This window comes from Cynocephalus volans, chromosome 11, assembly GCF_027409185.1.
Source record: "Cynocephalus volans isolate mCynVol1 chromosome 11, mCynVol1.pri, whole genome shotgun sequence".
NCBI classification, from domain to species: Eukaryota; Metazoa; Chordata; class Mammalia; order Dermoptera; family Cynocephalidae; genus Cynocephalus; species Cynocephalus volans.
This window is the reverse complement of record NC_084470.1, coordinates 122,832,259-122,948,027: the sequence shown is the minus strand read 5'-3', so window position 1 is coordinate 122,948,027 and position 115,769 is coordinate 122,832,259. Positions and strand designations below refer to the sequence as shown.

The window sequence follows — 115,769 nt, the reverse complement described above, 5'->3', positions numbered from 1 at the left end:
GGGAGAGTCCTTCTCTCCCCTGGAGAAGGCTGGAGAAGGGGAACAGAGGTAGAAATTTCTGCTCATGGGCCGACCCCGCGGCTCACTCTTGAGAATGCGGCGCTGGGAGTGCAGTGGTGCTCCCGCCGCGGGTTCGGATCTTATATAGGGATGGCCGGTGCACCCACTGGCTGAGTGTGGTGCGGGTGACACCACGCCAAGGGTTGTGATCCCCTTACCGCTCACAAAAAAGGAAAAAAAAAAAAAGGACTTTCTGCTCAGTCAGGAGCCTTCCTAGAATGCAGTTAGGCTCTGGTACTCCCCCCAGGGGGACCAGATGTTGATGTTCTTTCATTCACCCTGTTTATCAGGAGTCTGAGAGGTTGGCCCCGTAGCGACCCCTCACATGGGCAGGCTGGAGACCCAGCTCTGAGCTGCCTAAGCTCGTCTCAAGGTGCTGCTGCTGAGGTTGCAACAGGGCTCAACCGTGGTTTTTCCAGCCTGTGCCCTGCATTGGAGCAGCAGGAGCTGTGAATGGGCTGGGGATGGAGCCAAAGGCATGGAGAGTGCAGGTGGAAATGCAGGCCCTTCTAAGGTGACTCTGCCACAGGGCAGAGGAGGCTCTACCTGAGGGTCTTTCTGGTTGTGCAGAGCCATCCTCTGGCCTTCCTAGGAGGCTCATCTTCTAGTTTCAGGGCCATGGCCCTAACTGGAGGCCTAGAATCAGGGCCTTCTTGGTCCAGCTGTGTAGCCCCTTCAGCCCTGGGAGCTTAGCAGAGAGTGGAGAGGGGTTAATGAGAGGGTCCTAGGATATATGGAAGTACAGGGTGGAAGGAATCTGGGCTGCCTCCGAAGTCCCAAGTTTCTGGTGTATACTCTGTATGAACCACGGGGAGTTGGGACAGAAATGGGAGGAGGGAAGCACGCAGCCTGCTCTAGCTCTGTGCTGGAGCTTGGCGCAGCATGGGAGAGAACCTAGAAAGCAAGAGGCTGCATGAAGAAAGCTCGGCCAGCCCAGTATGGTCTAAGGAGAGAACCGAGACTTGACCCCGGTTGCAACCACCATACACCCCTGCTCCCCAGGTTCTGGGGCTGGCCAGGGTAGACCCTGGGATTCCCGCCTCAGGGTGGCTGAGCTGCAGCTGCAGCACCGAGCCTCCAGGTGGCGCTCATCTGCTGACTTTCAGGCAGGCTCTGACAACCAGCTGTGCAGACCCCAGTCCCCCAGCCTGCCTGGGTCCTGGCAGCAGGAATCAAGGTGATCCCCAGGCCTCAAGCCTGACTGAGCCTGCAAGAGTGCATTTCCCACCCACTGTCCACTCAGTGGGTGGAAATCCACACTTGTTTCTTTGGCGTCAGGGCATGGCCCCCTCTGAGAAAGCTCTCCTCGCACACTGCCCCTCAGCCCAGCTTGCGGTGGAACCCTCCACAGCCTGACCCCTTCCAGGACAGCCCCTCGCTTCTCTCCTGTCCCAGGAGACAGGATGAGGAAGGCTGACCTGAGTTCCGGTTCTGCGGCTTCCCCCCATCAGCTGTGTGACCTTGAACAAATCACCTTCCCTCTTGGGTCTCAGGTTCCTCCAGCGTAAAACAGGGGAGAGGGCTTGGGGCCCTTGGGAACTCTGAGGTCGCTTGCAGAGGGCCTCCTCTGGGCCCCATGCGACCCTGTGAGGCAAGAGGGTGCCGGCCGCATCGGCCCAGGCCCTGGGGCACCCGTTCCCAACACGTGCAGGTCCTTGACGTGCTGCTTTGCTCGCTTTGGGTTTCTTTGCTTTCTTCCTTTTTTTTTTTTTTTTCTTTCCTGGATGAAATTCCTGCCAGCTCGGAAGGAAGGAGGGAAGGGGAGCGAGCCGCGGCGTAGAAAGTTTCCTTGACTCCTCCTCCGCCTGTGTCTCCCTCCCTCGCCAAGCCCAGCCCGTGAAACGGAATAACGAAGATCACTCCGCAATGCCTGCCCCTCTCTGACGGCACCGTCCCCGCGCTCCCGCCGCCGCCGCCGCCGCCAAGCCGAGCCCGCGGCACGGTCCCCCCGACGGCCCGGCCGCCGCGATGCCCAGCCCGCCCGCGCTCCGGGCGCTGTGGCTCTGCGCCGCGCTGTGCGCCTCCCCGTGCGCCGCCGGCGCCCCCCGGCCCGGCCCGGGGCCCGCCGCCTGCCCGGCCCCCTGCCACTGCCAGGAGGACGGCATCATGCTGTCGGCCGACTGCTCTGAGCTCGGGCTCTCCGCCGTGCCAGGGGACCTGGACCCCCTGACGGCTTACCTGTGAGTACGCGCCCGCACGTCCCTTCCTGCCGCTGCTGGCTGCTAGCGGGCGTCCTGTCCAGCCCTCGGTCTAGGGCACCTGCCCGCTCGTCCCCTGGGGCGTGGGCATCCGGAGGAACGCTCTTCCCCTTCCAAGGTGACTGCTGCGGGACTGGGGAGGGGAGAAGAGTCTGAGGCTAGAGATCAGGCAAGTCGTGAGCCTCCGCTTCCCTGACTCGATTTCCCAGCTGGCCTCTGTGCTTGTGGGTTCACTGGGGGTGTCCAGGCTTGGCAAGGTGGTTCTGGACCCCGAGCAGGAGGGACACGGGCTTGGCTGCCTCTTCTTCTCCAGCATGGCAGTGCTCAGGACCGTGGAGGAAGGCAGAGCTGACTGAACTGGAGGTGGAGGTGAGGGCAGTGTGGCCCAGTGGTCTGGAAATGATGTCTGTTTCTCTGCCATGGCACAGAGAGCAGAGCTGTCACCCTGAGGCTGGGTGGCCTCGGTGGGGGGGTCCCAGAAACTGGAACAGGGGCCTTCCCCACTTGTCTCCTCAGAAGGGACTCTGCCAGCACCATCTCCCTTCGAGGAGGCCTCCTAGCTCCCGGAGGGGCCTCCCTCAAGTCATGTCCCGAGAGGCTGCGTTGGAAACACTAATTTGTGGGCAGGCGCCGAGGCTGAAAACCAGAAAACCATTTTTAGAGTCTGAGTTGGGGTGAGATGGTGTGTGAAGGGGACCCTACTGGGGCAGCTGTCCTGACAGCTTAGAGAAGCTTCCCCTCAGAGCTTGCGGACAGGGAGTGGGGTAGGGGATGCTTTTGGCTGCTCACCACCTGGGCAGACCCCCCACCCCTGCTCTGGGGAGAGAACACCTCTTCAAGCTTTGCCCTGTCCAGGTGCCATCACCTCTTCTCAGAGGAGGTAGAGCAGGTGGGAAAGTCTGGGGACATCTGCTCAAGGGTAGGATCCCAGAGCTCCTGCTGGCCTGAGAGAGGCCCCACATGACTTTGGGGTTCCAGGACTTGGGAGCACTGAGGAAGAGGGTGTGGACTAGTCATTACAGGAGCCCACTAAGAGTTTGTGGAACTAAATGGGGCAGTGTTGGCACTGTCCTGGTGGGGTGTGGAGGGTCCTGAATTGCAGCTCTTCACGGGGCTCCCCTCCCAATCTCTCTGTCCCCAGTTGAGATGTTCTCCTCCACTCCAAAAGGCACAGGCTGTGGGCCAGGGAAAGGAGTGAGAAGGAAAAAGTAGTGTCCATATTCCAGAGGGACTTGAGTGCTTCGCAGTGCAGGGGGTGACGGCAGGGGCAAACACAGGAATACAAAGCAAAAACTCTGTGCGGAGCCCTGCAGAGCTGTGAGGCGCCGCAGCAGCTGGCAGAGCAAGGGGGCTCTGGCCCCTCCCCTGCTACACCCACAGCAGCCCCACTTTTAGCAGTTTATATAGTGGGGGCGTATGGCCTTGTTTCAGAAGACAGCGTTCTGTGGCTAAAAGGAGTTTGGAAATGACTTCTACAGAGCTTTTATTTGGGGGAGCAGAAGGAAGGTCCCCTGCTTGGATTTAAGGCACAGAGGACATAGGGCCTTCCAGAGGTTGATTGGTCCAGCCTCCTTTCCCAGCACCTAAGTCTTCCTAGATCTTCCTAGTCTAGAAGGACTTGGGGAAGATGGTACAGTGCCACCTTCGGAACCCAAGTGTCCCACTATTCATGCTGATGGATTTTTCCCACTATCTTGTCACAAGTCCCTCGGAGCTGTGAATTCCACGTTTGGGTTGAGTGGAGGTGGGATTTTCTGAGCTGGTCCTGTGTCTCCCTGGGTATTGAGAAAGCCCCTCTCTCCCAAGACTCAGACCATGCACCGTGCTACTGGGAGTGGGAGAGGGGAGGAGACGGAGTATGGGTCCTGTGGCAGTGTGGGGAACTTAGCAGCAGGGTTTGGAATATTGGAGAGAGGCGGGAGCGGACTGTGTTGTCTGTCTTGGGCTGTGGAGGGATCCCACCTGAATGGTGCCTGAAGGAGTTCCTGCTGGGGGCCGTTACCCTGAGGGTGGCTTAGAGCAGAAGGCTTCCTTCTTTGTCCTCTCAGGAAAGCAGGCCAGCCACAAAGGCGTCTGGAGGTGGAGGTGAGTGTTGTCATTGCGAAGAGCCAGGACAGGGAGGTCTTGGGGCTCCTTTCTTCTCTCAGCAATGTTCGGAAATGCCCAGCCTGGTCTTGCCCCCTGTAGCCCAGCTCTTGCTGAGGATGGTGTAGATTGGCATCTGATAATGTAGCCAGCAGTGCCTCTCTGTCTGGGCCACCCAAACCTTGGTTCCTTCCTAGCTCTGCCACCTACTGAGAGTCACTGGACACCTCTAGGCCTCAGGCCACTCGTGTTTACATGGAAAGAAGGAAGTGGGGTGGATTAAATGAGATAATATGACCGTATAAAGTGCCCAGCAAAGTGCCCAACGTGCAGGGGGTGGCACAGAAATGGTGGCTATTATTGTCATGCCTCCTGTTGGGCACTCCATGGGCGTGGAGGTAAGCTACCCCACAGGGGGGAGATCGAGCTCAGGGGGTGAGTGCAGAACTCCAGGGATGGTTTGTGGCAGGAGGAAGAGAGCTGTGTGCTGGGGAGTCTCCCGCAGGGCTCTGCTCCTGATCAATGTTTGGCTTGTTTGGGGGGCTTGGGATCCCCCCAGTTGGTGAGCACCGGGGACTGGGAATTGGGGGTGTACTTAGATCTTCCTGGCATGGGGTCGAGAAGAAAAAGTAAGATTAAAGGATTTGGATGTGCAGGAAGTGTCAGGCCAGAGAGTACTTGAAGATCCTTAGAAGGCGCCATCGATGGACCCACAGGAGGTGGCAAGGAACTACGGGCTCCAGAAGGTACCTGTGGGTCCTCTTCTGCATTCCTTGACCCCACTCCAATAAAAATTACTTTACATCTGCTCCCCCACCCCAGGCGGTGCAATTCCCTCTTTCTAGCTGATACCCTTTACGATGTAGATGCCTCCAGCTCCCTCCATCTGGGGTCTAGGGAAGCCCAGAAAGTCTTCTTTATATCTAACTGGTATCCTTTGCCTTGATGCTCAAGTCCAAAAACTAATGGCTTTGAGGCCCAATGCCAGCTCTGTTTGATCATGGTCAGGAAAACAGGCTTCAAATACTCACAATCGTTCTAGTGTCTCTCTTTTGTAAAAAGTCTCCTCCCAAACCACAGTCTCAGGGAGGCCCATTGAGACTCAGTGGGGCTGGACATTCTCCCTGGGCAGGGCCTGTTCTGGGAATGGACCTAGTGGGGAGGGAGTCCCTGGCTCTGGGGCATTGCCATCTGATGGTGATGAGAAGGCACAGTGCGTCTTGCTCTGTTCCATCACATACGCATATGACAAGGAGATGGGAATACACAGAGAGCAAAGACTTGTCAGGCAAACAATACCCAGAGTTGCCCCTCAGCAGGACAATCTGGGTGGTTACTCTGGGTCCCTTCTTTATTATTATTATTATTAATTTTATTCCAGGTAGCATGATCCTCTACCTGAGTCCCTTCTTTCACCCCCAAAACTGAGCAGTATTGGGAAATAGATGGTGTGAGAAAAAGTGTCCTGGGCTGCTAGTCACTCTAAGCGCCCATTTCCATCACCCACTGCCACCAGGGCTCGGGGACAGGCCACCATTCCACACAAGCCCTGTGTCAGACTTCTTATTACTTTCTTGGGAGCCCACTCCCTTTAAGACTGCCTGTGATAACCACTGGACTTGGAAAGGTCAGATGGGATGAGGGTGTGTGTGTAGATTCAGGGTGACTGAAACCTCCTCACTCCTGCCTGGGGGTGTCTATGACCAAGAAGAAGGAGGCAGGATGCTGGAGGGAGAGAGCAGAGGGGTTAACAGCGTGGGCACCGGCCACGACAGGGCAGGTTTCATGTCATCACTTACTAGCTGTGTGAACCTGGCCCAGTTGATTGGCCCCTCTGTGACTCAGTTTCCTCATCTGTAAATGGAGCTAATACCTATCTCATAGGGTTGATTTGTGGATTCACTAAGCTAAGGCTTGTAAAGGGTTTGGCATGGTGGCTGGCCCATGGGAAGAACTCAATAAATGTTAGCCAGTGTTGTTGTTAGGGTGACCAGGGCCAAGAAGAATTAGTCATGGAAGTCTTCCTGGAGGAGGAAGTCTGGGAGTGAGCATTGGAAGGAGAGGAGCAACACTGTCTTGTGAAGGTGTGGGATGGGCGTGTGTGTATGTGGGGGGCTGTGAGAGGGGAAAGAGTGGCTGGCAAGGACATGGGATGAGCTGTATTGGAAACAGCGTAGCTTTAGTTATTTCCTGCCTGGTACAGTCTTAGAGCTTCATGGGAGGCAAGTGGAGGGGAGCATCCAGTGGAATACCCCAGCCTGCTCCCCAACATGTTCTAGGTGGGCCCCAGCGGGGGCTATCTGATGAGGAAGCAGAGAAACACGCAGCCTCAGTGGGGGAGAGCCGGCCTTGGGAGGATGTGCGGTCGGGGGAGGAGTGTCACTGTGCCAGGTTTCATTTCTCACCTCTGCGGCTACCCATCCTAGGCCCAGTCTCAGTTGCCCTTTCTAATACCTTCTAAGAGCCTGACCCCTCCTGCCAGAAACTTGGGGTTTGTGAGTTCTGATCCTCAGTCCCTTGGTTGCTGTGAGACCCTGTGTAAAGTCCCAAAATTTCTCTGGATCTCAATGCCCCCCATTTTGGCTGACAGACTAGAAAGTGGGAGAGGCTGGGAGAAAATCCACTCTAAGTCTCCTGCTCCTGCTGCGGGACAGAGAAAGCTCCCCCAGGAGAGCTGCTTGGCAGCGGGCAGTGGGGGAAGGGACGGAGAGAAGAGGGAGAATCCAGCAGCACCCAGACCAAGGTAGAGAAGAGAAGGCCAAAGGAGGGGTAGAGGGATTCCAGGAAATGGGGTCCCCTGGGGACCTCCTGTGCCAGCCTTACTCCAAAGTGGAGCCTGGGGGGACGGACCCATCAGAGGGGCAGACCGGGGGGGCTGCTGGAGGAGGCTGAGTATGTGGGGGAGCCAACACCCCAGTTCAAAGGAAAGGCAGGAAACAGCCCTAGGCAAAAGAAAAAGGAAACCTCTCGGCTCTGGCAGCAGCGGGCATGGGGCGCGGCCGGGTGGGGCGGCTGGCGGAGGAGAAGAAAGCCTGGCTCAGAGCAGCGTTGGCCCCCAGCCCGCCCCCCTCAGCCCGCCCTCCCCCGTTCCACGGGTTCTCAACCCCGACGGTCCTGCACGCGCCACAGCCTGCTTCTCACGCTGACCTGTGCCCACCAGGGAGATGGACAGGGCACGGAGATGTGTCTGGGCAGGGCCCTGTGGGGTCATTGTTAAGATCGTGGGCTCTGGAGTCTGCTGCGCATGGGTTCGAGTCTCAGCTCCACCGCTGATGAGCTGTGTGTCTCTGGGCAAAGCATATCAGTTCTCCAAAGTTTCAGTTTTGTCATCTTCAGAGTAGAAACACTTAGAGGATCTACCCTGAAGGGTCGTGAAGAGGGGCACGTGAGACAAAGAAAGCGAAGCGTGGCGACTTTCATACTCTAAGTGCTTAAAAATGTTTACTATTAATATTGTTTTACTCAACGCCTTTGACTACAAATGAGCCATTGAGGCCCAGAAAAGGACTAGCAAAGCCACCTGGACGGGGTGGGGATTAAATGCCTGGGCCTCATCCTGCGGAGCCCGTCAGCTTGCCTTCCCTCCCGCCCTCCTTCCTTACTAATCAAGTCCCCTCCTGCTGACCTTCGGGGAAAGGGGCCTTTCACAGAGCCCGCGCTGCTCTTGGGCTCCCGGGCTGTGATGATGGAGGAAGTGGCCCTCCTCACAGGGATGCCCGGAGGGGAGGGGGCCAGGCCTGGTGCCTCCTGGGAGACTGTCCAAAGAGGAAGAGTCTGGGCTTCCAGGTCAGCACTGTCTGGAGAGTCCACTTTCTCCCCAGAAATGGAATTCCTCAGAATTAGAGCCTTCTCTGGTATTTCCCAAGGAAAGGCAGGGGTGGACAGGGCGTTTGGGTTTGCTGCTCCATGTCTGCCCCGGGACATGCCCTGAGGATCCTCTTCTGAGCTCACCCCTAATGGGCTGTGTGACCTTAGGCTAGTAACTCACTCTAGTGGGAAGAGGGCCAAGGACAGGGAGTCCTGCTGCAGCTTTGGACACCTTGGGAAGGTACAAGAGGTGGGGGTGGGGGAGAAATTTCCAACCCTCCTCCCCTATGTTGGAAATGATAATTTCTTTTAGCCAAACTGAAATGGGCTCTCTGACTCAGAAACCCCCAAATTCTGGAGCCTCTGCTAACTATTCTGACGGCAAAAAGGGGGGTGGACCCCAGTGTCTAACCACAATTCAGGTCTCTCCTCCTGCCCTTCAGACATGGGAGAACAGGTCCCAGGAGGAGAAAAACACCCGAGAGGCCAAACTTGGGCAGTGAGCAGAGAGTTATTTTGGAAGCAGCAAAAGGACATGGTGCGGGGGGGAGCTCAGGGGTTGGCACTGCGCCCCCCGGAGCCATGCCAGAGCAGGCCATGGGCGCGCTGGCGGCGGGCAGGTGGGGGCTGGGCCAGGCTGCTCAACAACTGGGCACCTCTAGAGCTGGGCTTTCCTTTGTGTCCCATTAGCACTCCTCCCTTTTCTGATACAGTCTTTATTCTCCTCCAGAGACCTCCAAGGGAGGCCTATGCCCTGTATCTTGGATTCTCCCTAACCCTGCGAGGTCAGGCTCTCCTTTGATTAATTGCAAGATGCGAATCTGAGAGTAGGGCCAGGCAAGCACCTTGTGCCCAGCTTTCTGCCTCTTCTGTCTGCTCCAGTGCAGTGGGGATGTCTTCCTGGTTGACATTTTCATTCCATGGACTGTGACCATCTTCCAGGAAGACACTAGCTCATCAGGAAGGACCATTCGTGGGGTCCAGCCTGGATGGCCCCCAATGAGCCCAGAGAGACATACCTAGGAATCCACTATCCCCCTAATCTCTCTGCCTATAAGAGTGACAGCCGGCATTTATTGAATGATTGGCCTGTGGGAAGAACTGTGCTCAAGCACTTTACCTGCGTCATCTCACATAAACACTGTGAGGGAGCTACTAGTGTTACCCCATCTTACAGATGAGGAAACTGAGGCTTTTAGATGTTAAGAGCTTGCCTAAGATCACTGGCCAGTAATTGCTGGTGCTAAGATTTCAGACCATGCAATCTCCCTCCTACCACTGTAAAGTACTGTCTCTCAGGGGGTCAGAGCTGGGGGGCTTCTGAGCTCTAAGAGGATATGCAGGACTCTGGGAAAGTTAATACCCCAGGCTGAGTAACCCCTCAAAACCTATTTCCAGTTTTTCATCTTTCTGGGGAAGGTTTTTTCGTCACCCCATTCCCCTCCCATCTGCCAGCAGTGGTTTCTGGGAGCCCATCTGTGAGAGCTACTTGAAGGGGAGAGTGTCGGGGCTCAGCACAGAAGGTAGGAACTCTGGTTGGGGAGGGTGATACAGAATCATCGATGTTGTTGTTGAGGACCTACTATGTGCTGGTTCCTCCGTGAGGCAGTTGGGGCGAGACTGTGATAATCATGTCTGGGACACAGGCCAGGTGCACATGAAATGTGAACTCACTGCACCAGATGATCCTAGGAGCATTCACGGAGGTCCTGAGGTGAGGTCAACAGGCATTCAGAGGAGAAAGAGGAGGGGAGTGGTCAGGGAAGGTCCTGGGGAAGGAGAAGAGGCTTGTCTTGAGACCTGAGGACCAGAAGGATTCAGCATGGGGAGTATCCAGGGAAGGCCCTCAAGGAGAAGGGAAAGCCAGGAGCCAGGATAGACTGAGGGACCACACTGGGGCCTTTGTCATTTCATCTCAACAGTCTTTTCTGTCCCACTCCCTGGGGCAGGATGTTCTAGAGCAGGTCTGGAACTAATCCAAGGTGCTCAGCAGCTGGAGTAAATCAACTAGGCTGCTCAGGCCAAAGGCATCCAGCTAACCCCAGGCAACATCCGGCCACCCCGGGGTTGAGGAGACCCTGTCTTGGCACACCTAGAAGTATTGCTGTAGAGGAAAGAGTGTGTTTGCAACCAAGCAGACATGGGTTCCAGTCTCACCTCTAGCACTAACCAGCTGGATGGCCCTGTGTGTTTCTTCATCTCTCTCTGCTTCTATTTTCTTAGCTTCAAAATGGGCATATTAATACCAAGCTCTCAGGTAGATGTTTGTAATTTGGCACAGTGCTTGGCACGTAGCAAATGCCCAATACATGGGAGCTATCATTATTATCCATTCTGGTCTCCCTTTGGGAGAGGCACTTGGAAGGAGAAACTGAGGCAGGCATGAAGTGGCCCTTTGTCTCACCTACTGAGCTCTGTCTTCCTAGAGCTTTACTGAGAGGGAGTCCCAGAGGGTCCGTTCTAGAACAAGTTCTCCTCACTTTCTGTCCTGACATTGTCCCCTCCCCTTTGCCCTTGGAGGTGCTGGAGAAGGTGGGGGTGTGCCTGAGAGTGTCCAGACTGGGGTGGGGTGGCATGAAGGTGCTGAGTGGCTTCCGTGGCACCAGTGTCAGGGCTTTGGATGTGGTCCCCAGGCCCAAAGCCAAGGCAGATGGACGAATGGAGGGAAAAAGGAGAGGAGAGGTGGTGCCAAGGAGCCACCGTCACCGCCTCGAGCCTACCTCGTGCTCCAGCCCAATACATTGTGGGGTCAGTGCAGGGCAGGGAGGGCGCTTCCTTATGTGGAGGAATATATGCGAGAGCCAGGAAAGTGGGGACCAAGTACATAGAGGCTTATTCCAACTCCGTGTGTGATTTGCAAGTTTCAATTGCCCCCTACCTGAGTTATCATTGGCTTCCGGGAAACATGCCAAAGGCAGCCACCCCGAAGAGGCTTTTAACACCTCCCATAGGAAGGAAGCCTTCCCAGATTGACTCTGTCCGAGAATTCTTTTCTCCAGGTCTCTGGACCTCTCTCAGTTGGCTCCATGTTCCTTTGTGAAAAGAGGGACCGTGCAGTTCAGTAGAGTGTGCTTAAGCCCCAATTGCTATCAGCGCATGGTGCAGGTTCTGGTCATACCTCTCACCCCAGCTCGTGCTGCAGTGCCCCTCACCCCCTCGTTAACAGTCAGTGGTAATGCCACTTGAACTCTCATCCATTCAATCACTCATTCGTTCATTTGACAAGTATGGATTGAATGCTTGCTGTCTGCAAAGCACTGTGCCAAATCCTTGTTCATGAATCTACCGTTGTGGGGCCAGTGCTGTTGTCGTCCCCCCTTTCAGATGAGGTGAGACACACAGCAGATAGAGAAAGCCAAGGGAGTCTGGGGGGACTTTGAAGCCCATGCTCTTTCCTCTGCCCTGGGGGCTTGTGCGGGGAGATAAAACAAGCACAAATAACTGAGGCTCGTGGGAAGTGAGAAGTGCACGAGGTGGGGCCAGATAATGAGCAGCAGGCAGGGGCACAGAGGAGGGAAAGCTCATGCCTACCTGACGCCACTGACGCAGAAACCCCTGGAGACGCGGTTTCGGTGCAGGGGGAAGCCACAGGCCTAGGAGTTGGAAGTCCTCTGTTGACACTTATTTGCAATGTGGGGATCGTGATCTCTCCCTGATGAATTGTATGAAGTTAAGAGTGGGGGTGTGACTTTATTTCCTATGACAGTATCAGGTAGTTTACATACCCTATGTCTGTGTAGCGGGTGTGTGATCTGTTTGTCTGATGGGGACTCTGCCTGTCAAATTCAGGGCCCCTTGAAAACAGGAGCCATGTTTCTTTGCGTCAGAAGGAGAGGGGAGCTCTCTTAGGGCAAGGGCCATGCCTCTCCCTTCAGACCTGACCTTCCTGAAGGCAAAGTCTGTACTCGTGGTTCCCTTTTTCTCAGGATCACACCACCTCCTCCCCCTTTAAACACACACACACACACACACACACACACACACACACACACACACACACACACACACACACACACTCCTAGTATAGGTCTCTACCTGCAGGGGGCGCTCTGGACAGTGCCATAACAATACAGGCATATGAATTTGGTCTTTTCTCCCTCCCTCTCAGCTTCAGATCTGGAGCAGCCCAGGAGTGGAGGTGTTTGAGGATGGGAAGTTTGGATCAAGTGTCCAGGGATTGTAAGAGTTGAGGCAGGAAGGGGCCGTAAACTAATCCCCTGCCTTTGTGGTGGACAGAGCAGATTAGAAGGCTGGGAGGAGACAAGAAAGGAAGGAGGCTATTGTCTAGGACAAAAGCTAGAGAGAAGAATTGGGACCAGAAACTGGGCTCCCGCCCTCACTTACCTGGGGGCAGATGGGAGCTTAGGACCCGAGAGACTCGGAGCTGGTAACCAGCTCACCTCTTAGATCACCCCAGACCCCAGCCCACTGACACGGTTACCTAGCTTCAGCATTTCTGAGCTGGGTAACTTGGGCCAAGCCCCTTAACCAGGACCCCCTTCATAGAGATGCCACCTACACAGTTGCACAAGCCCTGTGCTTAGAAGGGCCCTGTGCTTGGGTTACTCCTCTGCTGTTGCCATGTTAAAATTCTTAATAATTTTGTAACAAGGGGTCCATATTATTATTTAGCCCTTGGTCTTGCAAATTATGTAGCCCATCCTGCCCTTAACCTCTCCGAGTCTCTTACTTCTGGTTTGCAGAATGAGGATATCTCTTGATGTACCTGCCATCCCAAGTGGTCGTAAATTCAAATAAGACCACTTGTATGGAGGTGCCCTGTGATTCAGAACATGTCAGACACATTTTTTCTGTTCTCAAGATCATGATGGTGACCTTCTTTGGTGTGATGGATTTGACAGCTAGGGCAGGAAGGGATGGGAGGAGGGGGATCTCCTGAGGAATGCCACGGGGTAGAAGGGGCAGTCTCTGTCCAGATGCCCTTGAGGTGGCCCCAGAGTTAGAAGGGAGACTGGGCACCCTTGGGCTGGAGGTACTCCTTGGCCCAAGCACGGCATCTATCTGCAGTGGGCAAGGGGCTATGGGGTTCACTGTTCTGAAGTGAACACAGGGGGCACCCCTGAGTCTTGGTGCTTCTAAGAATGAGACATTTGTCAGACTCTGACGGGCAAGGACTTTGCTTGAATAGGAGGGCAAGGGGCAGGTCAGCATCCTGTATGAGGGTACTTCAGAAAGTTGATGGAAAGAATAATATTATCTTTCAATTTTATTTTTCCACAAATTTTTTGAAGTACTTGTATATGTTGGGCTCCTTCCCAGCTTTTTATAGCCCAGCAGAGTGGTTAAGTGCACAAACTCTGGAGCCACCCCCCCTGAGTTCAGATCCTGGCTCTGCTTTTTACCAATCCTTGGGGAAAGATTTACCCTCTTAGTTTCCTCCCCTGTAATATGGGGATGATACTGATACCCACCTCGCAGGGTTGTTGTGTGGGTTAAATGAGTTAATATATGGAAAGCACTTAGAACTGTGTCTGGCACATAGTACCCATTCAATGGATATTAGCTCTTATTATTCGTTTATTCAACCAACAAACATTCATTGAGTATATACTTAGTAGCAGGCACAGCTTTGCTAGACACTGGCATTAAGTCTCAATATAACAAACACAGTCCCTGGTCCAGTTGGGGAGGCAAATATTTAATAGCATACTGTATGAGCCCCCCAGACTCAGGAAATCCTACTCCCCACCTGCAGAGCCCTGTTGGCTCAGACTCTCTCTCCCTTCTCCCACCCTCCTGCTGCAGTTTTTCTCCGAAGTGTGGCGTGAGGGGCTGCATGAGTCTTCTGGGAGAAGGGTGGACTTGAAAGTTTCCCTCCTCCAATTTTGTCTGCAACCCCCCTGATCCCACCTATCTGGAGCTTCCGGTTTGCTCTCCTTTCGGTGGAATTGGAATCAGGAGACCCTGGGCTGGAATTCTGTCTTTGCCACCAACTTGCAGAGTGCCTTTTGACAAGTCCTCTCATCTGTTTGGGCCTTTTTCCTGTGGGGTGATAGTTCCTGACCCCAGGACATTACAGAGACTAATAATGGTGTATAATAAAGATGCAGAGGAGAGACAGAGAGAAGGGGCACGAGTGAGCCAACGGTGAGAAGACCGTGGTATGAGGGAGCGGCCAGTGTCCCCTGAGATTTGCAGTGTTCACTCCCTGAGATTTGAGATTCCAGGGGCTGGGATGGCATGGCCATCACCAGCACCTCCAGGGCTGTGTGCCTAGCCAGAACAAGGCCCCCCATTAACTATGTGCAGTCAGCGGAAAGGTGAATGCCCACCCCCTGCCAGCCGACGCCACGCTAGCCCTCTTCTCATTGCGGGCTCCCCGCCTCTGAATGCAGACACCCAGGGTGCCGCCTCCCCCTCTGCCTGCCCTGCCTCCACCTGCCAGAAAGTATTAGCTTCACTGTCCAGATGGGCATGGGGGTGCAAAGGCACCATGCTGTGGGGCCCGGGGAACTGCTGGGAGTGGGGCTTGGGGTCAGAAAATACCTGAGCTAACCCCTGGAACTTTGGCATGTCCAATGCTGATGGACAGCCAGCCCTGGAGCCTGTGTGTTGGCGGGGGGCAGGGACAGGGGTAGAGAGTATAGTAAGAGGGGAAGGTTTGGAAGCTCAGAAGGTTGGCCTGGGAGCCCTCCTGACATCTTGCTCCAGCCTCTGCCCCTAACCTGGGCTGGAGCCCCCATATGGGCAGCCCGAGTCATTCAACACCCCACCACTTGCTTTAGTGTTTGACCTCTGAGGAATGAGATCACTAGAAAGTTCTTCCCAGTGTCTCTTCTCCTTCCTGCTGTAATGCCCCCAAGTTTCCTTCCTGTTTTGGCTAGAGGGGAGAGTGCCAGCAGCTACCCCCTGTTTTATTAGCCTCATAGGCACTGGTGGGGTGGACTGGGTTTTGTTTTACTTTCCCCATGAGGCAGCGAACCCAGCCTGTAGAAGCAGCCTTGGAGATGCCACACATGTTGTCCCCAGGGATCCCAGAGGGCCTGCCTGTTCCTCCACGTGAATCCGCGTATCACTGCTGCCTCCCTGCCTTACAGTGCTCTAGGCAGCAGCTAGCCTAGGCAACACCCTTACGAGAATTAGGAAAAGGTACACCCCTTGCTCTGAGTGGCCCCACCATGTGGGGAGGGGACAGAATTGGTGGTCCTGGTCATACCTGCCAACCACCAAAGTAAGTGTGTGTGTGTGTGTGTGTGTGTGTGTGTGTGTGTGTGTGTGTATGTATGTATATGGGATTGCTTAAAGAGGTTTAGTCCATCTAGTCCCTTGGATACCCTAAAGCCTTTTTATTCAAAGTATGGTCCACAGAAAGCAGCATCAGCATCAACTGAATGCATGTTAGTAGTGCAGACGCTCAGGCCCCACTCTAGACCTGTGAAGTCAGAACGTGCATTTTAAAGTTTGCCAAGCACTGTCCTAAAGCTTACCCTTGGAATAAGTCAGACCCAGCTGAGTCTCTGGACAGCCACTCCCTACCCCACCTCCCATAGAATTGCTTTTACCTAATTTGCATTTAGGTGACGCACCATTAGTTTATATCGGGGCTATACGAAGGCGCCCCAAGGGCATCACTGTTGATTTACTGCAAGGATGTGGTTAAGAAGTGGGTTTAGAGCTGGCCGGTTAGCTCCGTTGGTTAAAACATGGTGCTGATCATACCAAGGTCCAGGGTTCAATCCCTGTACCTGCTAGCTGCCAAAAAGAAAAAGAAAAAACGAAATGGGGTTAGACAAGACATCTGCAGCTCTGGTGGGGAGTCTTTGGAGGAAGCCAGGGAAGCATCAGCTTCATTTAGGATGTAGGGGGCTGGCTGAGATGTCGCTTCCTCTGGGAAAGCTTCCCTAATCCCTCAGCTCTGGAATAGAGCTCCCCTGTGTGTGCCCACTCTGCCCCAGGCCTCATCCCCCTGACTTCTAACTCCTATTTACTGGGAGCCCCAAGAAAGCAGGGCTCTGGCCACCAGCACTCTGCCTATATCCTCAGTGCTGGCACAAAGCCCTGAACATGGCTGCTCATTATTGGTGAAATGAGTGAAGAGATGAACGGGTGAGAGAATGAATGAGTGAATGAACACATGAATGGCCAGAGGCTGGGAGGTACAGAGAAGAAACCCACCCAGGCTGGAGCAGATGGGCTTACCTGAGCGAGAGGGCTGGGAGGGAGGACAGGCCTCTGCAGACCTGGTGGGGGCACTAATCTGGCTCCAGCACAGGCAGGATCCCAAGGGGTGGCATCCAACCCAGACTGCTGCGGTGAGGACAGAGCCATGCTGGGCAGCCTCCTAAGCTGCCAGTCAGCCAGCTTGTGGCAGGGCTTGGGTTTCATCAGGGTGAAACATCTGTTCTATAAGCCCTTCCACTTAGAAGCTTTTGCCTTTCCTGTTCATTCTCTTTATTATTTTTTTTTTAAAAGAAAACTTCTTTTGAAAATTTCCATCTAGTTCCAAACAAGCTAAGACTAACAAAGGTATGTGCTGCCTCTGGGCATGGATGGAGAGAGGGCTCTTGAGACTTCAGGCTGTGGGTTCTTGAGTCTCCGTGGTGTACCTGGCACTTGCCTAGGCTCTGAAGGTCCAAGATGAACAAGACCTGCATTCTGTGTTGTTCTCGTGGGTCAGAAAGTCACCACCCTGTGCATTACACAGTAGGCGGGAGATATTCACAGGCTGGTTTGGGGGACACTCAGGAGGTGGGGTGGGTGGGTAGGCGTCACACTGTGGACTCCTGTGAAGGTCCAGAGAGCTGAGACTGATGGCCATGGAGCCCTGGGAAGGAAGTCAGAGAACACCAAAGCCCTTGGCCATGCGAGCAAATCTCAAGGGTTTATTGAACACCTACTATGTGCCAGGGCCTGTGCAAGGATCTGGGGATACCTTGATGAGTAAGATGAAAATAATATACATAAATAAATATCCAATTTCAATTCAATGAAGTAAAAGCTGACAAGTATTCACAGGATACCATGGGACTCTAAAGGGAATCCTCAGCCAGACTGTGGTTCATGGAAGACTTTCAGAAAGAAGTTTTTGGTTTTTTAAAAACTTTTAATTGAAGTATAATACAGGGCCAGCCCATGGTTCACTTGGGAGAGTGTGGTGTTGATAACACCAAGGCCAAATGTTCAGATAGCTATATAGGGATGGCCCGTTCACTCACTTGGAAGAGCGTGGTGCTGACAACACCAAGTCAAGGGTTAAGATCCCCTTACCGGTCATCTTTAAAAAAAAAAAAAAAAGTATAATATACATAGAGGCAAAGAGTACATATTGTAAGTGTATATAGCTTGATAAATTTTCACAAGCAAATACACTTGTGTAACGTGTGCCCAGACCAACAAACAGAATATCATCAGCTTTCTAGAAGTCTTCTACCCCTATACCTTCTCTGGTTACTACCCATCCCCACAAGATAACCACTGTCATGATTTCTAACAATGTAAGTATGTTTTGCCTGTGTTTTGAATGGAGCATCATTTCATGCCTGGCTAGCTTCTTTCCCTTATCGTGTCTGAGGATTCATTCACATTGTTGCTGTGGTCATAATCTGTTCTTATTGCTGCACAGTATTCACTGTGGGTGAATACACCACCATTTATCCATCACTGTTGATGGGCATTGGACACGCTCTAGTTTGGGAGTATTATGAGTAGTGCTGCTATGAGCAGTTTTGGAGAGTTGTTTGGTGAGCATATGGTGCATTTCCACTGGTTAAATACCCAGGAATGGAATTGCTGGGTCATGGTAGATCCAGGAGGCATCTCAGGGGGTGAGAATGGGCTTCCTAGGTGAAGAAGTGTGGAATGGGTCATTGGCTTGGTCTGGGGCACCAGGAGGTGGCCAGTGATAGAGGATGAGTAGAGGGAGGGGGCAGGAGGAGCCCACAGTGGGAAGAGGGGCACATTGAGACCCTTTTGACTGCTCCCTGCTTACCTGTATGTTTCCTGTATGACAAAGCACCAACTGGGTGGCTTTAAACAACAGACGTTTATTCTCTCGCAGTTCTGGAGGCCAGAAGCCCACTGTGGGCAGGGCTGTTTTCCCTCCAGTGGTTCTAGGGGAGGATCCACTGCATGCCTCTTCTAGCTTCTGGTGGTTGCCAGTTTCGTTGGCCTGTGGCCACATCACTCCAATCTCTGTCTCTGTCTTCATCTCATCTTCTTCTCTATGTGTCACCTCTGTGTGTCTCTTACAAGGGCAATTGTCATTGGATATAGAGCCTATCAGCTAATCCAAGATGATCTCCTCATGTCAAGATCTTTCACTTCATTATACCTGCAAAGACTCTTTTTCCAAGTAAGGCCATATTCACAGGTTCCGGGGACTAGAAGGTAGACATCTTTTTCAAGGGGCCATGATTCAGCCCACTACACCATCCCTCACTGCCATCCCAAACACCCCCAGCTCATTTCCCCCCTTTGCAAAGCTCTCAGGCCACTTTATGATGGCTAATCATGTCAAACTTCTACATCAGGCCAAGCTTCTCCAGGAAGCTCTCCCTGACTGTCTTCTGACCCTCAGGCACTTGAGATTACTGCAGCACTAATGTTCAAGGCTCTTTCCAGTGGTGTCTATGGTTCTGAATCTCGCCTCAGACTGAGGTTTCCTGAAGGCAGAGAATGTATCTTTTTCTCTTTTACACACAGGGGCACACATACCTCCTCCAGTGCTTAGCTAGGGCTCTGCACACAGGGCACTGAGAACGAGGAACCTGGGCCGAAGGCACCTTTCCAACAGGGTCTGGTCCAGCCTAGGGCACCATGCCCAGTGGTAGCCCCAGTGTCCAACCCTTTCCCAGACACTACCACCTCAGAGGGGACCTAGCTATTACCTTGTCTCAGGGCCTGTGTGGTAGTCTTGGTTACACACACAACACAGGGGAGGGAGAGACGAGCTCAGGGTAAGGGGAAGGAGCCCAGCCCTTTGCCTTTCCTTGGAGAAGGCCAAGGAGACAGGAATGCCTTTGGCTGGGAGACCCTGGCCAGAGATCAGAAGATCAAAGGATGACAAGATCAGGGTGAGGCACATGACACTCACTTGGAGGCACCAGAGAGAAGCAGCAGCTGGTGCCTCCTAAGGGCAGGGCTGACCCAGAACACCCTTCCCTACCCCCAGCCTCCCCAACTCATCTCTTTCCTAAACTTACTGTGCTGCTTCTTCATGATGGGGGCTCTGGGGGCTGAATGCAGCCGAGGGAGGGATGCTGACATTTATGCCACCCTGTGGGCATAGCTAATACCCTTACATACATGGGTCTCCAATTTAAACCTCACAAGAATTCCCTTAGGAGGGAATATCTAACAGATTACAGATGCAGAAAGGGAGGCACAAAGAGTAAAATAACTTGCCCCAAAGCAAACAGCTAGTGTCAGGGCCGAGATACAAACTCTGACAGTCTGACATCAGAGCCGCAAACCGGTACAGTACAACGCAAGGCAGAGAACGCTGTTCGGTCCACCTGCAGCATGAGGGAGTGAGGCTAGATGTCAGGAAGTACTTCCTGCTGGGCAGGGATTTTAGATCTAGATCTTGGATCTAGTCTTTCGAACCAAACAGGTGGGGAGTCGAGGAAAGGGTAGGTGGGGCGCCATCCCGAGGGAAGGACGCACGGAGGCGGCAGGACAGAGGATCTGCGCGAACAGTGGCTGGCATCGCCCGCCGGGGACCAAGCATCCGAGGGCGCTCGGAGGAGCGAGCCGCAGCGCGGGCGGGGCGCGCAGGGCGCGGTGTGCCCAGGTGGGCGTGGGGGCGGGCGCCGAGCTCCTGCGCAGCTCCTGGGAGCGGGACCAGAGGCCGACGCGACCGGTGGGGCCCTCCCGGCCGGCCCTAATCCGTCCCCATTGTTCCGGGAGCTCCGGCCCCCGGGGCGGGCGGAGGCGAGTGCCCGCGCCCCCGAGCCGCTGTGTCGCTCGCGAGTCCCAGCGTGCAGCTTCCGCCACTTCTCAACTGTGTGACTTAGGGGGCAGTAACATGATATTTCCGAGTCTCCGTTTCTTCATTTAAAATGGTAATAAATAACGCTTCACTCCCTGGCCCGCCGAAAGGATTGAATTAAATGAAACGAGGGATGTGCGCGAACCCTGCGGTCTGCAAAAGACGTTCAGGGGGTGCGGGTGGGGCGGGAGAAGCAGAGGGAGGGGGCTGGGCGGCGATCTGGGACTTCGCCTTCAGAGGGACCTTAATTTCGCTGAGACTCGTTTGTAACGTGGGGTCAGTGAAATTTGGCAGCGTCTCGCGCAGCAAAGGTAGCTCTTTTTATCGCAGGCTCCTGCTCTTTTCTGTTAGATTCGAGGTGAATCTGGGAGCCGGACCAGAGCTGGGCGTCTCGGTGCTATCCCTGGCTAGGGTGGAGGTGGGTGGTGTGTGGGTGCTCCACGGTGTGTGTGTCTGCAGTGAGGGGCTGAGTTGCTGGGGTGGGGGGAGAAGAGGGTGCTCTGATGCCAGAGGAAAGCTTCCATCTGGCGTGGGGTGGGGTGGACCTGAATAGAGGGGCCTTTCTTTCCGTTTTCCACCCCCAGACACACCCTGCCTGTTTATCCCTGGAAATAAAGGCAGCAGGACGAGGAGCTTCAGCAAAACAAACAGGGCTCAGAGCTGTGGTCTGACTCCACCTCTTGGCAACTTGTGCCGCCCTAGGCCTTCCCACCTGTGCCCCTCTGCTCCCCACACTGCCCAGCTGCCCCCCGGCGGGCCCTGGCTGGGAGCTCAGGGATTGCCATCTGAGGAGGGGGTCTTATCCTTGGGGAGGTCTGTCTAATGGCATGTCACAGTCCTTTTCTCTGAGGGCAGACAGAATTCCCACCTACATAACTTAGCACAGAAATGGTGCCCTTCGAGACAGACCCAGAGATCAGAGTAAGGGCTGGAAAAGATGCTGGTGAGTCAGAGGAGACCCGAGCTTAGCAGGATTAAGAGGGCAAGTCCTCAAAAGCACAGCCGCTGCTGTTTTCGTGTGCTTGGTTTATTCTGTTTCCTTCCTGCATCACATCAGTCTTACATACCTCTTCAGTCCCTCTGGCCAGGGCCCGCGTGTGGGGCGATGACCTCTCCACTGCTGCATAGAAAATGGATCTTGAAGTGGGTGTGTGTGTGTGTGACAAGGACAGATAATTGGGAGTCATGGAGGAACTCTCAGCCCACTTGGGGAGACCAGCCACGTAAATGAGCAATCTGAGACTAGGAGATGACAGTTTGTAATCGAGGACAGGATCGTGTGGCCTGACTTTGTGACTGAACCCTCAGAGATCAGAGTGAAAAGGCCACAGGGATTAGTCTGAGGAAGCCCTGTGACACTCAAGCCCCAGCCCCAGCACTTGTCACTCAGGCTCGTAATCGTCCACATTCTTGTCATTGTCCCCACTTGACTTGGCTCTTTGAGGACAGGAAGCACACATTATTGGACTTTGCTGTTTCATCACCTAATGCAGTGCCTGTCATTTAGTAGATGCTCAATCAATGTTTGTTGAATGGACAGATGACTGCGCGGTTGAAGGTTGGAGGCTTCCTGTAGGAGGAAGCACTTGAACTGGGCCCTGGTGAATGGTACAGGTGGGTAGTGATGCCCACAGGTGATAATTGTGGGTTATTTACCATGTGCTAGGCACTGCCTAAGCACATCACCAGTAAGAAAACTAAGGCAGAGAGAGGTGACAGACCTGTTCTAGGTTTGTGCTGTCCAATATAGTACCCACTAGCCACGTGTGGCTACCAAGCCTTGAAATGTGGCTATCTCAGCTGAGGAACTGAATTTTTAATTTTAATAAATTTAAATTTAAATAGTTGCGTGTGGCTAGTGGCTGCCACATTGGACAGCGCAGGTCTGTACTGTCTCTCAGAGAGGAGGCAGAGAGGAGAGATGGGGTCCAGAGCAGTCTCCCATAGCTTCAGTGCTCTCCAGAGGCTCTGCCCCTTCATGCCTGTGGGCTCTTCTCAGGTCACACTGTGGTCTGGGTTGGGCCAGGGAGGCCTGGGTCCCTTTAACTTCTCTGCCTGTGGGTGGCATGGCTTGGCAAGGAGGAAGGAGCTGTGGAAGAGAAGGACACATATATGCGTTATGCAATCCCTGTGCCACGCTTTTCTCTGAATATGGTCACCTGGCTGGGCACGGGCAGGAGGACAGTTCCCACTGGTTCTTAGAGGGTCATGACTAATTGCTTGGGGGCAGGAGCAGCCCTTGGCACCTGACCTGCTGTAAAACTTCTGACTGGGATTCAGGGGCTCTGCGGACCACTCCAGCTTAGCGACATTGCCCCACAGTACCAGAGATGTTCTCCCAGCCTGGGGACTTAGAGATGTGAAGTAATGTGACTAGTGTCCCAAAGGGACTCCCCTGTGGTGCTGAGGGTCAGGACCAGCCCCAAACCACTCTGCTCAGGCACCCACACCCTTGGCATACTGTTGCCATCAGATTAACCCCTTTCAATAAGAGGAAGCTGGAGTCATGGTGTTTAATCTGAAGTTGGCCCCTATGGTGCCAGACCATGATTTCCCACATCTGGCATTTTGGAGTGGAAGGGACAGGTCCTGAGTCTCTTCTCTCCTTGGCTTCTCTGCCATCGGAGTTTGAGGAGACCCACCTCACGTAGATGAAATTCCATCTATTCTTTTCTCACCTGACTTTTAGGAATATCTCCTTTCCCTGTCTTTATCCCTCCCAGCCCCACCTGAATTAATTGCCACACTGTGGGTTTCCAGCCTATTCCGGTTCAGTCTGTCCTGCAGAAACGTTGCCTTTGCTTAGCAACCACCAGGACTCTCTTCCCTCACAAATAACCCCCAGCCCCAGGTGCCAGGCCCACCCCACCCACCCTCCGGCTTCTTTCTTACTGTTCCCCACCTCCCCTCCACCCCTAACCCCTCCATCAAAGCCCTCCTGCCACTCCAGGCAGTCTGGGAGACACTCTTGTTACCAACAGGAGAGCCAAGAAATGACAAAATACAGCAATAGCACTTTTGCTTAAAAATACAGCATTGTTCTCGCACAGGACTTTGTGCAAAGCTCAAGAGAACGGGTTGTGCTGTTATGTGTATGAAGACAGACACACTTTTTCCTGATGGAAGTACACTCCCTTGTTTGGAAATCTGTGAAAACTGCAAAAATCCGAGAGAACCTTGTGTCAGCTTGTGTGTTTGGAATCTCAAAGAAGATAGCTAGCATGGAAGTCATCTCATAAGGAGGTGCCTTCTAGGGGAACAAACTAGAGAGGAGGCTGCATTAGAGAATGAGGTAAAGCTGGTGCGGTGGAAAGAGCAGCTCTCTGGGTTTTAGGAGACCTAATTGTAACACTCACTCTGCCATTAACTTCTGTGTGACCTTAGGTCACTCTGTCCCTCGCTGGCTGTGTTTCCACTCTAGTTAATGGCAGGAGCGTAGCCAGAGGGAAGTACCTGTCATTCAGGTGGTGCTTGGCAATGCATGGGGTGTTTTTTGGTGATCACAATAACCAGAAGATGCTACTAGCACTTATAAGCAAGGCCAGGGATGCTAAAAGCTGCACAGTGAGTGGGACAGTCCCACCCAATGAAGAACTGTGCTGTTCACGATGCTGACAGAGCCCCCCAAGTAACATGGGGTGCTCTCTGAGTGCCTTTGGATCTGAACTCAATTCTGTGAGCTCCTCATGTCTGCTACACACTCCACCCTCATTTCTGCCCAGGAAGCCTTCGCTGTTTCCCCTTTCCCTCTTCTGAGTCTCTCTTGGATACACAGTCTAGAACTTAAGTGGAACAGTGGCTGCAGGAGCTGTTTGTAAACCACTCAGCAGAGGACATATGTGGGTTTTTGTTGTTACTTTGTGATTAAACAATCCTTCCCCAGCAACACTGTAAACTCCTTGACGTCCTAGACCCTGCCCTACGCTTTGTCTCCATCCCCCACAATGTCTAACACTGTGCTAAGCACACAGCAGCCAGCAGGGAAACAATAATGATCTTTAGGACTGAAAGGGACCTCAGCATTCGTGTAGCTGAGCCAGGTCTCCTGATTGCAAATTCTGTATTCTTTCCTTGCTACCCCATCATCTGCCTCTCCTGGTGACAGAGGAATTCAGCAAGTGTTCTCTGAGCGCCAAATGGTCTCCGAGGCAGCCAGCCTGTCTACTGCCTTTTTTGGTGGGAGGGAACCCTCTCCCCCATTGGGCTCTATCAACACTGGCCTGTCCTGCTCCCTGCCAGCACCCAAGCTGCCTCCCAACGTGGCTGCCTCATGGGGAAGGGCTGCTGCTGAAGGTGGTTGTGGCAGCCCATGAGGCCCCAATCGGAGACTGAGAGGAGAAGGCCCAGGACAGGCTTGAGGGTCCACTCACTGTGGGTACCAGAAGGATCTCTTGGAGGAGAACCTCGCTTTTACTTTCTCTAGAGGATGCCAAATTAATTAATTACCAACAGCCTTCATCGATTATGTGCCGACTTGGAGCTAAGCGCTGAGTAGATTCTTTACAGAGCAGCAGTGGAAAATATCCAAATTAGATATCAGGATGAACTTCCTTAGGTTGAAGGTTGTCAGCCACAGGAACAGAAGCTGAGAAAAGCTGGATTGTCTATCAATGTCTGTAATGCATTCATTTGAGTGTTTATTGAACACCCCTGTTTGTCAGGCACCCTGCTAGGACTGGAGGATACAAAATGACAAAGATTAAGCCCTTGCCTTGAAGGAGCTCATGGTCATATGTGTCATCATATGCTAATAATTATAATTCAGTTAGATGAGTATAATATTAATAATGGGGCATCGTTACTGAGATATGTTTTACATGTACTAGCTCATACTCTTCACACTACAGCTCTTGTTAGTGCTATTGTTATTCCCATTTTACAGATGAGAAAATGGGGGCTTAGAGATGTGAAGTAATGTGACTAGTGTCCCACAGCTAATTAGTGTTGTGCTGTGGTAACAATGCAAGTAAAGGCAGGTGCAGTGCTAGGCGCTTGCTAAGTGCTCAGTAATGGTTGTTGAATGTGTACAAAATGCCATAAAGACACAGAGGACACTGCCCCAGCTCTCACTGGGGAGGCAGGGGAAGGCCTCGCAGAGGAGCTGACTGTGGAGCATAGCCATACCTGGGGACAGGGGCTTATCTCCCAGCTACTCTAACCGGTAGATCTTGAGTGTTCTTACCACGCACGCACGCACACACACATTAATTGTGCTGAGGAAGTGGATATGTTAATTAGCTTGATTGTGGTGATTATTTCACAATGTATACGTATCAGATCGCCAAGCGGTACTCTTTATTTTTTATTTCATTGATTGACTGATTGATTGATTAAAAGATGACCGGTAAGGGGATCTTAACCCTTGACTTGGTGTTATCAGCACCACACTCTCCTGAGTGAGCCACAGGCCAGCCCCAAGTGGTACTCTTTAAATATATACAATTAAAATAACTGGCCTTTTCCTTGCTGCAGAGATGGCAACCTAATTCCACAGCGGAGACACTAGAAAGTGGTCCCTGCCTCTTGGGCTTCTCCTCCAGTAAGAGAGGTGTGGCCAGTCTTCCAGGTCCACCCCACAGAACCCAAGGGGCTACATCTTTCACTTTTTCTTCCTCCCATAGAAAAATTCAAACGGACCCCATCCTCCACCCTTGGGTATCAGCCAGATTGCCTTGGGGGAGGGTCTCCTAAGACCCCAACCCCTCCAGCATCGAGTTTTGCAGCTCTCTGCCTCCTCAGCTCCCCAGCATCCTCCCTCTTATCAAACCTGTTCCCTGTGTCCATGGCGACACCACCTCACCCAACTTCCTTGGGTGGTCTGATTGCCTCACAGGGTGAAGCTCTGAGAACATTTTCCTAATGTGCAGCCAGAAACTTCCACTTCCTGTGCCCGGGGCTGCCCCTCTTTTCTCTCCCCTCCCTTCTCCTCCTGCCAGCCTCGCCTCATCATGACTGTGTCCAGCTGAGAAGACACATAGCTTCTTTGGGTATCCCAAAGGCTGCCAAGAAGGCTTCAGAATGGACTAATCTTCTCAATCCCCTTGCTTGTCAATTGAGAGCAGCAGTTTGTGGGGCCCGGTGCAAAATGAAGGCGTGTACCTCTTGTCCAAAAATTATTAGTAATTTCAAAATGGCAACAGCAGAAGATAAAACTAAGTTCAGGCCCTTCAGAGTGTGGGGCCTATGCAACTACACAGGTCACATGCCTGTGAAACCAGCTCCAGGGAGCAGTATTTTGTGTGTGCACGTGTGTGTGTAATTGTAATGGTCATAGGCAGGTGGTGGTAGAGCAGAGTTTGAGTTTAGGCATCAGGTATCCAATTCAGCCACAGGTTGGAGCCGAAAACAGCATTACTGGGTAATCTGCTCTCCTCCTTGGGGCCCAGAGAAGAGACCTCAGGCCGGGAGAAGGAACCAGGCTTGTCCAAGTTCAAACAGCCAAAAAGGTTTTCCAACCTAAAGGGCAAGACTTGGGTGAGATTATTCATTTCTCCCAGAGTTTCTGTCTTTATAATACGTGGATGCTTCCAGAAAGTTTGTGACTTTTTAACAGTCCAACACTCCAACGTGCACATGTACACACATTTGTGCCCCCCCCAAGGCACACTCATGCCCAACACCCCACAAGACAAAGCACATCCAAGAGCTCATGTGTCCTGATACATGACCCTCCTCCTCGTAAATACAAGTTCATACATCCAAGCGAATGTCGCCACAACTGAATCCCAGACACCCAAGGATCAGGGTGCCCTCTTATTTCCCCTGGATCCAGGCATGGCCCGAATGTTTGAGTCGTGTTCTCTGAATTGCTCAAGAGACGAGCTGCACAGCTCACCGCCCAGGACAGCCATATCACGTGAACTACCAACTTAGCAGGACAAGCTCTGTGTTCAGTTTCTGCATGCTGATTCCCTCCCTATCACTGTGCAGGCATGCCCTCCCCCACAGCAGGGCCAGTGCCTTGAGCCAGGGCCATTAGCCATTCCCAGGGCCCGTGGCATCAGCTCGGAGGGGCTCGGCTTTGAAGTCTCCACTTTACCTCCCTCTTCCAGCTCTAGGCATTCCTCTTCCTTCCCCTTTCCCTGGCACCAGCCCTGCCCCTTTTCCTTTTGTGAGAGAGCCAGACCTCAGTGGGGCTCCCCACCCCCGGACCCATTGAAATCCACCCTCCTGGCCCCACCCCGCCCCCTTTACTGAGTGCTGCAGCTGGGCTGTGTGTTGTCTCAGGGCAGGATGTGGGGGCGGTGGGGGGCACACAGCCCCCTCCTCCCCAGGGGAGGACAATGAGGCCGCTAGTCAGGGTGGTGGGGTGGAGGGGGAGATCATGGAGCTACATCAGAGCCTCTGAGGTGCGGCCCCTGGAGGGACAGCTGAGTGATGAGGCCCGAGTCACATGCTCGCGTGCTCCTTGAACTCCCGCTCCCGTTCCTGTCGAGACACATCCAGAAATGCACAGGGTAAATATTTAGAGGTAATCATTTTTGTGGCACCGCGTGCCTCCTGCCTTGCTGAGGATGAGCCAGGCCTGGGACTGGAGGGGGAGGAATCTGGTCAGAGCCAGGTTCTGCAGCCTGGGCCTCGGCAGGAGTCACTCTACCTTCCCCTGCCACTGTCCAGCGTCCCCCTGCATCTTCACATTTCAGCCATAACCCAAGGCTAGCGGACCCTGAAAATGTCATGAGGATAAAACCCTGGCTTAAAATCCATCAACAAACTCTGTATTCTGCTTCTCTCCTGCCTTCAACTATGGTCGTCAACACTCCAGCTATAGCTTCTGCCAGACAGGGCAGGCCCAGAGGTGGCCTTTCTGTTTCCATGTGGGAGCAGCGAAGGCACTGCAGACAAGAACCAGCCCTGAGCTCCGCATGCCAGTTCCTCGGCTCTACCCTGCACGGCATGCCTTCCTTCCTTAGAGGACATGGAGTCCGGAGCCCAAGCTTTATCAAAGATAAAACATTTGAGACTAAACAGTCTTTTTATAGACTGGAACTGGGCTCCTGAGGGCATGTCTCTCCCACCACTCCGCTGGCCTTTCTGAGCACACACATCCAGAACACGCGTTTCTTAGGGGGAGATGGAGACACTGAGGTTTGAGGGTGAAAGTGCACCCCTAGGGAAGGGGGAAAGCGGCAGGAAGGCCTGGGGGCGGTGCCCCGCAAAGCGGTGGTCTGATCTGGGCCCACCTCTCTACCCCCCAGGGAAGAGGCGGGCAGAAGTGACAGCAGCTGTTAGGAGTTTGAAACAGGATGGAACCCAAATGAGTCAGGCACACACATGCAGCCTGCTCACCCAGGCACACACTGAGAAGAAAACGCTAACGGAGTGGGACCCACAATCTAAGGCCCCAACTCCTCCCCTCCAACCCTGGGCCTGTGGGGCTGGGACACTTGCCCACTGGACACTGAGAGAAAGGTGGGAGGAAGAAAGCAAATATTTATTATGCTTATGTCTATGTACCATTTATTAGGCAGTCTGTAAACATTAGCTCACTTAATCCTTACAAGGACCCTACTAGCTTGGTGATAGTCATCTTATTTTTATTCAATGAGGGAATCAAAGGTCATAGTGGTCAAGAGCCCAAGGTCTGACAGGTAACTGTGGAGGAGACATTTGACCTCAAGGCCTTTTGACTCCAAAGCCCAATGCTCATTTTCTCTTTGTTTTCTTGAGTGTAAAAATAGAGATAACAATGAAACCTACTTTGGGGCTGTTGTGAGAATTTAATGAGATTATTTGGGTAAAGGTCAGCCAGTACCTGGCACAGAGCAGGCCTTAAGTAAATGTTGGTGTAATTGTTGTGATAATTTTGTGTGCAGGGTATCCTAGAGGGCAGTGACACCAAAACCACCCCCAGGGTCTCTCAGATAACATGGGAGACTTACATGTTCTAGGCTGTGAATCCACGGAAGGATGAGGGTTTTCACATCCCACCACACAGGGATCCAGGTGACTTCTGTCATGTGCCAAGAAGTCATGTCCTCCAGTTGGAGAAAGGGAAAAGGAGCCTAAGGGAGGGAAGCAAACAGGTTAAAGACTGTCAGAGACCTCAGAGGGCAGTGGAACCCCACTGGCTCTGGGGTTGAATAAAAGGAGGATCCTCCATGGCCAGCCCAGGGATGATCACACCAGTATGTGAATATTTTCTGAGCCTGCTCCACAGATTGGAATGGCAGTGATCTCTGGGTCTCCGTGTGTCCATTGGTAAAAAGAGTGGATGAGATATTATTTATATTAGGTGACCCCTCCCTTTCTGCTCTGGAATTCTATAAATTTTTCTCTAGCTCCTCCCTTCACAGGGAGGTCAGTTTCCTTCATAGTCCTAATACAGCCAGTCTAGGGGGAGTCCTGCAAAGGACGGGTGAAAGGCAGAGGAGAAAATGGAAGAATGTATAGAGGGAACATGTAGATAGCCCTGGGAGGCCTGACTCCCAGCTCAGTTCTCACTCTTAGAGAGAATGCAGTTGCTGTTGCCAGACTGACTTTGGAGTTAGGATGGCATGGGGAAGGGGGACCCCTGGGGTCCTCTGGGGGGGCTGGGAGCTGGACAGTGCAGGATGGCACAGACGGACAGCTCACAGTACCCTTTCCCATTTTCTCTCCATGCAGAGACCTCAGCATGAACAACCTCACGGAGCTTCAGCCTGGCCTCTTCCACCACCTGCGCTTCTTGGAGGAGCTGTGAGTAGATGCTTTGAGGGATGGGAGGTGAAGCTCTGGCTATTTCTAGCAGCTGTAGGAACCAGGACTCCCCAGGAGGTGGGGTGCAGAGAAAAGAAAGGGGCTTGGGAAGCTAAGGCTGTTCTTGATGGCAGGGTATTCAGCTGATGCCTGCCCCAGGTGTGAATCCTAGGGTGTCAGTGCCAGGATACATGCTATAGGAAGCCTCAAATCTAGCTTTCATTCCTGCCTGAAACCAACTCCTCTCTGCTGCTCTCTCTCTTAATGTCAATATTTGCACCTCTTCCTGGGAGTCCTCTTTGCATGGCCCTCATCCCCTGTGACCAGCCACTAGCCACTCTCTGAGTCCTGGTGGTTCTTCTCTGAGATGTCTCTCACCTCCATCCCTTGTTTTCTATTCCCACTGCTATTGCCCTCTGTCCCTTCACAGCTGGGGGTTGAACCAGCCTTCTAACTGACAGATCTCCTACATCCGTTCTAATATACTCTGCACACCTTCAGAGTGCATCTCACCAGCTCAAGAGCCTTCTGTGGCTCCCAGTGGCCCAAAGGATTTACTTCCTAGACCCTCCCTTATAAGGTCCACTTTCTTCACAAAGCCCTTCCTGGTTAATCCTTCTCCATGGTGGTCACTCCCAGCCTGGAATCCTTAAGTCTGGCCCTCATCTCTAGTGGTGCTCATGAATAAATCATCTCTTCGGTTAGCGTGCCCAGCCTGTCTGCTCTGGGAAGCCAGGCCACTCTGCTCCCAATCCTTACTTCCGTCCTAGCTCTATTCCTAACACTACTCAGCCCTGTTTATTCTTATTTTCACACCATGATAGATCCTTGGTGCTTTAGGAAGGTTTGCTTAAACTGTGCAAACTGTGGGCTCCTGGCACTAAAATTATTCACAATTCCAGCTCTACCCTGGCCGCACTTCTTCCCTAACAGATCTCCCTGCCTCGAACCTAGATAGTGCTCCTCAAGGATGCAGTGACGTTGTCCCTGCTGGAGTTAGGATTTCAGCCCCCCAGGGCCATGGCTGGGTTTTCCACACCAAGTACTTGCTGAGCCCTCTCTGTGTGAACCAAGACTGTAGAAAGGCTTCTTGATATCTGAGGGCTCCAAGCTTGGGTTCTGTAGGTAGGTGTGCACTCAAGGAGCTCCGGGGGAAAACAAGACAAGAGACATGCCTGCTGCCCTCAGGGGGCTTCCAGGTAAGGCTGAAGAGCAAGGTGGGCGCAAGTCAGCAGGGGAACGTGGCAGCTGCTGGTGTGGGCACCCAGGGCGTTCTGTGTGAGGGAGTGGGCAGGGAAGCCTTCCTGGAGGAGGAACATTAAGCCAGTTTTCAAAGAAAACTGAAGTGGACGGGGTAAGAGGCAGTGAAGGGGCTTCTGAGGTGGAGTTGACACGGCTTGGTTGGGAATGAAAAGCAAGAGCAAAGGCCAGGGAGCTCGGGGCAGGTGACATATGGGCACAACCTAAGAATTTAAGTCTGACTTTCCATCTTCCACTCCCTGAGAGAGGTTGGACCCATTTCAAAGGCCCCACCTACAGGACCCTTCCATGGCAAATGCCCACCTCCAGAACCTAAGCTTGGAGACCTCAAATATCATGATGCTTTTCCACACATTTTTTTTTTTTTAATAATAAATGTCAAATGAAGAGACTTTTATTAAAGATATATATAATATATATATATTTTATTTATTTATTATAAGCATAATCATTACTACAAGTCGTGATTTTTCTTTATGCCCTTTACCCAACCTATCCCTCCCCAAACCACCACCGTGCCTCCGCCCCATAGAGATATAATTTTTAAAAATAGCTTCTGAGGTATATCAGCACAATCTCTACATCTGCAGGCCTCTTAGTAGCAAGTGATGCACGTAATACTGTCCCCAGGGACTTTGGAGCTCCAGAAGTATCTTCTGAATTGTCCACAATTAAGCTCTGCTCAGTCAGGTTGCAGCATTAAGTACGTGCATTAAGTACATTTTGTTTCATTTTCTCCTTTTAGAATTGGTGAGCACCCCACGACAAACATGGAAATGCTTAATTAGGCCAGAATGTTAGACTAATTCCACACCCCATTTCCTAACCCTCCTGGATTAGTGGGGGTTAGCTGCGTCGTTTAGGGTATGGGGAGACACAGACACACACCCCTGGACCTCACCCCTCCACTGGCAACGGGCCACAACGCAGTTCAGTCGTCGAGGGCAGGCTGTGAGTCACCCCGGTGCACAGGAGAGGATGTGACCCTGTGGAGCGGCCGTGCCCTTGAAGTTAGCGAGGTCTGGGTGAGAATACCATGCTCTGCCACTGACTGGCTCTGTGATCCGTAGGGGAAGTGACTTGACTTCTCCCACTCTCTGTTTCCTCATCTGAAATTCGGGGATAATAACAGGTACCTTACGGGGTTATTGTGAGAATTGATATGAAACCTGTGAAGTATTGAACACACTGCAGATATCGATAAATGGTAGTTACCACAACCATTCTCGCTACCCATGTCCCAAGACACTAACTAATGGAGGTCACCCCCTCATCGGGTTACCTGCCAGCATTGCTGACCCTTGTCTCTGATTTGCAGTCGTCTCTCTGGGAACCATCTCTCACACATCCCGAGACAAGCATTCTCTGGTCTCTACAGCCTGAAAATCCTGTAAGTATAAGTACACCCCATTTTACATAGTGCTGTGACACAGAATTTGAGCAAATGGCTTGCTTATCATTACTTCCTTATCTTTCCTTTTAATTTCAATTGTTATTTCCATTTCTTTGCTTTCGCCTTGTCTGTAACAAACTTTATGGTCTGTAAACAAACATTTGATTGTACCTGATATAAATGGCAACCCATTTATATGGGTTTATGTGGGAGGTGAATCGTCTTTTTTTTTTTTTTTTTGTAATGTAAATACTGACCATCAGCATAAGTCTTTGTGGGGCTGAGTTCAGTTAAACATCCAAGTGCTCCCCCTGAGGCCTCTCAGCCCAGGAGAGGGACAGGACTGTTTCTGGACAGGAGGAATCCAGATGGGTTGTCTTTGGCCGTTCTTCCTCTTGGGACCCAACCTAGTCTCTGCGTCTGTGGCACTGAGTTTCCATTCTCACTGTGAACGTGTCTCCTTCAGTCTTCAGGCTGCTCCCTCCCGGCCCATGTCACCTTTCCTTTGAAGCAAAAGGAGAGTGAAGGTTGGGGAGGACCTTGTGTTACTTCACCTACCTTCCCCTGGCCATTGAACTGGTGGCTCATTTTAGAGAGGGGTGGCTGAGGCACCATCTCCTCCCATCCCACTCTGTGACTTACCTTGTTCCGTCTGAGACAGTCCTCCCGAAGGCCCCCTCGTGTTCTCTTATGATGAGTGAGGGCAAAAGGAAGTGGGCGGAAGAGGATGCACAGAGCCTGAAGGGAGGTAGGAGATGTTCTGGGAGGAACTGGTTTGGGGAGAAAATGAGGATCTTAGGGGCTGATCCTGGGGCAATACATTGAGCATTTGGGGCTTCCCCGAAATGGGGAGCCATTCCCCAGCTCCGCTCGGCCCTCAGCCCTGACTTGACTTGAGGTATTCTTTGTACGGTTGAGCGGGTTGTTTACTACATAAGAGCATCTGGCTGAGGGGGTGAGAAGGGGCTGAAACTCAGTCCTGTGCCCTGGCTTGGGCTGCAGCCATCCAGAAAGGGATTATCTTTTTCTAATTTTTTCAAAGTTGCTTAGGGGATAGTACTGGTCCTGCCCCCTTGTCTCATGAGCTTTGGCTCCCAGCTGGTCGACAGGCCACACGTGAACGCTTTCTCCTTTTTCTGCACTGTTGGCTTCTGCCACCTCCTCCAGACTCCTCTCCATCTGCCTCCTAGTGTCTGACTCACAGAGCTCTCTGGTCTGCCCTCCTTCCCTCACTCTTTGCTCACCCTTGGGTCCCTCCTGTCTCTGTCCCCAGCCTCAGTGTCCTTGTGTCTAGCTCCTCCTCCTCCTCTCTCAGACCTTGCTCCCCCCACTCTGCTCCCTGCCTCTCAGTTGGCCGCCTTCCTGCCTCCTCTCTCTGCCTCTCTTCCCATGAACATCGCTGCCCCAGGGGGATGGGGAGGCATTCTGAACCAGACGCACCGTGCAGGCAGCCTGCTTGGTGGCGTGTCTGTGCCCAGTGGCAGGCTCAGACCTGCAGCTGGGATTAGAGAGCAGGGCTGTGTTTGCTGGGCCTTCAGAAGATGTGAGACTCACGTCCCGTTCCTAAGACTCTGGCTTAGAGATGAGCCTTCTCTTTCTTCTTTGCCTGCATTAGGCAATAAATCAAAGCCTTGGAGAAACCACAGGCCTCCCGCCCCTTTCTACAAACGGCGCCCTTGGCTTGGTGAGTAGGGTGGCCAGGAAAGGCTGCAGCTGGGAGCCGAGTATAGCCAGACTGCCCGCTCCCCACTCTGCCATTGACCCCTATTTCCCCCCATCCTGGAAGACCACCTGGTCCTTTGCCTGCAGAGCTTCTCTGCTTTAGGAGCGGGTTGGGTGGTCTTGGGGAATTGATCTTCTGCCTCAAGTACTTCAGAGCAGAAGATTCCACCTGTGTCCTGGGCGCAACGTACTTTGCTATGTCTGGTGTCGTTTTTCTTTGTTGCAGTGGCCTTCCATTGCTTGTTTTTCAGACCTGCAAGAAAAATAGAGCAGTAGAGCCTACTACCAGCATAATAGCCTCTTTAGTCTTCTCTGTGCCTGGGACCCTCCCTTATCTGAATGGCTTCTTCCTTTCTCTGTGGCCTTGCTCTCCCTGGGGACGCTGCCTCCTTCCTTCCCTGCCAGAGGCAAAGGATTAAATAAAGGGGATTCCCTCTCTGATCCTTTCCTAAATGACTGTCGCAGAACCCCTCCCTCATGTCCTTCCCACCTTCACACCTGACCTGGAGGGATGACTCATGGGATCCTTCCTTCCTCCACGTGTTCTCCAAGTCTTCAACCTCATAAGCTCTGGCCAGGCTTGAATCAGGACAGTCAGCCTCTGCAGGGAATTGCCAGCCTCTCGCTGTGAAGAGCTGTGAAGACCCAGGTGCCAGACTCACTTTCCCAGCTCACCACTGGAGCTGTCCTAAGGGAAGCCGCATTTCCTGCAGCCCGGGCCTGTGGGAAAGTGCCTGCACCTCTGAAGCCTCCTCCTGTGTGTCTTCCCAGGGCATGGGGGGGCAGGTGCGGCCAGTGCTCCTGCATCTTGACCCACAGCCTGAGGATGTGGTGTGTGAGTGTGTGTGTGTGAGTGTGTGAGTGTGTGTGTGTGTGTGTGTGTGTGTGTTTGTGTCTGTTAGGCCTCTCAGGTCTTTACCTCAAAAGCTTCTAGCCCCCTCTTCCCTCACAGGCCTCTTTTCCCAGAGCTGCCCTCCCAGAGAGCTGGGTAAGACCTGCCTTGGCATCTTCCCCCAGCTGCAGCCCAGCCAGGGCCTCCGCCCTCCTGATGCCAGCCAGGTTGGTCTGGCCCTGTCTAGAAAGACTCCTGCTGGGCCTCAGTGGCCTCTCACCAGGCTCAGATCTGGGAAGCAGGGAGCAGATAGTTTGAGGGTTTGCCTCCTCTCCTTGACCCCAAGAGACTAGGTGGGAGATTGTCCCAGATGCCCTGCTCCTGGATCGGGCCCAGGGTCCCTGGAAGTCTGACTGTGGATTCCTAGCCCATGCCATCCTGGTAAAGACTAAGGCTCTAGAAGGCAGCTCGTGGCTTCCCAAGCTGGGGCCGATCCCATCTGAAGCCCTGGCTTGAGGTCACAGAGGTGCGGAGAGAGTTAGTGTCTCTCGGTCCATTTACAAGGAAGTCTCCCCATGCCTCTAGTGTAGCCTTCTTTGTGCTGTATGGAGAGTCTTAGGTCGACATTATGTCTACTGTCCACCTGGTTGGACGGCGGCCATGTCCAGCCCAGAGTTGGGGCTCCATCTCGGTGTTAATGAACTGAATCGAACTGACCCCAGGAGGGACATTTGAGTTGTTTGGGAGCACTGGGCTGTCGCACCTCGCTGAGCACCTCGCTGGCCCGGCTCATGGGAGAAGGCTGCCTGGGGCTCCTGGAGCCCAGGAGATCCTCTGAGTCATTCCTCTACGTGATTGGATGACAGGAAGTGGATCTCCTGTGCTGCAGGGAGACTTGAGACCAGACTCAGGGCTTCACCAGATCCCAGAACAGGTGTCAAGGAGGACACTTAGACTTCCTGTCTCTGGGCCTCAGTTTTCTCACCTTTAAAATGGGGAGTTTCCCAACATTTTTAGCTGCAAAAACGTAACACAAAAACAAAAACACCTTGTACAGAAGTCCCAACACATAAACAGATGAAGAAGGACTTCTCTGTTAGATGGGGGAGCAGTGGGGGAGAACTCCAGGCTCCGTCTCACCCACCCAACCCAGTAACCCAAGGCACCTCCACAGAACCAAAGGAAGGGCCTTTGGAAACCGCCGGTGGGTCGCCTCCGGTAATTTCTGGCTGTATCACTCATGGTGCCTGCCCCCAATGCCTCTCTGGCCAGAGAGATGTCCCCACGCATGTGTCCCATTTGTGAGGAGGGAGGGTGCCGAAGGCTAAACTTCTGCTAGATGAATGGCTACACATCACAGTCACCTGAGAGACTGAAAAACTACCGACGTCTAATATTCCTCCAGCAGAGACTGCCACAGAGACTTAACTGGGCTGCAGGGTAGTCTGGGCACTGGGATTTTAAAGACCTTCGCAGGTGATTCTGATGTGCAGCCAGGGTTGAGAACTGCTGGATTAGATAGACTCTGCTTCACGAGGCAGAACCAGGGCCAGCAAAGGAAGTGGGGAGGCATGGTCACAAAAGCACTGGCCTAGGAGACAGGACTTGGGTCCCAGTCCTGATTCTGCCACTGACTGGCTTTGTAACTTAGGGCAAATCACCTCCCCTCTCTGAGCCTCCGTCTCCTCATCTTGGAAAGTAAAGGGGCCATTCCCTTCTAAGGGTACTTCCAGCCTTTATAACCCAATTGTGTTTCAATAAAAGGAGTGATGGCTGGGACGTGAGGCTGGGAACAGCAAGGGAAACAGGGCCAGGGCCAAAGTCAACTGCCATGCTTACCTCCAGCTTTGTGGGTTTTGACTCCATGACAGAGAGCACTTTCTGATGACCAGACTGTCTGGCTTGGGGTGAGTTGTCTGGGGACACACTGAGTTCCTTGAAACTGGGAGAAAAATTTAGTGCCCTGCGAATATGCTACAGCTTCTGTGTTGGGGAGAGGTGCACTTCGGAGGGCTTAAACATCTATTTAGATCTGGGATTCAACAGAGGGATGTAGGTGGAGATGTTAGGAGGTGATGTGGGTGGAGATGCATTGAGGTACTCCTTGGAGCTGGGGGCTTGCCTGTGGGGATGAAGCCTCTGGGGCTCCTGGAGAGGTGGGGCCCTGTGAGGGGGCATGAGCAGCCTGTGACCTGCTTGCTTTCCCAGCTGTCATTTCTCTCACATCCTTGTTCCAAGCACCCTGAGGCCTCATGTGAAAATCAAGGCAGCCCCCTAGATTGGAAGTGAGGAAGTGCCCGCCCTTTAGATGAAAGAAGTTAGGATGGCTGGGAGGATAGAAGTGCTAAGCCAGGCTAGGGGCAGGAAATGTCCTGGATCACTGGATTTACAACTGAGTAAGGTTTTATGTATCTTCTGGCAGCCTCTTCCTTTGAAATATGGGGAAATTGAGGCCCAGAGAGGGGAAGTGACTTACTCAGGTCATCCAGTAAGTGGTAAAACTGAGACCAGAAAGTAATAGTAGTAATGAGTGATGTCAGCTGATGTGTTGTGGAGCTTTTCCCATGTGTGAGACCCTACCATAAGTACTTTACAGGGATCATTTTATTTGATCCAAACAATGGGTGCATGAGGTCAGCATCATTAGCCCCAATTTATAGATGAGGAAACTAAGGCCTGCGGAGTTTCAGTAGCTTGCATGGTACGAATAGCACAGCTGGAAAGAGACAAGAGTTTAGGATGCAGATCCAGGGCTGTCTGACTTCAGAGCCTGTGCATGTGACCATCACACTTTAAGGAAGTCCAAGAGGCGCAGGTTTAAATTCCACCCTTAAGCAAAACCCTGTAATTGGAAAGGTCCCTCCAGTGCTGTGTGGAGCCTGGATTGGAGGGGCCAGTGGAGGACAAGAGACCTTTAGGATCACAGAGTGAGCACAGGAAGGGGCCCTGCCCTCCAGCTGCTCAAAGCCCCAGGCTCTGCCCCTCCCTGCAGCCTGGCCCTTCCTCCTCACCCCCAGGGTGGCAGGGAGGACCCCAGTCCCAGGGGTCGCCAGAGTCTGTCTTTGTTCTTCTCCCTTCCTCAGCTTTGCCTCCGTGAGCAGCACTGTCAGTCCCCACTGTGTGCCAACAGCGAGCCCAGCATTCTTTTGTTCTTGTGTTGCTGCAGTTTGGTTCATATGTGGGCTTCCCATACATCCATAAAGGAGCTTAAGAGAGACAATGGGTGTGATCTGACTGGCACAGTCACGTGGGAGCCATGGATAACTGCTCAGGCTCATTGTCTTACCCCTCGGTGTTTTCCAGCCCTTACCGTGTCCCACCATTATGACGGATGCCATGTAGTGTATTGGGTAGGTGCCCAGACTTTGGGTTCAAAAGACCCAGCTTTGTCACTTATCAGTTGTATGGCCACAAAATGAGGATAGTCATAATTCCTCTGAGTAAAGTTCTAAGACCAGGGCCTGGCACATAAGCTGTTATGGTTAGTAAACATAACGGTCAGGAAAGGAGCCACTTTTCCTAAAGTGTGGTCTTTACCTGAGTGGTCTCAGGCAGGACGCTTATCCTCTCTGAGCCTTAGCTTCCCCCCCTGAAAGATGGATTGATAACACACGAGAAGGGGAGGACTGAATCTCTCAGTGTGGACGACATTCCAGGCACACAGTAGGCGCTCACTGAATGCTCATTCCCTCCTGCTCCCTGGCCAGGTAGGCCTATGAATATCCACTGCTCCTCCCAGGACGGGCACTTCGTGGGCAGCCTCAGGAGGGTCAGTCACTCCTCCCGGGGCAGTCGGCAGCTTGCTTCCTTCCTGCTTCCCAGCTCTTCCCTGACCTCCCTGTGTGTCCTTCTCATCTCCTGTACAGGCCTAGAGGGAAAGAGCGTTCACACAGCAACCCACGGGCCTCCCTCCCACTTCTTCACCTTGCTCACGTGAGCAGGACCCTTGCTCACGGCCCTGTGCCTCAGGGGACTGCCTGCACTTTAGAGTGCCTTCCTCGAAATTTTCTAAGGTCCTTTGGATGCCTGGGGTCAGCTGAGGTCAGCAGTGCCACCTGGAGAACTGCCCCAGACCCCTATCACTGCCCTTCTGCGTGCTCTCACCCTCTGCTCAGCACATGGGCTTTTCCAGGTGCCCTGAGGAGCTCCAGGACTCCAGCCTATGGGGTTGTCCTGGTGACCCATGGCCAGAGGGCAGCCTAGCGAGTGGATCATTTCCACTGGCTGGCATGCTGTTTCTTTGTGGGATTATGTGAGAATGGGCCATCAGAATAGTGCCGATGCACAGATCTGGGGTGCTTCAAGTTGTTTCTATAGACAAAGACTCCAAAAAACATATTTGCCTGAAGCTCTGACACCCTTGGGGTGGCCTTATCCTCTCCTTCCACAAAGAAGCCTTTAGCCTGTCAGCTGAGTAGACAGGGAAACTGAGGCCTGGGGAGAAAATCCTACCTACATATCCTCATTCCTTGTTGACCAAACTTGAACACGATCCCCACTGTTCTGAATTCCGGCCCTCAGTGCTTCCCAGACGCCTTCCTGTCCATCATGCTCTCTACCCCTGCCGCATCCTAGAAACCCTTCTGAGATACCCTCTCCCCAAACTGGGCCTCCAGCTCTAGTACACCCCACAATACCTCCACAGCCTCTGATTCCCCGCCAATGAGTCAGGGCCGGGGTGGGGCTGGACCTGGACTCTCTCTGGGGCTCTGAAGCTGGGGCAAGCAGGAGGGGGGGTCTAGCTTGGGGCAGGGGGTTCAAGGGAGGAGTATGCCCCCTGCCCCAGCTGCACATGCCGTGTGGGTCCTAAAAGCCCTTTCTCTTCCCCTTATAGGATGCTGCAGAACAACCAGCTGGGAGGAATCCCCGCAGAGGCCCTGTGGGAGCTACCGAGCCTGCAGTCTCTGTGAGTCATTAGAGGGCTGGTCTGAGGAGTCACCAACTTCCTGGGGCCTGAGTCACAGCCCAGGGCACCCCTGCCTCAGCGTTCCCCTCTCTCTGCAGGCCCCCCTCTCTCACTCCATGTTCCAGACAGCGTGCCGCTTCTGGCTTTGGTTGCTTCAGGGATTTTTGTTTTTGTCATCAGTGTGTGTACGTGTACACTCGTGTGTGTACTTTGGGGAAGGAAGGCTCCAAGTCCCCGCCAGAGGACTGTGGGAATGGGACCTCCCTAGGTGGGGCCACCAGGGCAGCGGTCCTGGGGCGACTGGCGTTCTGCCATTGGAGCCTTGGGTGGGGGTGGAGAGTACCACCCCAAAGAAGTGTCAGAAAGGGGCTGTCCCCTCCACCTAGCCTGTTCTCACCCCCAGGACTTTGTTGTGGGAGTGTGGGAGGCTAGGCTCAGACACTCATTTCTCCTACTTGGGGGTGGGACTGCAAGCCAGGATTCATGGGCCACCCACGACAGATCCATCCCTCCAAGGAGCCTTGTAGTTCCTTTCTCAGCCAGCAGGGGCATCATGGAAGCAAGACTAAACCTGAGGGCGGAAGCGGGAGCAGGTGCTGTAGGGTGATGTAACCCAGCGACTGCCCTCCTCTGAGCCAGGTACTGGGTCTCATTGACACAGTGCACAGCACAGGGCCTGGAACATGGTAGGTGCCTCATACATGCTTGTTGAAACCAACTGAATTTTTAGGTACATCTATATCCGATGGGGAAGTGAATAGATATTTTGGGAGAAATCGAAATTAGGAGATAAGACTGGGGCATGGCATTTAGTCAGTGGGGAAACTGAGGCACAGTTGGCATGCAGTGTGTTGGGACAAAAGCCTCTGATATCCTCAGCCTATGGGTCCTGCCGTGGCCCTGCCCAGTGGAAGGGATGTGGAAGGCAGGCAACTCTAAACTGTCCTGCCTCTGCTTGGGTGGAAGGAGGTGGGACAGGTGAGAAAGGTGGTTTCCTCCCTGTGACTGATACTCATGCCCATTCCACCACAAACGGAGGGGTCCAGTGTGGGGGCCCTGCTGGCCATGCCCGCCCGTGGTTAGGGCTTTCCTCCCCTACTCTCAGCCTGGGCATCCCTCACCCTCCTGTGTCTGTGTCTGTACCCCAGTGCCCCAGTGTCCCTCAGCTGCCTGATTGGCCCCAGTGGCAGAACCTGCCTCCCTTCATCTCACTTTTCTGCCTCCATCCCAAGTGCTGGGTGCCTGGCCCCAAGCCCCTCCTCTCCCAACATCCAGCGTCACCACTGGACAGAGCCAGGCAACCAAGGGTGCATCAGAGGCCAGGAAAGCTCGTGCAAATGCCCCACCCCCAGAGCAGACTAAACATTTGCTTAGGGCACCAGCAAGCCTGGGACGGCCAAAAATAAGGGAGGAGGAGTGAAAATTTGACATTTCATCCAGCATCGAAGAGGACTTCATAGGGAAAAAAAATGGGACTTTCATGGGACTTCACACTTTTAGGGTTAAGTTTGCCTTTTTAAAGTTTTTAATTGTGAATCGCATCTTTTGAGTGCTTAGGGCTTCTAAAGGTCTTGCTTTCAGACTAGGTGTGGAGCTTTTGGTCTATCCAGGCAGTTTCCACACACTTTCTGGGAAGCGGGCAGCCCCTGTGGCTGGGAGAACTAGGTAATTAATTAGCTTTCACCTCCCATTATTCCCCATTGCTTGGGTGGATCAGGGCAGGGGACAGAGGCCCAATCCCCACTCCCACAGTTATTAGGCAGATGAGCAGATTTTGCTTGTAATCCTGCGAGAAGAGCACTGGCCTGTGAGACACAAACTAGGCTTCAAGTCCCAGCTCTGATCCTGACTACAGTGTCACTTACCCTCTCCGTGCCTCAGTCTCTCCATCTTCCAGGTGGGGATAATTATCTTCCCTGCCTATATCACAAGATTGTCATGAAGATCAAATATATAGTAAATGTCAGAGGGGTTTGCAAAAAGAGGACTTTACACAGCTGTGACGTGTGGTGATGCTATTGTGATATTGTTCATCTAACCAGTCATTGATCCATTTATTTTACAAATAATTTTGAGGCTTTGCTGTGGCGGGGAACAGAACCTGAGTTGAGTCTCCAAGGATTAGTAGGTGTCTATCAGGTGAAGAGGTGGGGGCGGACATTTCCAGGCAGAGGAAACAGCACGTGCAAAAGCATAGAGATAAGAAGGAACAGAGTGAATTCTAGAGAATATACAGGGAGGAAAGTTTGTCTGAACTGAGGGAAAGGGCACTGGTGGAGAAAGATCTGAAATTAGCAAGCCATAATGCCTGACATGTAGGCACGGGCCTTGTTGAGGATTTGGACTTGATGCTTAAAACAGTGGGGAGCCATAGAAGGACTTTTAGCAGGAGAGCAATGTGATAGGGTTTGTATCTTTGAAAAAAATCAGTTTGGCACCAGTTATGGTGGAGAGCCTGGAGGTGGGGAGCCAGTGCAGGAGCTCCCAAACCAAGGGATCAGGATAGTGGCTGAAGGAAAGGCAGGGCCAGTGGTGAAAGGAGAGGTTGATAGACTCTGGAAATATCAAGATGCCATCATCAATCCTCTGCAGTCAGACTCCCTGGGTTCAAATCTCAGCTTCTTCACTTACTTCATGTAAGAGCTTGGGCAGACTACTTAGACTCTGTGCTTCCATACTTCATCAGCAAAATGAAGGTGATAATAGTACCTGCGTACCTCGATAGGACAGGATAAAATGAGTTAACATATGTGAAAGAACAGTACCTTTTGTGGCTACTATTACTATTAGTAGTAGTAGTAGTGGTAGTAGTAGTAGTATTGACTGGATGTACAGCTGAGGGACAGAAGTAAAGATGACACCCAGTTCTCTGGCTTTGACATCAGGGTGGACAGAGAGGCTGGGTCCTGAGAGCCTGGCATATGGTAACAAAGAGTAAATGAATTGTGAAACCCAGAGGTGAGTGCTCTGAGGAGGGGCAGAGAAAGGGGATATCTGAGGTCCCTTTTGAACATGTTTAGTTTGAGGTGCCTGCAAATAGGGTGACCAAACATCCTGGACAAACTAGAAGGTTGGTCAGTCTACCTGCAGGACATCAGTGTGTGTGTGTGTGTGTGTGTGTGTGTGTGTGTGTGTGTGTGTGTGTGTGTGTGTGTGTTGGGGGGAAGGGTGTATAACCTAACTCAGAGATTATGCATGGTAAATATTATATCCTGAGGTTTTGGAAGTTGGGGGATTCAGGGAGAGAACACCTCAGACCTCAAAGTGAGGTGCTGCCCCACCTAATTCAGGTTGCTCCATCTTAGTGACAATAAAACCAGGCTCAGGTTGCTAAGGGAAAGGAGAGGGTGGGAGCAAATGACAACTTCTGAGCATCTCAGTGTGCCAGCACTCCAAGAGATATTTTACGTACTTTATCTGATTTCTTCCTCATAAAAACCCCTCTTTAATAATTGCCATCTCTGTTGTCAGATGAGGAAATAGAGGCTCAGACAAATTCAGGAGCTCCTCTAAGGTCAGAGCTAGTGAGTGGGGAGGCAGGGCTATACCCTGGTTGTTGGGCTCCAAAGGCTGTGCCCTTTTCATCAAGTCTTGAAGGGAAGTCACCTTTCGATGGCCATCACTGGGTGACCCTCCCTGCTTCCCCAGGAATACCAGCAAACAGAAATGTCCTCCTTCATGTTGGAAGTCAATGGATCAGGGAGGTATATAGAGGACACATCCCCTACCTGTGCCCCTCCTGGGGGTGGCATGTCCTCCCCAGAGCAGGCCAGGATGACCTAAGGTCTCAAGTCCTTGGAGAAAGTTGTTCGTCACCTCCCAAAGGGAGGGTCCCTGCACAAACTCTTGTGGACATTCCTGGAGCCTCAGGGAAGGTTCAGTCCTGTGGTCCACTTTCTACCAGCTAGAAGCAGATGGAGGGACAATAGTAAATGGGTTTGGGTGAGTCAGGAGTGGGCTACGGATAGGGGATGGGAGCCAAGCTGGGCATTCCAGGCCCCAGGTACCCAGCTGGCATGGCACACAAGCTGTTTGGCTTGGCACCTCAGTTGGCAGCACCCAGCTCCACAACACCGCCCTCCCTGGATACACTTGCTTCCTCCCTGATCAATATGGGTGGGGGAGAGTGGCCATGCCAGACATGTCACGCCAGGCTTGAGCCAAGGCCAAGAGAAACCACGGGAAGCCAGACAGCCTGGGGGAAAATAGAAACTGGGTGGGGGTGAGGCAGGGCAAGGGGGAGAGTACATGGAAAAGTAGAACAGCAGCTCAGAAAGAGCTGGGGACTGGGCTGGGCCAGGGGAGCTCCAGCTGGCTGGTCCTTGGAGAAGAGCCAGAAAAGCACAGTGGCAGGAGTAAAGGGGAGAAAACAGAAAAACAGCCCAATTCTGGACACCCTAGGGGGGAAATGCATAATTGCAAAGGACAGCCACATGAAACTGGCCAACATTGTGCAGGGCTGGGGAAATTAATCAAGAGCAGTGCCAGACTCCAAACTGAAACCCAAGTTAGAGCCACCGCAACCCTCTCAGCCCCGGCCAGCCAATCCAAAACACACTGGCTGCCTGCCGCCGAGGGGAAAGAGGTGGAGAAGCCAGGGTAGATGGACGTGCATGTGTGCTCATGGGCTCAGGAAGGCAGCTGAGCTCAGGTGATGCGGGAAGGGAGGAGTGCTACCACGTAGCACACTTCAAGGCTATGCACGTTCACGTATCTCATTTCATCCAAAAGCTTTGTAAGGTAGCTTTTATTATTCCCGTTTTATAGATGAGGCAACTAAAGCCCAGAGAAGTGAAACAACTTGCTGGAGGTCACACAGCTAAGATGAAGCAGAGCAGGGATTTTAGTTTAGCTCTGACTCCAAAGTACCAGGCTCTTAACCTCTATAGTATCTCTCCTAAGCTACACTTTTTAGGATCCAGAGACTTGGGTTCAAATCCTGCCTCAGTCACTAACTAGCTATGAAGCCATGAGCAAGTCAGCTCCCCTCTCCTCTCTCTGAGCCTAAGGTTGTCCATCTCTAAAATGGGAGGTTCAAATAGGATGATTGGCAGACAGGGGTCCCGAGAGTTGGCGTGCCAGAGAGATGTAAGACTTTCCAGTGGGGTTCCTGGCCCTGCTTTTGAATCACTTATGATTATTGTGTGCTTGCTCTCTCTCGGTCTCAGCTTCTTTCTCTGTGCGATGGACAGTATCCTTCTTAAACCCTTCCAGTATCCTGGGAATGCTGTGAGGTGGGATGAGGAGGAAGGACTTGAGTGTCTCCAGGAGAAAATGCCTGAACCATTCTGTCTAGTACCAGAGGTTCCATGAGGACAGGAATCAAAGGTGTTCCCAGGGAGAGCCAAAAGCAAGGTGCTTCTGCGGGTCCCCTCATTCCATACCTCTGACCCTCCTCCAAGGAACAATTGCACCCCCAGACCAATGCCCAAGGGCAGACTAATAATAACCAGCTCTTAGATGGCACTTTTCGTGTGCTTGTCACTTGCACTTAACCCTCTCACTTAATCCTCGCAGTGCTCCTCTAGAATGGTTACTGCTAATAGTCTCATTGTTTTGCATTTTCTAGATGAGCAAATTGAGGCACAGAGTGGTAAAGTGACTTACAGCAGAGCCAGGGTCAAAACTCACGTGGCCTGGCCCAGAGTCCACGTGCATAACCGTGGCTCTGGGCTGCCTCTCAAGGCAATTCCGTGGGGCTGAATGAGATGGCAAGTCCTGGGGAAGGCCCATTGGGGGGCACCTGCTCCCAGAGCTGGCCTTGGGCTGGAAGCTCTACTGGGCATGACCCGGAGGCCTGAACCGGCCTGTTTCTGTCCCTATCAGGTGGAGCCCAGGTTGGGGAGATGGTGCTGGTTGCCTGGGGAGCTCAGGGCTGCTGACACTGTGGCATCAGCTTCAAGCTCTAGAGACCCTGGCCTTGACAGGAACCCCTAAAGACTCCATAAGAGAGGGTACAGGGCTGGTGGTACCTAATAACCATCTACCTGTAAAGAGCATTAAGACATTCCTAAGAGCTTTTCACCAGAAACAGTTCTTCTGTCTTACCCTTGCAAGGAGTAGCACGTGTATTACAGCCCCATTCTACAGACAGACCTGGGATGGGAGACTTGCCCAAGATTCCTCAGTGGTTCTGATCAAGGCTGGATTCTGATGCACACCGAGGATTAAGAACCACTGTTAGGGAAGAAAGGATATATTAGTTTCCCTGGGCTGCCTTGACAAATTACCACACACTAGGTGGTTAAAACAACAGAAATCTATTCTCTTACAATTCTGGAGTCCAGAAGTCCAAAATCAAGATGTCAGCAGGGCAACACTCCTCTGGAGGTTCTAGGTGAGATCCCTTCCTTGCCTCTTCCAGCTGCTGCTGGCTGTGACATTCTTTGTGGCTGCACCAGTCTCTGCCTTCCATCCACTCCGCTGTCTGCCTTCTGTCTTCACAAGGCCTTCTCTTTGTGTGTCTCTGTGGTTTCTTATAAGGACATTCGTCATTGGGTTTAGGGCTCACCTGGATAATCCCAATGACGTCACCCCAAACCCTTAATTACATTTGCAAAGACCCTTTTCCCAAATGAGGCCCTATTTATAAATTCTGGGAGTTAGGACATGCGCATGTCTTCTGGGAGGCCACCATTCAACCCACGACAAGGGGTGAGAGAACAGCAGATGAGGGAAAGTGAGCCTGGGTCCTATGGGAGTGTGCTAGGGGGTGAAAAGCTGACAGTAGAGTCAGGAGGAAGGAAACAGGAGGGTTAGAGAGAGCAGCCGCCCATGAGCCAGCTGTACCCACAGTGAGGGCATCTGGCAAAGTGAGGCCCAGAGCTGGCAGGAGGAGGAAGCATAAGGCCCTGAGGTCTGGGGTGCTCGAAAGCAAGTCCCCATCCTGAAGACGCCAGTCTGCCATAGAGACACCCCCATGCAGCTGACCCTGAGCTCTGCAGGTGTTCTAGTGAGTACTGTCAGCACCCCCAATTTGCCTGCCAGCCAGAGAGGGCCCTGAGGCCCAGCTGTGCTGTGGGTCCCAGCCAAGGGGTCCCCAGGGATACACGAGGTGGCAGATGGCCTCCCTGGCACAGCTATTTCAGGATCCATGATTATATGCTACCATATTTGGATCTTCCCAAGGTTCCGGGAGTTGATTACTACATGTGTCTGGGGCAGAGGCTGCTCTGAGGTGGGCGAGAGAGGGCGGGAGGCAGCCCCCTGCAGCCCATGACAGTCTGAACATGGGTAATTTGGCTCCTGAGAGTTACTAAGAGAATGTCCGTGGTGGGCTGAGCCCTGGGATCCGGTGGCAATTCTTTCAGCCATAAATGCTAGTCTGGGACAGAGGTGGCCCAAGCTGGACCACCCAGGAGCAGCGTGGTGCCTCAGTCCCATGGGAAACACCTCTGTTCAGACCTGTGGGTCTCCTCAGCCCTCCTGCTGGCCCTCTCTGGCTATGGTGTCAGGGAACTTCTTGGGCCAGAATGTTCTCCAACTGGGCCGCTCCTGCCCCCTGAACCCCATCAAGCTCCAGCAGGCTTAGGCCTGAGAGGGGCTAGAACACCCAGGGTACGGGGAACTGAGAACTCAGATTTGGTTTAGGTGCAAGTGAGCCCCCAGGCTCACCAAGAGGTGCGGCGACCCTTCCCCCATGGGGAAAGGACAGAAGCAAGCTTTCTCTTCTGCTCTCCTTTCTCCTGTACTAATGCCCTTTCCTAAGTGGCCAATGCCAGTGCAGAGCCCTGGCCTGGGTTCTGGGTGTGTCTGTAGGGAAGAGGAGACCCAGCCATTGAGGTTTCTCCATCCATCTGTCCGTCTGTCCATCCATCCATCTGTTCATTCAAGTTTTGCTGAGTGCTTGAAATGTCTGGCACAGAAGATACTGAGATAAAGAGTTGAACAAGGTCCCTGCCTTTCAGCATCTTGTGGTTTAGTATGGGAATATCAGACACACCCAGACCCCCGTCTTCAACCCTCCCCTCCCATACACTGCAGACTTGAACTTCTGAGACAGAAAAGTCAGTGCAAATGAACATGATGTAAAATTAGCATATAAAAGATAAAAGGGAGTTGACTAACATGATGAAAACCAGGAGAAGCCCAGTGTGTAATAAGTATCATACTGGTAGTTAACATTTGGCGAGTGCTTACTATGTTACTAGGCTCTGGGCTAATACTTAGTAGACGTCACCTCATTTGTTCCTTACCTCTGAAGGAGGTACTATGATCCCCATTTTACAGATGAGGAAATGAAGATTTAGGAAGTTGATCACAGAAATGGTGAATGAATGGTTCTTCTGAATTCTAAGCCCATGCATGCTCTTAACTGCAATGCTAGACTATGCAGAAGGGCAGCTGTGAGGGACCCCAGAGGTCTGCCTCCCAAGGCTGTTTGCCTCATACTAGTGAAGCTTACAAAGTGCAGATTCCCAGGTCCCTTCTCAGACTTTCTGAATCGGAATCTTGAGACGTGGGGCCCAGGAATCTGGATTTTTAAAAATTCCTCCCACGTGATTCTGATGCAGAGCCAGGTCTGGGAACTGCTGCTCTGATTCTTGCTATTCAAAGAGTGCTTCATGGACCAGCAGTGTCAGCATCACTTGGGAGTATGCTAGAAGGGCAGAATACTGATTCAGAATCTGCACTTTAACAAGATCCTCCCCTCCACCTCCCAGGTGATTAGCATGCAATGTAAATTTGAGAATCACTGTCCTTTTGTCCAGGAGCTTCTGGGACACCGTGCCTTTTCTCTCAACCTCAATTAAGATGGGCAGCAATCATCATCACGTCCACTGTGTCCACTCCTACATGTCCCCTAGGCCCTAAAGACTTTCTATGGGAAGTTCCCGACACTTAGAACCCTTTTTTATTCCCCTCAGCCACTTGCACACATGGGATGGCAATGTAAGGTTTGGATCGGTTTGGTTTTGGACCTGCCTAGAGGCAGTAAGATGTACCAGATGACCTCTTGGGAGACTCAGTGGAGAGATGAAGGTTAGACTTTAGGAAGAACTTCCCAGTTGCCTGTAACCACAAGGGAGGCGAAAAGGCTAGAGTCCCTTCTTCTGAAGGTACTTTAGAGTTATACTTTCCTCACCTGGCCTGGGGACAGGAGGAAGTGTAGGGTCTTCTCATTCTGATCCACTCTTGACATTTTCTGGGAGCCCACGACATCTTAACAGAATTCTGTCCCACTGAAGCCTGCATAGCCCAGAGAGGAGGCGAGAGAAGGCTCAGATTGCAGTTAGGAAGAGTAGAGACAGTCCCTGGGTGCCTGCAGCAGCCTTCTGCTGTCTGCACCCCTGTAGCTGGCTGCCCGCCCCCCGCCCCTCTCCTCAGCCCCTCAGCCATCCTGATGAGAGAAAATGGGTCTGGGTCTGGGGGCAGGAAAGCTTGATCTTTTTCAAGAATCTATGAGTAATTTTCCATCCATTTATGAGCCTTTGGAGCCCAGGTGGCTGCCAGCCACTTGCTGGAGTGTGGAAATGCACACGCCAACCGGAAAAGGCAGCGAGTGTACTGGGCTCCTGCTCTGGCCGCCACACAGGCCGCGTGGGTGGAGGCTGCCCGCCTGAGACCACAGGACCTTAGAATACTGGAGCTGGAAGGCACCGTGGGGGTCACCCAGTCCAACTGCCTCTTTTGCAGGTGAGGAAACCAAGCAGCAGAGAGGGAGTGACTTTCCCAGTGTCACCCAATGAATCGGTGGCAGAGCTGCCACTAGCCAGAACCCAGGCCAGGCCTGCAGAGGCTTTTTCGCTCTGAAAGGGGATGATCTATTTATGAGCCTCTGTGACCACTTCAACCAGATGGCTCTGAGACCTGTTGTTCTGGAATGTGACCCCTTCCGGGGGACTCTCGCCAAGATGGCTTCTCTCCCCTCACCAGCCCCAACACCTGTTTTGGGACTTGGAGCCAACTCCTTGCCCTGCCCTTCCTTAGATAAACCAGCGCCAGTGAGGTCTGGTCTGGAGGACTCTGTGGACCTTTGGATGCGACCTGGGTGGTGGCGAGGGAGAGGCAAGAGCCCAGTGTTTGGTGGGGACGATCTGCTGGGGACGGTGGCCACTGAAAGCAGCCGTGCCCTGAGGGGTCCCGACAGGCCACAGAGGAAATTGCTGCTGTCGCCTTGCCAAGCAGTCTCCTACCTGCGGATGAAGGGTGAGCCTGGCTCTCTCCACCCTCCCCATGACTCCTAGAAGAAATTCGCTCTCTCTCTGGAGGCTACTTCAGGGCATCCTGCCTTTACTGCCTGGTGAGTGAGGAATGCAGCACCTTTCTGGGGCTGAGGCCTCCGGAGATCATCAGCAGAGGGGACCTTGACCCCATCCCTCTCCTCTGAGCCGCGGCACCTCAGTCTGGAAGAAGACTTGGGGAAGAGAGGAGCAAAGATGGGCAGAACGGAGGGAGAAGGGAAGAGCCCCACTCTGGGCATGTCCCATGTGACGGGGCCACACCACGTGCCTTCCACACCTGATCTCTGTTCTGCAGCAGGACCCCAGGACCAGTGGCTAAGGCCCTGCTGCAGGGCCCCTCCAGCTGCCACCTCCTCTCTCTCCTCCCCTTTACAGTTCACACCTGTGGCCCCCATTTCTTCCCCTGCAGTCTGGCTTCTGTGACCCTCCTGGTCCATCAGGGGGTGCTTTCCAGCCCTTATCATATTTGACCTTGTAGAAGCATGTGACAGTGTTGGCCACTCTCTCCTTGAAGTCCTCTCTTCCTGGGGCTTCTGCGAGAACTCATTCTGATTCTCTCCTATGTCTCTGGCCACCCCTCGATCTCCTGTGCAGGCTTCTCTTCTCCTGCGCATCCCATAGATGGCAGAATTCTTTCAGGGCTCCGTCCTTGTCTTTCTCTTCTCTCTGCAGTTTCCTGTCTGCCTGCGAACTCAGTTACCAGCCACGTGCCAATGGTCTCCCAGGTCTACATCTCTAGCCTAGATTGGGGTAGTAAACTGATGACCCAGTGGTGCCTGGCTGAACATTTCCTGAAGTAAAGCCATCATCTTTCATACATATTCCTTCTCCACTTTCCGTGTCTCAAGGAACAACGCCATTCATCAAGTTTCCTAATTCAGGAGCTTGAGCGTCATCCTTGACTCTCAGCACTTCTCTGTCCAGTCGATCAAGTCCCAGTGATGGTATGTCCTGATCTTTCTGGAAGGAGTCCCCTCTCTCTCCTTCCCTGTGGCCACCGTTGTCTGCCCACCGTCATTCTTTGCCTGGGTTGCTGTCACAGTCTCCTGAACTTACCTCAATCTGTTCCCACATGGCAGCCAGATGGATCTGAAGACACAAATCGGGTCATGTCACTCTCCTGCTCAAAATTCCCAGTTGGCTCTCAATTGCCCTGAAGACAGATCCCAAACTCCTTGGCTGAGTTACAAGACATCCCGCAGTCTGGCCCCTGCGCATCTCTCACGACTTTCCCCTCCCACTCTGTGCTCTAGGCAGACTGAGCCACTTGCTGCTCGCATGGGCCTGAAGCCTACGTTGCTGCTCGCCGCTGTTCTTGCTGCCTGGAACGCTTGCTCCTACTTCTCCTTCTCCACTTCTCTTCCTGCTGGTCTCAGCCTAAATGTCTCCTCCTGCAGGACGCCCTTCTGATCCCCAGTCACTCTGGCACCGGCACTGCAGTGATGCATTCACAGTGCAGCCTGTGATCCTCCCCTGACCCTCTCATTTCACTGTTTCTCTCTATACATGGAGTTCCATGACGGTGGAGACTGTGCATGTCTTTTTAAATTCAGATTTCCCCACTCCCAGTGCATTACTTGGCACATAGTAGGCACTGAGTGATCTTTGCTTATAATTGTATAAATTAATGAATAAAGGTCAGAGAGGTTAAGTAATTTGCTCAGGAACATACAATTTGTAAGAGCTAGAGTTTGAATTCAATCAGGTGTGTCTGATTCCTGAGTCCGTGATGTTTCTACCTCCCCTCTTGCTCTGGGTCACTTACTGCCTCCCCTCTTGCTCTGGGTTCTTCCTTAGAACACCTAAGAAGTTCTGAGGAAGAATGGAACTCTGGGGGGAAGGGCCCTTCCTGTCCTCCACTGTCACTTTCAAGGGAGGTGGGAGAGCAGACAGAGCTGAGAAGGGGGTAAAAGCAGAAAAGCTACCCAAGGGGTTTAAAATGAGAAGAACACAGATTCTGGCCTAATATGGACAATGCCGTTGGCTTCCGGTTGCAAGCGTGGGGCTCTCTGTGCTGTGTATTCACAGAGAAAAGGTGTATGTGGGGACTGGGGGCCTCCGCCACATGATAGTGTGTTGTCAGGGTCTGCACATTAGTGTATGTATCACCCTAAATAAAATAGAAATGGGAAAATAAACTTGTTATTTTTAAAAAGCCATGCAGTGTGTTCCAAAGCCAACAATAAAATTATTTAGAATTACCTGCTACTTGAGGATGATCTATGTCCCTGAAGCCCCTCAGCCTTTGTGGGAATAAAGATCTTACTGAAATGCAGGGGCAGGGGCTGGGGAAGCAACTCTGAAGGCTGACTACTCGGGGCATTCGTAATTTCCGGAGTTGCAGGTTGCGGTGGGGTGGGGGCCGGGGAGGGCTGAGGAGGAAGCCTGAGGATGCATCACAGCCAGGAGCCAGGAGGCTCTTTTCCCCAGGCACGGTGCTCCCCCCAGCCCATTCCCCTTTCCTTCCTGCTGTCAGCTGTAGCTGACAGGCATGAGGCTGCTCAGCCTCCTCAGGGAGCCACCAGGCCTTCTGGGCCAATGCAGCTGCCTCGGCCCCCGGCCCCAGCTCCAGCATGCTCCCCTGGCCCCCATTAACCTGCCTCTCAAATGCACATCTGCTAACCTGGGGTCTGAAGGGCCTTATAGTAAAAACCCCTCCAGGACATCTGGAGCAGGGGGTGGGGTGGGGTGGGGGTGGGGGAGAGGGAGGGGGGAGGAATCCACCTGGAAGGAAGAGGAGGTGGGAAAGGGGAGAGGGAAAGAAAAAAGAGAGAGACAAGGAGGGAGAAAGTGGACTGAAGACGGAGGGGACAGTCTGGTGTGTGTCGGGCAGGGGGAGGTAGTGGAGAGACTGGAAGCAAACTAAGTAGTCCCTGGAGTCTCGTGCTGTGGCTTGTGGAGGGGGAACGTAGAGGGCACAGTGAAGGGTGGGCCCAAGGTTCCTCCAAGGCATCTGACGGCATTGCTTAGGTAATCTGCTCCTCTGATCAGAAAACACCCCTGACCAGCGGGGCAAAGCTTCCTTTGAGCTACACCTGCTTTCACCCTGGGGTCCCCATCCCCTGCTTTCCATTCCAGCAAAGCCAATTGTCTCCTCCTTCCCCCAGCTCCCCAAACCTGTCCTCTTCTATCCCTAAGCCTCGGCTTCAGCCATTTCTCAGACTAGGATGACTATCCGCTTCCTTTCTGCCAAGTTTTGCCTCTCTACCCCTCCATCGATGCAGCATTCACTTCCTCCAGGAAGTCCTTCTAGAATGATCCAATCTGACTCTGGGTCCTCTGGGAACATAGGGGATACTAAAGACCAGAGCCAGGCATCCATCACTCTTCACAAGTTTTTCTCATCTCTGAGCCTTGGCTTTCCCATCTGTGGAGTGGGGCCAGGCTCTGGGCTTTGTGTAATGGAGCCAAACACTCTTGTAGACGAAAGGTAGAGTGTGCACTTAGCGGCAGGATTGCTCTGTAATTCAGCCAGCACCAGCTAAGCCAAATGCCCTGTTGGACCCAGAGCCTGCCAGCAGATACCTGCTGCCAGAGGCATGGAGAAGGTCCTGGTCAGAATTCAGGTTGGTAGGGAATGACAGGGTGTGGGCACAGGTGATAAATATGCTGTAGGTATTGTCTAGAGATCTAGTTTTGGACTTGGGGAGTTGGGACACTAAGTAGTAACCTTTTGGCAAGTCTGGAAAGTTCTGAGAAAGGGCTCCAAGCTCAGCTCAGGGTAGATGGGTACCCTTCCTGATTTGTTTCTCTCCTTAAGACCCGACAAGTGTTCTGAGTCTGACTATGCTCGAGCTGCTCCAAGTCTTGAAATCAGAGGGAAGAAGGAAAGTAGGCCTCAGGGAGCATTGCTGGGTGCTAAGCACTATACCAGGTGCATGCATAGGCACTCTCACCCACTCCTTAATCGAGGCCTTCAACATATCCACCTCAGAGAGACCCTCATATGGGGACTGGTGTGCTCGAGTCCTGACTCAGCCTAGGATTCTAGAATCTGGCAGTCCAAAGAATCTGTTTCAGCTGAAAGGTGTGATTTTAGAGTCCTTCTCTGGAAATAGCTGCTGCTTTTCTTTGAAAGCTACCTCTGCCGTTTTCTAGATCAAGGGTCATAGACAAATTGTGTAAACACTCTTAGCCTCGGTTTTGTAATCTGTAAACTGGGAACTAAAATGTGGTTGTTTTGAAGATTCATGAGATGATTTATAGAAAGACTTAGCATTATGCCCGGTACATTCTAAGTACACAATAAATGGTGGTTCTATTATTAGTATTATTATTAGACTAATCTCTTTGGGCTTTTGGGGGGGCAGGGAGTAGGAAGCAGCTGGCCAGTACAGGGATCCAAACCCTTGACCTTGGTATTATAACTTTGTGCTCTAACCAACCAAGCTAACTGGCCAGCCCTTATTAGACTCATCTCCAGAACTGTCCTCTGCAATGTCATCCTTTTTCACGAGTGAAGGAGCCTGAGGCTGATGATTTGAGCAGCTCAGAGAAACTGTGGCTGTGAGGAGCTAGCGTAGGGTAGACTCTAGGGGCTAGGATGTGGTCCTTCCTTCTCTGCCAGGCTTTTCCTGCAAAACTAGATTATCCAGAGAACGACAGATATTTCCTCAACCCCTGGCCCCAGGAATGGTCCTTCTGTGTGGTCAGTCACTCCTGCAATGAGGGAGTGGGGGTCAGGACTTCCACTCATTACTTTTCATTGGGCAGATCTGTGTTGAGCACCTTCACCATGCCAGGCACTGATGCCCTTGCCTTTTATGGTTTATTATCAAATCAGAGGTACAAGACATGTTCACAAATAGCACATGCTACAATATAGCAGGTGCATGCAAGAGGTCCAGAGTGCTGTGGGAAGGGGAGCAACTGGCATTTGCTGGGCACCAGCTAAGGTGCCAGGCACTATGTGAGGTTTTGAAGGCAGAGATGAAAGGACAGCTTTTGCGGGGAGGGGTGGAGACCGAGCAAAGTGTGAAGGCAGCGCAGTGTGGGGTGGGGTGTATGTGCTGGATCTAGAGATTGGCAGCTTGGTTTGGTGCAGGCCTAACTTCCTGAGCTGGCAGTTCATCTGCCAGCCTGTCTGAGAGAAGATCTGTGTGCAGAGAGGGCTGGGGTCATCAGTGACTAGCTAAGGACTGCCTCACAGGCAGTGGAGGCCATGCAGGGTTTTCATGGAGGCAGATACGTGTCTGAGAGAGCACAGTGGACCCACCTGTCCACTGTAATCCCCGGAGCTTTTGCTGGGGTTGGTGAGGCCAATGAGGAGACCACTGCAGGACAGGGCCTGGAACACAGCAGTGACTGTGTGGTCAGGAGAAAGGGGCACAGCCTGGAGATTCCATTGCCAGGACCTGGTGACTGATTGGGTAGGAGATGCAGGGAAGGGCAGGACACAGAGAAGGTGAGATGAAGCAGATGAGTCCCCTTCCACGGCATGCTCCCTGGTCTTGCCTTCTCAGCGCCCTTCCCATCCAGGCTGCAGGCTCCAGTGCAGCACTGCCTTGCTGGCCCCACGTCTCAGCACTCCAGCAGCCTGGGACTTAATTATACACTGACGCACTTTGTTTTTAAAAAACCTGTTTATTTTTGTTCTGACTCATTGTAGAAAATTTAGAAAATACAAAAAATAAAAAGAAGAAAATAAAAATCACCCACAATTCTACTACCCAGACACAATGCTTGTTAACACTGCTGTGTATTTCTCTATGAACGACATAACTCTTACAAATACACTTGCTTTCTTTATGATGCATTGAATCTTTACATATTATGTTGGAGTCTGGTTTATTGTCTCTTCAAAATTGCATAATCCATCACTAGTTTGGGAATTTTAGCTTTAAGTATTTTTTAAAATTGAAATATAATTCACATAACATAAAACTCACTCTTGTAGAGTATACAATTCAGTGATTGTTAGCATATTTACAAAGTTGTGCATCACCATTATCTAATTTTAGAGCATTCTGTAGCCCCAAAATGAAATCCTTTGCTCATTAGCAGTCATTTCCCCTCTCCCCTTTCCTATCCCCCAACAACCACTAATCTACTTTCTGTCTCTTTGGATTTGCCTGTTCTAGACATTTTATATAAATGAAATCATATAATATGTAGCTTTCTGTGTCTGGCTTCTTTCACTTACCATAATGTTTTCAAGATTCACCCATTTATATGTTTATGCATGTATCAGCGCTTCATGCCTTTTTATAGCTGAATAATATTTCATTGTGTGGATATACCACATTTTACTTTACCTATTTCTCAGTTGATGGACATCTGGGTTGTTTCCATTCTTTGGTTATTATGAATAATGCTGTTAGGAATATTTGTGTACAAGCTTTTGTGTAGACATGTTTTCAGTTATCTTGGGTATATGAGTAGGAACGGAATTGCTGGGTCATATGGCAGCTCTATGTACAACTTTTTGAAGAACTGTCAAACTGTTTTGCAAGGTGGCTGCACCATTTTATATTTCTATAAGCATTGTATGAGGGCTCCAATTTTTCCATATGCTTGTCAACACTTGTTATTGTCTTTTTTTATTGTAGCTTTCCTAGTGACTATGAAGTGGTATCTCATTATGATTTTGATTTGCATTTCTCCGATGACTAATGATGTTGAACATCTTTTCATGTGTTGATTGGCCATTGGTTTATCTTCTTTGGAGAAATGTCTATACAGATCCTTTGCATGTTTTCTAATTGGGTTGTCTTAATATTGTTGAATTGTCACAGTTCTTTATATATTATAGATACAAATTCCTTATCAGATATGTGATCTGCAAATATTTTTCTTCCATTCCATCTTTTGTCTTTTCACTTTCTTGATAGTGTCCTTCATAGAGCAAAGTTTTTTGTTTCAATGAAGTCCAACCAATCTATTTTTTTCTTTGTTTGTTATACTTTTGGTGTTATATCTAAGAAACCACTGCTTAATCCAAGGTCAGAAAAACGTGTGCCTATGTTTTCTTGTAAGAATTTTATAGTTTTAGGTCTTTAAGCCATTTTGAATTAATTTTTGCATCTGATGTGAGGTAGAGGTCCAACTTTATTCTTTTGCATTCTTTCGCACTTGTTCCAGCACACCATTTTCATCACCACAAATGTTATTCTTTGAAAAGACTGTCCCCCCCACCCCTTGCCGTTGAATTGTCTGAGCACCCTTCCTGATAATCAATTGCCCATAAATCTAAGAATTTATTTCTGGACTCTGAATTCTATTCAGTTATTCTATGTGTCTATCCTTATGCCAGCACTATATGGTCTTGATTACCGTAGCTTTGTAGTAAGTTTTGAAATTGGGAAGTGGGAGTCCTCCAGCCTTGTTCTTTTCAAGATTGTTTTGTCTATCCTGGATCAATTACATTTCCATTTGAATTTTAGGATCAGCTTGTGAATTTCTGAAAAAAGGCCACTGGGAGTTTGATAGTGGTTGCATTGAATCTAGACCAATTTGGGGAGTATTGCCGTCTTAACAATATTAAGTCCTCCAATCCATGAACATGGGATGTCTTTCCATTTATTTAGACATTCTTTAATTTCTTTCAACAATGTTTTATAGTTTTCAGAGTACGACATGTTTTGCACTTTTTGTTAAACTTATTCTTAGGTATTTTATTCTTGTTGATGCAGTTGTAAATGAAATTGTCTTCTTAATTTCTATTTCAGGTTGCTGATTGCAAGCATATAGTAATACAATTGATTTTTGTATATTGATCTTGTATCCTGCAGCTTTGCTGTACTCATTTATTAGCACTACTAATTTCTTTGTGAATTTTTATTAGGTATTTTAATATTTGATATAGGAAGTCCATGTCCACTTTCCTGTTATATGTTTCTCACCTATCCACTTTATGAGATAGACTTTAGTTTTATTTTGTGAGGGTTCCCCCACTCCCTGCTAAAAATGCCTCATTGAAATCTTAATAAGAATTACATTGTCTAAAAATTATAGAGGCTTTCCATAATTAGAAAATTTAGTCTTCTTCTACAGGATTTATTATTTCTCTGAATTCAAAACATCTTTTATATATCTCAGTAATCTTTTTGTAATTTTTGTTTATTTCATTAAGGACCCATATATTTCTTGTTAGAATTATTTCACAATACTCATTATTTTGTTTGTTTATGAGCTTATTTTGGTGGCTATCACTAATGTGAAGGGGAAGTTTTCACCATGATCTCTTCTGTTTATTGTTGGAATTTAGGAAAGTAATGAGGTGGATACATTTACCTTGTATTTGGTCACTTTCCAGAATTCTTTTATTAATCTTAGGGGTTTAATCACTGGTTCTCTTGGATTTTAAAGTATCTAATATTATTTGTAAATAATAATTATCCCTCTTATGTCTGTTTTCTGTCTTATGCCTTAGAACTCACAGAAGAATGATTATTCACAATTATGACAATTTATCTCGTTCTGCATTTTAACAGGAAAATCTGTAGTATTTTCTCATAAGGCTAAAGGATGTTGGATATCCTTTAACACAAATAGTCTTTACCATTTTGAGAAATTATTCCTCTACTTCAATATTTTTTTTTTTTTCTAGGATCCGGAGCCGTGGCCTTGGTGTTATCAGCACCGCACTCTACCGAGTGAGCCACAGGCCGGCCCTACTTCAATATTTTAAGTCCTTAAAAATTAGGATTGTTGGATGTTATGTAGTGGTTTTTTGATATATATTGGGATTATATATACTGAACCCATTATACTATAATAGAATTCATTATTTTAACCACCTAGGTGTAATTGGGATAATCCCATCTTGATGGTGATAGATTATTCTTATTGCATTGCATTCTGTTGCCAGTATTATACCTACAATATCTGTATCCTAATAAGACATTCATAAGTAAGAATGGGCTATAGCTTTTTTTTTCTGTGCTCTCTTTGATAGCTTTTGGTATTAGACTCACCCAAGTTCCAAGAGTTAATTGAGTATCATTGCAGCCTTTTCTATGTCTGTAACAATTTATAAAGCATGAAAATTATTTTTACTTGAAAGTTTGGAAGAATTACTGATAAATTGCCTGGTCCCAGAACCCTTGTTTGAGAAGCAAATTCTCTGATAACATTTCTAATTTCTTCTTTAATGTCTGATATCTTCTGGTTTTTTATTTCCTCGTCAGTTTGGGGCATTGTATTTTCCTGAAAATTATTTATGCCTGTGCTAAAACATTCAAATTTTTCACTCTGTGCTAATACATTAAATGAATTTGAGGAAATTAGTTATATCTGGAAAAATATAAATGATGTGTTTTTTCTCACTCCCATCATGTTTTACACTTTCTGTTTTAATGCCTCAGTGACATTTCCATCACCCTCCCTTGCCCCACCTTCCTCTCTATCCCTCCAATTTGAGCTGTCTTAGCTTCCCCCAACGCTGAACTCTGTTTCCTTAACTTAGAGTGGCACGAGTTCTGCTTGGGTGTCCTCTGCTCCAGCCTGGAAACTCTCTCCAGGCAGCAAGCTGGGGCAATCATTAGGCTCATACCACGTGTTTCTTCTTTTTCTCAGGAATTACCGTCCAGTGCTGCCTGTTGTCCAGTGCCTGAAATCTGTTGTTTTTCACTTGTTTGAGGCAAAAGGGAGGGACAGTCCCTGCTGCTCCATCCTGCCTGGAAGTGGAAACCAAGAATTCTTCAGTTCTTGAGTTCTTCATTTTAATTATCTCTTGATTCCCTGTAGTACATCTTCAAGTAGTTTTTCCCCGTGAGAACAACACACGGGTACTCTATTTTCTGATCCCTTACACGGTGGAGATTATATATTTGTGGACTTCACAAATAATTGTACAACTAACTAGATATCGGATTCTCAGATTACTGTCCATTTTTCTCAGCGGATATAGCTCCATTTTTCCCTTGGCATATAGTGTGCCAGAAAGTTCTGAAGTCAGCCTTATCATTTTGTCCCTTCAAGGATAGTCGGTTTCTTCTTTATGAATGCATGAAGCATTTTTTTTTCATCTTTACAATTGAAACATTTGCTAGAATGTGTCTAGGTATGACACTCTTCATTCAGTTTGCTTAGAACACAGTAAACATTTAAAATCTATAATTATTTTTAGCTTCAATTGTTTTCTTTCATTTACAGCTGTCGTGTGCCTTTGTTCCAATCACTCTGTGTTTAGTTCTCTGGAATACCCACGGTTCTTAAGCCCAAATGCAATTCTCTTTCCTATTTATGTCACCTTCATTTTCATAACTTTCATCTCTTTGTCGCTTTATTCTGGCTTCACAGAGAGTCATGTTTGTTTCCCTGTTGTAGATTCAGTTTTTTTCAGTGCCGGTTCTGCTCATGTCACCTGCCATGCAAATGTGAATTTTGCTTTTTCAGCTTCCCTTTTCTTTCAGTCTTCCCATACCCCATCTCACTCCATTTGTCTTTGAAGCTTACCTTTATTTTTCCCCTTTTTCTGTTGTTCTTCTGCCTCAGCTTTTTTTCATTTTATGGATTTCTGTTCCTATTTCATAGAGGTCACGATCTCTTGTACCTTACTCAGGATTCCAAATAGCTTTTACTTTTTCCTCCTATATTCTAGTAATAAATTATTTTTAGAGATGTGCTGATCTTCTGGGTTTTTACAATGTCATTGCCTCTTCTTTGTTCTTTAGAATTTTTAAAAATGTAGTTGCTTTTTAATTTTTTCTCTTTTCTCGTCTTTTTTTTTTTTTTTGGTGGCTGGCCAGTGTGGGGATCTGAACCCTTAACTTTGTTCTTTCCATACTGGACTCTGACCCACTGAGCCAACTGGCCAGCCCTTTCTTCTTAGTTTTTTAAACATTATTTTTATTATTTTAATCATCATGAAATACACATAACATAAAATCTACCATCATAACTATTTTTAAGTGTACAGTTCAGCGGCGTTAAGTACATTCACATTGTTACACAGCCGTTGACACTATCCAGCCACAGACCTCTTTTCATCTTGCAAAACTGAACTCTGTACCCATTAAACAATTGCTCCCCAATTCCCTCTATCAGCCACCATTCCACTTTCTGTTCTTATGAATTTGGCTACTCAAGGAACTCATATAAATGGAATCATACAGTATTTGTCCTTTTGTGACTGGCTCATTTCACTTAGCATAATGTCCTTAAGATTCACCCATGTTGTAACATGTGTCAGAATTTCCTTCCATTTTAAGGCTGAATAATATTTTATTGTAGGTACATACCACATTTGGTTTATCCATTTATCCGTTGATACTCACTGGGTTGCTTCACCTTTCGGCTGTTGTGAATAACGCCGCTGTGAACGTGGGTGGACAAATATCTCTTTGAGTCCCTGCTTTTTCTTTTTATGCCTGACTAGAGAAAATCTTATCTAGATTTAGTATTTGTCACTAGGGAGGTAATGCGAATCTCCCATGGTTTTGCTCTCTTTCCTCCCTGGGGCTAGTTCAATCAGCTTCTTAGATAGACAGCTGGAAAGCAGGTCGGTGCGTACAATTCCCAGGCCAGTTTTTAGCATCTAGGCAGATATTCATCTGGTGTAGCTTTGGCGTCCTGGGTGGAATCTTATCCGTCATCTGATAATCCGTATCTGGTTCTCTCCACCAAGGTCTGTATGAAAGTCTACACCAGTGGTTTGCTATGCTGCCTGGGCATTAGAATCACCACGTGAATTTTTTTTTTTTTTTTAAAGATGACTGGTAAGGGGATCTCAACCCTTGTGTTGGTGTTGTCAGCACCACGCTCAGCCAGTGAGCGAACCGGCCATCCCTATATGGGATCCGAACCCGTGGCCTTGGTGTTATCAGCATCGCACTCTCCAGAGTGAGCCACGGGCCGGCCCCGCCACATGAAATTTTAAACAACACTGATTAAACTACACTGAGCTTAGGCTCCTCCTTGAACCAACAGACTCAGAATTTTTGGAGGTAGGCTCAGGTATCATAGTTTTAAAACGTTCCTCATGTGATGCTGCTATGGATCCAAGGTAGAGAACTGCTGCTTTATGTCAAGATATAAGGCCACCAAGGCTGTCCTCTCTATGCCAGAGGAAAGCCCTTGCCTTGAGGAAACGCACCTCCTGGGATAAAAATGCCACCCCCAGACCCTGCCTTCTGCTTTCTGCCACATTATTTTCAGGGAGTGGATTTCTCTGAACATAGAAACGTGGGTTGGGGTGGTGGAGGCGGATGATACATTGGCTACCTCAGGAAGCGTCACTCATTCAATGTAGGGTCATGGCTAACCAGTGTCCTGGATTCTGATTCAGAAAAGACAGATGGGGGGCAGGGCGATGCTTCCAGTGTTCTGTCTATCTGGGCAGGGTTCTTCTGTCTTACAAGGCAAAAACGGAGAAGAACCCCTCACTGCCAGCTATCTTCCTTCGTTCCACTGACCTCAGGGTTGGCAGAGATGTTGCAGATTCTAGTTGTGTTGCTTCTGGTCGAGGTCTGAGTTTTCACCTTACTTTCTGTATCTTCGCAGGGGTTTTAGTGACAAGGTGGTTAAGTTTTCCTCCATTTTAACTGGAAACAAGCAGAGTTTGTTTTCCTGTTGCCTTCATTTCCTCCCTAGGCTGGAGGAGAGGGATTGTGGCTAGTCTCCTTGTGTGTTGATGGCTTCAGCACAGGGTGTGCTGGGGTGGGTACTTGTGGATCCACCAGTGAGGACTGAGAAGACGTTGAGTGCAGGAGGGAACAGCGCCATGTGGGATTAGGTCAGAAGGCTCTAGAAAGAGGAGTTTTAAGCAGAGCATTGAAGAGGACAGAAATATGTTGCAAACAGGGATACCAGCCTATACGAAGGCACAGAGGTGAATAAACCGTGTACTCTGGGAAAAGGAAGTAGAGAAAGAGCCATATTTGCAAATGAAATGGAAAATTGAGGGGACCTTCCGAGAAATAAGGCTGATGAGAAAGTCATTTCAGGGAAAGGATCTCGAGCCTAAGCCAGAGAGTTTGGAGTTGACTGGCAGCCACACAGGATTCTGAGCAAGAGAAAAACAAGATCACAACATGGTGGGGGTGGGGGTGGGGTGGGGTGATTCTCTACTGTATGTGGGTGGATGGATGGATCTGTGGATGGTGGATGGAAGGATGGACAGGAGGTAAGGAGGCTGGGAGGAGAGGATTAATACCACATGGGTATAACCTCCCCAGTTCTCGCACTGGTCCACAGGGAGCTTTGGAGCCCCTGGGAAGGAGAAAGAAAATAGATTGTGGGGGACTGGAATTGTGTGTTAGGGAATCCAGAACTAGCGTGGACTTTTCCCTTTATTTTTCTTCCCCTTCTCCCATGGTATCTTTAGGATTGTTAATATGTGGCTTGGTTTGACCTAGTGCCTATTACCGCAGAGTCTGCAGGGACAGCTTTTAAGTATCTTTAGAACACTGGACTGTCACTTCTATTCCCTAAACCTCTGACGTCACTGCCCCTTCTGGAGAAGTAAGTTGGGAAAATCTCCATCTGCCTCTTCCTCCACCAACCATAGCTGCCCTTTGCCAAGGGCAGGCATCCAGGCCCCAAGCAACCACAGGATCCAGCTCCCAAGCACATCTCAGACAGCCCAGGAAGGTCCCCAGAAACCAGCCTGATGTCTGGAATCCAGTGGCTGGAGGCTAGGGGGGGATGGCTAAGATGGCTTTTCGTAGTCCCCACCCCAGGATTCTGGGATTGTCACCCACAAAGCTGGCCTTCTGCCCAGATCCGTAGCTCTGTGTCTTCAGGGGAAGCTCGTAAAGGCTACACACACAGTCTTCTGCCTGCCTGCCTCCCTCCTGGAGGGTGAGTAATTATTTTTATATATTGCTGCTGAATAAAACACAAGGAATGGCTTGAAGGAATGCTCAGGTATCATCCTTTGATGTATAGAAAGGAAGCGCTTTCTCTGCCTGCTGGGGTTCTTGCACACCCATCAATTCTCCTGACAGATGGAGAGAAAGGGTGGTTTGGGCATTAGCACAGCTTGGAGAACCAGTTGGAATTGGCTTCGTTTTAATATCCCAGCTTTGATCTATTGAAAGGCTGACAGGGAGAGGGGAAGGATCTTATTAGGTGGCATAAATCAGAGCTGATGAAATTACTTTCCTCTAACAAACTCAGACCTTCCCCTGTATAGGGAGAGGGGAGAAAAGTGGTGCTGTAGCTCCAAGCTTCTCCCTCAGTCCTGAGTGGGAACGCAAAGGTGAATTCAAGGCTCCATCCACCTTCCCGCACGCCCACCCCACACCCTGCAGGAAAGCTTCTGGTGGTTCAGTGGACTTTCTCTCCTCTCCATGCTCTGTCACCATGGGACCCATATCCCCCAGGACTGCTCAGGCTCTGACTCCCTGGAGTTTTCATTTTTAGACTCTTCAGGACTTGTGCACTCTCTGTGAGGGTCTGGTGATGGGTTCCAGATGTGAAGAGGCACAGCTAGGACCCAAGGGATGGGACTGAACTGTTGAATGCTGCCGAGGAATGGCTCTTGGAGACCAAGCTCTTTACAAGACCTCAGACAGCAACCGGGGAAGGGCGTCTGGGAGGCTGTTCCTACCTATGGCACGGTCTCTGGGGGCAGGGGTTGATAAATATCTTCTTCTCCCAAGAGGACGGGGCAGGGTAGAAGTGAACATTGAACTGAGAACCAACAGCCTTCTCTGGCTCTGCCATCTCTTCACTCTGGACAAGTCACTCGGTCTCTCGGGGTCCCCCTTTCCTCCCTGGTTGAGTGGGGTCCCTTTTAGCTCTCACTTCTATGACTGTGGTCTCCTCTTCTCAGCAAGCAGTCCTCTTGTGCTGGAAGAACCCATAACTTGATCTATTGATCAAGAAAATGCAGTCTGAATGTCCACTGTGAGCAAATTTCAAGGAAAGAGGGGACACGGCCCACGCCCTCAGGGGTCTTCCTCTCTAGTGGGGTGAAAAGCTATCAGAGTGGGCACTTGGGTAAAGTTGTTCAGATGTCCAGAGGTGGCCTTTGCCTTTCTCCCACCACGAGCAACCACCCTTCCCAGCTCCCCATCTCTCTGGCCCAAAGCTCCCTGTGTTCCAAGTCTGTGTTTCGTTTCCAGAAGCTTCTTTCAAAAACTTGCTCCCCACTAAAAGGCTACCCATAATAATTGCCAGATTTTAGAAAGATGATAACAGGCAACTTCTACACTCTGAAAAAGGAATATTGTCCAAATGGTAGAATTTTAGTTACCTCGAGATACTTTTGGGGCATGGGGGTGAGGGTTGGCTGCCCTAAGCCTCTGCATGAAACCACATACTTGTTAATTGGTCTCAACAAGCCCCCTGTCTAGGGGACATAGGGTCACAGCACAGAATAATTTGTCCAAGAAGGCACAGACTCCTAGAAGGACAGAGCCACAAGGACCCTTAAAGCTAACCCCTCCTTATACAGGTGAAGAAACAGCCCAGAGAGGGGAAAGGAACTTGTCTGAAGTCACAGAGCTCTGTGTATCAGCAGATGCAAGACTCTTGCCAGCCTCCGCCCCACCCACCCTACCCCTCCAGAGTTGTCTTTCTCAACCTCAGACTTCCCAATGCCTACACAGTACAGCTCAGATTCGTAAGGCTCCCAAGGATCAGCACATTTTCTTCTCAACTTCCTTTTTCACCTTACCCAAGCCCTCACTCCCTACCTCACCTAGTACCCTCTCCTCCCAGAACACACAAGTTGTTTTTCCTCTCCCGAGTTGTGCATTGGTCAACACCTGTCTTAGTCCACTTTCTGTTGCTCGTAAGAGAATATCTGAAACAGGGTAATTTATAAAGACACAAAATTTCTTACAATTCTGGAGGCTGAGAAGTCCAGGGTCGAGGTGGCAAATCTTGTGAGGGCGTTCTTACTGGTGGGGACTCTCTGCGGAGTCCTAGGCAGCATAGGGCATCACATGGTGAGGGGGCTGAGCATGCTTATGTGCTAGGTCAGGTCTCTCTTCCTCTTCTTATAAAGCCACCAGTTCCACTTCCATGATAACTCATCAATCCATCAACCCATTAATCCATTAATCCATGAATGGATTAATCCATTTATGAAGGCAGAGCCTTGATGACCTAATCACCTCTTAAAGGCCCCACCTTTCAAATACCATAGTCGGATTTACCATCTTCTTAATACTGTTACAATGGGGATTGAGTTTCAACATGAGTTTTGGAAGGGACAACATTCAAACCATAGCAGCACCTCTGCACATATTCTTCTCTCTGCTGGAGACGCTCATTCCCCTCATCCACTTGGTAGAAGTTCAGTTATCCCTCAAGGCTCAGTTCAAATGTCACCTCTTTACCTCTTCTGGGAAGCCTGTTTTACCTTCCCTGGCCAAATGATTCACACCCTTCAGTTTGTTCCCTCAGCTCTTGGTGTACACCACATCCAGCCACAGTCTCTCTCTCTCTCTCTCTCTCTCTCTCTCTCTCTCTCTCTCTCACACACACACACACACACACACACACACACACTCACAGACACACACACACACACAGACACACACACACATTATTTGTTCATCTTCATTGTTAAACTGTGAGCTCATTGAGGGCAGGAACCAAAGCTCATTCATTTTGTATCCCTAATGTCTTGAGTGGAGCCTGGCTAGTTTCTTAGAGTGGTTCTGTCCACTATGGTAGATATTGGCAGCGTATGTCAATTAAACTGAAATAAAATTTAAAATGTGGCTCCTTAGTCACGCTAGCCACATTTCAAGTGCTCAATAGCCACATGTGCCTAGTGGCTACTATATTGGACAGTGCAGGTACTGAATATTTCTCTCACTGCAGGAAGCTTTATTGGACGGTGTTGTCTTGGGGGGACCAGAGGCATACAGCACCTGAGATGGAGAAATGGTGGGTCTGGGGAGTCCTTAGCTACCCAGACTACATTACATAAGTGCCTGGCACAGAGAAGGTGCTTGAAGGGGAACTTTCTGCACTGGGTCTGGAGTCTAGTCACTTGGGTTCTAGGCTTGGTTACTACTTCTAGTATAGACCTAGCCCCTTTTCTGGCTACAGCCCCAATTACCAGTCCCTTAAGAACCTCTGCTGGGACTTCTCTCCTTGACTGAGAAAGTTTCCTTTCATAGGATGGGAAGGGCCTTTCAGGATGAACTCTGATGCTGAAGTCTTGATAAGCCTTTTCGATAAGCCTGAACTGGGTGGTGGCCACTTCAAGATGAAGAGCCATGGTTCAAGGGTTACCTAGTATTTCCTTCTTTAGCCCCCCCACCTTAAACCATCCTAGGATAGAAATAGGAGGTGTTGGCTGAGGGAGAGGTCAGACTTCCCTACCACCTACCACTCACAGCCCCCATGAGCTGGGGATCTGGGGTGGTGGGGCAGCCCCAGTTCCCCCAGCCCATGAGCAGCACAGGTGAGACTCTGGGGTTCTATAACAGGCCCTGAATCTCCCTGTTCTGTGCAGCTGAGGACTATGAGATATGTATGTCACGGACTGGCCCAACGGTCTTGGAAAACTAATGTTGTTTCCCTTGGTCCTTCCCACCTATGCCCTGTCCACTGTCCTGGGCCGTCCCCCAGGAGCCTTACTTTCTTAAAGGGAAACACCTCTGACTTATGCACTTAACAATGTGTCCTGACTGTCTCCCTGCCTCCTACCTCTGCCCTTCCCTCCCACCCCAATCTCAACACCATAGCCTCAGTGATCTTTCTAAAAATGCCAGTTTAACATGGGATCCACCATAATCTGCCCTTTTCCAGCTTTGGCTAGCTCATCTCCAGCTCCTTCTCACTTATAAGCTTAGACTATTCACTAAATACCCTTTCTACCTCTGGAGTCTTGCTCATGCTTTTCTTTCTGCCTGTGCCCCATTCTCTAATGCTATCCCACTCCTACCTTGGGAGCCAGCTCAAATGGCACTTCCTCTGTGAGGCTTTCTTGAATGTCCCACAGGCAGAAAGAGTGGGTCCTGGCTCCCAGAATGTTTTCCACACACTTGATGAGAGTATGTATAGCCATGGGTTTAAAGACATAGCTTTGGAGTCAGACCAATGGTTTCACCTTCCTGAGCCTCCTTTTCTGCATGCAAGATGGGAATAATGAGGTTCCTGCTCCATAGGGCTGGGTGGAGATTGAGTATGATAATATATGTAAAATGCTTAGCACACCTGCAATTAGCTAGTTCTCAATAGATGTTAGCTAAAGCTTTTATATCATTTTATTAAATAGTAAAGTCAATAGTCTAAGAGTTTCTCTGGAGAGGGACTATGTGTTGTTCAAGTTTGAGCCCCAGAACTGAGCACAATGCTGGCATAATAGTAGGTACTCAATTAACTTTTATTGGATTTAATCCAATCCAATTGAATTGAAGACAAAAGAATTGATACCATCTGTAATGAGGGGCATTTCAGGCAACCTGATAGGTAATGGGGGAGATATGTGGGGACAGCGGAGGCTTTATGGGAGTCCTCACGAAACCACAATGGGCCCTCTCAGAGGCAGGCTGTGGTCTCTACAAGGGGAGCTTGGGAACGGTGTCAGTATGTGTGAAGGTACATGAGTACCGGGCCTAAGCTGGTTGAGTCTGTGGGTGCAGAATCTGCACTAGCCCTCCTGCCTAGCAGGGCCAGGACATGCCGTGGACAGGGAGCCCTCACCACATTGGAGCCCTGTGGCCCTCCATGCAGAGGCTGGCAGCTGGCACTGGCGGCTGGTGCTGGTGCGGAAAGCTGGGGCCCTGCTGCCTGGGGCTCCTCCTCGCTGCTCTGCAGGTGCCAGCCTGCTCTCTGCTGGAACCCTCACCTTCTCTGGCAGACTCTCGGTCAGGGCTGTTGGTCCCTTCAGGCAATCGACAGTTCCCACGTGGAATATTTTCCCCACAGAATAACCATTTCCATAGTGGCTACTTTTTTTTTTTTCCACTTTCCATATCTTCCCCCTTCTACCCTCTCCACTCAACCCCCACCAGAGCCTGAGATGCCCCCCCCCTTCCTCTCTTCTCTCCCTTCCCCATGTTCTACTGGAAGTCAACTGTATGTCCATACTGTGCTGGGGGTGGGGGGTTTAGAGATGAGAAAGCAGCCCTGGGTTTGGCCCAAGTCAGACAATCTACCATGTATCAAGGTGTCTCACCTTCCAGCATCTTTCATCCTCTCACACTCACAATTAGGAAATGAGAACAGGGCGAGGCCTGGCCCATGACTTTTGAGGATGGTTGAGCTTGGGAGCAGGGCTGACTTCACGGGCATGTGGCTTGTGTAGTTGCACAGGGCCCCGATTGCAGAAGGTTTAACTCTCTATTTTCTTTCTTTTGGTGGCTGGGCGGCACAAGGATAGAACCCCTGGGCCTTGGTGTTAGCGCCATGCTCTAACCAACTGAGCTAACTGGCCAGCCTTTAGTGCTCTGCTATTGCCATCTTGAAATTCTTCATAATTCTTGAGCAAGGGCTTTGCATTCTCATTTCATGTTGCGCCCTGCATATTATGCAGCCAGTCCTGCTCAGGAGGGTCTGAAGGGTGGCCAGCTTCAGGGAGAGAGGGAGGAGTCCAGGCTGGGCTGGGAGTTGGGTCAGGGACATTCCACCAAAATCAGCAACCCAAGTTTGGTCACTGCATGAAAGCTGGCTAGGGGCTTCTCCTCCTGAAGTGTCAGCATCTGAAATGGAAACTTGGCCCTCCTTTCTACTCTGTGCAAACCTGGTAGACTGGTGAGGGAAAGGGACGCTGCTGGTCCTGAGACTGTTCCTTAGGATGAGGGGAGCACGTCATGGGAGGGGCCCTGGAGGCACTGTCTTCCAGTAGTAGGATGAGGAGCAGACTTCCCTGGACGTGCCCCAGCCCTGTGGAGCAAACTCAGGCCCATTGTTCCTCATGAGTTCTGTTTTTCAGCTTCTCTCTGCTCCCAACAATGCCTGCTCCTAACAACCACATGTCCTCTCACATTGTGTGGCTCAGAGCTGGAGAGAAGACTGAGCCACGGATGACCTGAGTGGAAGGGAAGACCCCTGTCCTCTTTTCCCTGCTGCTCTCCTGGTCTCCCCCAGGGCACACTGGCCTGTAGATTCAAAGTCAGCCTCTGCTCGGGGAGCAGGGACTGTGTGTCAGTCACTCAGCTTGGAGCTTCTCACATGTGATCCTTTTTAAATGAGTAGCTGGTGACATCTATGGTCAGCTGGTCCATTAGAGACCTGAATCTGTCCCTTTTGTCTTGTATTTGACTAAGATCTGCTAAGATGTAGGATGAATTAGAGAAAGAATTCCAGAAAGGGTCCATTGGATCAATCCAGTCCTCTGTGGGCTGTAGAGGCCCCTGCTTTCCAGATAGAAATATGCCTCCTGTAGCTGAGAGAGGTGTTTCTCTGCCATCCCATCGCTCTGGAGAGCCAGGCTGGTCAGGTGGGAAGAAGCCCGAGTCTGAGCTCCAGCCCTGCCACTCTCTTTGAGCATTTCTCTTGATCTCTTTGGGCTTTGGGCTTGGATAACATGAGTGGGGCTGGCAGGCTCCTTCAGGCTCTGCTATGATGTGATTCTGAGTTTGCAGTATTGACCTTCTAGGTCACTGTCCGTGAGTCACTTCTTATTGCCTAACTAAAGCTCTTCTGCCACAGCTTGCTTCCTGTTAGGTCCTCATCTCACTTTAGTCAGGTGGGACCAGGTCCCAATGTCCTTTGGCCAGGTCACTTTCATACCACCTGCCCCTTGGGACTCAGAGGGAAGGGGCCCCACCTTCCCCTCCCTGCCTCCCTGCCTCCCTGCCTGAGCCTCAGCCCTAGGCTGGGGGAGTGTGAGGAGCAGTTTGGCCCTAGAGAGGTTAAGCTGTTTCCCCAGAGCCCGAGCAAGCCTGCACTGGCCTCTGAGGTCCCTTCTAATCTGCCCTATTACCATCGGTAAGAATTACAATCAGAAATCACTCGAGGGCCCAGGCCCACGTGGGAGAAGCAGGAAAGCTGTGGGGCTGTTGATTCAGTTCCAGAGCTTAATTGGTATAATCACTCTCTTCTTCCTGCCAAGCCAGAGTCCGTCAGGATTGGCTCTCCCACCTGCGGCGGGGAGCTGCTCAAAAAGCTCTCAGTCCCAAATGGTGGGTTCTGCACGCTGCTCAGAGGCTCCCCCAGAGACTCCTACATCCCCCAGATGGCAGAGGAGCCTACGGCCCACATACCCCAGAGGACTGGGGACTCCAGGGGAGCCTGACCCTGACTCGAGGGGGTGTGGGGTTTCTTCAGAAAGCACCCCATCCTATCAGAAGCTGGGTAGGAAAGGAGTGGGAGGGACTTCTCTACAGCCAGGGTGCTGACTCTTGGGGGTTTCCAAGACTCAGGTTCCTGGGAGGAGGGGTGTCCAACAAGAGGGGAGGGGGAGAAAGTAGAAGCAGTACTACTCCTCTTCCCCTCCTGCTCCTCCTCCTCTCCTCTCTAGGCTCTTTGGGGAGTCCACTTCTAAAGGGGTACTTTGTCCTCATAGCCCAGACCACCAGGACAACCTATAATTGCCAGGTGCCCAGTTCCTCCCATGGGCATCTGTTGGGTGGGCTTCTATGGATGGGAGAAAGAGGCGGAGATGAGAACCCTCACTGCAATAGAATGGGGTGTCAAAGCAGGAAAGCCGGATGCCCAACCAGCCCTGGTAAGAGGTGCTGTCCAGGTCCTCTCCAGCTTACTAGTATGCTTGGTCAGGCCACCTGTTTGGGGGTTGGAGGCAGGGGTTTTGGAGGGCATTCACTCACTTATTGAAAAACACTTTGTGAGTGTCGTCTGTGAATGAGGCATTGTGCTAGGTGCTGGGAATTCAAAACTGAAACTAGTGCCTGCTGTTATCATTAGCATATCCAGGAGGATGAGGTAGAGTTCTCATTTTCTGGAGTAATTGATGGCTAAATCTGAGAACAAGGTCTCCCAGGACCAGCTGAGCACTAAACACAGGAGGAAATGGCCTTCTACCTCCTCAGGCAGTCTCCCTCTCTTGTCTAGCTATCCACAATCATTAAACCAGAGCATCAGAAGCTCTGGAAGACCTGGCTCAGTGCTTTAAAAACATTAATGGGCTTATGAATCAATGAATCACCTGGGAGTCAGGTTAAAAGTCAGGTTCTGATTTGGTAAATCTGGGTGAGGCCTAACATTCTGCACTTTATTTTTTTGGTGGCTGTCAGGTTTCAGGGATCAGAACCCTTGACCTTGGTTTTATCAGCACCAAGCTCTCTCAAGTGAGCTAACCGGCCAGCCCAGAGTCTGCATTTCTAACCAGCTCCCAGGTGATGCTGAGGCTGATAATCCACGTACCACAGGTTGGGGAGCAAAGACCTAGAGGAAGATCTGATGTATCCACTGATGCCCTAGTGGGGGGTGGGATGATGGGGTCAGCATGACAAGCTATACAATGCCCCGGGCCTCCTCAGTGGGGTGCACAGGCAGGTATGTAAGTGCCAGAGACTGTTGATGGGGTGGGGACGAGGTGTTTTGGGAGCATTCCAGGTTGGTGTGGGAATCAGGGATGCCCAAAAACATAGTGACTTTGACTCTGTGGAGCATGCCAGTGATACAGCGTCATGGTTAGGGTTGTGTTCTTTGGAGTCAGATTGTTTGGGTTTGAATCCAAGCTCTACCACTCACTAGATACATGACCTTGGGCAAGTTACTTAACCTCTCTGTACCTCATTTTTCTCGTTTGCAAAATGTCAGCCTCACAGCTTGTAAAAATTAAATGACTTGACACATGCAGTGCTCTAGAATGGAGTAAGTACACTCTGAGTAAATGAAGGCCCTAACTATGCAAGGAGGTGAGATTCAAACAGGGCTGCAGGGCAGAGGCTCACTCACTATGGGCTCTGCCCTGCCAGGGTCAGGGCCCAGGAAGGGTGGTCCTGCCTTCTAAGGAACTATTGATGAAAAGGTTAAAGGGAATGGAACTCTTTTGAGAGAACATGCCTGTGGCCGGCTGAGCTGCTTGGTGGTGTGGCAGTCAGGAAGGATCTCTGCTTTCCACGTGGGTGGTTGTCATTCTCCAGGCTGAGTTCTCTGGGCAGACCTGAGACGGGAGTAAGGTGACACCGATGTGCCATGCATCAGGCTGGGTGGTCGGAGCCCAGGCACACGGGGAGTGGGGTAGGTGAGGGGGCTTTGTGTCCTCCATGTGAGGAGGAGATCATTCTTTATGAGATGCTAAAATGACTCCCAGTATCTCTGGATAATGTTGCTGTCCCAGGGAGCCTGCCAGGCCAGCACTGTGCTATCTCAGGTCAGAAGCAACAGGGATCACCGTTAGGAGAGGACACTTTTTGGGACTGTACACTGGAGTGGTCGAATTCACTTCTCAAGTTTCTAGGGCAAATGGTATGGGTATGGTTGTCCCCTTCTGGACAAGGTGGTTGTGCAAAGCAACTGTCTCTGCCAATCTTCTGCCTCCAGTATTTTCCTTGTCCAATATCCATGTGGTCTCCAGGGGGATCTTTCTAAAACAGAAACCCGGCCATGTCCTTCCTTTGCTTAAAACCCTTCATTGGCTCCCCATTTCCTGCAACACAGCATTGCTTACGAGGCCCTGCAAGCTTCACCGTGCACCTCACTGCCCCTTCCTGAAGCCCTGCCTCACTGCTTTCAGGTCCCTTGTAGTGCTATACTCTCTGTTCCCACATGCTGTTCCCTCTGCTTGGAACTCTTTTCCCCACCTCCTCCCCTGACTGATCCCGCTTGACCTCCAGGTCTCCATGTAAACATCACTTTCAGGGCTGTGCTGTGAACATCAGTCTGGCTTCCCCACTCGACTGGCAGCTCCACGAGGAAGGGCTGCGATGCTGTCTTCTTAGTAGCTGATGTTTACTGAGCACTGCCTCTGGAGCACAGTTGTTGTAAGGGCTTTCTGTATGAGTGCCCTTCCCCTTGAGCCTCCAGAGGTAGCCCCTTTAGAGGAGCTGTGCCTAGAAACACCTGGGGCATTCTTTAGAAACCTTCCCCGGCTATTCCTCACACCTTCTGGACTGGATTGTCCTGGAGAGGGGCTTGGGAGTCTATATTTTCCCAAAGCTCCTCAGGTGATCCAGCCACAGTCAGACCATCAAAGGCGTGGTGGTCGTCACTGGAGGACCATGTCTGGGGTGACAGGTCTTGCCAGCAGAGGGCACTCACCGAAGGGTTTTTGGTCCCGTCAGGTCAGGTTTGGTGTGGGTCTTTCCTAGTTGGAGATTTCAAGGGGTGTCCTGGTCAGTTTGCCCTCACACCCAGGCTGCAGTGTCAGCCTGTCTACCCACAGCCCCCTTGCTGGTGGGCCAGGGTGTTTCTCCCAGTGGTGTTTGAGACTCTTGACAGAGAGAGTGCTGGTGAAACGCTTAGGGAAGAGATAAGAGCACTGCTGGACCTTCAATAAGTGGGCTTGTGCTGTGGGTGAAAGAAAGTTCTTGTGCTGTGGGTGAAAGAAAGTTCCCCTTCCCAACCTGCTGGTCACTTCTACTCTCCTCTGTGTTCAGGACATGGGGATGTAGGGCCTTAGTGAATGAGGGCTGGGATTTCTATGGCTTAGGTGCCATGTGCCCATGTGAGAGAGCCATGGCTCAGTTCTAAGCCTCCCTTTAACATAGTTGAGTCCAGGAGTAGATCTATGGTCACAGGTCAACTTGTCTGGGCCCCATGTGACCAACTGCATAGGGTGATAGGGTTTCATCCCAAGTCCTAGACTATGAGGCAGAAATAGTAGCATATTAACAAAGGATATCATGGCTTAGGGACACCTGTAAAAAGCTAACATGAGTAGTCTCCTTGTTTTGCTGGGCTGCCAAGATCTTCTAGGGCTTGTGTCAGAAGTTCTCATGTCACCCTAGAATCTGGTTGTGCACAGACACGGTCACCTGCCATCTGTTTACCTACTCTGGGGAGCAGCAAATTGAGGACTTCAGCTATGGCATGCTGGGACTTCCCATATGTCATCAACTAAGCAAGAAGCTCCAAGACTCTGGCGGGAGCTCCATCAAACTACTGGGTCCTTGAGGGGACAAGGAGCAGGTGGTGCTAGGGATGGGTTACAGGGAGTGGCTTGCATCTTTCGGGAGGTGTTTTTCTTTGGTTAGGTCCAGAGGGAGGTGATTTCCCTCTGCCAATTCTGGGAACATCTTCATTATATGGCCTTGGAGTGGACAGGATTGGGAAGAATATGGTCACACCCAGAGCAGGGGAACTATGGCATAGATCTGGAAGTCTGGGGACAGGGAGGAAATACTAGTTATCCACAAATGGGCTATAGGTCAACCTTTGGGCTGAGAGGAAGCATTGGGGTCATAAATAGAAGCATATGGCATAAAGGATCAAGAACTGTGGGTTGGAATGGATGCCAAATTTGGGAACTTGAAGAGGTGAGATATAGAATAAGTTGTGGCCAAGTCACAAGTTTAGTCCCAGGGAAGCTCAAAGGCCCTGTTGGGGTTCTGGCTGGCCCAGCCTGGCCCAGCCCAGCCCCAAAGCTTGGTCTGCATCTTGCCCTGGATTGACCTCTCTCCATCCTCTCTTTCACCAGGCGCCTAGATGCCAACCTCATCTCCCTGGTCCCGGAGAGGAGCTTTGAGGGGCTGTCCTCCCTCCGCCACCTCTGGCTGGATGACAATGTACTCACGGAGATCCCTGTCAGGGCCCTCAACAACCTCCCCGCCCTGCAGGCCATGACCCTGGCCCTCAACCACATCAGCCACATCCCTGACTACGCCTTCCAGAACCTTACCAGTCTTGTGGTGCTGTGAGTGCTGCTTTGTCCCCTGTTCCCAGCTGGGTCCTGGTGGGGGCTGGGGGCTGCATGTTTTCTGGAGCTGGATCAGAGCCTGGCTAGCTTCGGTCTTCTCTGCATGTTGCTGGATGTTCTGGTCTCAGTTTTCTCTTTGCAAAAGGATGATGGTGACCGTCTCTTGTTGACCCCACTGGGTTATCATGAGGTCAAATGACATTAGAGTTATGGAAGTGCTCTGAGATTCACCAAAGGGCTAGGTTACTACAATCAGAAAACAGGAATTAAGCTATTATTTTCTTGTTATGTAAATGTAATAAGCATACCATGATAATTGGAATATAAGTCAAGAATTTCTTAAATAATTTCCACCATATTTTACAAACAAATGATGCAGGTTTATGCCTTGGCACATCGATGGGATGAATTCATCTTGTTTCCCAGGCCTGAAGAAGCAGAGAAAAGCCATCACTTATAATTACACAGCAAAATCCCGTAAGGGTAATTACCTGGGAGATAGCATCCCTGGCAGGAATTGGGGACTGGGGTTAACTCTGCCTTCCCAGTGGGAACTTTAGAGTGCAAATTAGCTCCCAGCTAATTGCTCTGAATGATTGGTAAGTTCATAGGGTAATTACTAAGGGCTTGGAGGTCATATGTAATTGCTTTGGGTTACATACTAATTGCTGCAGAAACATGGCTCAGGAACATGCGTGTTAGTGACTCTGTTCAATGGCAACAGTGCCTCCCCTGCTTTTGGAGATCTGGGGTGATTTTCCAAGCCAGAGAATGGATGATGCTTTGTTTGAGAGATGAAAAGGCAGGTGCTAATTTGTGTGTCTAATTCTGTGTCCTGGGAGATTGGAGAACCACGATGGCTATCCTATGGACGACGTTCTTCTATCGGGATGGCCACGTCCTCCTTCCGGGAGTCAGTGGGGTGTTTATAGAGGATAAACAGAACAAGGTGGTTGGTTTTGCTTTGGTGATATCCCTGTGACATCATGAGGGAAGGGGGCCAGGTCTCTGTGAGGGACAAGACTACTTGAAAAATGTGAACTTCATGGTGGGTCCCAGACAAATGAGCAGCAGCAGGCATTTATAGAGCCCTTCTAGGGGCACTGAAGACTCAAAGAAGTATGAGGTGTACCTACTGCCATCAAGGGGCTTATGTCCTAGTTGAAAGAGCAGAATAAATATGGGAAAGAATAACTGTGATGTAATGTAACTGACACTAACACAGCCAGATAAGTACAGCTTCGCAGCAGCATGGGAGTGGACGGGGCAGTGGGAGGCTAAGCAACTGCAGGTGGGTGGGGGGCAGGCTTCATGGGCGGTGGGGGGCAGGCTTCATAGGCGGTGGGGGGGTCCTGGGTCTGGAAAGATGGCGAAGAGTTAGACAAGCAAAGAGAATGGAAACATTCCAAGCAGGTATCCATGAAGACATGGAGGGGAAAGTCAGGGGTGTTTGACTGCCAGGGAATAGGCCAGTCCAGCTGGAGCAGAGGGTCCTCATGCACCGTGTGGGACAAGAGGCTGGAAAGATGAGTTTGGGGACTCCCAGTATCAGAACAAGGAGTCTGGCTTTTATCTGCCAACGGGGGAAGGGAGCTTGAAGTTTCTCAAGCAAGGGTTCAGAGGGGGTATTTTAGGAAGGTTAATTTGAAGGACGGACAGGAACAGGGGGAGACTGTTTACAATAAGGTCAATCAGGGGCTCTTGGGTATCAAAGTCCAGTTTAGGGAAAAGGCAGAAGGATGGAAGGGAAGGCATGACTGTAAGGGTTGTTTTGAAGGAAGAACTGATCTGATTTAGAGGTTTGCAGAGTGCAAAAGACCAAGAAGAAGCAGAGGCATGGATGACTCCCGTGTTTGGTTGGGAGCCAGGGAACTGGCCTGAAAGTCGAGATGGGGGCCTTACTGGATATAACAAAGGTCAAAGATCTAAGGAAAGAAAGACTACTGGTTCAGGAGCAAAGCTGAAAGAGGAGAGCTTGTCCCATTGCATGGGGTGAGGCCAGAAACATTACCCCTTTTTCCTTTACCCCCAGCTCATGGGATGGAGGGGGGAGGCTTCCAGCAGGAGATGGTTGACCTGTGAAGGGGAGTGGAGGCTGGGGAACATTGTCCGGGGACTATGGGATCAGCCACAGGAAGGCCTATAGGCAGATCAGAAAGAGCGGGTATGACAGGAAGCAAGAAAGCAGTTTCTTTAAAACCAAGGTTGGACGGGAACCTGGCTGGAGGTATGAGCAGACAAGCAGGGTGTAGGAGAAAGGGCTTCTCTTCAGCCCAAACCCTGTACTGTCATCAGGCTGCTCTGACATGCACGGAGCCCTTTCCCACCACTACTGTGCACTGACAGGACCACTAGGTAGCACTGTGGACAGCAGTGGTGTCATGTGTATAATCTTGTCTCTTCATTTGGACTATAAGCCCCAACACCTGCCCCAGCCTGGGCTACTAGAGGTGCCTAGAAAACCAGGGTTGAATGAGTGGTTTAGAGGAAGGAGTTGCAAGCCTGGAGCTGGAGGTTTAGAAAGTGGAGGTGATCTGGACCAGAGAGGCTGGGGGAGGTTGAGGGGAATGGAAGATGGGAGATAGGAGTTCCACAGGAAGCAGGAAGAATGATAGAGTTTGGTGACAGTTAGGACAGAGATGTGAAGGAAATGGGAAAAATAAAAACCCTTTGGTAAGGGGAGTTCATTTCCAGAAGGCAGGGACTGTGTTTTGCCCATTGGATCAGGAGCTCCCTGGAAGTAGGGGTCTCTCTCTCCAACCAGAACCTCATGGAGCAGGTAGGCATGGATGCTTTAAATCTCCAGACTTGCAAAAATCCCCATCCCCACACAGCTATGTTGAATAAGGTCTGTCTGTTGCCTTTATATTTGAACAATATCTTGGAGGCCAGCCTGATTTTCTCCCCTTGTCAGTGATTTCCTTTTTCTGCCGGAAGATATTTTAAAATTATTGAACTTTAACAGCTTAACTAGAATACGTCACAGTGTAGAATAGACTGCATCCAAGTATCCTGGAACAATGTATGCTTTTGAGCCACAGATTCTGTTCTTTCTTCACCTTGGAGAATTTCTTGTATTATGTCTTTGAATACATCTTCAGTCTCATTTTTGGATTCTCTCCTTCAGAGACATCAATTGTCCTTGTGCTGAATCACCTTTATGTCTTTAGCATCAGTTTCTGTTTTAACCTTTTCATCTCGTTCAACCATACTCACCATGATTATTTCAAACTTTCTCTCTGACACCAACTCAATTTTCAGCAGTGTCTACACTGTTCTGTTTCAGATTTATTGACTAGTTTTTTAATGATGTGGTGACAGTCCTCAATTGTTTCCTCTGCCCACAATGTCATTTTTCCCTCATTTTTAGAATTTTGTCTTTGAAATATTGTTTTATTGGATTGTTTTGGAGCAGAAGGCTATTGTAATAAATTTCCTTTTGTTCCTCATGCATTAGTGGTATTTTCTTCTAGGCTTAGAATTTTGCCTGTCTTTTGCATCTCTCCCTCGGTTTTTCTGTTGTATGGTTTCATAATTGCCATGAGATTTATTTTTTCTGGACTGTGCTTGGATAGCTCTGTCCATTTGTCCCAGTTGCATCACCTCTGGGCCCGCACTGCCTAGAACGCCTTTTCCTCTGCCTGTTCAGTTCACCTGTCCTTCAGGTCCTTGCCCGGGATCACCTCCTCTACAGAGCCTTCCTCGCTTCCTCTGGCCTCACCCATCTCTGAGCTTGTCTACAGCTCTCTCCGGTTGTAACAGAAAACTTAGCCTTTGATTATATGTTGTCTGCAGCGGTTTGCTGTTGGCTCCCATAATTACTTCTGGTCACTGAGTCAGGCAGGCCGGGTCCTGGGGAGCAGGGTCATAGAAGAAATCTCAGACTTGAGCCCCTCTGACAATAGGCCTCTCTCCTAGAGCTTAGTGGGAGCTTGCTTTAGCCTTGGCCTGGGCCTCTCCTTTCTCTTTTTCCTTCAGTAGGAAGTCAAAACAGTGAAGCCTGTGGTCAATCCAGCCTTGGTGATTGTGGCTTCAGAAGTTGGTCTTAGACAATCAATTTGTCCCTGGAGACAAAGGGTTGAACCACTGGGGTCATTCTGTCCATGCTTCTGCCTCTACTTTCCTACTCACACCATGGCGTGCTCTCCCATCCCCTGTGCCCCAGTGCTGTGAGCACCCATTCTGATGTGTCTTCCCTTCCCACACAGGCATCTGCATAACAACCGCATCCAGCACCTGGGGACCCACAGCTTCGAGGGGCTGCACAATCTGGAGACACTGTGAGTGTTGGAGTCCTGGTCAATCTCTGTCCTGCGTGGTGATAAAGGCCTAGAGTCCTGGACTGGGGAGAGTGAACAGAGGGGAGGGCCAGCAGGACTGGGATGCTGGGATCTGGCCCCCAGCTTGCTCACCCACATGAGCCTCCCTGGCACTTTCTCTGGAATGTCACTCAGAATGAATTCCTTTCTCCTTCCGGTGGGCGGAATGTGCCCTCTGGGAGTTCAGAATGACCCAGAGAGTGGGAACCTAGGATCGGTGCCAGCGGAGACCACCAAAAAAAAAAAATAATAATAATAATGAAAAATTTGGACAGAAATAGGAACTGCAAGGAGAAGCTGGAGGAATTAGGCTACTAAGCCTGGGGAATAGAAGGCTTGGGGGTGGGGCTGGGGCTGACTTGACGGCAGTTTTGACATCTGTTTAAGGGTGGCTGCTGACAGTAGGGAGAGTAATATTGAGGAGTAATGCTGGGACTGTTTGCCAATTGATCTATCTAGCTAAATGTTTAATGGAGAGATGGCCCATTCAGCACTCCAGCCTGCCTGTAAAAAGCACCCAAGCTGTTGACTCTTAAAAAGCCATACTATTCACACATCATCATCCTGGAATTCAGTTAAGGTCAGAATGCACCCAAACCCTCCCATCATTTCCTCTGGAGTCCCGCCAGCCCCCTCAGAGTGGGCTGAGTGGGCCCCACTTGAGCAAACAACTGGCTGGGCTGGATGTGGCCGGCTGTGCCAGCTGGGGTCCCTCAGCTCCCATGGGGAGCTGGCTGCCACAGCCACCTGGCGCAGGCCTGGGAGGGGGACGCCAGGGAGAGACGACACTCCACAGGTCACCAAATGTGAGCCATTGAGATTGGGGAAGGCCTCGTGGTGTCAGGGGATGGTCACAGTTCCTCTTGTCCCCCCCACTGCACCCCTCCCTTCACTCATAACCAACCCCCCATTCTCCAACCCACCCCCACATACCCCAGAGCATTGCTCCTGAGGTGAGGGATTCTCAAGAATCCAAAGCAGCAGAAGAGAAAATGCTGGGAGACAAGCCATGACCTGGGGAGCAAAGTGTTGGGGAAAACCACTTGGCAAAGTCTAGCCCAGGAAGCGTCGCCTGTCAGCATTTGTGGTTGTGCAGGGGAAGGGAACGGGAGGCTGAGACCAGAGCTCCACTCCTCTTTCCTGTGGAAGGGATGCCCAGGATCATGGCTGCTCTCTTGAGCTCAGCCCGGAGCAGGAGAAATGGCAGAGCCACGCCTAGTTCTCCCACAGTCCTCAACTCACCCTTCAGCTGATCAGGGGCCGAGGAGTGGGGTGCAGGGGGACATGCCCCAGCCTGGAGTCAGGAAAGTTGGAACCTCTCCCTGCCAGTATGCATGACTTGGGCTATGTGCTCCCTCCCTCTGTCACAGACAGCTGGACAGTGTGGCCCACTCAGTCAACATACGAGGAAATTGATGTCCAGGGAGGTGGCATGGCCTGCCCAGAGTTACTCCCTCAGTTAGGGACAGAGCCAATCTAGGGTGTGTTAACAAGAAAACATACATGAAAGTCCCTAGGGTATTGCCCTGCCATCCTCTGTCATATGGGTTGAACATGAATTATGTGAGCCTTCCGTGTGCTAAGTGTTTGGATCCTGGGTGTAAGAGATGGTCATTACTCTGGAAAAGTCCATGCCCCCACAGCCACCCTCCCTCCAGAGACACAAGAGCTTTGAGGGTGGTGTTTGGGGTTGTCATGAGCCAGCAGGACAGGAGGGAGTCCAATGCCATCAGCCTGGAGTGTGGGGGCTGTTAGCTCTGCTGGGAAATCAGGTGGGGAGGGGCATGTATACTGGGTGTGGGTTGGCACCTCTAAAAAGCCAACTAGCAGCTGTTTCTTCACTTTTGGGGCATGCTGCCTAATTCTTTCTCAATTAGCCACTGGATTGCTGCACAGGGCATTTGGCTTAGCCAGTGCTGGCTGAATTACAGAGCAATCCCGCCGCTGAGTGCCCATTTGTAGCTTTCATCTACAGGAGTGCTTGGCTCCAGCACACAAAGCCCAGGGCTTGCCCCCACTCCACAGATGGGAAAGCCAAGGCTAAGAGGTGAGAAAAAGTTGCCCCACTTTACAATGTGGAGGCAGAACAGCCTGGTGACAAAGACCTTGGCATCACACAGCCTGGGGTACAGTGCCAGCTGTGTGACCTTGGGTCAAGTCGTTTGCCTCTGTGAGTCTTGGTTTTCTAACCAGAAGCACAAGGCCACTGTAATACTGATCTTCCAGGGCCGACATGTGGAGTGAGTGAGAGGATGTGTGTAAAGTTCTTACAGAGCCTGGTGAGCTGCACAGGAACCTGCCCGTCTCTCCTTTCACCTTCTCCATCCCCTTCTCTGAGGGCCTCAATCTCAACAACACCCCTTTCTTCTCCACGCTCGAGGGATAAGTCCTTCTTCCAACTTCAATCTCCAATTAAAAATGAGAAAAGTGTGTTCTTTATCTTCTGTTCCCTAGAGCATTTTGAGGGGAGCCTGCAGGGGCAGCCAGATATGGGGGGCAGGGAGTTGCTGGCAGAATAAAAGGAGAAAGAAATGATAGTCAAACCTTTTAATTGTTGCATAATTGGCATGCTTTGCAGCCTCAGTTATTACTCTGGAGCTTTTCATGTGAGCTTCTCACTGGAAGGGTATTTCTCCCTCAGGCCCTGTAAATCTCTGCCACTTAGACTTCTCTCATCTCCGGCAGCAGAGGAAAGATCAAACCCCCGCAGCCCAAGCTGTGGTTTAGCTGGAGCTGTGGTTTGGCTTGTCTGCAGAATCCTCTTAGTGGGGAGAGGGGCCCCCAGCCGTGCCACCTGCGGAGGAGGGGCCAGATGCGGGCACGCACATGCATGGTCATACACGTACCCCTTACTGCACAGCTAACCATGCACACATGCAGTGTACTTGTCACATGTCTCAAGCCCTCCACGATCATCACTCCACATATATACCCCTACCCCACACCCCAGCACAGCACAGAGATGCCCACTGCAAACGCACCTGTGGGAACACAGCTTCCGTTATGCCCTCAGTTCTGGAGGCCAGGCTGCCTGGGTTCCAACCCTGGTGGTGCCTCTGCAAGCTGGGGCAGCCGGAGTAAATAGCCTCACCTCTGTGAGCCTTGCTTTCTGCCTCTGCACATTGATATACCTTGCTCTCTTTTACTCTGAAAGAGCCAGGCAAAACCAAGTGATGTGGGCAGGGTCCAGGGGCTGGGCACTATTATGCCCTCTCTCCTGCTGAGCAGAACAAATCCTACAGACTACACATGGGACCCAGGGCACAAACCTTGCTGTCCTCCAAGGAAGTTTGACCTCACAGGGAGGAGGCTCCTGGGACATTTCTCCTGATGTAGTCATTACCATTCCAGACTTTGCCAAGAAACCTCAGCCAGAGGCAGAAAGGACATGCTCTGTCCTGCATCCACAACTCCTTTCTACCCCTACAATGAGGATGACCCACAACTTGTTGGGAAATTCAGAATTAGAGATGGTCTAGTCCCCAGCCTGTGAAGTAATATTTCCTCTCCTTTCCAGATCAGACCAGATCTAGAGATTTGCCCACGTTTCTGTAGTTTGTTAAGTGACGGTAATCCGCTAGAACGCGTACCTCTTACTTCATGGTACATTGCTCTGTTTAGCGCTAGCTCCCTCAGTTACAGACTTCCCAGCTGTCTAGGTTGAGAAATAAGAGAAACCAATGACATAGAACAATTCTGGGTAGATTCTCCTAGGAGGTCCCCTGTGCCCCTAGGTCAGTGCTTAGAAATGTGTGCTTGGGGGCCGGCCCGTGGCTCACTCGGGAAAGTGTGGTGCTGATGACACCAAGACCATGGGTTCAGATCCCATATAGGGATGGCTGGTTCGCTCACTTGGGAGAGCGTGGTGCTGACAACATCAAGTCAAGGGTTAAGATCCCCTTACCTGTCATCTTTAAAAAAAAAAAAAAAGAAAGAAAAGAAATGCGTGCTTGGAAGCCACTGGGAGTTATTCCAGCCTAACAGCTAATGACCCTCAAATTCCAGCTATACTTAACAATAAAATCTTTGCAGGAAAAAAAAAAAAAAAAGATCTAGGAACCCCAATTGTTTCCGGAGGGGTCTACTCTCACTCCCTAGATTTGCATCTCAGCTAGAACCCAGAGAGAGCAGGGCCCAGGATGGATCTGGGGACAATAGTCCCTCACCTCCCTTGGACCTGGGCAATGATCTCTGAGCCTTGTTATAACCTCATTAAACAAATCAGGCCCAAATGGAGCCGCATGCTGGCTGGACATTTCCCTCTGGAGGAGAGCCTGGGGCCATAGTGAGAACAGAAACTTCTTGGCTTCAGCTCCCTCTCTAAATGAGGACCAGCATTCGAAGGGGTGTGGGACGGGAGGAGGGCAGAGTGGGAACTTATAGAATTCTGCCTTGTAATAGAAAATTGTACATTCCATGTCAAACCGCCTCTAGTAACAGATGCCCCAGTGATCTGTTTCCTCAGAACATTTTTACTTCAATATCAGCTATGTCTGGAAAGTGTTCCTCTGTCTTGTGTCACTGAAACCACTAATAGCAACAGGTTTCACTCTAAACTGGCTCTGACTTGGTCCTGAAAGTATTCAGCCACCCCTCGCTCCTGAGCCTGATGGCCAGCCTTTGGCCAAGACAGATTTCTACTGAGGTTCTTTCAGGGCTAAGGGCATCCTGGGTGGAAGAAGGATTAGACTTGAATCGCAGGCCCAGATTCAAATCCTGGCTCTGGCATCAGTGTGTGACATGTCCAAGACATCTGGCCTCTCAAGAGCCTCAGTTTCCACAAATGGAAAATGGGGATGATATTTTACAATTTACAGGATGGTTGCAAGGATCACATTAAATGAGAGAACTTCATGCAGTGCCTGGAACACCATAGATGCTTAATTTATGTTGGCTTTCTCTTTCCTGTCCTCCCATTTAATGTTGGATGGAATATGTCTTAAGGTGGCAGAGAGCGCATTACCAAGAGGTCTCACTTCATAGCGGTCTGTGCTGTGACCCATCTCCTCTATGGGATGGATAGGAATTCTCAGGCGGTCAGGGCATGGCTACTGTATTAGTTTCCAGTGGGTGCCATAACAAATTACCACAGATGTGGTGGAATTTAGTCTCCCACACTTCTAGAGGTCAGAAATCCAAAATCAAGGTGTTGGCAGGGTTGGTTTCTTCTAGCAAGTTTGAGGCAGAATTCATTCCATGCCGCTCTCTTAGCTTCTGGTGGCTGCTAGCAATCCCTGGCATTCTAGGGTTTATAGGCCCATCACTCCAATCTGTGCCTCCATCTTCACATGGCCTTTTTCTCTTTGTCTCCCCTCTGTGTGTCTCTTCTTCTTGTACGAATACTTGCCATTGGATAAGGGCACACCTTGTTAATCCAGATGATCTCATCTCGAGATGTTTAACTTAATATCTTCTGCAAAGGCCCCCTTCCCAAATATGGTCACATTCACAGGTATCAGGGTTAGGGCTTAAACATGTCTCTTGGGGGAGCTACAATTCAACCCACTACAGCCACCCACTGGCAGGCTCCATGGCAGAGCCACCTTGGGGCAGGATAATGGGTGGGGCAGCGGTCCAGAGGAATCTCGCCTGATTTGCCTTCTTATCTCAAGGCAAGTGCCGATCATCCCACTAGTCACTGGGCTAATGAAGAAGCAGGATTAGAACTTGGGTTTTTCTGCCTTTGGCCCAGCGTCAGCCCATCAGATCGTATTTTCTCTCGAGGCTGAGAATTGGGAAACTCTTTCCTCTCCAGGTCTCAATCGTCTTACATTTGTGGGTTTATTAGCTGCAAATTTGTAGGGTTTTGTGGCTTATAGAGGAATTTATTGTTCCATATAAAACTTTTTTTTTTTCTGGCTTCCCCCACAGAACCACTAATGACTTTTAACAGGCAGAAAATTGAGCTCCCCAATGAGTTTGTCTTGTATTCTGTGACCATGATGAGTTATTAATAGTTCTTCCCAGCACAACATTCCCTTTCCCACTGCCCTGGCATTGGGGGCAGCCAAGGTCACCACTCCTGCCCCTGCTGCCCCTTCCTCCCTGCTGGCAATGAGGCCCAAACTTCCGCTCTGAACTCCGCACCCCTCCCCCAGCCCTATTCCAGAGGACCCCAGCCAGCTGGTCTGGGACGGGGAGCAGAAGCGAGGACACAGGTTCCTCAGTGGGTGCCGCGGAGAGGAGACCGAGAAGTTTAGGTCTGGTCCTCGCATACCTGTAGGAAGGAGGAGCCCATAAGAATCAGTGATCGCCACTGTCTTTTCTTCTGTTTCTCTAGATTCATACATTTTATAAATATTTATTGAGCTTCTAGTAAGTGCCAGGCCACCATTATGTACACTGGGAAAACATGTATGAGCAACAAAAATATAGCCCCTGCTATCAAAAGGGTCCTAGACCAGAAGTCCTGAGTTCTTTTAAGTGTATCACTAGTGTACACAAATGTACTGTTGCCAGTGTTTCTGACCTCACCAGCCTAACCCCTTACCCGCGGTGTGCCCCAAGGCTCAGCTTCTGTCTGTGCCTCTCCTTGCGCTCTCATCTGCTCTCAGGGCTTTCCATACTAGATATTTGCTGATGACTCCAGCCCAGACCTATCTCCTGACCTCCAGACTTAAATGTCCAAAGGCCTTCTTTGCACGTTCACATGGCTCTCTGACAGACATCCAGACTCAACCCTAGAGACTTCCCCTAAACCTGTCCCACCAAGAGTTTCCCCAGCTCAGTGATGGCAGCTTTACTCTTGAAGTTACTCAAGCCCAAACCTTGGAGTCATCCAGAACGACTCTCTCCGCATTCCACATCTGAGCTGTCAGCAAACGCCATCTGCTCCTTCTTCAAAATATATTAATAGTCTGGCCCCTTCATGCTGCCTCTAATGCTGCCATGCCGGTTCGAGCCCCCATCATTCTGTCACCTGGGTTACTGCAGTGGCCTCTGACTGGTCACTCTGCTTTCATTCTTGTCACCCAATCATCCATTTTCAACACAACAGCCAGAGTGGCTCTTAAAATACAAATCAGATCATGTTACTCCCGTTCAAAACCCTCCACTGGTTCCCAATCATACTCCAGAAAGAAGCCAGAGTTCTACAGTGGCCGACAAGGCTCAGATGATGTCAACTCCGGCTCCCTCTGTGGCCTCACCCCTTCCTCAATCTACTCCAGGCACAGTGGCCTCCTTGAATACATGAGGTGTCCTCCTGCCTTCAGGACTTTTACACTGGCTGTTCCCTTTATCTGGAATGTTCTTTCCACAGCTGTCCATGTGATTTAATTCCTCACCTGCCTCCCTGATCACCACTTTGCAACCTCTTCCCAGTACTCTCCATTTCCTACTTGATTTTTTCCAGAGCACTTACCACAATCTATCTTATTTATTTATCACCTATTTATTTATTTATCTATTTATGTTGTTGCCTGTTTCCCACCTCTTCATGAGGTTTGTTCATTTTGTATTATCAGCACCTGATAGTGCTTGGCACAGGGAAGGTACTCAATAAATATTTGTTGAACAAATGAATGGATTTCTGGCCCCTGGAAAATTTCTGTTCCTCTCTGGACTTCCATTTCCCCATCTGTACGATGACAGCATTGGACTATCTAATATGTAAGGTTCTTCCCAGCATCAGTCATCTATACTCCAGAGTTATGTGGTCTCCAGCCAAGACCTCTCCTCCAAACTCTAGACTTAAATGTCTACTAGTCATTCCTCTCACAGCCCATGAGCTAGCACAGATGTTCCATGCTCTCTAACTTGGAGAAATGTCCTGGACATGGACTGAACTCAATGGGATGGTCCCTCAGCCTTGCCTTGGGGTGAGATCACCTTTACACAAGCCCCGTCATTCAGAACTGCAGGGCCCCGAGTTTCAACCAGTGAGCTGGGGTGTTGTCCACAGATCCTCAGGCCACATTGTGCTGTGGTCAGGAGAACCTCAGAGCCTTCAGGTCCCTTGCATTAATGGGCCCCTGTCATCCAGATGAGAGGGGTGTGGTCCACAGGGATCTGATCACATCCAGAGGACTGGGTCCTGTTCCAGATATCATGAGAGGGACAAGGGATTTCCTGGGGAGGGTGGTGAGAATATGAAGTGTCTACAAAACGTGGTTCAAAGAACTGGGGAGAAGACTTGGGTGGAGTCTGGTGATCATCTTTGGAAGACAATGACACGTATTTTGTGATCTTCCAGCTGGCAGGATGAGGGCTCAGGGAGGAAGTGAAGGTGATGTGCTAGCTCAGAAGGAGGAAGGATTACTCAACCCGTAGAGCAGCCCAATGGTGGAGGTACTGGACACCCGGCATAGTCAGTGGGTGTCCTGCCATTCAGATAGTCCAAGCAGACACTAGGTCCCCATTTGACCAGAATTTCAGAGAGGAGTCCCACTGTGGGGGCAGGTTGGACTGCCACCTTTTACCTGCCTTCCAATTCTAGCTTCCTGTGATCCCAGGGGCTTCATTAGGATGGGACAACAAGTAATCTTAATATCAGAGATCAGCAATTTTCATTAAAATCAGCACAGCTAGGGCTGGCCCGTGGCTCACTCGGGAGAGTGTGGTGCTGATAACACCAAGGCCACAGGTTCGGATCCCACATAGGGATGGCCGGTTAGCTGACTTGGGAGAGCGCGGTGCTGACAACACCAAGTCGAGGGTTAAGATCCCCTTACCGGTCATCTTTAAAATAAATAAATAAATAAATCAGCACTGCGGTTGCTTCAGTTATACTCTGAATTTTCTCTCTGGCAAGGACGGAAGTGTAGGTGGAAGGAGGGAGGGTGTATCTGTGTCTCTCAGTAGAAACTGATGACAATTTTACTAATTGCTGCATTTATTAATGGGTGGCCCTTTATGTAGGTTGTTTAGAAGGTAAAACAAAACTATTAATCCAAGTTTTTGTTGGTTCCTGGCTCACCGAGTCATCTTTCCCAAGCAGTAGAGTCAGATTTAAGAAAGAGGCTCTGTCTACAGTCTTAATTGGAAAAAGCAATTAAGACATGTATTCATTGTGCTAGCTTGCCCTTGTTCCAGGCCTTTCGGAGATAAAAGTGGTTCAGAGTTTACAATCTGTCAGAAATTTCTGTGTTTTGTGTTTTACGCTGTGGAGCTAGGCTCAACCATACGTGTGTTCCCCTGCGTATCCTTATCTGTGATCTAGTAATAAACACAAATATTAGCCTTGAGAATAAAAATGTAAGTGGAGCCCAATTAATGATATTTATCGTTCTTAATTGCTATGAACAGTAGATAAACCAACTTGTGTGCTGACTGTAGTATCTAATGAATGGAAGTGGTAAAAGGAATTGGCATTATTTGAACATCTACTCTGTGCCAGTCTTGGGACCAGGTGAACACAGCAGCCTTATGCAATGGGTATCCCCCATTTACAGATGAAAAAACAAGCTGAGAAAATTAAGTGATTTGTGTATTGTTAAAGCAGTTCATAACTAAAGCCAAAACTTTTCATTATTTTAGTTATACTAAGTTTCCATTTGTATTGTCAGGGCTAGGGCTCAGACCCTTTAAACCCATTGTACAGACTGGGTCACCGACCCCTCACATGCCAGGCTGGGTCACCAGACCCCTCACATGGGGGTCAATGCTCTAGGTAATATGGAAAGATCCAGGGAGCTGTTGGCAGATGACATGAACTCAGTCCTCAGCAGTAGCAATAGCAGCAATAGCAGCAGCAGCAACAGCAGCAGCTTGCAGCAGCTAGCAGTAGCAGAAGCAGCAGCAGCGGTGGCCTCTTGGGGCATCCTGGGGGCACTGGCAGCACCAGCTTGCAGCAATAGCCTCCAGCAGCAGCAGAAGCAGCAGCAGTAGTAGTGGCAGCGGCCTTCCTCCCACCCCCTTTCCCCTCCCGTCCCCTCCCCCTCCCCTCCCCTCCCCTGCCCCTCCCCTCCCCCCTCTCCTCCCCTGCCCCTCCCCTCCCCTCCCCTCCCTTCCCCCTTCCCCTCCCCTCCCCTCCCTTCCCCCCCTGCCCCTCCCCTCCCCTCCCCTCCCTTCCCCTCCCCTCCCCTGCCCCTCCCCTCCCCTCCCTTCCCCCTTCCCCTCCCCTCCCCTCCCTTCCCCCCTGCCCCTCCCCTCCCTTCCCCCTTCCCCTCCCCCCTCCTCTCCCCTCCCCTCCTCCCTCCCCACCCCTGGGGACAGGCCCTATGGATCAGAGCCATTCAGACTTTATACTTAAGTCCAATAACCCAAGACACCTGGGCGCGTGTGCATATTTACATCAAGATTCTGAACATCTGAGGTGCCCTGACCATTTTCCTTCGCTTTCCTAACAAAACAAGGTGATCCTGTTGGTTCATAGCAGATAAGAGCTCTTTCTACTCTAACAAAGATAACACACAAAAAGACATCTAACCTCCAAATAATAATCATTTACCTTTGACATGCTTATGAGAATAAGCACCTAAGAAAACTCTGACAGAAGCCTGCTCCTCTCCCTCCATTTGTCCTCTTTCCCACTCTCCTTAAAAATTTTTTCTTGGCCCTGCTATTTGGGTCCTAGCTGGGATCCAATTCTGGATAGCATAGAAAAAGCGTTTTAAACCAGGAGCCAAGAGGCCTGAGTTTGAGTCCTGCCTTGGGGCTTGCGATTTACCTTCTCTCTCCAAGCTCCAGTTTCCTCATCAATAAAGAGAAGGGGCTGTACAAGATGACTGTAAAATCCTGCCAGCCCTGTCCTCTGAAGCCACAGTGAGGCTCCCTAGAGATCTCAGGAGCTGGCCATTTCTGCAGAGCCAGATGGAAAGGATAGAACTGGCGATGTGGGTCCTTGAGCCGCTTAAGCTACTTTTACTGATTGCACGGGTTTGCCATCAGTTTTGATTGGATTTGGCTGGAAACAGCTGAGCAGATGAAGGGGAGGATTAGCCAGGGACAGCTGTAGCTTCCAGACTGAGCTCTGGCTACAGTTGGGAATGGTTTCTCTTTAACCTTAGCTCTTCTCCATCTGCTTTCTGCTCCCGGGAACAGCATACAGAATGATTTTCCTGGGCTTCTGGCTGATTCTGGACTATTAAAGGTAATAGACTATAAAGCTATGGATGAGTTTTCCAGGTAAAGTTTAGGGCGTGATAAAGCACCCAGCAACAGAAGATTCCAGGGGAGGCCTTCTCTGCAGTCACTGAGTTTCTGCATGTTAGAGTCTAATCCCAAGGGCCAAGCCACTGCTCTGAAGCAGCCAGCTAGCAACCAAGGCCAAAGGAGTCCTCACCTCAAGGCTTTGCACATTGGGTTCAAATGACCATCTTCTACAATGAATATTCACATATGTGGCCCTGTTCCTGGGCTGTGGGAGATCCGGAAGTGAATCCATATGCTTCCTGACGTCGGCAAGATTTCTGTCTCATGGGGGAGATATGCATGCAGATAACCCAACTCTGGACTCGAACAGCCTGGGCTTCAATCCCAGCTCTTCCATTACTAGCTGCAAAACTGTGGTCAAGTGATTACCTCTGTCTGTGCCTCAGTTTTTCATCTGCAAAATGGAGGGCGTAGTAGTACCTGCCTCAAAGGGTTGGCATGGAATTCAATGAAATAACATATGTAAATCACTTAGAACCATGACTATTACATAATTATTGCTATTATTACCACTGCAATCATTACCAGTCCCTGCAGCTGTGCATGCAGAAGAAAACAGAAAAGTGCTGAGAGAGTGGGAGACTCATTCTTGACTGCAGGAATGGGGTTGGATTCACGGAGAAAGGAATATTTGAGCCAGACTTCAAAAGTTGACTAGGATTTCAACAGCTGAGGATGTGGGGAAAGGGCATTTCAGGCTGAGGGCATGAGTGGCACAAGAAAATACAAGGGTATGATAAGGACATGGAGGGTTGAAATGGCAGCTGAAGCTGAAAGATTAGTTAATGGCATCAGAACCCATTAAGGAATTTGAACTTTGTTCTGTAAGTCTTTGTTCTGGAAGCCTTTTCAGATTTTTCAGCAGGAGAGTGACAGAGTCAGCTTTGCATTTTAAAAGGATCTTTCTGGCAGATGTGTAGTAACTAAGAGCATGGGCTCCAAACTCAAACTGCCAGGGTTCAAATCCTGGCTGTGACACTGAACTAGTTAAGGTAGGCTAAATTGCTGTAACAAATAGACCAAAACATGTATATTGGCTCAAGCACAATAGAAGTTTATTTCTAGATCACATAGTCCAAGGAGAGTGTTTCTTCTTGGCGGGTGGCCCTCCATGTGGTGACTCAGGGATCTGGCTTCTTGGGATCTTGCCATCTCCAGTACCTCATTGTTTTTGGCATCTAGCTGGTGGAATGGTAGAGAGACCATGGAGGACACAGATCGGCTCTTTTATAAAACCTGGACGAGAAGCGGCATGCACCACTTCTGCCTACCCTCTTGGGTGAGCGTCTAGTCATTTCGCCACACCTACTGCAAGGGAGGCTGGGAAATACTCTCTCGCTCCATTCCTAGCCATTCTTCCTGTTATGATAGGATCGCGCTGTCCAATAGAACTTTATGTAATGATGGAAATGTTCTAGACCTGTGCTTCTAATACTACTGCCACTAGCCATTAGCTACATGTTGCTATTTAGAGCTGAATGTTTTATTTACTTGTAATCAATTTAAATAGCCACACATGGCTAGTGGCTACAGTATTGGACAGTGCAGCTATAGAGATAGGAGAGGATGGATTTTGTTTTGTTTTGTTTTGTTTTTTTAAAAGATGACCGGTAAGGGGATCTTAACCCTTGACTTGGTGTTGTCAGGACCACGCTCAGCCAGTGAGCGAACCGGCCATCCCTATATGGGATCCGAACCCGTGGCCTTGGTGTTATCAGCACCACACTCTCAAGCTATATCCCTTGCTCTTCTCCAAACACAACTGCACAACACTCAGTTCCTCTAAACCATGCTCTCTCTGCTTAATCTACCCGTCCTTTTCTATTGAAATCCTGCCCTGCCATCAAGACCGTGTTCACATGTAACATGTGCATGAAGCACACACAGCCTGTGAAAGTCCTGATGCTTTGTGTGCTCTTTGGGATCACACTGAGGCTGCTCATCTAGTTGTCTTGTGCATTTTTCTAGGCAGGAATGTTTTTCACTTCTCTCCCTACCTTCCACTTTACCCAGCAGAATTCTTTGTGTATTTTTGGCAGGCGACGAATGTCAATTGCCCTGAGTTGAATTCATCGGGAGCAGAGAGAGTTGCAAGGACACATTCCCTGGGCAATTTAAGCCAGAAATCATGTCTACATGGCACCAGGTTTTGGCAATTAACCAAGTCATTGAATCTATGTAGATGTCCGAATGGGAAAATTCAGGCCACCACACTGGAATGGAGTTTGCAGAATTATTTTTGACATTTGCACAATTTTTATTCTCCGACATTTCTCTACAAAAATAGCCTTCTAGTTCATGTGCCTTTTCCCATGTATCTTTTCCCACTGTCTGTTGGCCACTCCTGGCAAAATTCCTGACCAGAAACTGCCAAGGAGGGCTGGAACTGCTCAATTTTGCTGCCTGGACATGAGTCCAAAGAACTGAATAAGGGCTCAATGATAGCAAAGTCACATGGAACCCATCCCATGATCTCTGTGGCTCTGGGCAAGCCTGATAGTGTCACTCAAGACTATCTTGTGCCTTTTTCTAAAGTCAACTGCCAAATCTTAAGGACGGTCCCCAAATACCCTAGATTCTCTTGAGTCCAGTGATGTTTTTCATTAATCAACTTATTCAGACCTTTTCAGTCATTTATTCAACAAATATTTGCTGAGCTCCTACTCTGTGCCATGTATTATTCTGGTGTTTAAAATATGAAACAAAGTTCCTATTTTTAAGGAGCTTTCATTCTAGTCAGGTAGGAAGAAAATAAATATGTGTCAGGTGGCAATAAGTTCTACAAAGAAAAAAAAGCAGGGTGTCTCTTTGTCTTTGCTACATAACAAATCACCCCAAAACTTAGTGGCTTAAAACATCACTTTATTATTTCTATGACTCTGTGGTTTGGCTGGGCTCATTTGGGTGGTTCTTCTGCTGGAGCCCTCCCGTGGGCTCCATCATGAGGTCGCAGTCATCTGGAGGCTCCACCAAGGCTAGGGAGTCTCAGATGCCTCCCTCACATACCTGGGACCTTGGTTCTGGCCGTTGGCTGGTCGTCTCTCTCCCACACGGCTCTCATCAGTCAAGAGTCTGGCCTGGGCTTCATTACATGCTGGTGGAAGTGTTCCAAGGGAGCAAAGGCAGAGGCTGTGAGGCCTCTTGTGACTTAGGACCAGGTCACACCCTATCACTTCCACCTCATTCTGCTGGTCAGTGCCAGTCACAAGGCTGGCCCAGTCTCGAGGCAGATACCACCTCTTGATAGAAGAAGCCAGAAAGGATCTGTGGCCACTTTTAATCTACCACACAGGGTTAGGGAATAGCAAATGATAGGGTCTGCTATTTTAAATAGACTGTTCAGAGGGGCCTCTCTGATAAGATGTAATTAGGGCAGAGACCCAAAGGAAGTAAGCAAGTAAACCGTGCACATATCTGGGGGAAGAGCATTCTAGGCATATGGAGTAGCAAGCAGAGTCTCTAAGGCCAATGCAATTCTTTGCATTTGAGATAATAGTGTAATATTAAGGCTTTTCAATGAAGATACTTCCATGTTACTTATGGGAAATCTAGTTCTCCTTGGGCAACAATGAAGAATTCCTGAGTGAACTGAGACATATTAAAAGGGGAACACCTGATTTTGAAACACTGGGATGTGAAGATGAATCACTTATGCAATTTAAAACCAAAAAGAGGCAATTTACTTCATTCCTCCTGCCTCAATTATCCCAAACTGATTTCCTAGGCATCTTCTGTAGCCCCTGGTAGAACTCCAGGAACTCCAGAGTTTGAAAATTCCTCCCTGCTCCCAACTCCAACACCTCCGGTTGCAGTCAAAGTGCTTTGCACATATCCTGGCCTCAGCTTGACCACGTCCTTGCCCTCCCCCAGCCTGTGGGAGCCTCTGTGTGAGCAAATCAAGTTCGACACATGAGAGGCAGAGGTGTCTGACTCACTAAAGAAAGGAGCAGAGCAGAGCACAGCAGAAGGGGTTTTATGCTGTAATTACCCAAGATCACCAGGGCAGTCTGAGGGTAATCGGGTAATTAGTGTATGTATTGGGAGGGGTTCAGGGGGACAATTATCCGGCTCACTGGCTGCCAGACGCTTGTCACTGCTCCCCTGGCCCTTGGGCTGGGTTCCTGGCTCTACCTGTGGACTATTAAGGGTAATGACCCTGTCACACAGAGGAGCCTGTCATTATCTCCGTGTTAACATGGTATTTATCCACAAAACCCTGCCAAGTCACTCTATAATCAAAGGGCTTCCACGTGGTCCCCCTACCCTGGCATTGGACAGCTATGAAAGTTGTCAGGGCAAGGGTGGCTTTAAAAGGCTGAGAAGATGGGCTGGGGTCATCCTGGGAGGCTCAAGGGGGACACTGTAACTGAGTCTTTCCCCTGTCCCCCCATTGCCAAAGCCTGGAACTGTGCACCCCAGCAACAGGACTTTAGAGGCATCAGGATCCCTCCCCCTGCAATCAGGCGCATTTCCACATAGGGCTAACTCATTGGCTACTGAGTGAACAAAAGCCAACGTTAATATTTTGGAAAGCTGATATGTCTTCCGAAGTCTCTTGTAGCAGTGGTGGAGAGGGGATCCCATCACACAGCACAGAGCAGAAGTCTCTGAAAGTGCTCTGCAGCTCTCACTTTTTACTTCCCGATCACTCTGTACTGTCTCCCTCAAAACTCAAACACCCCCTTCTTTGGACAGAGCTCCCCTTCCTTTGTGGCCCCTTTTTATCTGTCACAAGCAATTCTAGATCTTTTCTGATGAAAATCAACTTTGCCCTTGGCCTCTTCTGTTTCTCCCCGCTCCCTCTGCTCTGTCATCACCACGAGGTGCACAGCACAGAAGCCCCCTTAACAGAACTCAAGGAACAAAGCTGTGATCACTGATGGGTCAATATTTTGCCCCTGTTGCCTAAGCAATGCTGTTATGAGCATCGTTTTATAAATATCTTTATACATGGGTATAGACTTATCTGTGGGATAAATTCCTAGACTCGGACTGCCTGGGTATGAATCTTTGAATTTGAAAAGATGTTGTCAAATAGTTTCTAAAAGGTATATGTTTAAATTCCCACCAATACACTCGTTTCCCCACATCCCTGTCAACTTTGATTGCTACCTCTTTTAAAAATTACCTTCGTTATTTTCTGATGATACGTGTGATATATATTCACTGCAAAAAATTGGAAAATACAGGAAAGGGTAAGAGAAAATAAAGATTAGCTGTCATGCCACCACCCAAAGATAAGAAACACTGTTCATTTTTACAGATGACAGCAAAGGCCACAGAGAGCTAAGGTAGTACCTGAGGAACCTTCCAGAATCCCTAGTGCTGGTGACAACATGCTAAAGATCATCCGATTCTCCCTCCTTCACCACCCTTCCTGGCCCCCCACCCCCACCTGCTGCTTTCTCCAAAGATTTGAGATACTTTCTTCAGCTAGGGGGGACTATTCCGAAGGAGGCAGTTCCAGGTATCCACACCCCTGAAGTGTGTCCCCTCTCCCCCCAAAACAGTTCTACTGCCACGAAAGCTCCAAGCCTGAGGATTTGTGGAGTAGACATGGAGTACAAACATTCCAAAAATGTATTTCCAGACATTGGCAGCTGGATTCAACAGATTGGAAAACCCATCTCTCTGGCCAACAGCAGAGCCAAGTTTCCGTTTCTCAGGGACCCTGACATGCCCCGTTAAGCCTCTGCTCTAATGACTGCTCTGCTTTCCATTCCAGAGACCTGAATTATAATGAGCTGCAGGAGTTCCCCGTGGCCATCCGGACCCTGGGCAGACTGCAGGAACTGTAAGCTCCTCTGTTGGTTTCTGTGGGTGTCTTCTCCCAAGGGCAGGGGCTGAGGCCGGGCTGGGCCTCCTGTGTGCCTTCCTTTACCTCCTCACCTCCCGTGCTCCTTGTAAAAGCTGCAGCTGCCCATCTTCCCCAACCCCCAGGGCAGCTCTAAGTAGTCCCAGGCCTCATTAGCTTGGCTTTGAGCATTTCCTGGGAGTGTGTCATCTGCAGAAGTGGCCCTGGACCCTTCCAGGCTGGAAAGATACATGGCACAAGCCACTTCCTGTTCGCCTGGGTCTGCATTGTCCCTGCCTTGGCTGGGACCTTGTGTCCAGAGAAGAATGAGAGGGTGAACTGGGGGCTGGTTGGCTGGGTCACTCCTCAGCACCTTGTCTCTGCGGGGACTGTGAAGGGGGCCCTGGTTCTCCACAGCCGCCGTTGACTATTCTATTTTAGCATTCGCTGCGTAGCCAGCGTGCGTGGTAGTAAACAGAACCAAGGCGTAAGCCAGACAGGGCCCCTCCCCAAGGATGCTTCAGCCTCACTGAGGACACAAAGTAACATAGGTAAAACAGGGAACAGGGCAGAGAAGTATATAATTCTGACCCTGAATTGTGTAATAGTAGCTAAAATGATCATGGGAGTTCAGAGTGCCATGGAAAGATCATTGTGGACGAATGCATCCTGTAATTGGCCTTAAAAGAGGAATGGGATTTAGGTGGCAGTGATGTGGGAGGAGGGGAGGCATTTCCGACAGAAGGACAGTGTTGGTAAAGAGCCAGCAGAGGGATGACCACAGGAGGGAAGCCAGTCTTCCCAGAGGACAGGCTGTCAGCAAGCAGTACGAGCACTATTGTGTAGCTAGAGTGTGACCAGACTAAGGGGGACCGAAGGTCCCTCAATAGAGCCCCAAACTTTTAGGCAAGAAACATCTTTATAGCTCAAGCTACCATGTAAGACCTAGAGTACCAGCCCTGTGCCACCCCTCACCTCATCCAGAAGCCTGAAGATGTGATGCCGATGTAGGAAGCAGGTAAGGAGTGGCTGGACCAGCCAGAGGAAAGTGTCTGAATGAGAAAGTGTTGGAAGTGCTCCACTGCCAATGAGTCACCAAGGTCTGATTTTTTCCTTTGAGCTGGGGCATGACAGAAGGACGAGATTTAATCAATCAAGAGGGGTGGAAGGAGCAGGGTGTGCAAAGGCACAGGGATAGGAAATAATAAAGCATTCGGAAGGAGAGAGTGGAGACGGGAAGGTAGCAGGGACAAGAAGACACATGCACAGGGGTGTGTGCACCGTGTGTTTATCTGTCTATCCGTCCATCCATCTCCATCTATTGAGAGGAAGCTGCTTGAGGACAGGGCCTCTGTCTTGTAAACTTCCAAATCCCTCAGAGCTTGGCCCAGCACTGGACACAAAGGAGGTGTTTCAAAAACTAAAATGAGTGCATGAGAAGAGTGGGTAGACAAACAGGCCTAGGTGGTGCAGTGGCCAGAGGTGTCTAAGGGTGAACCTGTGAGTGAGCAAGTATGAAGGTGGAAGTCACGTGGGACAGCAGGAGGAAGAGAGAGGGGAGCAGAGGCAAAGGGGACACGGAGAGAAACCAGAAAGTGCCAGCGAAAGAGCATGATGGAAAGGGCCCTGCTCAGCACGGGTTATGTACTTTTCAGTCCAACATGTTATTTATTTTGAAATGTTCATCCCAACTAACCAAACACATAATTCCTGGCTTCCAGACCACCAGACACTCAGCTGGGTGCCTCATTCCATCCGCCCATAGTGCCATCCACAGTCATTCCACATCTGATCTGGACCTCATCCCTCCTGCTGCTATTGACACTTCCGTGTTTCTTCATTTCAGGGCCTTGAGGCCACGCCAGCCTCCACGCGAGGAACGCCCTCACCCTGGGATCCCCGGGAAGCTCTGTTTTTTCTACATTTTCCTTTTCCTCCCACACTGGCTTCCTCTGCGGGGACCCACCAGGGTTCCTGCCACAAGTGACTAAGGAGAGGATTCCCCTCTTGGGACCTGAACTCAGCCTCTTGCTCTGGAGTGGCTGTCGCAGGCTTCCAGAGGCCTGCAGCCTGAGACTCCACCCCCGAGTCTTTTCACGCTTTTTAGGGAAAAGGATGGGTGCGTGATTGAACAAAGAAGAAAAATCACAGTCAGGATTTGAACCTGGGATCTCCAGGCTGATGTCCCTTTTGCCTTCTGGCCTGTCTAGTTGGCTGTCCAAAATCCCCACGGAATTCCATGTCTCTCCCTCTTCACACTTTTCTCCAAGTCCTCACTGCCTCCTGGGCATTGTCTTCCAGGGGGTTCCATAACAACAACATCAAGGCTATCCCAGAAAAGGCCTTCATGGGGAACCCTCTGCTGCAGACAATGTGAGTACTACTTTTTTGGTCTCTCTGTGCCAAACAGTATTTGGGGGAGGAGGACAGGGGTTGGGGAGGCAGGAGGGACTTCCCTAGAAAGCACAGGGAGGCAGGAGTATGGGAGGGTTGCCTTCCTCTGTGTGCTCTTTCCTGGGTCTCCAGTGGTAGAAGAAGAAAGCAGAGGTCAGCCTTAGTCCCAGCTGAAAGGGCCAAAAAACTGAACAAGCTGTTTGGGTCTTTTCTTCCAGACACTTTTACGATAACCCAATCCAGTCTGTGGGAAGGTCTGCGTTCCAGTTCCTGCCCAAACTGCACACGCTGTAAGTTGGCACCTGAAAGCAGCCACAGCCTGGGCCTCTCCCTTTCCTTTCTCCTTCTTGCTCCCTGCTGCCTTCCACCTGCAGATCTCCCACCTGCAAGACACCACCCCACAGGAAGGTGTGGTCTTGAGGGCTGCAGGCCTCTGCCTCGCTCAGACCTACTCCCAGATTTGTCTGGATTTAATGGCCTCTCTCCATCTCCCTAACCTATGGCTTGTTCCCAGATCTCAGATGGATGAAGAGGGCCCTTCTCCATAGCCAAGGAATTTTATCTGGCCTCTTTAGTTTTATCCTGGTCATGGGAGCTGTTCTATACATACCTGCTGAAAGAACAAATGACTGGGTTACGGTCCTGAATGCTCTGTGTTCTCAAGACTGGTTCTCAGTGGCCTCGGAGCCCAGGTCCCTTGGCCCCTTGCTGTGCCATCTTTAGTGCCCCTGGCCTGATGGTGCCTCTTTGCTTCCTCCCTCCCATTCTTTTAATTCCCAGCCCAAGTCCCACTTCTTCAAAAAAGCTTCCATGGATTGCTTTCAGCATACTGTGGCATCACATTGACATAGCTCATGTCTGCAAAGCACATACTTCACTCTCACATGTGTTATCACATTTCATCTTCATCCTAACCCTATGAGTAGGTGTTATTGGCCCATTTTACAGACTGAAACTGAGGTGCTTGGGTCCCGCTCAGGCATGAACACTGGAACCTTAACCTCAGATCCTGGGCTCATTTCTGGGCCCCACACTGCCTGCTCAGGGCCTTTGACCACACTCATTTTTTGTGCTCCTGTTGTGTGCAGGCCCCACGTGGGTCCATGTCCTCAATAAGGTACGGAATGTGGGGAGGGGAAAACCATCAGGCTAAAGCAGATTAAGAGAACTGACAGATTCCAATAAAGCTCTAGCGAATGACAATTTAGGGGAGACTCTTTCTCTCAGGCTGTAATAAGCAACCCCCAGCAGCCAAGGACTTTTTCAGAAACACCCAAGCTGTTGCCTTTTAAACAGGGGCAATTCCCATGTTCCTTGCCTGTGTTATCTTTGCAAGCTGAGGCTTGAATGCTGAGGTTGCCCAGCTCTGTCTAGGCTACAGTGAGCTGAGCCAACCTAAGAAGACAGCTGTTTGGACCCCGCTAAGCATGACTTAGCCTCTACTAGGGCCTGTGTGGCTGATTTGAGGGAGGTTGCGGGGAAGGATGACATTCCGCCAAAAGGTAGAGTCCCTGAGTGGGGAAAAGACTGAAGCTTGAGAGCCTGGATGTTGAGCTCTGACCCCACCCCTCAGAGCTCGTTGTCCTTGTTTCCAGATCCCTGAATGGTGCCAGGGACATCCAGGAGTTCCCAGATCTCAAAGGCACCACCAGCCTGGAGATCCTGTGAGTGGATTTTTTTCTCCCTCCACCTGATCTATCTCCCCAGCTTTACCCCGGGAAGGCTGCCTGGATTCTTTGCTTCCCCCTTACCCGGTCTGCCTCTGCTGCTGACATCCTCAGGGGCCCATGGCCACCTCCTGATGTGGCACTGCCTACAGACAAGGCCAGGGGGCTGGAAGGTGGCGGTGAGGGGACTGCTCTTCCTCTCTTTACTATGTGTAGATTTTTCAGGTGTGACTTCAGAGTTCTTAACCCCAAGCCATGGGTGCACTGAGCACCCATGGCAAGGAGGAGGGTTGTGAAAACCCATCTCCTTTGCCATTTTGAAGCTTGATTCCAGTAAAGACTTTCTCATATTTTCCATTATTATATCCTGTAGAGTAGAGGAAGGGAGTGTCAGAGCATAGTAGGCCCTTGATACATTTAAACGAATGAATGAAACAATCAAGCAAACACTCAGAGTGAATGTTAGGAGGTCAACTGTCCTGCCCGCATCACAAAGCTCATGCATGGCGTTGCTCGGACTGGAACATTCCTCTGTGCCTCTATTGTCCTCTCCCTAGGTTCTCTGGCATGTGGAAAATTTTCCAAGATGGAAGTAGTAGTTCCTCAAAGATGACCTTGGCCTTGGGTCTTTCCTGGGATACCCTGTCCCTAAGCCAAGCCTCTCCCCAAACTGCCCCCACAACCATCTCAACCCTAGTCCCTGGTTCTTCCCTTCTGTCCCATCTCTTCTACCTCCCCCAAGGCACAAGGAGCAAATTCCATGCTTGGTACCCATGGTTAGACTACGGGTTTTTTCCTACCTACTTCCTGCCCATGGCTATCCCTCATCTCTAAAGTCCCTAGAGCAGAGAAGATTTTAGCCTCTGTCCTACAGGCGCAGTGCTACTGGAGCCCTTTATGACACTTGGGGTGGGTATGGGATGGGTGAGGTGAGGGGCTGGGCATGCAGAAACTGTGCCAAGCAGTGCCCCAGGTCTCTCTCCACTCCACACCGCCAGATCCCCCAGGCTCAAGGGAGCTTGGAGCTCAGATGTCAGGGCCTGCTCTTTCTGTCCCCGCAGCCTGCCCTGTCTCTCCCACCACTTCTCTCTTGTCACTTCTGTCCTCCCACAACAGTATCAGCTCCAGAACTGGAGACGGGTGGCTGGGAATGGTAGGGCCCTGGGCCTGGTGCCAGCTCTGTCTCTGTTCTCCCTGCAGGACCCTGACCCGTGCAGGCATCCGGCTGCTCCCACCAGGGATGTGCCAACAGCTGCCCAGGCTCCGCGTCCTGTGAGTGGCTTGCAAGCAGTCTACAGTTTTGGCATCATGCCCCTGCCCCCATGTCCCAGAAGGGGCCTGTCCTGCTTCTGCCCCACTTGGTCACATCTCTTCCTGGAGTGGGGCGGCTTAGGTGCCTGCTGAGAAGCTGCCCAAGAGGGACTGGGCTGTCCTCTCTTGTTCAGGTTAAAAAGTCAATGGTCTTGGAGTCAGACCTAGGTTTGACTCTGCCATTTACTAGCTGTATTAATTTGGATTCACTATTTAATGTCTCTGAGCTTCAATTTCCTCATCTGTAAAATGTGGGTAAATTTGTAAGGGTAGAAAAAATATATGTAAGGCACCTAGCACATGGTGCCAATAAATGGCATTGTTACTCTAATTTATATGAGAGAATTAATCCCTCTGGGACTGTGGAGGTACTTAAGTGGCCTATGAAGTCAAGGAGAGTTTTCCTCTCTCCCTTGACTCCAACTTGAATCGGAGGCTCCTCACCAGGAACCATAGCCCCACAGCTCGAGATGGGTTGACTGACACATGGTGTGTGGAAGGAGCCCTAGATTGGGGGTCTGGAGACGCTCCAGACCCAGCCTTGCCACTGACTGGCAGTGTGTCCTTGGGCAGGTTCCACCCTCTCTTTAGGCCTCAGGTTCCTCATCTCAGTGAAGGGGTTGCGCCAGGTGATGCCTAATGGCCTCCAGCTCTGATCTCCCCTGCACACTCCATACATGAGAAGTACAGGTGCTTGGGTTGGCTTTGGGCAGCCTGCTCAGTAATGCCTGATGTGTTCCCTGCTGGCGGTCTCTGTGCCCCTGTACTCCACTCTGCCTCTTTCCTCGTCACCATGACCCTCCCAGGGTCCTTCATATAGATGAGGCAGCCTTACTGGAAAAATGCTCCAGCCGGGCACAGTCAGGAGTGGGACTTAGCAGGAGGAAATTCAGACAAGTCTAATTGGGGAAGTGAGTATCCTGGTGTGAGATGTGTTAATAGCCATATACCTGTGGGGTCCCCACAGCCCTGACCAGGTCCCCTCTGGCGCCTACATTGCCACTGCTTCCCCAGAGCCCAGGCCTTTCTCTCTTCCCCAGGGAACTGTCTCATAATCAAATCGAGGAGCTGCCCAGCCTGCGCAGGTGTCAGAAGTTGGAAGAAATGTGAGTGTGGGGACAGGGGAGAGGCAAAGGCATGCAAGCCAGACTCTGGGTGGACCTGAGGGGATGGAGTCAGCAAAGGCCAAAGCACACTCTGACCTTCCTACCTCCTCTGAGTTTGTTGAACCCAGAAGTTAGGCTAGGAGCTTGGCAGAGGCCTGGATGAGTCCTCTAGAACTCCAGCAGATGACAGACCCAGGAGCTAGTGCCCAAAAGGAGTACCAAGGTGTCTCCTTATGAGTCAGCAGCCACACAGAAATGCAGTAGTGATTAGGGCCAGTGGAGGAACAGGGCCACATCAGAGCTCAGTGGGCTGCACTAGAGAAGGAGGAACTAGAGACACCCTGCACTTTGGAGCATGCTTTCTCAATTTCCACACCCCCTAAACACACACATGTGTATATGTGTGCATGTACACACAGACATGCACGATCATACATGGGATTCAAATTTCATACGGAAAAAGTCATTTCTCTAAGTTCTGTCACCCAGCTCCTGGAGCTAGCAGGGCCTCCCTACATCTGTTTCCTGCTTCTAGGCAGGTCAGTCCCTTTTGGGGCCAGGGTAGAGGTATGACAGGGTCTGTCCTATTTGTCTAGGTGCCAAAGGAAGGAAGGTCTTCCACATGGTGGAGGCCCAGGGTCAGTCTGCCATTCAGACAATCAGTCCACTGAGCTCTGCTTTCCCACTCCAGCCAGTCGCTTAGGCTGTCCAAGGGCTGGGTGGTGCTCTGCTGCTGGGCTAGGGTCTGGAGGACCCATGGCAATGGGGAGTTGGGAGGGCAGTTCAGCTGGGCTGGGAGCCAGGCCCAGTGGGAACACTGGAAGCTGACTCCCTTTTGGGCCACAGGGATGGTTTTGTAGCTTTGTCTCCTGACCCACTTATCTGAGGCAACCGGATCCCCTTGTGCTCCCTTTAATTTTGGTGACTTCCTCGGGCTGGGCCCTTTCTTCTAGTGCCAGGAGAAGTGGGGGGCTCTCCTTTCTTCCTCTCAGTGCTTGGGGGGCATGGAACAGAGCCAGGGACTGAGCCTGTAGGCTCATCCAGTCTGTCTTGCTGCCCTAGTGGCCTCCAACACAACCGCATCTGGGAAATTGGAGCTGACACCTTCAGCCAGCTGAGCTCCCTGCAAGCCCTGTGAGTACCTGTAGTACCCAGGGTGGGCCCTGGAGGAGCCACTGTATCCCTCTGCCAGGCTCATTCCCATAGTACAATTTAAGCAGATGTGACATGCGCATCGCCTTCCTGCTCCCCACCCCTTCCCCCAGCACACATGCACAGAGGAGAGGTGCTTCCCCAGAAAGGTGGCTTCTCAAGCCACTTCTCCAGCTGGTACCCAGGGGGCAAATAGAATCTGAAGCCAAACTCTGCCATGTCCCTGTTCCTGGGGCCACTGCCAGGTTGGGAACCAAAGGGTAAGGTTACTGCTACTGGGGGCAAGTCAGATGTGGGGTATGTGAGGGAGAGCCCAGAGTGGGAACAATGAGTCCTTCACATGTCACTGTCCTCTCCTATCACACCCTCTCTGCCTACAGGGACCTAAGCTGGAACTCCATCCGGTTCATCCACCCTGAGGCCTTCTCGACCCTGCACTCCCTGGTCAAGCTGTAAGTGCCTGCTGCACTCTCCTCCAGGATACTGGGGACCAATCAGGAGTCTGGGCTGGCCCACAGGGTCTGGAGGGCCACCCCAGAGCAAGGACATGCATAAATGTTTGACCACACATCCCAGGAAGATGGGCTCCAGCCTAATGAATCATTCTGACAGTCAGTTTGACAGACTGTGGGGCCTGATTAACAGTCTGCTCTTGCAAGCTCTGGAATATCATCTGCTGATGTTCTGCAATATTTTGGCAGTATCAGCCCCTCCCCATGTCCCCCAGTTCCTCCGTTATCTTCTATATGCAGCAGTAAAGAAGATTAAGGGCCTGGAACTCCTTCACGCACAGAAGGGTGGTGGCGGATATGGGACCAGGGTCTCAGAGAACTCAGGGGTCCCCTGCTTGAGCATTACTTTAGAGGGCTGCCATTCTGTGGGGTAGCAGGGGACCACAGTTCCTCTAAATTACATAGGATATAAACAGAGAGCATGCAGTGCTGGCTACATGGTCATTATGTCAGGACTGGAAGGGGCCTCTGGTGGGGCTGCTGCATACCACGGTACAGGTTATTTACTGCAGAAGGGCTCCTGCCCAGGAGGGAGTGGACATCCTGCCACCTGCTTGCCAAGCTGTGCATCCTAAAGGCCCATCCACCCAGAAGGGACCTTTTCTGATTAACACAAAGACTCCTTTGGGCTAGTTCCAGCCCTGGCCTCAGAGATCATGCAATCCCATCCCCTTACTTCACAGGTGAGGCCTCCAAGGCCCAGAGGGAGAAGCTTGCTCAACGCCAGGGGCTAGAGCCCAGGGATCGCAGCAGCACACAGTCCCTCCCCAGGCTGCGGCTGTCTGGGCTCTGGATTGTGGCCTTGCAAAACTCTCACCTCCGTCTTCCCTCTCCTGTTTGCTCTACTCCTGCCAGATAGGTAGGGTAGACATTTTTATCCCTTTGAAAGATGAGGACATTGAAACTCAGGCAGATTTGTAACTCCCTTTGGTTACATAGTGAGTTGGTGACAGTGCCAGGTTTCCTGCCTTCCGGTCTAGGGCTGTTTCCACAACGCACAGTCTGTGGTCGTGGTGTTTGGTTTGGAGTCCTGGCTTCCTCTAATGCGTCTTCGGTAGAAGACCATGTATGTCCTCACCTCTGGCTACAAAGCAACCTCTGCAAGATGGAATGGATGACCCAATCCCTGCTTGTAGCCAGATGGCCAGCTCTGTCCAATCCCAGACTCTGGTCTCTGTATCCTCAGAAAAGCAGGGGGAAAGGCTGGGGATGGGGATAAATAAGAACAAGAAGAGGGTCCCCTAAGGAGGTGGGCAGGGACTCCTGGACGGGACTCAGACCTGGGTACAGGAGCAGGGAGGTGGGCTTTGTTACTTACAAATTGAAACAGCTTGGCATTAAGTTAGAACAGTCCTGGTACCTAGCTGGCACCCAGTGTTTGTTGAATGAATGAATGAATGAATGAATGAATGAGTCATAGATGGTGCCTCTAGGAAGTCTTGACCACCCTCCTCCCCCAGCGTTTAATGCTCTCATCTCTCTATGCTTATCTTCTGTCCTCTGCTCCTCTCCTCTTGCTTCCATCCCAGGCACGCTGGCCACACCCTCAGCACAGCCCTGTCCCCTCAGCAATCTCACTGACTGCCAATAACCCTGACCATCCACTGTCCTAGGGACCTGACAGACAACCAGCTGACCACACTGCCCCTGGCCGGACTTGGGGGCCTGATGCATCTGAAGCTCAAAGGGAACATGGCTCTATCTCAGGCCTTCTCCAAGGACAGTTTCCCAAAACTGAGGTGAGGGCCTGGTTTCCCCCACACCTAGGTAGGTTTGCCCCGGGGCAGCTGGAGGCTCTAGAGAGACAGGGAGAAAGCCACAGGGCCTCTCCCTGACAAGAGCCTAATGGCTTGGAGTTTGGCCAAGACTGGGAAGGGCCCATCCCACCTCCTACCAGCCCAACTGGGGTCTGGATCATGCCTCTCCTTCATCCTCATCTTCTTTCTAACATCTCCCCCTGTCCCAAGTATCAACCCTAGGGGGCACTGGGACCTGTAAGGACAAAAGTAAGAAGGCCCCCTGGACCTCCTCACCCCTTGCCTGGTTCCCCACAGCCAGATTGTATGTCCTTACTTGGGCAGCATCTGGGCCCCTGGAATCGGGGCAGAGCCCAGGGCACTGATGAGTGGAAAACAAGCTGTGCAGCCAGTCCCTGGTGCTAATGACATCCAGGCCTCCTTCAGCAGCAGCAGCACGGCCTGTGTGGCCCAAGTCTTGTCTGCTGCAAACTAATGAGATGCCCTGAGGCATCTGTCCTCACCCTCGGAGGGCACCAAGTCCAGCTCTGATGTGCCCAGAGAGGGGGGACAGGGTGTGGGTCCCCCTAAAGGCAAGGGTAAAGAGTCACTAGGAGATTCCCTGTCTCCTGAAATATAAAAGAAGAGTTGCTGCCTGGAAGGTGGAGCAGAGCACCCTGAGCGCTGTGTGGGAAGCTACTGCCCACTCTGAGCCTGCTTAAGGGACTCCTTCAACAATGGGCAGAAAGTTTCTCTCCATGTCTCTGTTCTCAAGATGAATGAGGTAAAGACTGGAAGATGCCCTTCAGAGTCAGGAGTCAGGCTGCAAGATTCTTACAAGGAAGCCCAGGAGGCTGCTGGCACAGGGATCAGGGCACTTTGGGGTTGAAGGGCAGGTACTGAGTGTCTATTCCCTGGGCTGGGCATCTCTTAACTCAGACTAATGACTTAGATCCCAAGCATGTTGAGGCAGCCTGTGCCCCCCCCGACCCAGGATCCTGGAGGTGCCCTATGCCTACCAGTGCTGTGCCTACGGTGTGTGTGCCAGCTTCTTCAAGGCCTCTGGGCAGTGGGAGGCCGAGGACTTTCACCTTGATGATGAGGAAGCTCCAAAAAGGCCCCTGGGCCTCCTTGTTGGACCAACAGAGAACCACTGTGAGTGTCTGGGGGCCCTGGGCTGGGCAGCATTGGGGACTGTGGAGAGGAAGTTAGAGAGGAGGCTTGGGGGACCAGAGAGGGGATCTAACAGAGTGCAGAAGCATGTCCCAGGAGTGCAGTGAGGCTGCTTGTGACCTGGGGAAAACTACTTCTGTTAGCACCTGGTTCCTCCAAGGCTATGCCCCTGAGGTGCTTGGTGAAAAAATAACGATGGTAACAATGGCAGTGGTAATGTCTCAGTATTCGCCTAGCCCTTTTCCATTCTCAAGCACTGCACACGCACCACCTCACTGAATACCTCTGCCCTTGTGACTCATGTGTTTCTTCTCCTTGGCTGCCTCCTCGCCACATGGGGCCTTCAACCTTAGGGCATTCCAGAGAAGACAGACCCATTATTTCATAAACCTGAGCCAAGTAGGATTGAATTAAACCAATTGAATTAAACCTGCTTCCAGGAAAAAAAAAAAAAAAAACCCTCACAGTATGTCCTAGAACCAAAAGGAAAAGTGTTGGGTTTATCGCCATCCAAGTCTGCCCTGAGCCTCTAGTCTGTCCCATGAGTCTGCAAGAGAGACTTCAGTGGCCACTGGGTACAACAGGACCTCAAAGAAGTGAGCCATTGCAGTCTTGGCCAGATGGGTCTCTGTTTCTGGAAGAGTCGGGGTAAAAGACAGAGGAAGCAGGTGGCCAAGAGGCGTCTTAGATAAAGGGGAGAGAGAAGTGTTTCCCTCTCCCCTGCCCCATGTTACAGAACACCAGCAGAATTAGGAGGGAAAGAAAAGGGGTCTCTGCTTTTTGGATTTCTTTTTCCATCCCACACTCCTTCTCTACAATATCTCAATGGATAAGCTAAACAGAAAAATCAAATCTAAACATGTATGAAAAAACATCTCATGACAGTGTCGACAGAACTAAGATCTAAACCAAACTATGCCATTCACCAATTGGGTTGCCTTGGAAGAGTTATTTAGCCTTCCTGAGCCTCCATTTCCTTATCTTTAAATGAGAAAGATAATACATATCTTACAGGCTGATAGGGAGGATTAAAATATTCCATAAATGGCAAAGTATGTTTACTGCTACGACTACTGAGAACTGGTGCTTTCTGGTATACATGCATAGCGGGTGTGTGGTTGTACAGTCCAGGACACAGCTTACGGAGGCCAAATGTGGGGCAGACAATCTGGGGGTCTCTTAGAGCCTCCCTCCCAGTGTACCCAAGCTCCTCCCCAGGGAGGGTAGGAGCACCCAATGAGGAGGAGCTCAGTAGCCTGGCTGGTTCTGGGCTGGCAGATGGCTGTCCCTGGGGGACATTCCCAGATGTCTGCTGTACACTCCCTCAGGGGGCTGGAAGAAGGAATGGAAACTTTCCTTCCTCAAGGTGAAACTTTCCACCGGGCTTAGGTCTTGGAGAACCACAGGGCGTCGAGATCGTGGGTTGCCTGCCGCCTGTAACAGGAGCCAGGGCAGGGCCCCCCACTTCCTGTGGGAGCTAATGAGCCTCGAGAAGGAAAGCCAGGAGCTGCTGCTCCAGCCAGATTCAATTTCCTCCTCGTTTGAAGAGTGGTTACTTAACACCTTGGCTGTGACTTTCCCAGCCTCAGACCGAGTCTATGGGTTTCACCCCTCCTATTTCATTCATGCATTTTGATTTCAAAGGATTGCTGAACTCCATTCTGGAGAGCAGGGGTGGGTGGGGAATGAAAGGTAGAGAGGGAAGGAAATGCCAGGACTTTGCGGGCACACCTCGGCCTCCTCCCCACCTTGATGGTGTTCAGGCCAGCGACGGCTCCAGTCTTCCTGACTCCTGGAAAAACTCCCAAATGAAGGTGTTTGCCCTTTAAGTAGGGAGGAAGGATCCACACAGGAAACAGATCTTGTGAGTCAAAGGTAGGGATAAGTGCAACAGAGTCGCCTATGCATTACCTGTACAATGGAGAAAGAACCCACAGAGTGCCGCCTCTCAAACCTGAATAATATACAGGTACCTTTTAAAGACAAGCAATTCTTCATCACTTAGATCCTCAGACACCTTTCCCAGTCTGACCTGAGAAACTTAAGTTTCATTCTTTAAAAAGTCTTTCAATGATGCATTATCGCTGCAAAAGAAAGTATTGTCTTTATAGGTTATAAAAATGTTTTAGATTATGATTGCAGAATTCTTATAGAATTCATGGACCCCCAAGATGTCCATAACCCCCTGGAATTCACAGGCCCTAGTTTAAGAAACACTGCAATAGTAAATAAGAAAAAAAAAAAAAAAAAAAAAAAAAAAAAAAAACTCATCTGATTCCAAGATATTGCAGAATTTCTTTAACAATGAATTTACCTTCCTAATCCTATTTTCTCAGACTAACAGAATCATAGAGCCTGGGCTTAGAATCAGAAGGAATGTTAAAGATGATCTAGTCCAACTTTGGAGTCAGTGTGGAAGTGCCCTCTGTCACACTGTGGACTTTCTGCTTCAATATCGCCAGTGATGAATTGTGCCCAGCTCATGCATCTGCAAAACTCCCTTGTCCCTTCCCCCCCATCCCCCCTAAATAATCAGTTCCTTGCCCAGGATAATGAGCATAATGGTTGAACATCTGGGCTCTATAGTCAGACAAACCTGGGTTTGAATTCTGGTCTGTTACTTACCAGCTATGAGACCTGGGGTAAGCCACTTAACTTTAAGGAGCCTCAGTTTTCCCATTTGTCATCTGCCTCATGTAGCTGCTGTGAAGGTTAATGAGGCATTAAAATGAGGACTCACTGGGCACAGTACCTGGTGCAGAGTAAGAGCTCAAGGAGTGTTAACCCTCATTAAGTCGATCTATTAGTTGATGTAGCACATTGTAGCATGACAATTTGTTTTCTCATTTGTCTCCATAAGCTCCTTGAGAGCAGGGCCACCTCTTATTCAACCTTGAATTTCTCTTCATTTGCCTAGTGCCTGAATATAGTTGGCATTGCATTCAGCATAAATGGACCCACTGTGCACCTGCTGAAGGTGGAGTGTTCCTTTGTTGAACAACTCTAATTGTGGGGATTTATTCTTGTTAGGAAGAACTAGAGCATTTCCATTTGCATCATAGTTTGCCTCCTTCTACAGTCTATCCATTGATCCTGGTTCTACCCCCTGGGATAAAATAGCATGCAAGAGTCTAATTCCTCTATGCCAAACAGGCCTTCAGCTCTTTGAGGACAGGCATTGTATCCCCACTTAACTCTTGCCTTGTCCAAGTTAAATACCCTCCATTTGCTTTGACTGATTCTCATTCCAACAGCTACTGCTCTCTCACCATCCCTGGTTCACCTCTGAGCACACTCCAGCTCTCCGATGTTCTTCTTCATCCCATTGTTAAGGCAGCCTTCACTCGAACTCCAAGCAGCACTCGCAGACAAAGGCAGACTGGAGAGCGCCTTAGTCCAAGAAGATGCTCAGTAATAGAAAGAGCAGGTCCAGTTAAAATGTTTGCTGTACAGAACCAGAAATGCAGATAATCCACATGTGGATAATAGGGAGCTGACCTTATTGGTCATTATATAAACATATAAAACATATAAACATATATAAACATTATGTTTATACCCAAGGGTAGACAGAGAAGTATAGGGCTGCTGGAATGACCAGTGCTGAGCGGAGCTAGTCAGGAACAACTGCTTAAAGGGGGTGGGCATGTGGAGAAAGAGGGGCCTTGACTAACCAAGACCTGGGGCCCTGAGCCACATTCTTGTCTCCCCTCTCAGATGACCTGGACCTGGACGAGCTCCGGCTGGAGATGGAGGACTCAAAGCCACACCCCAGTGTTCAGTGTAGCCCTATTCCAGGTATTCAGGGAAGCAGGGGAAAGCGGGTGGGGAAGGGGTATCCCACCACCTAGATGAGATGCCAGTTCAGCCTGACATGTCCGCAGCCATGCTTTGGGCACTTTCTTTGCCTGACACCCAACCTGCTGGGGGAGAGTAGCCAGTTCTCATAATTCCTGGGGAAGGAGCTAGAGTTCTTTCCCTTGGGTGGCTACTCATGGGGAGCAGTGTTGAGGTGTTGGTGGGAGGGGTCAAGCAACCTTTACAAATGAGCCAATTAGAGGGTATGCATCCAGGAGAAAACTGTTCTCATTAAGAGCAAGAAGAGGGCCTTGATCCCATGGCTCAGGGTGGCACGTGGGGCCGCTTCTGAGCATTCCCTCAGTCTAAGAGCTACAGTGCAGAGTCCTAGAGTCAGATGGGACTCTGAAAGGTCACCTTCTCCATCCCTCTCTGCTCCATCCCAGGAACGTTGCAGTCTCTCTTTATCAAAACTTTCCAGGGTGGAAAAACTCCACAGTATCCCTGGGTAACTTTTTACAGTACTGTCTAACCCTTACAGCTTAGGAAGCCTCTTTGAGAGTCTAACCTAAATTCATCCTGCTATTAAGAAAGAAAGAAAGAAAATTATCTTTCCCCTTGGCGCAATTCAACCTAAGGTGTTTAGAGTGAAGAATTCCCTTCCCTTGCATATCAAATACTAACAGTCCACTCCAGAAGGCACATGGCATACTGCTTAGGCCAGGACAGGAACTGTTCAGAATGAACAGAAAGCGATGAACAGTTTGCTGCTTCTATTTCATCCCACCTACATTTTCCAGTTTTCCATCTTTCTTTGGCTCAGGCCCCTTGGCCTTCTCCCCTTGCCCTCTCTAAAGTCTATAGAGGGCTTGCCTGACCTTGCCCAGCACTAGCTCTTGGCACTTAGTGACAACGGCACGCCCCCTAGTGCCAACCCGGGGCCAGAGCACTAGCCCAACCTGGAGGAAGCAGGTGGTATTTTTTGACTTGGAAACCCACATGCTGCATTCACACTGCCACAGAAATTTCACCTCTGAAAACCAGTAATCAACTGGGATGAGGTAGAATAGGAAGTTCCAAAAGACAAGGTCCAACTTGAACTTACTTTTAAAATAGCTCATACAAATGGTCAAATGAATTTGGTACATCCATATGGTGGAGTATTTATTTCACAACCATTGAAAATACGTTTTTGAGGAATATAAGGATATAGTAAAGTGTGCATAATAAGATTTAACTTAGAATAAAAAGCTATACACAGTAAAATCCCAATTTAGTTTAAAAATCTGTACATATATACATATTTTTTAAAAACTGGAAGGAAACATGCTAGAATAATGAGTTTTCTCTGAGAGTGAGGTCATAAGCAGTTCTAATTTTTCCGTGTTATATTTTCAAATTTTCTACAATTACCATCTATTATTTGGTAATCAGAAAAAAACATGTTTTAAAAATAGCTTTTCCAAAAGCCTTTCAAATTCCCAGCTACCTAGCAATACATTAAAGAACAAGAGTCTGAAGCCCAAGGAAATGAAGAAATAATATGTCCAAAGTTACAAGATCATTTAAGAACAGACTCTGGGGAGAGAGATGGAAAACACCAAGATCTCACCCATGTAGCGTGGAGCCAGGCTGGAAAACCCCAGAAGTTGTCTGTATTTTAATTCACTTGGTAAGCTTCACCTCCCCAATGCTGACTGACTGATGAATGTTCAACGCAGTCTGCACCCCTCTCACAGGGCAAGGGAGAGCCAGCCTGGTCGGAGCTCACCCACAGCGGAGTCCTTCATAGATCACTGGGCACTGACTGGGAGAAGCCGAGCCTCGGGCCGTAGAGTGGTTACTCTCTGGGCAGCCCCTCAAGCCTCTGTGTCTCTGCCCCAGCCATATCCCAATTCTGATGCCCTCGTCACTTCTTTATGCCAGGCTGTTCCTTCCTTTCTTCCAAATTTTGGAAAGACTGTTTTACTTGACATTTCCTCAGTGTCTGGGTTTGCACTGCATAAATTCGCACTGTGTGTATGTTTTTCGTGTTTCTATTTTCTATGTGTATTGGGAAGGTTAGCTTTCACCCCATTTGCAGCTCCTTGGCAGAAGAGCTGTGTATGTCCCCCTGTTCCTCCCCTCATTCCCAGCTGGGAGTTCTCTGAGGTGAGAGGCCAGGTCAGCCTCCCCAGACCAGGAGTTCTCTGAGAGCCAAGGCCAGGACAGCCTCCCTCAGGCCTGGAGTTCTCTGTGAGCAGAGGCCATGTTCATCTCCTTTAGACTGGGGTTTCTCTGAGTAGAGAGGCTGGCCTTGTCCCCAGGACTTGGTCTCAGCAGCCTCTGGCCCAGGGGTAATGTCTGATTGTCTTTCCTACAGGCCCCTTCAAGCCCTGTGAGCACCTGTTTGAGAGCTGGGGCATCCGCCTTGCCGTGTGGGCCATCACGCTGCTCTCCATGCTCTGTAACGGGCTGGTGCTGCTGACCGTGTTTGTTGGCGGGCCTGTCCCCCTGTCCCCAGTCAAGTTTGTGGTAGGTGCAATTGCAGGTGCCAACACCTTGACTGGCATTTCCTGTGGCCTTTTAGCCTCGGTGGATGCCTTGACCTTCGGCCAGTTCGCCGAGTACGGAGCCCGCTGGGAGACGGGGCTGGGCTGCCGGGCTACCGGCTTCCTGGCGGTACTTGGGTCGGAGGCCTCGGTGCTGCTGCTCACGCTGGCTGCGGTGCAGTGCAGCATCTCTGTCTCCTGCGTCCGGGCCTACGGGAAGTCCCCCTCCCTCGGCAGCGTTCGAGCAGGGGCCCTGGGCTGCCTGACACTGGCAGGGCTGGCCGCGGCTCTGCCCCTTGCCTCAGTGGGAGAATATGGGGCCTCCCCACTCTGCCTGCCCTATGCCCCACCCGAGGGCCAGCCAGCTGCCCTGGGCTTCGCCGTGGCCCTGGTCATGATGAACTCCTTCTGCTTCCTGGTCGTGGCTGGTGCCTACATCAAACTCTACTGTGACCTGCCGCGGGGAGACTTTGAGGCCGTGTGGGACTGCGCCATGGTGAGGCACGTGGCCTGGCTCATCTTCGCAGATGGGCTTCTGTACTGTCCCGTGGCCTTCCTCAGCTTCGCCTCCATGCTGGGCCTCTTCCCTGTCACTCCTGAGGCTGTCAAGTCTGTCCTGCTTGTGGTGCTGCCCCTGCCGGCCTGCCTCAATCCACTGCTGTACCTGCTCTTCAACCCCCACTTCCGGGATGACCTTCGGCGGCTCTGGCCCCGCACAGGGGCCCCAGGGCCTCTAGCCTACGCTGCTGCCAGTGAGCTGGAGAAGAGCTCCTGTGACTCCACCCAGGCCCTGGTGGCCTTCTCTGATGTGGATCTCATTCTGGAAGCTTCTGAGGCTGGGCAGCCCCCTGGGTTGGAGACCTATGGCTTCCCCTCAGTGACCCTCATCTCCTGTCAGCAGCCAGGGGCCACCAGGCTGGAGGGCAGTCATTTTGTAGAGCCAGAGGGGACCCACTTTGGGAACCCACAACCCTCCATGGATGGAGAACTGCTGCTGAGGGCAGAGAGAGCCACGTCAGCCTGCGGGGGCTCGTCGGTGGGCGGGTGCTTCCGGCCCTCTGGCTCAGCCTTTGCCTCACACTTATAAATGTCCCTGCCCATTCTTCTCTTTCCATTTCTTCCCTTCCCTCTCTCTTCACTCCTTGAATGATGGCTGCTTACAAAATAAATATAACCAAAACCCAGCAGTGTGATCCATAGCAGGATGGCCCAGTCCTAGCTCCATGGTCTTCTCCCTCCCGAGGCCATCACCAGTGAGTGCTTCTTGGCCTGGTCTCTCCTTGGCCTTCCTCAGCCTCACCTTCATGCTGGGCTTCTTCCCTGTCATGTCTGAAGCTGTAGACCAGAGACCTGGAAATTGGTCTGCTCAAGGGAAACGAGAGAAGTAAAAGACAGTGAAGGAGACAGGGTGCCGAGCTGTCCCAGGATCAGGGCACAATGGGCAGGGAGACAGCCCAGAGAAAGGCCTGGAAAGGGACCACCAAAGGCA

The 115,769-nt window shown here is 50.5% G+C and overlaps 1 protein-coding gene across 2 annotated transcripts; it reads left to right on the top strand.

The window, feature by feature from the left end:
- The first annotated feature begins 2,028 nt into the window (after positions 1-2,028).
- Positions 2,029-115,367, top strand: LGR6 (leucine rich repeat containing G protein-coupled receptor 6). 2 transcript variants are annotated; one of them, XM_063114759.1, is made up of 18 exons: positions 2,029-2,240; positions 29,707-29,778; positions 32,357-32,428; positions 39,820-39,891; positions 75,475-75,690; positions 79,902-79,973; positions 96,832-96,900; positions 99,202-99,273; positions 99,513-99,584; positions 100,890-100,958; positions 102,162-102,233; positions 103,313-103,378; positions 104,441-104,512; positions 104,911-104,982; positions 106,656-106,781; positions 107,773-107,933; positions 111,669-111,749; positions 114,112-115,367. In XM_063114759.1, exons 1-18 carry the CDS (start codon positions 2,029-2,031, stop codon positions 115,365-115,367), a joined length of 2,904 nt encoding a protein of 967 aa, XP_062970829.1. The 2 variants fall into 2 exon arrangements, with proteins under 2 accessions (XP_062970829.1, XP_062970830.1); XM_063114760.1 differs by lacking the exons at positions 2,029-2,240; positions 75,475-75,690; positions 79,902-79,973 and having other exon boundaries at positions 29,714-29,778.
- The last annotated feature ends 402 nt before the right edge of the window (positions 115,368-115,769 follow it).

Excerpts from the sequence above, each read along its gene's own strand:
- LGR6 (XM_063114759.1), top strand. The coding sequence starts at position 2,029 with ATGCCCAGCCCGCCCGCGCTCCGGGCGCTGTGGCTCTGCGCCGCGCTG. Across the intron at positions 96,901-99,201 it reads CTGGGCAGACTGCAGGAACT|GGGGTTCCATAACAACAACA; the intron begins GTAAGCTCCTCT and ends ATTGTCTTCCAG. Across the intron at positions 111,750-114,111 it reads TCAGTGTAGCCCTATTCCAG|GCCCCTTCAAGCCCTGTGAG; the intron begins GTATTCAGGGAA and ends TCTTTCCTACAG.